We start from the raw sequence: 121,390 nt of genomic DNA, 5'->3' as shown, positions 1-121,390 counted from the left end.
TATATTGGTGATATCTGTATTTCACATAGTCATTAAAAAAGCTTGAATTTGTTTTTTTTAAAAAGTAGGGTATAGAACTTTGTGTACATTCAATATATTTTTAAAAAATTATTAGTTTATATTAATACATGTTAATTGACTAATATCTTAATAAGATCCTAAATAGCAATTTGTATATTTGCATGCATTACTCCATTAATATCATGAATACTTTAATTTGCAAGTATAATATAGTCTGAAAATAGCTACTGCGGATGAAAGGCTGTACTCCATATATGCTAAGAGAACTAAAGGTCAGCCTGTAGCATCCAGAAGATCCTGTTTACTAATTCACACAGTGTTTCACAGACATGCTTTAAGGACAATCGTAGCTTTTTAGCTTGTTGGTATTCTGCAATGGTGGAAAGCTTATTGGGTTTTTCTCACTCATCTGTCATGCTCCAAGGGTTTCTTGATCATTAATGATCAATAGATCAGTTTAGACGAGAATGATAATTCAGAAAATTGAAAAAATATATGAGTTTCCTTGATGGGTCTATATATTGGTAAAAAAGGAATCCAATTTGTAACCCACTCCTGGCTAATAGATGTAGTGCCTGAAGAGCACGTTTTAGAATTTCACAGATGCTAGCTTTGGCAATAATTGAGCACATATTTGGATTGTTCATGGTTTTAGTCAAATGTTTTACGAATATGCCTTCTTTAAATGTATTGACTTTACTAAGATCCTGAGCTCTATTTAGACCTTTTGACTTCATTGTTTATTTAGTTACCAAAGCAGCCCCAGCAGTTAGAAGGTTAAATACTGTCCCTCCTCACTGTTGTGTGAGCTTGTAAGTCCAAAACAGACAAGAAGATGAGGGCCTTTATCATCCATACATACATGAAGCTACAATCCCTGCTTTGTGTTCACTAACCCTTTTGCCCATCATCTACGCCTCTCTTATGCATGCAATGACATGGGAAAGAAAAAGAGAAAATACACAAGTAAGGAATTGCTTTCCTTCATATGTTTCACATATGTCTTACTCCTGCATGAGCCACAGATGTTTCATACATGTATGGACTCTGTCTCCATCCTTCTTTCTTTCCAGCTACTTCACAATTTCCTACATATGGAAGACTTCCAAAATGCCTTTGCCATCTGGTCTATGCACCACCTCATCTTTCCTTACCACCTGCCATTCGTCCATTGTCTGACCTGATTCTTGTCAGAAACATCATTATTTTTCTCCTTACTGACTCATGAAAATATGAATTTTCTCTTATTTTAGACTAATGAAAATCACCATGGGTGAGACTGTATGGCAGGTGCAAGTACCTGATACAGTAACCACAGTCACCTTGAACCATTCCGGATGACTCAAAGGGAAAAGCTCTAATTTTTCTTATTTCCCATATGTTTCTCCATTTCCAATGGTGATCTTTCCTCAAACAGCTTATCTACGTGCCAGTCTCAACCCTTATTGAGAGGTGGAATTCAGACTCATGGACTGCCATTACCAGCATCCTTTCTAGAGCCATTTTTGTGGATAGGACTTACTTTGCTTATTTTGGCAATATTTTTGCTATATTTAAATAACTAGATTATGAATGTGAGCATTCTTTTCAAGGTGATCCTCAAATTCTTTCTTAGCTTCCTTAATTTCCTGATTACATTTTTTTCCTGACATGAGTTATGGACTTCCCTTTTTCTCTCCCAAAGGACAGTTTTATAAATGCCAGTCCATGATAATCATGGTAACTATATATTGAGCCATAAGTTTCTTATTAGATCACTTTTTTTCCTCTTTCTTTCTGCCCCCAACTCAAATTTCAGCAGAATTTGACCTGACTTATAATATAATTTTTTTGAGAAGTATCTAGGCTGCCTCTAGGCTTCTTGCTTTTGGCTCCTCCTTTAATGCTTTTTCTTCCCTTTGACCTGTTGCCTCATTTGTATGCTGATCCATTCCTTACAACTGAATGCCTCTGTTCTGGATTTATTTTGTTTAGACTCTCCTACTGCAGTGTTAAACCTAATTTTATTTTTAATTGATATTACAGATCAGTTCTCCCAAACACTTCTTAAGCTGGCCCTAAGCACTAACCAGGACCAAAGCTGCAACAGCACCTTTTCTTCTGGAATGGAAAACTAGTTGTTCTGTGAAGCTGTTATTTACTACCTCCTGAAATTTACTCCTATGTCTGTCATAGATAAGGCAATCATTCTGTGGGCAGCTGAAACACTCACTGTTACTGCTTGTCCTCACTTTGCAGGTCTCTATGTTTACGTAACATCATGGATCCTATATCTATATCCTGATTGGAGTTAGGTTAATAATTCAGTTGTAACACTTCATTTTTATTATCAGTGTGATACTTCCACCTACAGGGTTTTCATGTTCTTCTCTCTTTTTCCAGTGATAACTTTATTCTGGTTCTTTTCACTTCAGACTCCATAAGCAATGCCACTTCATCTCCAGCGCATCTCACCCTGCAAATGTATGTAAAGTTGATAGCCTGAGAACGCCACATCCACTGACTGCCTTCTTTCTGCACTGTACCTCAGCTGCCAGTCTGTCAGACTTGTATGAAGCCGTCATCCCAGTTCTCCCATCTCATTTCTCAGGCTGCTACCACTGGCAGAGAAACACTGTAAGTTTTGCCTTTGGTCTGTTGCCAAGTAGATGGGACACACTGTCAAATGAAATCAAGTCTGACTTGCTTTTCTACTTAGTGCTGTTACACTGTTTTCTTCCCAGCCTTTTCAGTAGCTCCCTGACCATTAGCTGTGTCTGTTTCAAAGATCACTGCTGTCCAACCTTAGTGCTCCTTTACATGTCATCTGCCTCTGTCTTTAGCATTTTTCAAGTTTTTAGGGCCATCCTTACTAATCAAGGTTTCAGACCTTCCTTCCTATTCCTCTCCCGCTGAAATGTTTCCTAGTTCCTAACACATGTGCATCTCTTATCCTAATACATAAACTAAATAATTTCTGAACGTTACATTACTTTCCATTCATGAACAGCAACTGATCTCTATCTTCAAAGAACCTTAAAAACAGACCTGACTGATACCACAGCCCAGCATTTCTCAATGTTAATAACCTTTCAGAAAATTTGAACAGGCAGCTGCCAGATTATTAGCAGGCAACTGAAGTATCCTATCTATCTACAAGCAGTAACAGCATCAACACTGCAGTATAAGCTCTTCCCATATAATTCTATTTACACCATGCCTAGGAAAATATTCCAATAGGGAGCTTGTAATTAGTCTCATAAAGGCTCATTCATGCCAAGCTGGTGCAAATAATGATTTAGAGAAGAATGGATGTAGGGCAGAAATTCAGGGCAAAATTTAGATAATTCCCAAGGAGATAAGGTCATTGGGATTGATTGTGTGCAATTTGACAGTGTATTTGAAAAGCGACATTTTCCAGGCTAATAACTGCCAGCAGTGCTGAGAGTTTTAAGCAATCCAAAAAAATCCAAAATCCAAAAAAAAATCCAAAGCCTGCAGTTTTGGACTGATCAGTTCTAGCATGTTCGTTGTGCAGCAAAAAAAGATATGCTTACTGATCCATATAATTAAAATCATAATCTGTGCCCCTTAACCTCAAGCATGTGTTTAACAGAATGAAGTATTTTGGTGCCACCATTCACCTGTACAGCCAGCATGTGTTCTTTGACGTCAGCATCATACCCTATATTCCTAAAGGAATTATTTTATCGAATATATTCATATTGATTCAAGGAACAAAACCAATATCTTGAGGAGCTTCATGAGTTGAAAGCTTCAATGAAGTTTTCAGTCCTGCAATATCCACTCTAAAGAAAATAAACAACTGACTCTCAATAGTAAGTCTTTCCAACCAGGTTTAGCAGTTGCACATATTCAAAGCCTGCATGCTGTTAGTCCTGAAACTGTTCATAGCATCAGAAACATTGATAATTCAATATACTGGACATTTTCTCATATTTCTTTCTCACGACTTTCTTTGCTGAGAAGTTTCTTCTGCCACACTGACCATTCTTGAGGCCAGTGAAACTCTCCACTTTCTCAAAATTTTTCACACTTCCGGTTACTCTGCAGAGCTGAGTATTTAGCACATAATCCAATGCCAGTACAAAGAAAACAAAAGAAGGAAGTGGTGAAGGCTAAATTCTCTACTTTCAGCAACTGTGCAGAGTTACACTGAAGTGATGGGTCTTCACCACCTAAAATATTCAGACTATTTCTATCTATCTATTCCCAATAGAAAGACCTCAGTTTCTGAGTTCCTACCTCTGGAAATAACATCTCCAGCCAGATCAGAAAAGTGAAAGATTTTGTATAATGGCAGCATAGATGGCAAAGATTCGTTCCATACAGGTCTTCACACAGCACATACTAATTCTAAAGACAACTCTCTTTTTAGGTCTTTCTCCAGTACCACTGGTAATACAGTTCCAAAGGCACATCAGCACCCAAGCAGATTTTTTAAAATTAGCAGAATAGGGTTTCTTATGTTTGATCTTCAGTGGAAAGGAACAGGTATATACAATTCACTGCAAGATGTGAAGAGAGCCAGTATAGGACAGTCAGAAAAAGAGCAGCCAAGTGAAGAATAGAAAAGTGTTTAAAAATGCTCTCTAAAGAAACATTTTCATGTTTGAAATGAGACACTCTGAATTCAAGATAATTTAGAATATTACCACCGAGTATAAATTACTCATAGCTAGCTACTGAGAATTTGACTAACTTTTATCTATGCTCCCGATTTTCAAAAGCATGTGAATCTCACTGCTGTCCCTGAAAGTTGTTCCCTAAGTAAGGACTAGAAGACTGAACTGGATATGGAGATCAAGTGAGGTTTGTAACTATGTATAGGTGATATGAAACATCAGTTTATTGCACTCAGACTTAAGCTTTCTTTTTTGAGTGGTGTTTTTTTGTTGTTGTTTTTGTTTTTTTTCCTCTTCCATCTTGCATCATCCATCAGCGTATATCCAGAACACATTTTGAATCTCTAATTTTTTTCCCTGATTCTGCTTTCACACTATACAACAGATTCCATCCCAATGTTTTCAATGGCTGCCAAGGTAAGGAAATTGCAGTCACTGAGCTCACTGGCTCCAAGCAGTATTCTGTGTCTCATAACCTACAATACTAGCATAATCCAGTCTACCAGGAGATATTCCGGCCTGCTTTCTGCAACTGATGAAAACGACACTGAACTGAAGATGCATGTTTGGCTGGCAAAACAGTGGAGGCAATGGCAGAAGCAAATATTAGAGAAATGAATTGTGTCAAATGAAAGGAAAGGACCAATAACATATGGAAATAATTACGCCATTTGTACTCCTTTTTTCTCTTTACAGTGCTGCTGCAAATGTTATACAGCATTTCTCACTCCTTTTCTTAAAATCCTATGTTGGCACAAAAGTATCAATCCTGAACTTACAATAAATGATGAAACATAAGATTAACTTATTTATACTTGTGAAACCCCACTGACTGAGTACGTATTTCTTCTCTCCGTACAGGTTTTGCATTCTCATTCCAAAATGCTCAGCCAGGTCTCCCATCAATTCACCCATGCAAAAGAATAACTTCAGAAAAGCCTGTACAAATCCATCACTCTATCTAAGAGGCGATAAGAAATAGTAAGCAGTTGTTGACAAAACCAGAAGATTAAAAAAAATAAAAATAAAAAAATTACACCATTGAAGTCCTTGGTTTTGTCTAAGGAAAAAGTTACTAGCTCTAGAACGAATAACACAACATATATGATCATTTCTGCTCAACTATGCAAATTTACTGTTGTGAACAGAGAGAATCTGGTTGTTTGTTAGCTTAAGTTAATGTGAAGGGGCCTCTCCTTTTCTTCACTGACTACTGTTAGAAAGCAAGCTCCAACAGGATCTTTGCTTTCCCACTGTCACCCCTCTGCTTGACCTCAGACCCTGACACTGTTTTTGTGCAGCTCATAAGTAGATACAGAAGTTTAAGCAATATGGTCAACACTATCAACTTTATTCAGATTACCTCACTGCTGTTGGCTTTAAAAAAAAAGTTGACAGCTTAAAATCAACGGTTGTATAGCAGAGCAATTTCAGCATCACAGACAAAAAACTCAGGACCCTTGTAAGAAGTATCATCTTGATACTTTTGCTCCAGAGGAAAGCATACAATCCAGGAATATACACAAAAATCCTCAAGGTACAGTGGTAAGGCAACCTTCTGCTATGCTAACAGTATTCCAGGGAACTACTAAGAACACTTGCACTGCTTTCACCAGTTTGCAGAACTGTAATTCAAAAAGCCTAGCATGGACTTTGCAGTGTAAGAGCAATGCAAGTTTAATAGTAGATTAACAGATGAAAGCTCTTCAGAAATATTAAAGTTTCTCAGAGCAACAGAATCAGCTTTTGTGTTTTAAGAATTAAGTTACAGGGGAAGCTTCCTGCCTTTTACCGTATCCTCAAGGATCGAAACAAAAATGGTTGTGGGTAGCAGTGTGTTAGCAAAGCAAGTGCCAAACTGCCTCCCCTCACACAAGTGGTTGATTTATCAGTTTAATGAGCTGTACATTGAGAAAAATGTTCCCCAACCAGTAGCAGAGAACTACAAACAAATAACAGGAATAAGGTTTGATGCAGAATTAAAAATGTAAGTACCTGTGAAATACAGCATGTGTTACATTTTCCATCCTGTCAGCAGCCCACTGAGAACCTGACCACTATGATTTCCAGCTACATGATGCAGTTCTTCAATTCCAGTGACAGAGCCTTGAAACATTAACACATCGTGCCCTTGCTTTTGCCTGTAAGGAGCACCCACATAATTTTTGTTACATTTTGTTCAGTTTTCAACAGAAAGGAGCCAGTGCAAGGAAGATAAAAACAGAGCTACAGTTCATTAGAACAAGAAAGGATACTTCATCTAGATAGCTAAAACGCAATTCTTTGCACAGCCAGGAGACCCTGACGGATAATTACTTGGTGCTTCTATATGTACTGGAATTCAGAAAGCTACCAAAGTCTACAACTGTTTGAACAAGACATGAAGCACTGTTAATATATTTAATTCTGCTACCATTTCCTAGAAGATTCTTGAAGTACTTTTCCCCCTCCTTCTCCGTACAACACTGTCATACAACTCTCCTTCCCCTCCCACCCCAGCTTTACAAGGCCCTGTTTCTGGCACATCATGCCATTTCTGTCTAGACTTTCTCCTTCGATCCTCCTATCTTTGAAATTTTAACAAGACATTGCTAGTTGATTTATCTGCTCTGTAAATTAGAGAAAGCAAGCTACATTGGAGAGGCAGAGATGTTATCTAACAGCCTGCAGCAGACAATTTCAACTACATGCAGGCTTGAACCTGTATATGTCTGTAATATAAGTACAGATTTTCAAGGGATAAATTGTTATTTGTGTGAATAATTACATTTTTGTAAAATAGGTGTCTCAGAAAAATCTCACTACTTCATCCACTGCATAAATATCTGAGATTTTATTTTTAAGAGTTATTAGAAATAGATATCTCAAAGAAGGAAGATGGGACAAAAAGGGTTTCAGTCCAATACATTCTATTATCCCCTCCTTCCCCCATCCCCCGGCCTGGGGACAGGGCCCCTCTATTTGTCCCTCTCAGAGTTCTGAAGTCTTTTAATCCATTCATTAAAAGTAGTATTCTTTCCTCTCTGCCATACATTGCTGCTGATGTACTGGCATACCTTTCTGGTACAGTCTCTGTGAACATACGCCACATATTTGGTGTACACCTGACTCTCTCAGGATCATGTTCTTAGTTTGGATCATCAGTAACAAATGTATGTGTGATGAATGTCATGTAACATTTCCACCACAGTGCATACTCTCAAATAATGGGTGCCTTTTTCCATATCAGTCCATTTCTTTACCTCAGGCATCAGATTATCTTTGAAGGGGTATTTTTCTCTTATTGCTAACAGCATCCATTTCCAGAGGGTGAAAGCCCCACTCTGGCATGTACTAATACCTCTGTCAATGGCTGGTTCCCTAGCAATGCTACCCAGCTGGCAAGCTTCTTTACTATCTAGCAACACACTGTTGGCCCCATTGTCCCAACACGGAAGTAACCAGGTGACAATAGGCTCGTTTGGGTGGCATGAAAAGTTTTTTCTCAGACTTTGAATTTTAGTCATTTTCAGAGATTGATCAGTAATGGTAACAATGTCTTGCTTACCTCCTACTCTTTTAGGACTTCTTGTTGCCCTCCTGGGCACTGGTGACTGGGATCTTCTTGAGGGCCCCACCCCTGGACTCAGGGGCAGTTCTACTGGATCTGAGAACCACTCCCTCTGGACCTCTTTCCTCTATTTCTCTTACAGAGTCTGCTTCCTCTACTTTCTCCTCCCCTTTCTTCTGTTCTAGGTGAGTCAAGATTCCTTTCTCCTTCCATCCTCTGACAGGGACAACAGACATTGATTCTGGTGCCTCCTGTGGTTGAGCAGGTTGGTCAGTTATGATGTTCTCACTCTTCAGCTCGGCTTGGAGTCCATCTCATTGACGTTGAAGGGTGTCAAGCTTGGATTGAAGGGAATCCCGCTCAGACTAGAAAGCATCTTTTTGAAATTGGAGGTCCTTTCTCTCAGCTCGGAGATCTTCTTTGACTTGAAGACTTTCTTTCTGAACTTGGAGACACTCTTGCCAGGTTTTGAGATTCTCTTTCCTGACTAGGAGACTCTCTTTCTCAACCTGGAGATTCTCCATCTCGGCTCAAACTCTTTCCTGGAAACTCTCCTTTTCGACTTGGAGACTCTCTCACTCAATTTCTTTCAGTTTAGAGATTCTCCCTTTTGGTTTGGAGACACTCTTTTTCAGCTTGGAAACTCTCTCAATTTCAGAAACTCTCTCCTTCTTTGGGATAAAATTGTATAAGGCCTGATAATATTAGCCAGGCCCCAACCCAATCTGTCTGAGCTGCAACATCCCTGTCTCAAATACCTATTTAGGCTCTAAGGATCCTGCAGGTGTTCAGGAGTAAAGTTCCATGTCACCAAGGACATCCACCTCTCTAAAGTCTCTCACAAGCCTCTCCACATTCCCTGCCACTCAGTATTGTCTGGTTGTGGGGAAGGCTTCCTCAAAATACTATAAATCCAGATACTAAGTAAAATAAGTAAAATGATGAATAGTACATTCAGAGAGATTAGCAATGTGATCAGATGAGCATTCAAAAAAAAATATAAAAAAGCATACATGATTCAAAGGAGAGAAAGGGAGACTGTTTAAAAAACACAAGTTCTGTAAAATTAGCAGCTTCCTCTGAAAACAATTTCAAATGAGTAAGTGAAATCATTTTAATTTTTTTCTTCTCTTTATAGAAGCAAGATAGCAGTGCTCAAAGGTTACAGATAAGGAAGTCCAACTGGACTTTCAAGGTCAAGTTTTGCAGTACAGCAAGTTGAAGCTCTGAGAGCAAAGAGAAAGATTCATTCTAAAAATCTAAAAGGCAGCTTTCTAGCATTCACCACCAAGAGAAATTCCTTTTCATACGGTGAAGGCAAACATGATCAACTCCAATGAGAAGACTACATCCCATGATTTTAAACTTGCTTACATTCTTCAGCCTTTTAAACTACTGTTCCAAACTGAGACAGCAAACGTTCTACCAAGCAGAGCTAACAGACAAAAGGTACACGTGCCCTAGCTTTGCAGTGATACAGTCTGCATATGCCTGATGGCCTTGTCTACTGCTGACTCACAGGCCACATGCAACTTGGAAGTATTTCAGTGTAGCTGGCATCAGCTTCTCTAGTTTCTCATGCTTTTGTCTCAGGAGCAAGATTAAAAGTAATTAGTTAGTGAACCTGAAAGATAAACGTAGCCTAGAATAAATTTATTTTAAGTTTAGCAGTTTTTCAGAAAGAGTCATTTTCCTGAATCAACTTACACACCAGCTAGGATCTCATTTCAGCTTGAAAAGATTCAAACTCACTGAGCCAAGTCAATAAATAATTTTGTTCTGTATGGTCAATAAATAACCAACTTAGTTCCTTTTCAAATCCTTTGTAAGTCATCGTGCAGACATCAAGTAGTTTTATAACTGTTATCTAATGATGACATCGTACATTTATGACAGTTAATGATTCCTGTTATGCTAGTAAATGGACTAACATGGTTCATCATCATCATCACTTACAGACTCTGTAAGAACAAAAAGGGAGGCTCTCAGGGAGTGACTGGTGCAGAACACGAACACTGCTTCTCTAATGTACTGCTTCTCATTGCTGAAGAATAATATTCAAACACAGGTGTCACAAATCTGTCATATCACATTATGACAGACTCATTTTCTCTCACTTTGTCTGAAGAACATAATGACTGCAGCACTGTAAAAATGAAGAAAACTAGAAATCTGAAAGCAAACTAACAAATATTTTACCCATCTTGAAATCTGTCTGCCCTTTCTCTTTCCATAGCAATGTGCCAGGTTAGTTTTCATCTGTCTGTTAAAACCTTTAGATCCTCCACACACACTGATATACTTCAAGCCACTTGTTTTACAGTTTGAGTTGGCTAAGAAATTGTTTCCATTCCAAATGAGGTGTTCAGGACAGAAGTGGAACAGGAGAAAATAATTTCTGAAATCCCCTTTGTGTACCATAGACTCCAGCAGAGATTTCCTCCTAGATCTTGATACAGGCTTCATTAGCACTAGCTTAACACACTGTTTCTCAGAACCCCTTCACAGTGCTGGGAAACAGCCATGGCACAGCACACTTCAGCTACATCCCTGCCTCACCCTGTGCTTTTTTTGCTTACACTGCCCTATGTTCTTCACCTCAGGGCTGTAAATAGGGTTAATGTGAACAATTATATTAGTTATCTTGCCCTGTCTTTGAAAAACAACCACAGGCAAGGACATTTCTTAAGCTATTTCCACTTTGCCTTTAGGTACTGTTTACATCAGAGCTGATAATTTGCACCCAAAAGCTTATTTTTTTTAAGAGAATGTTCCTCAGCACTGATTATATACACATCCCATTTCCCCCCTACTGCTTGCTAAAACTTCTATAAAAGTGCTTAGAAACCCTCCCCACTTAAGCTTCTTTTCGTATATCAAAGTGGAAAACATCATGAAAAAAATCAAGTCACAGAAGCTTGTGGCAATTTAACTAATAGACAAAATGTAAAGAATCCGGATAGAAAGATCATTTTTGTCCAGCTGCTCCTGATAGTTTGATCTGTATGCACCTGAAGCAGATGACTTCATGTCATCAAATGCAGAATATCAGCAATATCCTGGATGTGTGCTGCTCGAGCCACAAGCGGCCACTGCTGCAAGCAAGCCAAGTAACTCACCATCCTGCTGCTGCCTTGTAGAACCACCCTGGGTGACTGTGAAAGGAATTATCATGTTTTACTGACAAGGCATACAGGAGATATGAGAAAGAGACAATATTGCATCAATGTCAATAGCAATAGAAATGATTTGTTTAATCTGCCAGTAGCCTGAGGTAAAGAATGTCACTGAAAGCTTATCTTCATAATATTGTATTTGCAGGCAAAGCCTTGTCAGATGACAGTCTCATTTGTGTTTTCACATCTCTATCCTATCACTGCAGAAAAGTTTTATTAAAAGTAACTGACAGTATCACTCCCTTCCTTGTCATCATCTTAGCCCGAGTCCCCATCTGTTAGAAACAGAATGAAATCATCCCGTTTGGGATAACTTTTTTTCCTGAGGAAAAAAGCTGTACCTGTTCAGGCCCTGCTTGACTAGGTTCCAGCCAGGAGCTGCAGCAGGAGGTCAAGCACAGACCTGCTCTGTGGCCACTGTGCCACTGCTCCAGGCTGCACTCTGCTACCCCACTCACTGCGTGACCCAGCAATTTACTATTCACAGGCAGAGGCACAGTCACGGTCCATCTACAAGTACCAGCTAGCAATGCACTCCCTGGGCACCTGGGCAATTGCTCAGATGGATTTTTGATATGGGCCAGGCCCATATCAATCGTATGTTTCCTCCTACATCCAATCATATATTTCTTCTCATCATGACAGGCATGAAATGCAAAAATGAGCAAAGGCTAAGAAATTCAAGCCATCTCTTGGTGTTCCTTCCTGTCTTGGGAAGGCAAAGAGCAGAAAAGCTTCCCTGCCCCTTCTGTTTTTTCCAGTTGAAACAGAAATGAAAGTTTGGCTTCATCGTCTCTGCAGTCAGTACCATTAGTATAGAGGAGCAAAGAAGCTTTCCTACAGCAAGACAGGATTTGCACTCGCTACTTAAACTAACTTGGTTTTTGAGCTAAACACTGCTAAACTGAACTAATTTTGGTGGAAGTTCTGCCTCAGTGAACAATGCTGTCTAATCTGAAACTGAACAAGCCCTCATTTTATACACTGGAATTATGAGAAACTACCGTCTCATAAATTAGCACTGTTTAAATATCAGAAAATTAATTTTAAAAAAGTCATATTAGGAAAGCACTAGTAGAGAAAACAGCTGAATAAGAATTACAAGCAGCACATGACAAAAAGGGCTCCCTCCACAACTACAGTTTCTGTCATGTGATATTAAGATGGTGAGTTATGAGTCTGGCAAGTATTTTAAGTAAAACAGACTCCCTTTTTGCTTGAAAAATAATGCTTCTTAAAGATGACTCCAGAGTCCCTCACCAGAAATGTGCTTATGGCCTGAATTAATTTCTGCTGAATTCAACAAATAGTCATCAGTCACCCAAAATGCTTTTCTCCCAGAGAATCAAGCAGCCCAGGAAATTTTACATAGCTCTAGAATTTATATGCTGAAAATATGTATTAGAAATTCAAACCAATCCCAGGATGTTTTAGACCATAAAGTCTGCTTTCAGCTACTGTAGATCACTGGCTCTGCTTTACCAGAAACATTGTTTTACAGGTTTATAACTCAGCTATAAAAAAAACGTGCTTTAGGCTAAGGCTCAGCAAAGAAAGATCTCAGCTAAAGGGTATTTTTCACTACAACTTTGATCTACTTTGTTCAGCTGTGCAAGATTTTAAGCATTTAAGCAACAACAAAGAAATCTTCTTCCACCGTATGATTTTACCAGTACCAGGGACTTATACTCTGTAATTGCAAGGAAGAGAAATTTAATTCTAATTTTGAGACAGCAAATGCTCTAACTACATGTTTTACATGGTCAAGTCTTTAGATTTTTAAGATTGTGTTGTAACATTTTTTTAAAGAGTTATCACTTACTGTGCACTTTACACCCTACAAAAAGATTCAACATAATGAATGTATTATCCATACATACTGGGAGATCCATGACAGAGTGCTCCATCAATTAATCTCAGCATGTTAACAACTAAGAGTTCTTCTAGACCTAGAAACAACCAGCTGAAGTTGTTCAGTCTGCTCATTTCTGACAATACAAAGTGAAGAGGTTATTTGGTCTTAATAATACAAATGCGTTCATAGACCAAGCCCATGTATCTAGTTTAAAAAGACATGTCAAGACGAAGATGTATGCACAGAGACAAAGTGAATGATACTTAGACTACAGATAAAATGCCAAATTTCTGGAAAGGCTAAGAAACTATCGAGACAACTTGTTTGTCTTTCAAGTCACAGTTTTGCTCTTCACAAATAGGTTCACCCAAAGCTTGCACAGAAGTTAAATACTTGACAGCAGAAATAATATTGAAGGATCTCCAGCCTGTATTACAAGTCAAACTAGACAACTTTAACAGCCCCTGGTGACCTTGAAGTCTATAAAACTATTAAGAACTGGGAAGCATAAACAGAGGAACAACTTTGAGAAAAGTGTTTTACATACAGAGTAACATACAGAGTACATACATTCATTTCAGAATGAAACTGTGCAACACTTTGAAAGTGTTAGAATCAGCTCTTGAAATTCAACCTAGTACTGGGTATAAAGCCCCACCTTTACAAACAATTACCATTTTTTCCATCTCATAGGCAACCACTTTTGAAAGTATTTTGCTGGACTGAAGTGGGAAGGAGGCAGCCAAGCTAATACACCCACAGTTCTCCTATGAGTCTTGTTCAGGGAAGGTGGGAACTAATTTAATGTTCTGACATTCAGTTCAGTGATCATCACTGAAGTCAGATTTATGACAGGCAAAGTTCAGCAACTTGAGCTCAGCTCTACATTTAATTACTTGACTCAAAAGCTAAACAGCAGTAAAAAGCCACACACAATACAGAAATAAGTTATATTAAACTAGTGTAAAGATACCACTTTGTTTGTTTGTTTCTGACAACTGTAGAAGGGATATAGACAGTAGAAGGGAAAAGCAGACATTCTTTTCCCCCAGTCCTGTCTTTTTGAGATCAAGTGAGAGCAATTACTGTCTGTTGCTACCTTTCTGGTCAGCGTGAAGCTATACCAATGTTTTCAACCAAACCTTGGGATACCATGCAGCATTTTGTGCTGCAAATGGATGACATCTTGCACTACCTGTACTGCTGCCTGCAGAAGAAATGCCTGGATCACTTCCTCATAGGAAATGAGGCAGTGCCTGCAGAGATTATCCTGCCACAGGATTTCTGAGAGTCCCGACCACCCAACCTGTTCCAGCACCTGGCACAGGATCCAGACAAACACAAGCAGGTGCTACATGAGTTGGAGGAGCTTCAAGATCGGCTCACAAGACTGCTCATCTATGCGAAATGAGAGATTCCACTTGTCCCATAGCCAAGCATGCTGGACAAGCAGAAGACACCACTCAGTAGGCAGTGGGAATTGCTCCTGACTGTCTTCTGCACAGCAAATCCACTCTTGGGCAGCCATGTAGATGAAGAGGGTGCTATTTCAGTGCTATCTGCTGACCATACTCTGTGATCCAACAGAAAGTTATTCACACATTTCCTGGAGAGAAACACCCATCATTAAAAAGAAAAACCTTACTTTTTTATTTGGCTCTGCACTATTGAAACTTTTCCTGCCTTCATAATATATCACTACTATGTTGTATTTATAACAGAATTTGTTCCAAAGATCAATGATTAATATTTGCTGTAGGCTAATGAATCGTATATTTTCAGATCCCTCCCAACTAGCATTTTCAAGGTGTTACGTACACAAAAATTCATTAAAAAGGAACTTGAACAAAGCATAGTTCAAACAGTACAGAAAGCTAGTTATACTGAAAGCAACACATTTCATATTTCTATGTATCTGAATTTGCCTCCAGTTACTGTCAAACTTCACTTTTCTTCCAGTTAAATATGTGCTGACAGCCAAACCTGACAGATCTCCCAGTACAGCATGTAGCCTCTGGACTGCCAAGCCAGCAGGTGGTCTTTCAGTGACTTGAATTTGCTTTAAACAATACCTTATAAAAGACTGCTGAAAGGTAACTTTTCTTTTCCCAGTGACTTTCAAAGGAATTTTTCTTTAAGAATCATTTCTTTATAACAGAGACATATGTCCAACTTCAGAAAGGCAGGAAATCTAAGGGAATTCAGTGGTAACATTGCATTCAGAATCCAGAACTTATTTAATCCCTTTTCCAAAAAGGCAGGCTCAGCAGTACCCTGCTCATATTTGTAGAAGTTACTTGGATGTCCTGCAAAGTTGTGATCTAAAAGTGTCAAACAAGTTTCCCCTCTCCTTCGTTTTCCTTTAAGGCTGCATCCTTGCTGATACCACTATGAACAGCAGTGGCAGTCATACAAAATAGTCTTTGTTTCAAAGATCTTCTGTTAGTGTCCTTCTGTATCATCATCGTCTAACTCTATAAAAACAGCTGATGCAGGTTCTGCAAAAATAGTTCATACTGGAAAAAGACCCTCAGCAAAAGATATTTCCATAGAAAAACTACAGGATAACATGGATCCAATACCTGCTTCTGGAGCTTAATCCTAAGAGCTAAGAATATGCTGGCTTCTAATCAGCAAGATGTATAAGCAGCACAGTCATAACTCAGCCACAGAAGCCTAATGTTTTGTTGAATCAGATCACAAGCTGACAGTCTGAGTCAAACTTTATTCAAGGAATTACAATAATTACAATATTTTGAACAATCTTTAGGTATGTCTAAGAAATAGGAAGAAAGCTTAATGTTTTTATAAAAACACATCTACTACATTGTGACCCTCTAGTTCAAGAGTGAAGACACTTCTACAACAATGCTTCCAGAATGGAACAAATATTATTTAATAATATCCACTGTCTAATAAATAATGGATATTACTTAAAACTAATTTAACTAAGTGACAGAAAAACATCATTGAGAACTCTGATTTGACCCACTTGTTAAAGACCAGAATCTGTTTTCTTTAGAGAGGACTGTGAACTGCTATCTTCTTTGATATGCATCTCTGAGTAAAGGTAGTCAGAAAGACTATCTGTACTGTCAGGCTGAATTGCTTCTTCAAACATTAGTGATTATGAAGTTTTACTCCACAGAGGTAGTAACTTTACTAGTTCACATTCAGATACCTTAACAGGAGAATAACATTTTCAAGATACTGTTTAGTCTAAGCTAGAATATAAGTGAATTATATTTTACCCTGAAATTGGGTCCATAACAATGAATTATGCTTCACCTTCCATAACATGATGCTAGGGAACAGAACTTACTCTCTCCTTGTCCCAGGATATCAATCGGCAAGTAGAGGCTGCTGAAGGTGCAGACCACATCATTATTTTGCTATTCTTCATACCAAATTTAAATAAACAAACAAACAAACAAATAAATAAAAAGCACAAGCAAACAGAAACCAACACCAGCTATAGCCCACAAAGATAATATTCATTTCTTTTTGATGAGAAAGTGGCATACAAGGCAGCTGCCAGCCTCTGTACCACAGGAGAAAAGAGGGATAACAAAAGGAAAACAAAAGATAGTTAAGAAACAAAAGTGAAGATGTAACTTATGGAAAGTAAGCTAAAACTCTATGTTCTGCTTTTATGGAAGTCAGTGCTCTGTTTTAAAAATAGAGTAGTTTTTGCCGAATGTTTAATTATCTATAGATTGTTAAAGAATAATTCCAGACCATCTGGTGCCTATTCTGTAACTTGATCTGGAAACCTCTAGCTCAAAAATAATCCCTGCGGGAAGGCATAAACACAGATACCACAATCTCATCAGCAAATTTCTGCTATACCATTCAGATAAAAATATGCCACCTTACCTCCTGGGAAATCAGGGACAAAAAGGAGGAAAAGCAAACCTTTCTTGTGAAATACCAAAATACTAGAAACAATGGGAGAACGAAGACAACATTTCTGAAAAGATCAATGTGAAAAGAGGAAGGTTTAGTTAGACAAAAGTCTTCAAGAGCAGCTTTAGCTTCTAAATGTTAACAGTTACAGTTCTTCAGTCATGTCAGATAAACACCAAATAATGAATCTATACCTGAATTTTAGGAAGAAGCTTAAAATAAGACTCAAAATACTGGCAGAGAAACGGAAGCTCCCCTTGCACTGGAAAAAGAGCGTCATAAACCACACAGAAGGTGTCATAACACGTAACTTGGAATGATGCCATGGTTAATAGCCATGAAGTACAAAAGACAAGGTTAAAAAACAGTTTTAACCTGAATGAAACAAAAAGCCAAGTCTTTGCAGATTTCAGCCATCAAGATTAGTACAAAGACAACTGAAATCATTTCACAGAGCAACCAGTCAAAAAGCTGTTGATAATGTATCAAATTCAAAGCTTCCCCACTGCTTCCATACCAGGAATGGAAGAATTAGCAAGATACATCTCAGAACCAAAACCACAGTTCAAGTATGAGATCAGAACAACAGCCCATTTGGTGCAGTATCTCCAAGGGTAACCAACAAGTAACATCCTTGAGACTGTATGAAAAGCACCCGTTAAGCAGTTGGCATATGATCTGTAAGAGGTCTTTGCAGCCAAGAATCCTTCGTGGAGTATATTTTCTAACTTTAATTAAAGCTGTACTCCAGGAATCTAAATAATGAGGACTGAAAGTAACAGCAAGAGCATTTTTGCATTAGAAATGCTTTTGGGGCGGGGAAGAAAAAAAAAAAAGAAAAAGAAGAAGAAGAAAAAGAAAAAGAAAAAGAAAAAGAAAAAGAAAAAGAAAAAGAAAAAGAAAAAGAAAAAGAAAAAGAAAAAGAAAAAGAAAAAGAAAAAGAAAAAGAAAAAGAAAAAGAAAAAGAAAAAGAAAAAGAAAAAGAAAAAGAAAAAGAAAAAGAAAAAGAAAAAGAAAAAGAAAAAGAAAAAGAAAAAGAAAAAGAAAAAGAAAAAGAAAAAGAAAAAGAAAAAGAAAAAGAAAAAGAAAAAGAAAAAGAAAAAGAAAAAGAAAAAGAAAAAGAAAAAGAAAAAGAAAAAGAAAAAGAAAAAGAAAAAGAAAAAGAAAAAGAAAAAGAAAAAGAAAAAGAAAAAGAAAAAGAAAAAGAAAAAGAAAAAGAAAAAGAAAAAGAAAAAGAAAAAGAAAAAGAAAAAGAAAAAGAAAAAGAAAAAGAAAAAGAAAAAGAAAAAGAAAAAGAAAAAGAAAAAGAAAAAGAAAAAGAAAAAGAAAAAGAAAAAGAAAAAGAAAAAGAAAAAGAAAAAGAAAAAGAAAAAGAAAAAAGGTAGAGACTATCTTGCATGACATCCTGGTCATCAAATTGAAGAAAAATGAATGTGATGGATGGACCACTCATTGGATAAGAAATTGGCTGGACAGATGCACTCAGATTTGCCATCAATGGCTCAGCGTCCAAGTAGAGATCAGTGACAAGCAGCCTTCCTCAGGATCAGTGCTGGGACATCTTTGTAGGAAACATGGACAGTGGGGTCAAGTGCACCTTCAGCAAGTTTGCAGATGCCACCAAGCTGAGTGGTGCAGTTGATACTCCAGAGGGAAGGGATGCCAACCAGGAGGATCTGGACAGGCTTGAGAGGTGGGCCCATTCCAACCTCACAAAATTCAACAAGGCCAAGTGCAAGATCCTGTACCCAGGTTGAGGCAATCCCAAGCACAGATGCAGGTTGGGCAGAGAATGGCTTGAAAGCTATTCTGAGAAGAAGAATTTGGGGGGGTGTTGGTTGACGAAAAACTAAACATGAGCCGGCAACATGTACTTGCAGCCCAGAAGGCCAACTGCACCCTGGGTTGCATCCAGAGAAACATGACCAGCAGGTCAAGGGAGGTGATTCTAGCCCTCTGCTCTTGTGAGAAGCCATCTGGAATACTGCATCCAGTTCTGGAGCCCCCAGCACAAGAAGGACATGGAGCTGACGCAGCACATCCAAAGGAGGGTCACAAATATGATCAGAGGGCTGGAGCACTTCCTCTGTGAGGACAGGCTGAGAGTCCAAGCTTTTCAGCTCAGAGAAGAGAAGGATCCAGGGGGACCTTATAGGGGCCTTCCAGTACCTGAAGGGAGCCTACAGGAAAGCTGAGGAGGGACTTTTTACAAGGACAGGTAGCAACAGGACAAGAGAAAATGGCTTTAAACTGAAAGAGGGTGGATTTAGACTAGATAGTAGGAAGAAATTCATTACTGTGAGGGTGGTGAGATACTGGCATAGGTTGCCCAGTGAGGCTGTGGATGCTCCCTCCCTGGAAGCATTCAATGCCAGGCTGGATGGGGCTATGAGAAACATGGCTTAGTGGGAGGTTCCCTGCCTATAGCAGAGTCACAGACATGCCGTTTTTAGATTATTATTTTTTTTCCTAGCTATATTTAACATGTTGCTATGCTTCATTATGATGCAACCAACCCTACAGGCAAGGTTTTCTGTTTTATTGATCTATAAGGATGATGAATGTCACAATTTATTCCCTCCCCACCACGCCCCACATGGTTTGATACTCATTTAGTTTCCTGCAAAATGTTTGCAGAGGAAACATTATGTGGGTTACCCACAGAAACCTTTTAAATGCTTCCAGACTGTTCTGTGCATCACGTCACAATGGATTTTCTGTTATACTCATTCTTTACTTTCCCCAGCAGTAGCACAGTCACTGAAGCTAATTTTTAAACTCACAGAACAAACATTCACAGTATTCAAGTCACTTGCTCACACTACACTTAACCCAGAGGAAGAGGAAAGGCAGATTACTGCTGCTCTAACAAAATTCAAGAGGGGCAGTCACAAGCTATCTCCAGGCTTATACCAGTCTAAGAGCCTATACCAGCCTCTTCACACAGCATCATATCAAGGAGCAAAGCCCCAGCCCTCAGCAGCCCAGTCTCCTTAAGAATTTATGGACTGAGTCTGCTTAAGAGCAGTTCTTCATGAATCTCACTGTGATGCTCAAAACAAACAACAGCAGGCTACTCAGCACTCACATCTGCATCACCAGCTCCCAGCAGCTCCGGGTGAAGAGCTGGGAACAACCTGCTAAATATCCCCCAGCAGGAACGCAGAGCTCATGGGTGAGGACACCAATACCTGTGACACTTCAGGTGCCTTGGGAACACTTGAAAGGAAAACATATCCACACAGTTCAGCAATGTTCAGTCTGCAGATCTGTGTGTTCAAAGGTGCATAAAGTGGCAGCCAGCCACTCAAAAGCTGAAGTAATGTATATAGCTTTACCAGAGAGCAAGTGGCATTCTTTCCTTTGTGTTTTTCTCATTTCAGTAATATCCTCAGTAGGAATTACAATCCTATCAGAAAGCTTTCATATCTGAGAGGGATTTAAAAAACATGGCTACCACCTTACAAACATACCTGTTGCAATTCACAGACCTGAGGACAAATGCCAGCACAGTCCACCAAAATGCTAGTTTACATTGGCAGTATAGCCCCACATACAGTGCAGAGCTACAAGCATGCCTTTCCTTCCTGAGAAAGGGCTGCCATGTACAAGAAGTCTAAGCAGAAATTTCAAATACTGGAACTAGGCACTCAGATTAAATTCTGAAGCCATTAAACACACATGATACAAGAGTCTATGTCACTGGTATTAAGAAATATCTGTGTGGAAAATGAGTATGACAAGATATTTTCTCCCACATTCACTGTTTATTCCTTTAGCATGTTACAGAAAACATCACTTCAGTAAAACAAACAAAATAACCCCCAATATCCTATATGTAATACTTAAAGTAGCTTTCTTCATGTTTCAGAAGGAACTGAAATCCAACTTTTACATGCCAACTATGAAAAGACAATGGCTGCACAAACAACGTAAGAAAAGAAAACAGCAAAAAGAAAATAGACCCTTAAGTCACTGCTTTATAGCTACATGCACTTTTGAATCTTGGAAGAAAGAAATTCTTTAGAATTTACGTATCTGGAGGAAAGAAATAGTTTAGAATGTTTGTATCTGTCTATACATCCATTTCAGAATGCCAGAGTCAAATCGATAAAGTTATGACTTTAAAGTAACACTAGAAAGAGTGCTAAAACAGTAAAATAAGAAAAACCCTGAACACCTCTCAGTGAGCCCAACCATTTTCTCCAGCTTTATTATTTTTTTCTCTAAATGGCTTTGTTGTTGCTTGGTTTTAATTGATTTTTAATGCTTAAATAGAAAAACTGTTTCTGCAAATACATTTGATCTCAAAAGATAAATACACAGATCAAAATTCATCACCTACATAACAAATGTAAAATGCAAACAAAAATGTCTGAGACAATCCTATTTTACCTTCTTACCCACATACCTCCAGTATTTTCATTATACAATCACAAACACATAAAGTCACAAGATTGAGCAGCTGAGAACAACCCCCAGCAAACACTCCTCACCTGAGCATTTAATCATTCAATGGAGGCCAGTCATGGGATATTTACTTTGTTCCTGTGACATAAAACTGATCTTCTAAGAAAAATTGTGGTTGTGCTAAGAGCGAAAAATCCCTCCTTTAAAGTGGAGGCTGAAATTTACTGTAGTCACTTGTGAATTTATTATCAAAAATTATCAGTTAAGGTGTGTTATGCTTGAGCATAAGAAAATATCTGCTGCCTTCACTAGGTTCAGTTAAAACTTCTGTTTACAGGTAGATCCGTTTCTTCTCCAGCTCTGACTGCATTTGAAAGCATAGCAATTTTCCCATCATCTCACACTCTGTCAGAAAATTAATAAATAATGGACAAGCAGCCACAAAATGCAAAGACATAATTCTGCCTACAGTTCTAGTGATATAAACCACAGAAACAAAGCCCTGGAAGCATCTTTATAGATAAAAGTATCTCAGTACTTCTGAGATAAAATCTGATGTATAGTTTGACCATCCTAAACCACAGGAGGCTCCAGTTTCTAAAGGACAGGTTAGATGTAAATCCTTACACACAAGAGAGCAAAAATAAATCAGATCGCTTGGAACTGAGTGGTGAACAAAGAATACAGAGCTATTTCAAGGATACAGGCTTTGGATAGAGGGAAAAGCTGCTTCCTTTGGCTGTACACTTTCTGAAAAATGAATTTTACTTAAAAAAAAAAGAAAAGAAACAACAGTTGTTCTGTGCAATTATGTCCACACACAATTCTCAGCAGATGGTCAAGGCATCTGTACCGTTTTAAACTCGCTTCACAATCTTAATAGGTTCACTTGATGGATCTGCATTCTTTCATCTCCATTGGCATACTAATTTTGTCACTCCCAGCAATGATTTTACTCAGCACTTCATATACATGCCACAACTTGACAGCTATACAATCCACTTTTACTAAAGGCAGAATTAAATGCATTTTTGCCCCATTGTACTAACCAAAATTTGCCTTGCCTGAGACTATAAGACCATTAAATTTCTTTTTACCCCCAAAAATAGCAAGCTCAAAATTGACTTTTTTTTTTTTTAATTTATTTTATTTTAAAAAGACCTTATTTATATTGCTTGAGTTAAGAAGCACTTTCCTTTTGTAAGGCAAGCTGATGCAGACCAGTGACAGTGGCTGCTTGTTACACTGTCTTGCAAGGCTTCATCTTACTGTTTGGTTTCTTGAGCATGTATGTTCCAGGGGAAGTGTTTATAACTAAATACCAAGAGCCAATAAGAATAGACCAAGTTCTTTTCAGAATATGATTATGAAGCCCAGCAGTGTCAGTGTTGCAGTACGTTTTCATCAGAAGAAAACAGAGTTTCTAGCCCAAGGATAGTTAAAGGACTGCATATTCAATGGGCTACAAAATTCCAGTGGTACCTGTGGGCTCATTCTGTATTAGAAAGGATGTTCTTGCAGAAGACATCTTCCTAAAGTAACTATTAATGCATATCCCCTGCAGCAAACAAGTACCTCACCTTATGGTATAACAGCAGGTAAAGCATGATCTCTCATTAGGCTCACAGTATTTTGAGATAAAGTTAACGTGCAAACTGAAAGAGGTGGACTCTTTAAGTCTTAGGATTTTTTTGTTTCAGTGATTGATATATGAAAAGTAGATGTATAACCAAGAAAACATCTACTGCTCTTAGAACTCCTCAAAAGCACTTTAAGATGTGATTCAGGCCCTATGTAATGTAACATATGCAATGTAATGTAACAGATTTGTAACAGAAAATAATGTAATGTAACAGATTTTCTTTGACCTCAGCAAATTTTGAATCAGACTTGTAAATTAAATTCTGGCCCCTTTCAGTAGCATGGGAGTGATTTGTGGCCTGTGGGAAAAACAAACAAACAGCAAAACCAAACCAACAAACAAAGAACAAAGCAACAAAACAAAGACCTGATGGTCACCTAAGCTCTACTTTGGAATTCCCTTTGCCATTGAGGAAATTCCTTTTCCACTTGTACTTCTCGTTTTGGTGTTCAATGCCAAGAGGAATTGTGTGAATATGGAAACATTGCATTTCCATTCCTTCCCAGTTGCAAAGGGCCACCACTGAACAGAGAACAGCCTTGCAGAGAACATCCAACCAGAGCAAGGAGTTTGAGAGTTACATTTTACACTGGGGAAGGGGAAGAGGTGGCATTAAGCCACTCACTGTAAGTCAAACGCCATTGTATGATGTAATATTCTTACTAAAATAATGACTACACAACCCAAAGCTCCACTGTCACAACTGTAAAGTTACACACTCCCATGTTAGCAGTGGTATGGCTTAACAGCTGTACTGATTTAGTAGCATTTTAAACACTGCTTGCAGGCTTAAGTGACTCTATAAATAGTGATGCAGTGAAAAGCCAAAGCCAACAAGCCTATATGAGGAGTCTGGTATACTTTGGCAGGAAGACAAATTTACTTATGACTTAAGGAACTCATATAATACACTCAATTTTGCAACTCTCTCATTCAAACTTTTTTTTTTTTTTTTTTTTAACTGTTAATATGATGTTATACTTCAAAAAAAAAAATATATATATATATATATAGGCCAACATTTTGCAAAAGCCACAGTTACAGAATAAAACAGCAAAGTACTTGTCTGAGAAATTTCTTGAGGGGGTGAGGTTTACTTGATTAACATCATATTAAACATTTCTACTTGGAAAATAAAACCCTTTATTAGACCCAGGTGGCACAATAATAATTCAGGTTTTATTTATATCTAGTTGCAAATGACTAACCTCCAGTCAAGGTGACTTTGCTATTCTTTGTTACTCTGCTTTACCATAACTGCAGAGATTTTTATTGTTCTGAGTTTTGAAGCCCACAGAAGGTTGCAGTGAGTTTCTGTACTACAAGCTCCAATTCAGCCCTGCTAGATTTTCGGCAACTTTTTTTTTTTTTTTTTTTTTTTTTTTTTTTTTTTTTTTTTTTTTTTTTAAATTAAAGATCTGATTTTAATTAAGAAACATAAAGAAATGAACCACATGCTCTACAGTAATATAGATCCCTGATCAAATTTTCTGTCAGAGGAAACTCAGTGGCAACAAAGTAATGGTTTGGACTCATCGGCAGAACACAGCCAGGATTACCCAGAGATGAAATGTACTCTTGGGTCACAGATGCTTATGATGCACTTTGATTCTTCCACATCTTCAAGTAAAAAATTTTTGTTTACCTAAACTCTAATGATATATTGGATGAATCTTCTTTCAAAAATGTCTTCTGCACACTCTTCTGTAAGGTTGTAGAAAGTCAAACACGACCTAAAAGTTGCCCAATGCTGATAGATATTTACTATGCAAATTATTAGCAGTTAATTATGAATATACTTGGCTAATATAAGCATACTGATAAACTGATGCATCATTAGAATTTAAGCAAAATGAACAGTTTGACCACTAGTTCGCCACCTGGGACCTACTCCATTTCCCAGCAACAGAACAAGGGCAGGAAAATGAAAAATTCTTCAATAAATGTGATCATGGAAAAAGAAGGATGACAAAATGAGCATAGAGACTTCATTATAACCAAAGCTCGCCATGCAGTCTTGACAGCTCTCTACTAGTGAGAATTTACTACTAAATAATGGATTAATTCCATGCATAACTTGTATATTAGTTTACATTTGTTTTAAAATCTTTCCTACTTTCCTCAGACCAGTCAGGGAGAACATTTAATTTAAAACAACCCCAGTTTGTCTATTACCTGCATCCCATGGGACTATATTTCATTACCATTCTGACTGCAATTCCATGTTGACATACATTACTCACACAGTTACATTTTAATGCAAACATCTATGCATTACTCAGAAGTTATTTGCAATATCTTGTTCATTTTACACTGAGAACACAAAATTTCACCTAGGGAAAGACAAGACAGCACCACTCTTTTAATAATAAATTTGGAAATCTGAATTCAGGACTTCCTTGCATACAACAATGTAGGAAATGCAGTAAAGGAGTATTCCTTCCAGAATGGAAGTGAGAGGATATATAATCACATAACACACTTGATTCCTCACCATATTCACATCCTATCAAACTGGACTTTGATGACAAACATTTGTTTTCCTACAGCTTTCAAGAAGCCCTAAAAAGCTCATGTCTTACGCAACTTGTTGTTGACCCAATGCCAACCTGAGCCATAAAAACAAGATAGCTAGAATTCTTCTTCTCCATGCTCCCATGGAGGCAGGTGGGACCAAAGTGAGCACAATGAGACAAAATACATCCTTCCACAGGTCTGCCTCTAATCCAGGACTTCTGTAAGTCCAGGTGACATAAAGATCTGCATGATAAATAGGATTACATATTTATTGTTCTTTCCTCTGTAAGGATCGGAGAGAAAAAAGAAAAAAAAAAAAAAAAAAAAAAAAAAAAAAAAAAAAAAAAAAAGAAAAGACAAGCACCTCTATCAAGCTCACTGATAGATTGCTCACTGCAATTCTGCTGCATTTACAAACAGGCTGGATAGTTGGCTTCAGGACTGACTTCCCAGATTTCTCTTAGGTACTAATAAGGTCTCAGCATTAACCCACAGAGCTCATTTGTTTTGAGGTTCTTGCATGGAGGGCTCCTGTTTTCCCTTTTTATTTGTACCTATATTTGTACCCTTCAGCTCATAACCTGGTTTCAATCTCAGCAACAGAAGCTAAAACCTTCTTCACAAGTGGGTCTGTCCCACCTACAACCTGGTAACCAACAGAAGCAGGTAGCTGTTTACAAAGTGCTTAGTAATCTGTTTGTAACATACCCCTCACCAAAAGTTCCTTAAGTAATATGAGCAAAGGGCTTAAGTTTTTAACCAAGCACTGATAATTTCTTTAGATTTTACTTGAGCGGATCACAGCACACAAACACAACCCAGACGATTCTTCTTGAATGAGTGCTGGCAAGCACTCAAAAATCCCACAGAACACCAGAGGCTCTCTTATTTCCAGTGTTTGGATTGATTCAGTAGATCCCTATACACACACAGGAAACCACTGCACACAAACCATTTTACCATGATTCACACATTTTGAGGAAAATCTACTGACAAAATTATTGCAATTTAGCTGTAAGTTCGCAAGAAATTAGTTATAAGCCAAGAAATTCAAGACAAATGGTTCACACATTAACAGCGTGCAAGTGCAGAAAATCAGAAGAATCCAGGCAGGAATGGTTCAAAACCTGCTACAGTAACAGTGCACAAAAGCCAGCTATCAAGCCCCACTCCTCTCCACTAGCTGATTTATTCTGCAGGAATAAAAATATCAATACTCCCCATCCTAGCCCCATTTTAATTCCAAATTAGATTTCAGCAGTATGCTTTGAAAATAACCTGTAGGTTGCGGAGAACAGAATCAATCCCTGCAGACTGTGGTAATATGTTGATAAGCATAGTATTTGTTTCACCTTCACCCTTGTTAACCTCTTCATAGGTCTAGATTTATGGGCAACAGCATCTGCTTCTCTCAAAGGGGTTTTTCAGATGCACAACATTAATCTGTCACTTGATTTTCCACTTGAGCTAGTATACACAATAGAGCACAAGAAGAAGTATGGTATGTTGGTAATGACTCCCAATGATATATCCATACGTATTTTATGATGGAATGTGACCCCTACGCATATTAGGCTCTTATTCCCACAAAAGCTGGTTCACATCCAGTTGGCTTCTTTCCTGAGGGTGAGCAGGAAGTGCAGCAGGGCAGACATACTTAAGACAGCTTCAACATTACAATAGCTGCAATATGGCTTTTGGATTTACAACCAAATCATCCTATTAGTATATAGCCCTATTGTAATACAATTGTAAATATAATTATGTGAGATAAAGGATATCCTTCAGCAAGGACAGCTGTACAGCACTAGCAGTTTATTCTTACCTGATACAACATATGTTACTGTATTCATATATTTTGAAAAATTAAGAGAAACATCTGTGTCACATCACAGCCCACATTAAACATCTGCTACACATTTTCTCTGAGTCTCCTTGCTCTGAGTCCACAATTATTTTTCAGATTTACCTTACATAGTTTTGAAGTAGTCATTTATTACAAGAAAAACACCTCTATAATACCACATCCTTAATTAATGAGAATTTTTTTATTCACATACATAATGTTCAACGTCCTTAGCATTCAAACACCCAACAGTAGCATATTCAGAATGTAATTCATATTCAATTAGCTGAAATCCTTCATCCTTACATATTAATCTTCACTTTCTAAATCACACAGAAAGGTATTTGAAATGCTAGGAGTGCTTTGATCTCACTGAAAAGTAAAAATGTTAGGATTATTAGACTCTGAAAGCCTTTTGGGAATGCATAGTTTCGAGATCACTGATCCTCAAATATTTTCTCCCAGGAATTCTAGTTCCTTTGCCAAGAAATCTGACTTTAAAAAGTATGGTACTATTATTGGTGCAGTCATATAAAACAGATTGAGAGTTTATAGCCTGAACTATCAAATAGCATATAAATTACTCTAAATTTCAAAGCTAAATTTTTAAAATATTCAGAATTAAAGCACAATACTGATTGTTGCTTTTAACACTGCAATAGATATTTCTCAACAGAAAATTAATCATTTGCACTAAAATGCGTATGGAGGGAAGAACTTCCTTGATCACTGAGGCTAGGTTTCCCTGAAGTCTTAGAAGTCTTAGTAGAGTAGTTATTACAGACCCCAAAATATTTAACAGCAATAGATTCTGTTCATACATCCGTAATAGTTGAAAAACATTCTGAGCTTATAATGTCTATCTTTAGTATAGAAGATGAAAAAAAGCCTTTGAATATTCGACAAAAATAACAAGGGGATCTTATTAATGCATATAAGTATCTAAAGAGTAGGAGTCAAGGAGGTCAGGTTCTTTTAAGCTGTGCCCAATGACAGAACAAAGGGCAAATGGACACAGACCGGAACATAGGAAGTTCCTCCTTTGCAGATATTTGAAATCCAACTGGATGCTTTCCTCTGTGGGAAACCTGCTTTGGCACTGGTGTTGGACTCACCAATCTCTAGAGGTCTCTTCCAAGCCCTTCAGTTCTCTGATTTAGTGACACAGTAGGTCATGCACTGCAAAGTAATTACAGTGAAACAGGTGAACTGAGCCCAGGAAATTAACTTCACTCAGCAAAACAGAAGAACTTAAAATAAATAAATAAAAATAAATCCTAACAGCCTCTGCCAGTCTAAACAAAGAAAAGAGATGGGAAAAAGCATTATTTTCTCCCTTCAAACCTGATAACTGCAAGGCAGATGGCATTGCCAAGCACAGAGGGGAAACAAACAGGATCCTGACATTTTTCTCTAGAAACTTCAGAAGAGCATGTTCAGTCTCCCATGCATGAGGGGACAGGGGAAAGAATACTCTTCTAACTTCCCATATAAGTAGAAATACTCTATTCACATGCAAGTGATCAGAAACAGAAGATACTTAGTTTTACAAGTTAGTAAAGATATTAGTTTAACAAATCTTTGCAGTCTCTTTAAAAAACTCAAGAATATCATACCCAGTGATATAAGTCTTTCCTTGAAATTTTCAAGACCTCTTTCAAATGCTAGGTTTCCTAGCCTTTTTCTCTACTTTAAAGTTCATTTCATAACTTCAGACCTCCACTGGCTACAAATTCATTATCATTGTTGAAATAGAAGTGAAAACTCTTTATAAAAACCACGTAATTGTGGCTTACTTCATCCTCCATAATGGATAGGTTTAACATCATCCATTAACAGAAACATTTGAAATCTATAAACATCATTATGATTATATTTCAAATTAAAAACAGAAGTTTCATTGCTACAAAAAATTTCACATACTGCTTCCAAAACTTAGGTTACATGACTATAAAGATCACCTGGAATAACACTTTATAAAGGGACCTCAAAAAGTAAGAGAGCTAAATAGAACTTCCCCCAAGGAACTCAGTGGTTGCCTTTTCCAGATAACAATCCCAAATTTTGAAAATATTCCTATTATCTCTTCTAAGCCAAATAATCTCCTCCATCGACCCAGTGTCTTCTCCTTAGGAGAGATAGGTTTTATCTCACTTTCTCATCTTTGTTCTTTTACACTACCTTTACCCTGAATCTTAACATTGCTTCTGATTTCCTGTTTCCTACACAAACAAAAATAAGCTCTCTGTGAATCCTCAAGTCCTATCTGCTTACTTTCCTGCCAAAAATAACTTATTTCAGCAAGTCCACCAGAATCATCACAGCTCAGAACTAGCAAGACTCTGGTTTTAGCCTGTTTCAACAATACTTGATGATGTTGCATGTGCAGCTGGTCTGAATCAAAACAAAACCACTCACCCTACTCAACTATAGTTAGAAGATGAGATTTGCCATGAAGAATTTAGTCTCCAAGATCTTTATTCTTCAGGACAAGTTGGTTTAAAAAAAAAAAAAAAAAAAAAAAAAATTTAAAAAAAAAAAAAAAAAGGATTTTATTTTTGTTTCCAGCACTGAATTTCTAGTTGGTCAATTAAAAAGAATATTTGCCACAAATGGAAATACTCTACAGTGCATATTAAAACATACACGCTTCAATACCATTAAGCAGCATGTTTCAGAGCTGAACAGGCTAACATTGAAAACATAGAAACTGTCTTCAGAAACATTGTTTAAAAGTTACTTCATGCTCAATATGCATACCAGGTGTCTTTTGTTAGGGCCCTCATAATTAACCTGAACATCACATAACAGTATTAAAAACAAATTTCAGTGTACTATATGCATACTTGCATTACATGTTATTCACTCAAGAGATCATAAAAGGTACTACAGTCTTCTTATGCCACTTCGTTTCTGGACAAGGGGTGAGCTTGTTAAATAGAATGCTACAAACCTAAATTGAATTATGCATCTAGCATTTTTGAGCAATGTCTCAAACATAAACAAAAGGCATAGCATTTACCAACTCTGAACTACTATATGGAAAGTTATTTTAGATATAGGATGGTCTGAGGAGTTTTTATCTCTTCGAAAATACACATTTAAAGGCCTTAGTCTCACAGCAGGTGTAAGTGCTTGTTTATATTACAGTATTGCCAAGGTTTCTCTTTCTCAGTAGATTGTTCTTCTAATCTTACTTCAAATATTCTCCATTTGCTGCTGGCAATGCAAGCATCAAGGTCATGCATCAATATACATGAGCTGTACACAGCTCCATTCCTTCCTCCTCTGAGACTGGAAGTTCAGAAACTCTTCCCATACCTGGCACAGAGCTCTTGTAGAGAAGAATTCAGAACCTATGTATGCTTTAGTTTTAATAACATTAGCTAAAATATGGGAGTTGAAAAACTGAAACAAGTCATGTTCATCTTGTGTCACAGCTGGTGCTCCCTGTGCCAAGTCCACCATTCTGCATTAAATGCAACCCCTTCCGCCCACCTCCACCCATGTGACTGGGTACCTGGGGCACTGACCTTGGGGTCAGTCCCAAAACAGCTGAGGAGAGTATCTGAGACAGCAGATCAGAGGAACTACTCATAACTAAGTCAAGATTTGTTCTGGGGAAAAACAGGGGACATCACACTCCTACCCTGCAGGAATGGATTCCCTGGAAAACAAAACAGTGAAAGAAGATGCCAGAAGCAACAGTAGTATCTCCAAATATATACAGGAAATTTTACAGTCTAAAAGTGATTGACAGTACAAGGTAGTAGGTGCTTCTCTTAATCCACGGGCACTTGAGATTTTTCTGGCCTTTTTTAGCTAGGCTTTCCCTTGAGCAGGCAGCAAAGATTTTCTTGAGACATTACGGACCATGCTCTATGGCCATCCTTCTGTGGATCAAACAGTATAACACCATTTACACTTACATAAGAGATTTTCCTATTCTCTCTTTCACGTCTGAACTGCCTATTTTTCATTCACATTTACCGTTCCACGGCTGATCTGTTTCTTCCTCTTATTTTCCTGTCTGCCAATTTTCTGATCCCCTTTTCCACCCTCTTGCCTCTTACCTATTTCCTACTTTAGCATTCTTTAACAGTTCACATATCACTTAGCTGCCCTTTCTTGTATTCCAGACTGTTCTACTCATTTTCATCCAGCCTCTATATCTAGCATACTCTTTGCCTCTGAATAGTTGTTCTTTTGCCCCCCATTCTTGACAGAGCAGTCCACTTACGTTCATAACAGTGACACTTATGACAGTGGAGGCTAACAATTAGAGCCTTCCATGTTTAGCACTGGAAACAAACACCCTTTTCTCTTCCAGCTGCTCCTTCTGTGTGCATCTTCTGCTCACTACTTCTGGTGCAAATACTCCAAGTTATTTACAGCTTTACAGCTTTTATTCTTTCACAGGGAGCAAGTTTGGGGGAGAAACATAAATAGCTGCCCTCAGAATATTTTAAGATGTTCTTTTCTTCAGACACTTTCAATTGAAATGTTAGCATACTGTCAGATGCTTTATCTTAATGTTGTTGCTGACAAGAAAATACCTTGCGTACATCTTTCAGTGACAGGAATTTAGAATCCCTGCAGCAGCCCAACCATATACAATTAAACCATGGCATTCAAATGCGTAACTTCTACTTCTGCTCCAAATTTGCAGAGAAAGCTCTCATGATTTCTAAATGAGTTGTTCTCACATAAGCCTGCATACAAACAGAGAAAAACAATCCACTGCTTGCTTAGCACTGTGTGGGGTCAGACCTAGATGGCCTTCATGAATTCTGGGCTTTTAAGACCTTTCTCAGTTAAATTTACATTCTATACACTGAAAGCTTCCACAGTTCTCCTATTTCAGTGTTCAGCCCAATTTTCTGATTGCCTAATATTCTTGAAGAACCTTTTTTTTCCAAATCAGATATCCCTAAATATTCTCTTTAGTTTCCCCACTACTCATGAGTCATCCAGATATCAAAAGGCCTTTGGCCCATCTTTCTGCTAGTTTCACTTTCACCTGCAAATGCCTTTTATTTTTCACTTTGGTTCCTTTATATCTTATGGCCCTTCAAGCTTTTTCTCTAGTGTCTCTCAACTTACTGTTATTCACAGACAATATTTTTCCCTTTTATACACCTTCAACAACACAATTAAACATAACTACAATCTTTCACTTGTCTAGTGTAATTAACTGCAAATACATATTTAATATTTAATCTAGGATATGTAGCTTGAATATATTTATAACCTTAAAATTATCTTTTTTTTTTTTTTTTTTTTTTTTTTTTTTTTTAATGGTAGATACAGAAACATATCAAGTGAACTAGGAAAGCTTAATGTTGCTTTGTCAAATACCAGATCACATTTCCTGGAATACTCTTCACAGCCTACAAATTTCCATTTTACTTGATTTGTTATGACATCGAGTCCAACCACAACCTAACTGCACTGCCCTAACTCCAACAACCATCTGCTAAATCATGACCCTGAGCATCACATCCAGCTGGTTTTTAAACACATCCAGGGATGGTGACTCAACCACCCCGCCCTGGGGAGCCTATCCCAGTGCTTGACAACCCTTTTTGTAAAGAAGTTTTTTCCTGATATCCAACCTAAACTTACCCTGACACAACCCTCATCCTGTCACTTGTCACCAGTGAGAAGAGACCAGCCCCACTCTTGCTGTGAGCACATTTCAGATATTGGAAGAGAGCAGTAAGGTCTCCCCTCAGCCTCCTTTTCTCCAGTCTAAGCCCCAGATCACAGAAGAAATGCCAAGGCCTTTGCTTGAGTAAATCACAAAACCTTGTTCTTCAGGACAGCCTTATCCACATAGACATTGTGCCATATAGATACTGTTATATACGTAGATATAGTTCCATTGTATTGTTTTACCTTAATAATACTGCTTTTAGATTTAATTTAACTTGCCCACTTCCCAATAGACGTAAGATGGACAATTTTTTCCTAGCAATATGCAGAAAGCATAAAAATGACTTATGGCGCTACTTTCCAAGTACTCTACTATAAAAGTTAATGCTTAGGACTAGGTAACATTCATTGTAGTTACTACATGTAAACCATTTACAAATTTATGCACATCAAATGGAACAGATGCTAACCTCAAGCATAGCAGCATAAAATCTTTCCAAGCAATACCACATGTTTATCTACTGCAGAAAGAGAAAATGGGATCTCAACCAAAAACCTCCAATAAATCCTTCCCTTTATTAGTAGAAATATTGCTATGCTCAGTACAACATACATTCCCCCAAAATATGTTTTACACCAAAAGTATTAATGACATTTTAGCTACATGCTTACTCACCCATTTCTGAATAAGCTCTCTTTTGAAACATTCATAACAGTAAAGAAATTTTTAAGTTTGGGGTTTCTTTACATCTTATTTGGCCAAAGATAGAAGCCAAATGCACATTCATCCAATGATTTTCAGCAGTACTCAAGTGAAAATCATTTTTATGAATATTATTACATAATGCATGATTTTAAATAATCTGTTTTCTAATAGCAAACCTTTGACAGGACATGAACCAATCTAAATGTTCATCATTGCTTATTTCCGTAATTTCAGCATAAATCCTTAAATCATCAATAAATAAATAAATAATTAAATAAAAGCTGACTCATTGCTTGCTTCAGACAGTTAATCAGAATTTCAGGTTGTGATCAACCGTTTCCCTTACACTATTAAATAAGAGTAATTTCTGACTTCTACTTGCATGGACTAGATTTGAATTTGTGATCAATACCACACTTTATCTCTTAAAAACCTCAGTAATTTAGTTTCCTTAAACAAAATTTTGCAATCTTCTGCTGCAGACTTTGAATGATTTAACTCTTCAGAGCACAGTGCCTTCCAGTTTCCTTTGAAGGAAGTCAAAGCCAGATTTGTTCCACTGCCAGGGTAAGAGAGGGAGCAAGAAGCAGAAAGCTTATGGAGGAGAATATCACAGGCTTTATGTGACCAAGAGGTCAGACTGACGCTTTCTTAAAAGAACTAGGGATGGAATGATGGAGGTGTGCTGACCCCGCAGGAACCAAAATAACTTCTAGCATTTGAACTACTTTTCAGAAGCTCTCACACACGTTCACGTGCTCCAGTTCAGTTTTACTGGCATATCTTTTGGGAAGTTGTAAAAGTGGAGAGAACAGCCTTTTTGTATAAATGAAGATACCATCATGTACATTTCTTATACTCATTTAGACTTTATGCTGGGGTATGAAAGAAAAAGCAGAATTCAGCATTCTTTATCACACAAGGGTCTGACTTCAATCTCATAACATCACTTACATCTGCGTCTTTTCTCTGTCAGCAGTATTAGAAAATGTGCTCAAAGTCATGCTAACGGTAAGTTAGCATTTGGAAGGCTGTACTGTGAATCACTAGAGACTGGCTGAACAGCACCAATAAAATTCTCTCTGAATAATAAAGAAGAAACTACATAAGCACTTTATACATTGCAGTTTAGGAAAGCATAGAAGTATGAATTTTAATAACTCTAAGCATAAAGTTGAAAGACTTGGGCTTGATAGAGAATTACACTTGCAGATTAAATTTACCTTAGCCATAGAAGTGCAAGCTATTTGGCCACCTCTAAGTAATAACTGTATATTGGCATGTTAGATTTTGAGAACTAGAAAGAAAGGCAAGCTTACCTTTTGCCCTCAGCACAGCCCTCAAGAAAAAGACTCACGTAATTTTTATTAAAGTGTTCTAACACATCACCCAGTACATCCTTAAAATAATAAATGTTGCTACTCAGGATAGAAAGGTTTCTACTTAAAGTACTAAAGAGACATTTCTCCAGGCAGTCACAGAAAATACTTTCCTGATTTAAAAATGAAAATGGTCTTGTTAGCATTTTCCCCAAGTAGTATATCTGAACAGAGGTATAAAACCACCTTATGAATTAGAAAATATCATTCTTCAGATGGAAACTCAAGTTGTGAAATCAGAATTACAGAAAAAGAGGGTTTTACAGAAAATCTATACTCAGGCAGCTCAGCTTTTTGCTCTATACAGGAAAGGTCAATTTTGTAGATTGGATTTAACAGCAAGAAATAAATCTAATTCCTTTAGAAGTCTACATCCCTATTGTGTTATTTTGGATGCAGCTGAGCTGCCCAAGTCCATCAGTGCTGCCCCAAAATCAAGTGAAGGGATTACCCTGAACTAGCTGAAGGTGAATGCTTCTAACAGTGGTGTGATGGCAGCTCTTCCATCATTCCTGATTATTCATGCTTTGAACAAAATGTAAGAACCAAAAATTACTTCTTTTCCCCTTGTTTGCTGCCTGTATCTCCTTTATAGAACCTACTCTACACAATCACTGACATCAGAGAGCAGGATCAAATCCTAAAAGAATAAAAGCACTCAGTGGACCGGAAGGGAAATATACATGAATCTGAAAATGAATTTCCTGTAAAGTATATCTGCTCAGTGCAATTGAAGCATTTGTATTCCAGGTTTACAATAGAGCTAAACTCTCAGAAAAGCAGCTACAGAATTAACAAGAGCCACTATAATGACAAATAAAACCAAAACAGCAATACAAACACAAATCACAAAACTCATTACAGTCCTCCATCTGTTTCATGCCAAAGCCTGAAAATACAATGAAATTCTTCTCATCACTACTGATGTAAATTCAGCTAACACAGTATAAAATGGAAATTATAAGGACTTCAAGACATCCTAAACACCAAATGCAATTTTATTTCCTGAAGCAATGCTGCCATCTTGTGAGAGAAATATTTTTTTAAAAATCGACACATTTCTATACAAAGCGATTCAGAATTCGAGACACAGAGGTAAGGAATCAACACTCATGTGAATTGGAAAGTAACCTAAGCCCAGAAGTCCAGCTCTTCCACCACACAAAGTAGAGATGAGCAATGCTGTCCAAGAACTAAGAATTCTTAAAAGTAAGCCCTGCCCTATATTAATCCAGAAGCAAGAACATTCGACATTACAGTGGTTAATTCAGAACTAAGTAGAATTGCATTTCAGGTATGAATGAGAGCAAAAGAACTATGTGCTGCCTATATTAGAAGTAAATTCCACTTTCTTTCGTTATGCAATGGATTTCATATGATCGGATGTTTATCAAGTTCTCAAATGTAGCTATATCCATTCTTGACATTGCAGATGATGGGACTGAGTGGAGGTTAAGGGAACAAATAATAATTATGAGTATTTACTGTTAGTCCCTTTTAGTGCTACTTCAAGTCTCTATGAACCAAACTAAATGGGGACTACTCCTTATATAGCACATATGCTTTCACTTGTGATTTCTCACCAGGAAGCCAGGCTATGTATTAACAACACTCGTTTGTATCTGCCTCTAATTCATAAGCACTCAGATTTTGAGAACAGACCAATGACCACCTACAATTGGTTGAACTTAATAGCATGGACTAAAGCAAAGCTAACTGTTACCAGAACCAGAGAACTTTCTATTCATGGTTTTTCCAGCTGGAAATGTCACTTTAACAAACATTACACATTTTCAGTAGGAATCTGCTTTCAAAGTAGCTTAAGTAAGAACAAAAAATTCTGACTTCATTTTTGTGAATGGAACACTACTGTTTTCTCAATATACATTTAACGTTTGTAACATACAAAATGAAAATTAATAGCATTATAATGAACATGTGCCACAGAGCCTGCAGTGTATTCAGCTTTCACCTGCAAATACTGAAAATCTCTTAAGCTTAATTTTGTTAGCATGCCTAACTCAAAGATGTGAGTCCTAGGGAAAAAAAAAAAAAAAAATGGCTTGCTCTTCCTGGTTGTGAAATCCATGCCTTTCTGCAAACAGCTTTACACCAGAAACAGCTTCATGCTATTTAGGTTTACACTTTAGCAACAGGCAGCAACCTCTCCCCCACTATGGAAATTTACTATATTACAAGGAATTAAAATAACTTGCAGATGTAACTAAAATGAAACTCTTCCCTTCCAGTTAAAATTACTGGCTAGTAGACAGAGGAATGCTGGTTTCCACATCATTGCGACACCATATTTGTTCCTGCTCTCTACATTACAGCTCTGGATCTTTATTTTTTTCCCTTGAAATACAGTATAAAATAAGGTTGCTGTGCATATTTAAGTAGCACAGCTTTTTATACAAATTTGAAATGTTTTGATATCCTAGAAGGAAAGGCAGCACAGCCTCAATTAGCAGACACTTTGGCACTTAACAGCTGAAGACAACGTGTAACACATTTACTAGCTTGCATCACTACCCCAGCACAATGTGAGCCAAGAACATCCCTCCTTCTTCCCTAATCCCCAAAAAACAGGCAGAGGGAAAATCCTATCCTCAAAGATGAGCTTTTTGCTAGGAAACCGTAAACCAGAAAATCTAACTGTAGGAAATTAGACAATACTTTTGTTGTCTGAAACAGATTCTGCTTTTGTTCACAGCAGGATCTGCTCTTAATCATTACACAGAAGCGTACTCAGTCAGGAGGCATTCTACCTGCTTCTCTTTAAAATACAGTGCATGCTGCTCACTAAAACAACACCCCTGATTTTGTGAATTCAATATACCAACCGTCTGCAGTCTCAAAATCCCATTTTCATTTACTCTGTCTGAACCACTGCCTTAAATCATGTTTAATGAGAGATTAGAACGTATAATATCTCTCCTCCCTCCATTACCCTGGATCCATGGATAATAGTTTCCAAATCTTTCGATGCTCTGCATCACCATTGTAATTCTTATTAATACAAATGTGTCTGGCTTGGAATAGAGCAGGTATGGGTAGAGAATAGATGAGCTGACATGCATGCAGTAGGATACCTCTGTTTGTAAAAACAAAACAAAACAAACAAACAAAACAACAACAAAAACTTATTATGTTTCCTGATATTGGTTATCTGAGAACTTCAGATTTTTATCTCTTCTGGAGTTTTTTAAAAAAGATGACTCAGCAGAAGCATCTCACAAAACAGCATCAACACTGACAACCTCCCCCCGAAGGTAAAGGTTTTTGTCTTTGATCTGATTTTTCTGAGTGCCTCACCCGTGAGAAAGTTTGCCGTAATTTATTTCACCTCCTCTATAGACCTGAGCTTACCTTCGCTTTCCTGCACCAACTAAAACATAATCAGAACCAAGGGGTGCAGATGCCATATCTGCATGAAATAGTAGATCTTCTATTAAGTATAAGATTTCTGTGATGTTACACAAACTCACATATTTGAGTAGACCACCATTTTATTCCTGCTCCCCACCATTCCCTTTGCAGCCTCCATCTCTTCATCAGCCCTGAAAAACAGCTTCCTAGAAGACCCACCCAACTGTTACAGCTTGGACTGCCTAACTCTGCTCCAAGCAGTACCATAGGCCGGGGGCAGCTGAACAAGAATTGTGAGAGGTCTGGGTCACAGAACTCTCCAGAGCTGATGTGAGCTTCTGACACTAATTCTGTAGTCAGAATTCTTTTCTTTGCATGCAGCAAAACTAGGTAACTATTTGAAGCAGAAGAGAGGAGAGAGGGGTGAATAAAGAGACAGAGCTATACTAGCATTGTTACAAATCCCTATCTCTTTTTTGCTCAAAGCCTTTTTTCTCCCTCTCTTGAAGCAGTTGCAGTTGGTTGGTTGTTGTGAAGACATACAGAAGAGCCTACAAGCTGTGTTCAGCAAAATATCCAGCATGCCTGCAAACAGCATCTACCAGCAGCCTCAAAATCCACAAGGAAAATTCAGCCTACCTAGTTGGCTTTTAATATTAGCAAAATGAAAAATCACATTCTGAAAGTAAAATTATTTTTTGGAAATGGAAGAAATCTTAATACAAAACTTTAGCAAGAGAATTTTGAGCATTTGTCAGTAATGTAAGTCAGCAATTAATAATGACTGTATAATTTAAGATACAGCTTTTCACCCACCTGTATGGGAAACTGGTAATCACAGCCTGAACCTCTGATTAATCAGCTGAGGCAAGTGTCAGGTCAGCTGTGGGAGCACAGGTGAGAGTAATTTAGCTGTGCTCCTGGAAGGGGTGGAGCTTGACTCCACCTCTAGACCTCATTTAAGGGTTGACCACCACTAAGGCAGCATCTCTTGAAGATGATTCCCTGGTGGAGATTGCCTCTTCATTTCCCAATGAAGGCATCCTTATTGGTGAGTTTTTCCCTATAAATAATTGTTTGAATATCTGTTACCATCTTTGTACCATTCCACCTTACACCCACCCAAAGTAATGACTTAGGAAGTACAATGAAAAGCTAAAAAAAAACAAAATGCAATTTACATTTCTGATGGCTAAGCTGCTTGAGAACTTGGAGTCCTAGAAAGCTATCTTTCATTTGATGTGTACTTCCTACTTCAGTCTGGTGCCACATACTATATCACCTTCACTTTGTTCTTCTGTTCCCATTCCTAGCTGCAGCAAATAATACTGCTTAGCAAGTAAATATTTTTAATACATACAGTGAAATACTTGGGAGTCAAAACTGTTGAAAGGCCTTAGTATATAAGCAAGAGCAAACTCAGTACTTTTAGTTTTGGGGAAAATGTAGGATATTACTTGCAGAGGTTCTCTGCAACAGTAGAGAATCTGCAGATCATATTATCTATGTGAGAGGGGGTCTGTAGAACAAACTGGTTGGTACTGGGATTTGGCACTCACAGACTGCGTGCATTTAAAAGACTACTTCTCAAAGTAATCCAGAGAGTAAGAAGTAATAACTAGGAGTTCTACTCCAAAAGCACATTCTTAATCTGAACTGAAAAATACAAGCACTCTGCATTTTGTAGCAATTTAGAACATGAGGTATGGGAGAAGATGGACAAAGAAAGCATCTTTGTAATACTCTTATTCAGTCCCTACATCTGGTTCAATTGCACTGGAATTAGATAGGAAAACAAAAGTGACTTTACATGGAAGAGACTATGCAGATGCTCCTCTGTTGTTAAATGAGCTCTCATCCTTCCAACTGTTCACGTTAACGTGAACCAAATTATTGAAATTATCCCTATGAGGAAGAAGGGATAAATAAGCAGTCCTTTCCATTAGGTTAGAGAGTATATTAAAAATATTGAGAATGTCAGCTGGCACAGTGAAATTAAGTAGAAGCATAAAAAAATTAAGGATGCCAGCACCCCCTTTTTATTTATTTATTTCACTACTAACTTTCTTAAATTCATAACTATATCCTCTCAGCTACTCTATTTCCCATATTATCTTAACCTTGCCAGTTTAATTAAGAATGCTTCTGTTTGTACTTTGGCCATAGTAACTACAATAGCCCAGGTATTCTACACATAGGCACATAAATCAGTGATAACTTCAGGAACAGGTTACTTGTCTCAATACTATGAGTGGACAAGTCACACACAGACTAATCAAGATCACAAAACTACAGCTACCAAACTTCCTCATTGCTCCTTCATCTGAAACCCCATGTTGCCCCCACATCTGTTATTAATAGCAAGTGCACAATTTTCTTTTCACCGGCAACACTGAATCTCACAGATCTATGTAGATAGGAATCTGAAATTACTGTATTTTACAAATCAAACAAATTGTATTTTAATACTTTAGCCTTTCTTGAATATTTGGCACTTTCAGATCTAGTAGTAAGTCAGAAATCCAAGTGTCTTATCTGAAAAATGAGGTCCTCAGACTAAGAAAAGTCAAGCACCCTGAGTATTTCACTAGGACCTAGAAAAGAGAGAAGGCAAAGTTAATGGAAGAGCAGCTTATCACTGCTCTGTTGGAGCTAGGCCCTAAGTGTTTTGTGTTGTAGCAGAACATTAAAAAATATGGGTGGTGCTGATTGCCAGATGAAGAATGATAGCATCCCGTGGTTAAAAAAAAATGAGTTTCAAGTTTGTAGATGGCTTCACAGAAAACATACCCTAACAGAAAGCATACAGTAATATTATAATAATCATTTTATTTCAATAGCTGCAATGTTAAAATTCAAAGTTAATATGAATTATTTTCATGAAAGATACTAATATGTCACAAAAAGAGAAGTAGCACAAAACTTTCATAACAGCTTCATCATTCTTGGATTAAATTGTTGTTGTTTTTTAAAATAGTAATAACCTTTTCATATCCAAAAGATTAAACTAAATCCAACAAAGTTTAATTCAGATTGACTTTATTTGTCTTATCTCCTTTCTCAAAGAAGTCAAAACACTCTAGCTACACAGAAATGCAGACTTACCAGGTGGACCTTGAAAACAAAAGATTGGGTCTAAGCATAGAATTCCATGACTTCAAAGATATCCAAGATGTACACATGACACAAAACCAAGGACAATTCCTACAGTATCATAAAGGAACAGCATAGCAGTTTTTAGTGTTGACTAGATCCTTCCCTATTTATTTGACCTTTCTTTCTAGTTGCAGAAGTTTAGTGTAAACTAAAACATAGTCATTGGAATTGTTCTTCAGCTAAGAACTTAAACTATACTCATCTCGGAAGAAGAGGTATATTCTTCTAACACATCTTAAGCTGACTGCAGAAAGGAGCAGAGATATGAGTGCATCATTGTACATAGGTATGTGGAAAATGTAGACCTCAAAGAGGTAAATCAAGCATCCTTCATCTCTGCTGAAGCTGTAATAATTTCAGCACGAGTGTATTTCTTTCCAATTTGCTCACTACATTCTACTGCACTGAAATAAGGCAGTCTTACCAACCTCCAGTGAAGTGAACACATGTAAATACATTCCTTTTAGTTTACTCAGCGAAAAACAAGGATGTTTTAGTGTTATAAATTTCCTGGTGTGGTTTCCCCCCTCCCCACCATCTGAATCACCATAAAGAAACAAAATGAATTAAGCAGCATCTGATTCTAATTCAACCCATTAGTTATCTGACTTGGTGAAAACATGATTTTCCTTTTCCCCTGGGAATACAAGAGACTCACAGAAAGATATCATTTAGTGGATCTAAATGTTCACAAACGCCTTGAGGAAATGTAGAACCATCACGAGTATCCACAATTCCTGTATTATTTTCACTTGTTCTAATTCTGCAAGACAAACTGAGGTCTAGCCACACTTGGAGGAAGTTTGGAAGCCATTCCCTACCTAATGAAGGCCAGAGAACAGAAAAGGTGCTGTATGCACTGCACGCACTCACACTGAGGAATTTCCCTTCCCCATGTTAATGTCATATTGCACTTAGACACTTGGCTCCTTTCACCACTCAGCTGGCAGTCAGGTGTTGAGAGTTGTTTCTTCTGCTACAAATTTCTTATTTCTAAATATCAAATCATTAAAACAACTTCAAAACATGTTTTTATGAACACTTCTATTCATTCAAACACAGAAAATGTTAGTAAACTATTTACTAACAGCTGTCATTTCAACTTGCAGAAAAAGAACTATCAAATTGCCATAACTGCTGAGTGGTGTACAGAAGGAACTCTAAAGTTTGTTTAATCTTATTTCAGCTCTTTGACTTGTTTGTGATTGCAAACAATTACAGCAGTCTTAAGGCTGACAAGAACATGAATGTCTACATGAGGTAGTTCAAGCTTCGTTAACCTCTTCATTCCTGAAACAAACTATAATAGTGAAATCCTGAGTAAACTTGGACATAAGCACGAATGACATGGGAATTCAGGGAGATTTAAAAAAAAAAAAAAGCTCACTACAGTTTCAGCCTGTCTTTGGAAAAATCAAGCACGATACATCCCAGATCTTGGATGCAGAACAAAATCTGCATGTTACAGCATGCACAAGTTGTTTTTTTTTTTGTAGTAAAACTAGAACATCAACACATCCATGTATGTTTTTGACACACTTTTCTGCTGGTAGACAGTACTATTGCCAGCACATTTGGAATTTGATTTCCAGTATTTCTGCCATTGGCAGTATCAGCAGTGCAATTCTACTCATCTTTTCATATTTTAAAAATAATCTGGTCATCTTTTGTAAGCCTTCCACCACTGAAAGGAATACAAAAACTGTCTATCTACTAAGGAACAGGGCATGAAAGACACACATTTTCTGTGTCTGGAAGGGCATAGATTCATTCAGTAAGAAAAACCTGTGGCAACTCCTGCATCAGTTAGTATGGCATCTATCACTCCAATTCACACATCCCTGCATCCTGCAGATGTGCATCACATTACTCACCAGCCAAACAAAATGCCAGTGAGCCCTCTTCCTTTACGTACCTTTTTTTTGTTTTCCCACATTAACCATCAGCCCAACAGACATATTATGCATTTAAAAGAAAAGGTCAATAAAAACATCAAAGATCTATGTGAAGATGTATTCCTATGTGACCTAACCCAGATGTTCCTGCTACAGCAGGAAGGTTGGACTAGAAGAGGTCCCTTCCAATCCCTGACATCCTGTGATCCTGTGACATTGTTTTCAAGAAACTACATTCTTAAGACTCACTGCCTACCACTTAGCTTTAACTTTTCACTTAGAAAAACTACCAGATTCACAGCATTACTTTATGAATGTAGACCCCACACTGACACACTACTTACATTCAAATCTGAATGCAGAACAGCCTATGATTCTGATTCAGTCAAGAGCCAGGAGTTTTTCCTGAGCAACACAGGAGATAACATGGAGGGAAATTTCAAAAGGTGTATTACCAGTCTCAGGATGCTCTGTACACAAGTTCCTGCCCAGTCTGACTCATGCTGTGTCCACACTAACACTGACCCTATCAGAGCTGCAGTCCTGGCAGACACCCATGACAGACAGCTGACATTTTAAATGCTATGCAAGACCTCTGGCAGCTCCCTCTGCTGTTGCCAAAGGTAAAGCTACATTAATTCACGCAAAAAAGTTCAGCAACCCCCACAACAGAGCAGGCCTTAAAGCCCCAGAAAACTGAATGCATTCAGGGGTCAGTCTACAGTAAAAAAAGGACAAGCCTGAGCTGAAAGGAACAGAGCAAGCCACAGGCTTTAGACCAAGTTTCCCAACAGCTGTGTATGTACAATATAACAGCTGCAGTAGGGACACACTGCAAGATGCTCCAGCTGCAGAGATTTGATGACTGCTCTACAGAAAACAAGGAGCTGCAGACACATCCTCCTGTGATGGGACAGGAAGGAGCCCTGCAAGAAGCAATGGCTGTAGCTGAAGACTGACTTTCGCTCCCTGCAATGCCGTGTCAGTTATTAAACAACTCAGCCTACTCCAGTACTCTGCAAAACACAAAGTTTCCTCCCACCCCCAGAGGCCCACACAGCTGTGAGCTACTGCTGCACACTGATAGCCATAGCACCTCACAGTCAGAGGATGATAAAAGCATTTCACCCAGGCAGAAGCCACCTAGATCTTAAGTCCTGGATGAGAAAAATGTGCTCACTGAGAATGGGAGAACACCTCCCTGCTTGCCCAAAGAGCTGTAAGTAGTATAATTAGCACTCGTGATTAATATTAAACATCACCAGAATTAGATTGAGGGGTCACTGGGAACCCTTAAAACAAGCCTGAACTACTGAACTCTCCTGGGCCCAAGGGCAGCTATAAATACTTTGAGCGTCTGCAGAGGGCAGCTCCACGTGAAACTAAGCTGCTTATTTTTGCATATTATGTTGTACTATTTAATGCAGCCTCTGCACTCTCATGGTGACTCATGTGCAATAAGTGTTAATTCAATGTTCTAAAATACACTGCCTATGTCACTCTGAGCCTTTTTTTAAGCCTCTGACATAACTGAACCATTTCAGCGACTGACATTACCATCATGGTATGCATTCAATGCAACTCTCCTTTTCCTACATAAGCCTTTGTTATGTTGCTGTGCAGAGAGATGCCTTCCCCCTACCATCCCTGGCTAAAGAGGCAGGCTTGATACCACACCAGTCCAGATTCCAGAAATGATGTATTGAGTACCTTCTGTCTCGTAGTACATTTAAACTGACCACAAATTTACTATCTACTGCACACACTGTAGATAGAAGAGATGGCCACAAGCCTCAGTCAGTGTGAGATTTGTTGGATCCCTCAAATGCTATATGATTCCAGCCTACACCTGTTCCCAAAGTCTGAAGGGGAGATCAGCCTACTATTGCATATGTTTTACTGCCAGTAACACCAGGATGGTTTTCACAAGTGCATCAAGAGGTCAGACACTCTAGAACTGTGTTTGCTTCTGACCACTAGTGTTCAGAAGTATTCTGTAGCTTTAAGCACATCATGTTGAAAGGTCAAGTTGATAACAAAAAAAAAAAAAAAAATCCCACATTAATAAAGAAATCCGTGGTTCTGCAAAATTCTCAGTGGATTTCTGTTTCTCTGTGCAACTTCTGTTTCAGTTTCAAACTCATTTGGGAATTCATAAACAAGCTTAATGCTATCATGGAAAAGAAAATGAACATCCTAACCTAATATTTGAAAACTCAATGTCTTGAAACGAGAAAAAGAAGATAATCTTTAACAAAATGTCAGTGTACATTGTATTCTGATTAATAATTAATTAAAATCATCCCCTACTGGTTTCATTAAGAAAGTCTTGGCATGAGTTAATATCAAGAGGACAGAAAAGTAGATGTGTACTTATAAAGATTAAAGAAGAAAACACTACTTAAGAACAGCACAATGTAACGTTTAGTAGGGAACTTTAAACTGCGTGTCTACTCTTAATGTTGTGAAGTTTAACTTCAGAAAGCTGCTTACTTACCTCCTAGACACACAAAGCCATCTCCTGCAATGGCCTTTCTGAAGGGAAAGAACATTTTTTCTATAGCAAGTCTCCCTTTTAAAGCTTATATTTTTCACAGCATTCTCAACTCTTAAAAATAGATGTTATTTCCTAAAATTCTTTATATGGTTTCTTAGATATGTAAGACTAAAGACCACGTAAAATTATTCGAAGATACTTTAAATATACTTTAATTCCCCCTCAAGTCTCACAACATCGAAAAACCAATAGCAACAATAATAAATGCTGAAGTATAAAGGCTTAATTCTAACGACAGTTAGAAGAGATTTTAAGTGCAGTCAGCATTCCCTTTACAAAGAACTTTGCTCTTTAGCCTCGTCCTGGCCTGCTTCATATATAGAAAGCTAGGATCAAAGAAAGTAAAACACCTCAAAAAGATACAATTTTTTTAAAGCTATTTCTTCTTCACCTTTTATTACTTCTACCTGTTCTCCTTAATTCCCTCCTGTTCTTCCATCAACCATACAAACAACAGCCAATTTTACTTCTTTTTTTTTTATCCCCCAATTGAAAGCCCTAAATAGGGTGGCCTGAAGGCAAAACAATAGTCCAAGACTTTCACAGAAATACCTCAAAAGTTTCTAGTTCTGGAAATCTACTCAAGGCTCAAACCACAAAGTAATCAGCAGAGCAATGAACAGATTGTGAACAGCCAGATTGTGATATCCTAAACTTTCACACATCTTTCTATCGCTAGACTTGCCAAAGACTGCAACGGGGAGAGGCTTTTAGCTGGTTTCCCATGAAGTGCTGACACTGCAGATGAGGTGTAAATGAACACTGCATCAGCACTGGATGCATTGCTAGTGCCAGCAAATACCTCCAAATCATTTTGGTATATATTAGCAACTTGCTAATATTTACAAATATCAGTTCTTTTGTTTTGTTTTTGTTTGTTTTATTGTTTGCTTTTAACAGAGTACTGAAGAAAGCCATAAATAAGGCCCATCAAGCCCCAAAATAGGAAGTGATCTTTTGCAAACAGCCTACTTGAAAAACTGAAACTGAAGCATTTCAGAGCAAACATCCCAAATCAATGATGTTAACTCACACAACCCCCTTTATGTAGGCTTTCTACCTGAAAAAGGCACAGTAACACCACTTTGGTAAAAACTGCATCAGTTCCTATTTGCTTTCTTAAGGTTTTGCACTCCCAGAGTGCTAACACCGGGTACCCTTAAAAGCAAGGGATTCACATGTTCTTGTACTGCTACCTGATTTCATCTCATTAGCGCTCAGGTGCCTGGGTGGGATGAGAGTTTGTAAGGTGCTAAACGTTTTAAAGCCAGAAGGCAGGAGTGGCTCTCCCAGAGGCCCTACTGACCTCTACTATATAAATAAACTTGGCCCAGTTAAGTTATGCAACCAAGGACAATCCAAGAGCATGCTGAAAAACTGTTTTATGGTACTTTCAAAGGGATTTTTGTGCTGAGTTCCAGGAATGTTATTTATAAAAACTATGAGGTGCGGCATCTACCACAGCAAATTGGCACGATGAAAATAAAAATATTAATGTTGCTGTTCAAATAAATGATGACTTTGAAGCACTGTTCAAAAGGTTTATTGGACGCAAAACCCCAAAGTACCCTCAGTTCTGTACTTTTCCACAAGAGGACACTAAAATAATGAGTAAAGTATTTCCACAAAGGAAGCCCATCCACCCATCAGGCACCAATCTTCATGGGCCAAGTGTTTTTCACTATTTCACAGTCAAGTAGACAGAACAGCATAATTACATTCCTTGTAACATACATTTTAGTAATTCTACAGGCTAGCATTTGATTTTTCGAGTGCTCAAGGAGGAAAAACGGATACCTTTTGACTGAGCGCAACATTTAAGTGATGTCACAGAAATACTCAATTTCTTTTGAAAACGGAATGTTATCCCTCGATTTACACGCTCAACACTGAACACCCTTTACCTCCACAGCGTGACTTCACCACTAAAAGCATACTGCGTTTCTGGGGATAAGCTTAGCTGGTTCCTTTTCCAATTCCCACATTCAAGAACGGGCAAATTACCTCAAAAGTATGCGTGAGAAGGGAAAACGAAGCGAAAACCTTGACTTAAAAGGCAGGCACAGCCAGCACAGCCTCTTGCCGACCCGCCCGGTACCACAGCGAGTGAGGGGGCGCGCGCGGCGCGAGTAGCTCCTGCCCAACAGCCGGGGCCGCTCGCTCACGAGGGGCACAGAGGAGGGGAGCCCCTCGCAGCCGTTATTGAGCTCCTGGCACACCTGCCACGGGGTGTGAAGCCGGGCAAGGTGCAGCTGCCCGTCCTCCCAGCACAGTTTAATCCTTTGCTACTTTCTCGCGTGTGCTGGAAGGCCCGGAAGAGCAATAAACACCGGCCCCAAGCGGAGCAGAGCTGAGAAACGAATGGAAGAGGCTTCCTCGCACGCGGTATTTCCCACTGCCATCCTGACAGACGGAGAGGACCGTGAGATATCCGAGCGCAGGGGGAGCTCGGGGTAGGCTCTGCCCGTGGGCTTCCTATGGAGGTGGTGCGCTGCCAGCGGGGCGAGCCACTGCCTCGGCGAGAGGCGGTGTAAAGCCTGCCACGCAGAACTGTCCTCCGGCGAGAGTGGCTGCACCACGCCGCCACGCACAGACGGCTTCCGCGACCCGCCCGGGCCGCAGTGGGCTGAGGCCCAGCTTTCCAATTCTCGCGAGAGCGCGGCCGTCGTCCATTTTCTCATTGATTGGCGCCGGCGGAGGGGGTGGGAGCCTTCGTCGGCTGGGGCGGTGGCGAAGGAGGATGAACCGGCGGCGTCTCTCCGCCTCCCACTGCTGACGACGGCGGCGACGCTCGGCTCTGCTCGCTGCGGGCCCAGCGCCGCGCCACCGGCCATGGTGCCCAGCGAGGAGAACCAGCTCGTCCCCAAGGAGGTGAGGCGACGGGGACGCGGGCCGGGCGACGCAAGAAGGGCTGGCGGCGGCCTAGCGGCTGCGGGAGTCGCCGTGGCTGGCGGCGGGCGGGCTCGGCCTGGTCGTCTCCGTGCGGGGCGGGGGGGGGGGGGGTGGTACGTCTTTGTGAGGAGGCGGGAGGCCCTTCGCCCGCGGGGCTCCGAGCGCTGAGGCTGACGGGCTGGGGGAGGAGGGCGTGGGGAGGGACGGTGGAGAGGGCCGACGTACCGAAGCTGGGGCTGTGCCAGGCCGCGGGGACGGCCGGGGAATTGCACCTGTCTGTGTCATGGCACGCGGGGGAGGCCGGGCTGTGTGGCGGCCGCCTCTGGGGCCGGGCGGGACGGCGGCGACGGCGCTCGACTGGGGTCGCTCGCGGGGCGGGAGGCTGGTGCGGGGCTGTCCTCGCTGGGGCCGGCGGGTAGCGCGGTGAGGGCCGGCAGCCTGTGGAGGGGGTGGGAAAAGCCGGGCTCCGGCGTGCGGGGCGGCCCCCGGGTGTCTGCGAAATGGCAGCCGGGGAGTGCCTCCGCCCGGCTGGCGCCGTGTGGTCCGCTCAGGTACGGAGCTGTGCGGGCAGCCGCGCTTTGCCGGCGGCGGGCAGTGCAGAAAATGTGGCGCAACTCAGCAGTGGATCTGTAAATACAGCGACAGTAGGTTGCTCGTCTCTTCCTTGACGCAGGGAGGAAGGGAGAAGGCTTGTTTTCAGCCATAGGCTGAAGATAAGAGGCTGCGTGAGGAGGAAGGCGAAGCCTCTGTCCTGCAGCGATAGGCAAATGACACGTGTCAAGCGTGAGAGATACTGCTCAGGGAAAGGAGCCTGCAGTGCTGTGAGCCGTGTTGGGGAGCACTTAAGAGCAGTGGTGGCAGAAACTTCATTTCCTGAGCAGGTACCCTTGCGCATTCAGCTTTTTCAGTTTTACTTTTGTGTAGTTATGCAAAGTCTTCCTGTTGTTTTTCATCAAATGTCACTGGCCTGGGAAGGCTTGTGAGGCAGGGACTTCAGGTTTGTAGGCTTCAGGAAAATGAAGTGGTATCTGTGAGCACAACTGTTTAAATTAAATACTGAATTCTAGAAGCAAATTGTGGGCGTAGAATTGTAGAGATAAGGAGGGATGAAGGTAACTCCTTTTGGTGTAGAAATGAAGGAGAAACCTTGTTGTGCTTATATTCACTAGAAGAGTTGAGTCGATTAATGTAAGATTTTAGCTGAGGCTGTTTCTTTATATGTATTAATAGTATCACTGTTGGCTTTAAAGTTGTGTTCAGAATGTGCGTGTGATTCAGCTGTGTATTTTTAATCAACTCATTGGACTGGGGTTTTGCATGCATTTCTATCTGTATAGAGCAAAAATATGGATAAAGGAAGATAATACTTAAAAGATGTGTGGTTATGGATACAGTTATCTTAAGCATGTGATATAAACTCTGCTAACTTTTTATATGTGTAACATTACTGTGAGCTGTGTTTTTTTTCAGGGAGTTTTCTCGAGTTTATTGTAGCCCTGTGCCTTTTGCAAATAAATGAAATGGAGCAGTGTCTGCTCTTCAAGAGGTTGGAATTTGTAGAAGCTGGTGAAACTTTCTGTGGGGACACAAAAGTCAAACTGAAGAGAAAGACTGAGTGTTAACCCCATCTGCATATATGTCATAGAAATTTATCTTCAACTTGTCCAGTGTTTTTCAGGATATTTTGTATTCATTTCAGCGATAGAAATTTAGCAAGTATTGTTCTACAGCATTCCTGTTAAGTCCTGAGGTTCATTAATAGTTTCACTGCAGAGAACACTGAGTTACAGGTAAACAGAACTCTCCTGGTCAGAGTTCTCATCTACCTTTTAAATATTCTTATTAAGTCACTAGCAGTGGGTGGAGACAAAGCAGGTCTTCTGGAGCTTCAGTTCTGCCCTTTGGGGATGGATAAAGGGTTACAGTTCATTGTGTTTGTTTTTGTTTTTTTTTTCCCCCTTCCCAAAGACTCGAGTAATTATCACTTACATAGCAGTCTGTCTTGACTGTTTTCAAAGATTGAACTGGGATGTGAACCAGCATCTGCTGAAGATGAGTATGCAGCCATAATTTGCCTTTGCATTCCATTTTTAAGGAGTAAAAAAAATAATGTAACATTTGCTTTAGGCCAGTCTGGGGAATGACTAATCAAATGACGGGAAAGAGGGTTTGGTTCTTGTCTACAAGCTTATTTGAGGTCACTGTAGATACAAGACTAGGACACATTAGTGTTAAGTCTTCACTGTCAAAACAGTAAGATATGTATTAGGTTGTTTATATGTCTTCAGTTTGTCTGTATACGCTGTGCTTACAGAAGTGCAGACTGCTGGTTGTTGCAGTGCATGTATTGCATATTTTTTTTTTTTTTATTTGGAGGATGTGTACTAAAGCAATTAATAGTCCAGTGTTTAGACTGAGAATTTTGCCCAGGTTATACAAGTATTTAGTAAGCCAATTCTTGCTTTCTTACCTCTCACTGATACTTTCCTGACTGTTTCATTACTTGTGTGAGCAATGATTCCTTAATAATGGGGGAATGAGTATCCCATTCTGTGTGAATTGGTCTACATTCCCTTTCTTCTGAGAAGAGAGAATTGAGTCTTCTGAGAAGATTCAATTTAGTGTTCTTTTATATCAAGTAAGACAGAAGTCATTGGATCGCTTATAGGACGTTGCTCATCCTAGTAAATGCTAGACAGTCTTAAAGAATTTTTTGCCCTGGTCAATTAAATGTTATCCACGGAGGGAGGGGATTGTCAGTAGGATCAACTTGGAAATAAGTGGTGCTCTTAGGAGGGAAAAACACTTCTGTGTCTTCCAGTGCTTGAGAAGAAAGTAGGAGAAAGAAGTAGACCCGAAACTTTTATTTGTCAAATAAACCCCAAATAGCAAATAGTATGATATAATTACCAACACAGCTAATGGAAAAAGGCAAACGTTTCTTTAATAATAAGAACATTTTACAGAAACTCTTACTGAAAATCAAGTTGCATCCAGTTACAGAGCATTGGTCAGGTTGTAAAAAGTAGGTTCTGCTGTGAGCTTCCTGAAATGTCTGTGCCACTAATTAACTAGATGTTGTGCAGATAGCTTCTCAGCAAGTTCCAACATGAGCTATTCGAGGTACACCTGTCAGAATAAGTACATATGCTTTCTATTTGCTGCCATTTAATCAAAGAAGGTAGTGTGTGTTCTCTCAGCTAACTGATGAGTCTTTTCATCCCTTCACTAATTAATCCATTTTAATCTCCTGCGCTGAACAAGTCAAAGATGCTTTTTGATAGACATCACACAGACTTCTTCATTAGAAGAACAGGAGATCAGAGTAAGATATTGATGTTTGTTTGGTGAAGGGATGTTGTTCTGTCCAATGTTGATGTTGCCTTTGTTCTTTGATTTTAGTATATTGAGAAACATAACAAATAGTTATAGGTGGTGTAACTTAAGTTTTTCTCTGCTTTCTTTCTCATGTGCTTTATTTTTATTTAAAGCACAAGGTAGTTCATCCTTTACAGTCACACATTCATTGACTGAACAAGTTGGAAAGTCAAATTTAGCAAATAAAATCTGAACAAAAGTCTGCCAAGTCATTTGGTGCTTGTAAACAGGTGCTTTCTGAATCATGGAATCACAGAGTGACCTAGGTTGGAAGGGACCTCAAAGATCATGAAGTTCCAAACCCCTGCCTGGCAGGGCCACCAGACTTCCAGATTTACTGGATCAGGTTGCCCAGGGCCCCATCCAACCTGGCCTTGAACACCTCCAAGGACGGGGCATCCACAACCTCCCTGGGCAGCCAGTACCTCACCACTCTCCTAGTAAAGAACTTCCCCCTAACATCCAACCTAAATCTACCCTCTTTCAACTTAAATCCATTTCCCCTTGTCCTGCTATTATCAGCCCTTTCAAAGAGTTTACTCCCCTCCTGGATATAGGTTCTCTTCAGGTACTGAAAGGCTGCAATGAGGTCATCCCGCAGCCTTCTTTTCTCCAGGCTGAACAAGCCCAGCTCCCTCAGCCTGTCTTCATAGGGGAGGTGCTCCAGTCCCCTGATCATCTTTGTTGCTCTCCTCTGGACCCTTTCCAACAGCTCCTTGTCTTTCTTGTACTGAGGGCTCTGTACCTGGACACAGTACTCCAGATGGGGCCTCACAAGAGCAGAGTAAAGAGGGAGAGTCACTTCCCTGTCCCTGCTGGCCACCCCTCTCCTGATGGAGCCCAGGATACCAAGCTGCAAGAGCACACTGCTGGCTCATGTTAAGTTTATTGTCCATCAGTACCCCCAGGTCCTTCTCTGCCGAGCTGCTCTCAAGGATCACTCCTCCCAGTCTGTACAGATGCCTGGGGTTCTTCCGGCCCAAACCTTGCACTTTGCTGTGTTGAACCTCATTAGGTTCACCTGGGTCCACCTTTCAAGTCTGTCGAGGTCCCTCTGAATGGCGTCCCTTCCTCCCTCTGTATCAACCGCTCAATCAGTGTATCAACGCTGAATGATGCTCAGAGTCCTGCAGCTAGGTGAGCAGGGCATGAGAGTAATGTGCAAGATCTTTCCCTGCTTTGTTCAGCCACTGTGCTTCCTAGAGATACAGGTTAGTTCCCTTTGCTATTGTGTAACGTGTAGTTCAAGGAAGATTATCAAGATAATTATCTATTGAGATAATCTGTTAAGTTTTGCCTAAGAGGCTGGTACTTGCTGTTGGAACATCAGTTTGTAGATACCATTAGCTAAAGTTATTAAGTGGAGTAATCTGACAAATAACATAGCACGATTTTTTTTGTTGCTGTAGTGCATTTTTAAACATGACAAATAGTGTTCTCTAATATTTTTGTGGATCACTGATTTACGTTACTAAATTAATTGAGTACAGCACTGCAAGTATGGGCCTTAATTTTTTGAGCAGTTCCATGCTGTTTCTCAAAAGAGTAGTGGACTTTTTCTATGCTGTGAAGTAATCACGTGGATGCAGGGCATACTCTAAATATGTCTGTATTAAATTCTAGGCTGTCATGAGTTCAGAACTTCAGAACTTTTATTGTTTAAAATGCTTGTAGTTATCATTCTTAACTAACTTCATTTTGTTTTTCCTCCTTTAAAAACCTAAGTGCTTGTGGATTTAGGTCAGTGCAATGGCATCATGGCTTTAAAAGATGAATATAATTCCTATGTTCCTTTTGCTGACAGAATATATTGATATTAACATAAAACGAAAATCTGCAGATAAGTACCAATTACACTTTGACTTGGTTTCCTTTGACTTACAGGACTTAGTCCTGTTGGAATTAAATAATGGAATAAAAAAAGTCTTAATTTTTTTCCTGCTATGTCAAAACAAATGCAGTAATAGAATGAAATAAAATATACGTAGGTATTCAGATATCCAGTCACAACTCCACTCTTGTTGTGATACATTTGGAGTTTGTCTGATGCTTGTGTGAAGCTAAGTCTGGAAAGTGATGTCACTGAGTTGCATAGCCAGTTTTTTTCTTTCAATTTGTGAATGATTTCTTTTTGTAAACACTTGAAGCTGATACACCTTATTCCTTTGAAAATGAATGTAGTATGTCTTCTTGTGAGCTGTTTCTTTAGCATTTTACTTTATTCTTCTTGTATAGATCAAAACAATAATCTCAAACATTGCTGTTACATTATAACTAATTAAATGATAACTGAAAACTCTCAAGTCTTCAGGTTTTTTTGTTCTTGTAAGCCCAAATAAAACTGTATCCAATTTATTCCCAGTTTCATGCACTGTGCAAGTGTGTTGGCAATTCTTTGTTCATGTTTTGCAATATTTGGCATGTAATCTGCTTGTGTCAAACAAAAGGTCTTAGTGCTGGTTCTTGAAATAACTTCAAAAAGAACATGTTGTCCATGTTCTAAAAAAAAAACTAAGGGGTAGAATTGGTAAAAATTATTTGATTGAACTTAGTCTCTGAGGACTGTGACTGCATTCCTTATCTGACCGTATGGCTCCTTTTATGGCAGCGGATGCATTTTTAGATGATTGGTTCTGTAAAATAGTTTGGCATTCAGCACTGTTAAGTTAAGCAGAATGCTTCAGCTGAAAGAAGCTGTTCTGTAGGTCCACAGTCTGTACCCTTTAAAAAGGAAATCTTGTATGACTGAAGAAGTCATTGCATGGCAAAAAGAATATTTTCTTGGAGCAGAACCGGAATGTGAAATCTCACATCTTGATAAGATATGATGAGAACATCTTTGAGGAAATCTAAATATTCAAGCATAAACTCTGTTTTAGTGGATGCTGTAGTTTTGTAACGTGTGTATGTGAAATGTACTCGATATACTGTGTGTTCTCTTTAGATAATACCTGAGAAGAGATTGATTTTTGAGCTTTGCACTTCTGAAGAAGTCTGGTGCAATACTGCAGGAGCTAAAGGAATTGAAGACATGTTTATTCATTTGCATAGTTATTATTGATCAGTAATCATTGACATTAAAGTAATGGAGGTGTAACAGCTAGTAATACCTAGTCTCTTGTTTGTGAACAAAATATTTTCATCAATTAGAAAATGGAAAAATAGGTGAGGAAAAACAAGGTCCGTCGTTGTACACACATTGTCATTGCATACCTTCTGTGGAGGCTTCTGCTTCAGTGTCCCATGTTCCCTCTGGAATCCTTTGCAGTAATGGCAGCAGATATAAGCACCAAGGGAGCCTGGGTATAAATTCTGTTCTTGACTTATCCTTCATTCTGTGCAATAGAGCAAGAGAACTACATGAGGGATCTCTGCTAATTCATTATTCCAACTTCTGTCTCCAGCAGCAGGTAGACAGTTAGAAATTAACTCTAGAGTCATGCCTTCTAATGTCAAATATATAGAAACTTATATTTTAAGTATATCATCATAGTATTGTGCAAGTTGGAAGGGACCTTAGAGATCATCGAGTCCAACTCCCGGGATTCGAGCCCTCTGTGTAGCAGAGCGGCACTTCTACCCCCTGCTCCACAGGAGGGGATTCGAACCCGGGCCCCCTGGTGTTGCAAACGGGAATTCTACCGCTGCGCCACCGGAGGCACACACCATATCTGCCAGTGTTTTTTGCAATAAAGTATACACTTAAATTGTTTTAAAAGTCTGTCTTTCTTCCTTCAGACAGTTGTTTGTTTGTTTTGTTTTGTTTTTTTTTTTAATGTATTTACAACTCTTAAACCCAGGAACACAGAGGAATGTGCTTCAGTAGAGTTCACAGTAGGTCTGTACTGATTGGAATGGTGAGCAAGCAGGAGAGCATATCTTCTGCTTCTGTGACTTTTCATGAGATCTGAACACAGAACCACAGGTGGGGCCCAGTGAGGAGTAGAGTGGGACTGTTGGCTCCCTTGTCCTGCTGGTCATATTTATTTTGATGCAGCCCTGGGTATGCTTGTTTTTCTGGGCTGCAATAGCATGTTGCTGGCTTCTGTTGAACAACTTCTTAATCAGCACTTCCTGCCCTCCTTAGGCCTGCTCTTGATACATTCTCTGCCCAGCCTCGTGTGCAGCCATTCTCTGCCCCCTTCGTGTGGGTCCACCTGTCAAGTCTGTCCAGATCCCTCTGGATAGCATCCCCTTCCTCCAGCATGTGAACTATCAGTGCTCTTGCTGAGGGTGCACTCAATCACCCTGTCCTTATTGCTGATGAAAAAGTTAAACAGAGCTGGTTGCAGTATTGACCCACTCGTCACTGCTCTCTGTTTGGACACTGAAACATAGACTGTAAGTCTCTGAGTTGAGATATCTAGCCAATTCCTTATCCATTGAGTCGTCCATCCAGGATGCAATTTAGGACTGTGTCAAATGCTTGCAGAAGGTGAACTTGATTATTTCAGGTGTTCTTCCCTTATCCACCAATGTTATAACCCCACAGTAAAGGCCACAAAATTGTCAGGTAAGATTTGCTCCTAGTGAATACATCTTGTCTGTCCCTGGTTTTCTCTATATGCTTTAGCATAATTTCATGGAGGATCTACTCCATGATCTTGCAGAGCATAGAGGTGAGTCTGACTGGACTGTAGCTCACCATTTCTTCCCTTTTTCCAAGTGGGGTTTATGTTTCCCCTTTTCCAGTCACTGTGAACTTCACCAGATTGCTGTGACTTTTGGAATATGATGGATAGCGTCTCAGCAACTATATTTACCAGTTCCCTCCAGACCTGCTGATGCATCTCACGAGATCTCATGGACTTGGGCATCTTCAGATCACTTAGAATGGTCTCAGGGCTGCAAACTTCGTTTACCTTTAATTTTAGTTAAGTCTGGTTACAATAGTCCCTAGAAATTAAATGACTTTGAAGTCATAGAAAGAAAGAATGATTGGTTGAGATGGAAACTTTTATAATAGCAGTGAAATACTTAAAATGTTCAGTGCTTAAGTGGATTAAATGCTAAAATTTCATCTGTTATTTCTGAGGATGCATTCTGTATTGTATTATCCATGGATTTTCTGTTCTTTTCATTTTTTCATTTGTTAGAATTCATGTCTCCTGTCGGAAAAACATTTGTACGTTTTTGTTTTTGACAGTTGCTATGTTTAGTTTTTAAGAAAAAGTAATCTCTACATCACCTTTAATTTACCATACTTAAAGGACTAAAGGACCAGAGGAAGAGTAAGACAACTGGTTCTTCAGGATGTTCATAAGATGCATACACAGCCTTCTAAAATAAAGAGCTATGAGTCAAGTCTCTGGAAAAAATAGAGGTCTTTATCTCTTTATTCAGCTGTCTTCAGACATGCCCCCATATACTTCGCAGTCCTTCAGACACTCAGGATAAATATACTTCTTTGGCCTCATACCAGCTTTTTCTGGCTGTTGTTTCTTCTATTCTAAATGCTGTTTACAATGCTATTGACCCAGTAATCTCTGGAAGTAGAAGCAGTCTCTCAAAGGTGAATGCTAGCCTTGCAGCACAGTCTTTCTATCTGAAGCACAGTGTTTTTTCAGACATGTTTAGTAAGTTGGAAGCAGTAGACTTTGAAGTATGTAGAGGAAATAATCACTTGACTATATTTATTTTGGATGACATTTATTTTGAGTGATTTTTAACAGCCAGCATGCTACTCTGTTTCATTGAGGTAGCAAATGCAAACTTCTTTGAAGATTTCTGTATTTCAAAACCAAGTAATTGACCTGAGGCTTACATGCGGCAGTAAAGAGTGAAACATGCACCTCTTCTCTAGTGCAGCTGAGAATCCAATGGCTCTACTGCAGTTTCCTGTTCTCCCTCTTCTTGTCTTCATCAGGTCATCCACTAGAGGAAGGCATTCTGGGGGATCATTTGGCCAGGGTCATTAGTCTCAAATGTGGCTCCAGCCATCTTCCATGATATCCAGCTGTTATCCTCTTACAGCAAGCTGGAAACTGTGAAGAAATAAGCTATGTGATCACTGAAGTAGCGATGTTTTTTGATCTTCCAGGTCATCCAAAGTAGAAGGGGGTGTTGCTCCTCTCATCCTGTAAGGTAACACTGATGTGTACAGAGGAAAAACAAACACAGAACAAGAAGCAGTTAATTTTAAGAAGGATTAGCAACATGAGGCAGCTCAACATGGAGCAGCATGACAAGCTCTACAAGCTTAAGAAAGGGGGCCTGGGGGTTGGAAATAAGCAAGTGGGAACACAGCTGTTTCTTCTAGCAGCCACTGCAACTATTCAGGCTGTAACTGCTTGTGCAAGTTACGCAAGTGAAGTGTTACTGCTTCGAAGTTTTCAGGTTATCTTGCACGTGTGGAGTGCTTTCAGTGCACTGTGAATTCAACAGTCTTAGTGAGTTTTCAGAATAGACAGATGTGTTTGTATTGTAGTGTAAGAGTATCACAATTATTTTTAAATGGCATTGATTTTAGGTATCTCAATTAGGGATAAATTTATTTCAATCAGTGTATATCACATACTCTGAGATGAAAACAAAGCTAAATTCCATATGCTACAAATGTTGGAGTTGAAACAGGGAAGCAATTTGTGTGTGATGTGAAATAGTTAACACTGTGAACATAGGTTCACAGGGTTGAAACTGAATGTAGGACTTCATCATGGGGAACATGATGGGTGTGCATTAGAGTGGACTGTTTTGACTTTTGACAGTTTTCTAAAATACTTTGTAAATGCTTAGTGAACCTCCTTGCGTGATACCTTCAAAATCTCTTTAACTGCAGGGAGTGGATAAATTGTTTGAAATCTTTTTTGATCCAGCACAGTGAGTGTTAGAAGTTGATAAACAGTGAGGTTAAACAAGAATAAAGGCATATGTATACTATTTAAGTTAAAATATTTTTCCCCTTACTTTCCAGTCTATTTGCTGTTCCTAGTTAAGTGTGAATGAATCAGGTTGTTTGTTTGTTTGTTTTTGCTGCAGAGAAACTATAACACAAGATACATCCAGTTAACACCTCAGAGTGACTCATTGAGAACTTCTGATATCAGTGTTTAGAAAAATAATGTCAGATTTACCAGAAATGAACTTTAAAATAATCTTGATATTAGTAATGGATTCTAGGTACTTTGTTTCCCTGATTAACTACTCTTAGGCTGCAGAGATATCTTTTGTAACAGTTCATGATACTGTGTCATAATTGAACCAGTGCAGTTTGATTTCTGAAGAGTTTGTGCCTTTCCCCTAAAATACAGCAAACACAAGTTGATTATTTTCTTTAGTAGGTTAGTAATCGCATCCAAAGGGCTGGAGGACTTTTGTTCAATGCTTTGCTCATTTTGAAGGTTCTAGAGCCCCATTTTTCACTTTCTGGGGTGTATGTCTGCACTCCTGGCTGTAGCAGTGAAGCTGGTCTCTGAGGAAGATCTTTGTTTGGCTTTCAAAAGCATGGAGCACAACTACTGCAGCTGAGGGGAGAAGTGAGCTGTGGGTTGTTAGAATGCTGAGATCCATAATGCAAAATGCACAAGGTTAAGAGAGTTGTTAGGGTGAATGTGGCAGTTCAGCTCTGTGATTGTTCTCTCCTTTCCTGCTGTGTGTTTCAAAGGTCTTTGAATCTGATCTAGTGGGAACTTGTGGCTGAAAAAGAGTTAGTTGAATTGTAGTGTCTGAATGATAATGATACTTTAGAAGTAAAATCTATGGATGCAGACTACATTTTGTGTGTGTGTGTTAAGCTACAAACTTGAACTTTGTAATTGCTGGAAACTTGCACCCAGGCAGTTACGCAGGCTTGGAATACATACCCTGAAGTTCTGCGTGTCGTGATGTCATAGGCAGTACTCACCCATGTGCATTTTGTAGGGCCTTAAGCTGCTGGTGGGACATGAAGTTTGAGAATTGCTGTTTTAGACTTAATCATTCAAGTCATTTTGTGAATATGAGCATGATGTCTTCCATTGCCTCTTGCTACTTGTCTCTTTGTCTTCCCTCTGTACTGCAGTGATTTGTGATGATTATTTATAGAGTGTAGATGTTTAGGCATTTCTTTACTAGTGATCATATTAAGTCTCAGCAGGCCGTTGACTTCATTTGGCAGCTAAATTTTGCACATCTGTTATTTAAGTTCTTGAAACTTGTGATTTTTGCTTACTGCTTCATGCTGTTGTGATCTGTTTGAAATAATGAAGCTTGGAGACATTGTAGATAGAGTCTTGCGTGAAGTTTGAGGTTGGCTCCAGCTTGTACTTCCAAGCAATGAGAATTGTTTTATGTAACTCCAAAAAATGAGTCAAAATGTCTTCTGTCACTTGAAAATATATATTTTTCTCCTGTTGGTTTGTCCTCACAAGGTTAGTAAAATATATGCTATAGAAATCTAATTAGTATAGTGGTTCAGAGATGAGGAATGGCAAGCTGCATGTAAACACAATGTGAACACCAGTATGACTTTGCATTTCAATATTGTTTTGGCAATTACGGATCCATATGGTCAAAGCCATTGTTTGTCTTGTGAATGCCACTGATAACAGTACTTCCTTTGTTAGTAATTCAAGCTGTAATCCTGTATACGCCTCAGCAGAACAGTGTGCTTTGTCCTGAATCTTGCAGTCTTATCTGTTCTCATTGGCAGGTGTTCATATAGATCACTAATCTGACATGTATTTTTGAAAGCTACAAGAGGAAAATGCTTAAGTTGAATAACTCTCTGGAATACCCACCAATATTTGACCTGATGTTTGCAATTACTAAAATTCTTTACCAAATCTGGTTTAAACATGGTCAGAAATTTTCTAAGAGCAGATTTGAGAACTTAATCTCCTTTATACAAATGGAAGTTTGTTAAAGATGGAGCGACTTGGAGTGAAAATGTCAAGTGTATTTTAGGAGGTTAATGTGAAACTGCAGGTTTTTTAAAATGTAATATAGAACATAATTTGAGTATCTCAAGCGTGTGACTAAAAGATTTACTTTGTGGTAAAATAATCCTAGAATGTTTTTCCTAATGGCATTGTGAAGTAGCTGCCTATGTCCGCATATTTAGATGGTTATGCAGTGGAGCATCTGCAACTTATTTCCCTAAGCTATGGTTGACTGCACACTGAATTGCAGTATAGCTCGTCATCAACATCTAGCTTGGTCAAGGACTTTGTACTATTGGTTTTTTGTTGTTCTTTTCCTTTCACAGAGTTGGTGGTAGAATATTTCTGTATCTACCTTGACTACATACGTTAGCTCAGAGTGCATGAACTGTATAGTTGACATGCTAGTCTGCTTTATGAGGCATAATAGATACGTTTGGTGAATTCCAAAGTCATTCTAATTGGGGCAAAGCTTAAGCTTTTATATGTAGCATGATATTTATTCTTTTAAGTTCAGTTTAAAGCATACATTTCCTCATTGAAAAGAGTTTCTTTGTAAAATACAGGATTGAACTAATTGTTTTTGTTAAGTATGTTCATAGGGGTACAGTGAATGATTTAATTGAGAAGTTAGAGAATACTGCCTTTGGAAGGTTGGCACATTTGTGTAATTTGCTGGAGGCTATGGGTTACTTCTGAGCAAAAATCCTGAGCATCGTGTAAACAATACAGTTTGTAAACTCAGTTTGCATTTGCTGTGTTAAGTGAAACATTGCAAGTGACTTTTTTTTACCGTTCAGAGTATATTTAGAGTGAAATAACACTTGAAAATCTCCCAGCAGTCTTTTACTGAGGAATCAAGAGCTGAGAAGCTATCATAAGAGCATTCCTCTAAAATAAATGATGAAGAAGAATCTGTGTGTTGTGCTTATCTAGACATACACCGGAGGATGACCCATGGCCTCTGTCAGCACTGCCAAAACCCATCACTCACTGCCTCCCTGTGTTCACACTGTTTGGTTTCTGTAAATGTTCAGCAAGCACAGCTGAATGCTAATGGATGCAAACTTTAACACAAGGAGTAGTTCAGTGACACACCTTTGCTTCATCCACACTTCCATGGCATCTTATGACACCTCTACACTCACCTACAAATTTTCAAATGGAATTTTGCATGTTCACTGAAAATGGAGTCTCAAATATAAATTGGGTTTTTCAGCGGTCTTAAAACCTCTTCTTAAATTCCTTTATCGGAATGGAAAGCACAGCCGCATATTTTCCTCCGTTCACAGGACATTGTTTAGCCTCTGTATCAAAACTCATGCAGTTGTTTGCCATAAGTTGAGCTGGCGCTGCGCTGTACCCCCCTGCATTACTCTGATTAGCTGGCTGACAACACACCAATGGTTGATTGGGCTGCTGAGCCAATGCTGTGATATCACAGCGTAGGGATGGCCATGGTGTGAGCTGTGCTAGGTGCTGTGCAGGCCGTGAGTTGGACAGGCCTCATTCAGCTTTTCCTTCAGGAAATAACTTGAAGCATAAAGGAGCAGTTTCATAGGGAACAGGCAGCTTTGAAATGAACTAAACCAAATTATGGGGTTATATGCTATTTTTGCACTGGAGCTATTTGAGGTAAAAGTTTTTTTTAATGTAATGAAGGAATTTGTTAGTATGAAGTTACTTCCCGAATTATTGTTGATGTATTTTTATATACTTTTCTTTCCTCTGAAGTGTAGTCTGTAGTGTCGTGGCTTACTAATGTGTCCTGTAACATCTTGGATAAGAATTGGAATGCTCACGTAATGTGGACTGAATGCTGTTGTTACGATGTTTGGTGGCTCTTCCTTTTGAAGTTTTTCTTTGAGTGGTGGTTTGGAATTAAGTAGTAATCTGCTCTATATTGCAAAAGTGATTTCTTGCAAAGGAAGTTCAATTACAATTTTAAAGAGTTATGACTTGTTAACTTTGTTTTTATATGCTATAGGATATGTTTTGGAGTTGCAGACAAAGTACCTTGGCTGAATTGAAGAAGAAATTTTCACAGGTAGACAGATGAAATCAACTTTGTAAAATAATTGAGATCCACAGTAACAGCATGATGCTGTAGCTTTAATTTCTTAACTTGAGCATGAGCTGCTGAATTTCTGTGTATGTTCTTGAATACCAAGACTGTGCATATTAGTCTTTTTCAGTTCGAAGCTTCTGCTGTTATGTTTATATGCTTTTACATCAGCGTGCTTCTGTAGCCCTCTAGTTTTTCATCAGAAACAGTAACTGTGTAGCTGTCTTGTATACCAGATTACGTAGCAATTGAAAGTAGGTTTTGTGTTTACACTTGGTTTGGTAAGTCTGTCTAGAGGCTGATCTCTGGCTGATGTTGCCTTTTATGGTATTTTTGTAGTGAAGTAGCCACAAACAAGATGTGGTAGTTGTTTGGTAGTTCAGATATATGTGCGAACACAAGGTGTGAACAGAATTGGATCAAGATGGTTTTTGCTTCATCTGTTTACCGTGAACATGAAACAGTGACAACTCAAACAATGGCTTTATATCTTTTGCTATACTATCCCTGAGTTAAACCAGTTCAGTCTGTCAGAATTCGATCTGTGAATGAGCAAGAGAGGATTTGTCTGGTGTGGAACATCTAGCACAAGGAAGTCCTCTTTAATCTTCACTAAATTGTTCTCTTAATGTTATTTCCTGTACATAGCTCAGTTCTATCAGATACTGCATGTCAGTACTAACTCTAATATTAGTCATGACTAATTTATAACCAAAAGCAGTGGAGAAAGTTTCTCATTTTGAATAGGATGAGTTGAATTTTAGTTCTGTCTTCCACAAAGGAAAGGAGAGTTATGGTGTTGGATATGTAAAAGCAGTGTGACAGAAAGGAACTGGGTCTCAAATGGAGAACTTCTTCTATTCCTAGCACAATCATACTTAATGTAATTAGTAGTTGTAGAATCAGCACAAAAGTTAGATTAAGTTGAATTTTTCTTGGGTGCGTATGGGTAGTACCATGTGCCTCTAAACTATCCTGTGCTGTGGAGGAGGTGGCCTGAGTACCAGAGTAGGCCTTTGCTCTGCAGGGGAACCCAGGCCCTAAGAGTAGGATGATCCTGTGATCAGCTGGTTCTTAGCTGCTGCTTGTCTTCTGCAGAATAATCAAGGAAGTAGATCACTGAACCAGACCATAAACTTCTCTTTCATAACCAGAAAATGAAGGAGTCAAATTGTATGCTGATTATTTGATTTAGAAAAAAAATAAATTATAGTAAGTCAGCACTGGAAAATATAGTGGAAAAAGCTCATCCTGAGCTCATCACTGGTGAAATTTGTTTTTAGTCTGCACATGTTCAAGTTGGTTTTGACTCATGGAGTATTTTCTTTTTAATGTGTAGTTAATATTTCATATGTCTTCTCAGAAGGTAGTTCATAAACCGTTCTCCAGCAGGGATGAAATGTGTGAAGATGAGATGTTGTGGACTAGCTGGAAGTGGTGACTTGCATATTTTTGAGCAAGTAGTTGGAACATTAACTTGTGTTGAAGTCTTCAGTGAAGTTGATAAACCTAGGGCATTTGGGCTTCAAATTGTTAGGAAAAATCAATCTATAGGAAACAACGCATTGCAGATCATGAGTAGCTGTATTTGCCCTTCTCTGTCAACTTCATTTCTACTATCTACTTAGTGGAAGCAGATGCTGCAGTTATCTAATGTTTTGGTTTTGCATTGCATGGAGACTGCCAACTGGTCTTGTTTAGGAAAATAAAGCAATGAACTAAACTGCTTATTCCTTCTTAAGGTGTTTTGTGTTTAGGACTTCTCATGAGAAACTTAACAGCGCTTTGGCCTTCTGTTTGATGAGGTTGCTCATGTAGAGATATAAGCAATGTTCAAGTTGTTTAGTTCTTTATGGTTCTTTGTTCTGTGCGTATTTGTGATGTGGCTGACAGCTTTAGCATGAGCACAGTTCTTGCTGTTTGCTGATGTTTTATCCACTGAAAATGGTGATAGAACTGCATGCAGCTTTTTGCCTCTTTTGATGATGTGCTCTTTGCTCTGGAGTGACATTTGGGTGACCTGATGTGCATCACTGATGCTTTGTGTTACAAGTTGAAAAGGTTGACTGACTGGGGACTAATTATTCCTTTTACTGACCTCAGCTTTCCTTTATTTATGTATTAGTTATTCTCTGATTTAACCCTTGAATAACTAAGAGAGTTGATTTTATTTCCTCAAGTCTTTGCTTTCCCTGTTTTTCACTGTTGGAAAGCATTGGGGAAATGCCATTTTCTTGGGGTTTCTGGCTCTATAAAATTTTACTTTTATTTCGTTGCCATCCTTACTTTGCTGATTTCAGATATATTCAAGTTGCTGTTTTAAATACTTCTGTCCTGATATGTGAACTTTTTAATAGTCATCTGGCCCATGTTCATCTTTTTTAATCAGAAGAATTTCTCCGATGACTCACTCAGTCATGGATGTGGTAGAAGGAAGTTGGTTGTGGTTTGATGAAGAGAATTTTGTTTTATTGGATAGCTTCCAAGTTGATTGGGAAGCTTGGAGATCTTCTGGTTTACATTCCTAGAAATCACAGGAGTACTTCCACCTCAGCAGTGTTTTATGACCATGTCAAAACCAAATGTGAGATTGAAGTGATGATTTGAAAGTTTGTTTCTGCTTTAGTGCAGCCTTCTATATATTTGAAGACAAATGTTCTGTGCACATCTTCAGAGGCTTTTCTGTACCCATCCAAATTTCTTATTGTTCTTCAGAAGTGAAGGGTTTTGACATAGCTTTTCCAAAACTGTAGGATTCTTTATTTATGAAAGCAGACAGAAGTAAAGGATCCTTAGATCATAAAAGAAATTTACGACATCTGGTGAAATCTTGGTTATATTTTTATTGAACTCCAAGATGTTCTTAGCTTTACTCACTGACATGTTGCCTGCTGCCATTTTAGGTGGAAAGTGCTGCTGAGGAGCCCAGAGTGCTGTGTATAGTACAGGATACCACAAATTCGAAGACAGTGAATGAACGTGTTACCTTGAATGTGCCAGCTTCCACGCCACTTAAAAAGTTGTTTGAAGATGTAGCTTCAAAAGTGGGCTATGTGAATGGAACCTTTGACTTAGTGTGGGGAAATGGAGACAATGGAACTGATATGGTATGGCAAAAGTACTTTTAATTAACTGTTGATAGCAAATATTCAAAACTCAGCATTGTAGAGACATGCTATTCATATTGCATAGTGAATATGGAATAGTAATATTTTTTTTTAGTTAATCCCTGTAAAAATGAGTAGTAGGTGCTCTAGACTTGCTGATACCAGTATTTTGATTTGGCAGGACGTTAATGTATTAGCACATATTAAAAGATTAAAATGTAGATATCTCAATAGATGTAGGAATTTAATCATTAAGATATAATACTGTGTAGTAACTTTCTGTGCTTCTTCTGATAGTTGTTTGAATGTATGATAATATAAAAATAAGCCTGTTAACATTATTTCTATTACTTGTTGTAAATCAGTGTGGGTTTTAGTTCATACTACTCTAAGAGAGGCAATTAAAAGACTTTATGAAATTCTTTAAGAAATAGTCATACGTTTATTTCAGTTCATGTTTATGCTTGATGAATTTCATTTTCTTCTTTTAGAAAACAAAACTGTGTGCAGGCTATGTAGGGGACCTGCTGGTTTGATATTCTGCATGCAATTTGTAGACTAGTGTCTGTGTCTCCTGAAGAGATTGCCCGAGTTTTAAGTATTAAACTGTATTATAATGCTTAGTATTGTTAGTGGGACAGTTCACCAAGTTCTGTCAGTGTTAATGATGAATAAGTTTTGTTTATACTGGATAATTGTTATTTATTTTCATTTCATCTTAGTGTGCCAGAAGCTACTTCAAGCAATGTACTTGGACAGAATCTATTAATTGCCTATAAATCTGTTTAAAAAAATAAAGTGCTTTATTTTTTTAACAGACTCCAATAGATCAGAACAGTGACAAAACTATTCTTGATGCTGGTTTTGAGCCAGGGAAGAAGAACTTTCTGCATTTGACAGACAAAGATGGTGAGCAACCTCATATAATGCAGGTTAGTAAATTCTTAGTCTTAAGGTTTAGTGTTGGATGAGTAGGATATATTGTGTGTATTGTTCTTGTAATGTTAGAAAGGGAAATTGAGATATGTGAGATATATGAACTGTACCTCAGGAGACTTCTCAGCAGACATTTAGACTATGTAACTCCTCAGTTGATCTTGAATTAAGACCAATTCCATTAGTGGTGATGAGCAGTCACTTTTTATTCATGCTTGTCAAGTATTAATGCTTTGGTGTGTTTAACTTCTTAAGATTGTACAGTTGATCTGTGACACGTTTCGAGAGAAGTCTTAACAATCCCTTGTTGTTAATCCCAGTCTTAACAATTCCATCATATACTTCATTCTTTTCCTATGGTTGTTTGAAAGCAGCGTTAGGCCACTGACGATACTCAGAAATTGTAGTTTGGCATCAACAGCAGAGTTGGCTGTTTTCAATTTGGTTATTTATTAAAAAAAAAAAAAGGATTGGTCAGTGTTGCTACAAACAGTTGCCTGCCATTACAAAATGATTGAAATTTGCTGTTGCTCAAAGATGTGATGCATCGCAAGATAAACATAGTCACAGTTTATTTTAAGTTGTGGATCAGAAAGGCTGTGATGTATTAAGATTTGTTACTCAGCTCTTATGTCAACATAAAGCCTTTATGGACTTGATTATGAAAAGGAAAGAAAAGATTAAGTATATACGAGACAGAATTGGTGTGTAATTGCGAAAGAATATTAAATTGTACTTTTCACATTTTAAAATTGAATGAAAATCTTGTTTTGGATGTCAGTGCAGCAAACTTGAGAAACAGGAGATGATAAATTGCAGAGTTGCTTTGTGGTATGCATTAGAGCTCTGTATTTGATCATGTATGGTATTGCAAAGGCTATTTACATCCGCTAATGTAACGAATGCTTTCTCAATGCACTGGGAATTTGGAGGGCAGAACTGAAGTTACATTAGTGATTGTGAACCTTCTCTATTGTGTTGAAAAATAAAAAATGACATATTAAGACAGTTGTTAGCTGTTAGAGAAATAATTTGTTGTCTAATTTCTGCATAAAATGTATTTGTTTTAGGAGGAGTCAGGTACAACAGAAGACAGTGCCCAGGACAGATTTATAGGGCCTCTTCCAAGAGAGGGCTCTGTTGGCTGTACCAATGACTATGTCAGTCAAAGCTACTCTTACTCTTCAGTCCTGAGCAAATCAGAGACAGGTATAGTGTTCTCTCATGTAAATGTTTTGCTGATTTCTAATTGTTTTAGCATACTTTGAAATAGCAGCATCTTCAGGATTTTTGAAAAAATCTACTTTACTAAAAAAAGAAAATCACAGAACAAGCCCCCCCCCAAAACTACTCTGCACTAGTACATTTTCTGTTACGTTTTCTAGGCTATTCTCACATTTTATGAAGAGCTGTATTCCACCTTCTACTTGTGACAGTGTGATTCTAATTGTCAGTGACCCCTCCCATTTTGGTGTTAATCTGCTACTTGGCAGAGTAGTGATTACGTTACTGACAAGTATTCACCCCAAGAAAGTTATCAAGAACTCAAGCTGCAAATTAAAACACATATTATTTTTCAGAGGACCTGCTCCTCAAATCTTTGCACTCCTGGTGTTAGCTAAAATATTCCTCTTGTAGCCCTCCAGTTCTGGTTTCTCTGCTTCTGCCTTGGTTCCCCAAGAGAAGCATTGCTCCCCTGCGTGGCATGCCAGCAGTGAGCAGACTCCCTCTCGGAAAGGGGAGTGCAACCTTGTGCCAGGGCAGATGCTGTGAGGCTAGGCAAGCCCCTCTGCAGCATGGAGAGGGCAGGCCAATGCAGCCTATGCCCAGCTGGCAGCTGCTGCCAACTCCCACAACCTGTGCGTCACAGCCTTTTGCTCTGTTTGCCTCCTTGCTCTGTTGGCTCATTAAAAAATGTTCAAGCAATTGCCAGAAGAGAGAAAAACAAAAACTGGCTGGAATTTCCCACAGTGTTTTTCTGGTCATAGCTCTGTCATGCTAACAAACTGTGCGCTGTGCCTGAAGATTGACAGATGCTTAATTCTTACAGGCATGAAATACTTGATTGGAATGTCCTTGCTGTGTTTCATACTAGCCATTTTTATTTCATATTCTTATCAATCTTGTCTAGAACCACTCAACTGTAATTGGGTTTTTCATAAAAGCTGCAGAATAGCTGAGGTGGTAGGGACCTCTGCAGGTCATCTGCTTCAACCCCCTGCTTAAGGCAGGTGTTTTTAATCCTTAGGTGTTGAGCTGTTAATCTGAGTTCTGCAACATACATTGGTGTTTTTGCTTTTTGTTTTCGTATATGTTACAATGTATCCATGAAGTTATAGCTCACTAGTGAGACCAACTCCTAATGGTACTATATGCCGGCAGACACAAAGACAGCATTATATTACACCCATTCATGTCTGTTCAAGATTTTTTTCAAATGAGAATCTTTATCTGCCTCATTTTTATTTTTATTTTTCCATTTAATAAAACTAAAATGATAAGTTGTATAGGGGAATAAATTAAATATATGTTGCCCAAGTTAGTATCTTCTCGGAATGTGTTGGTATGGTGTATCTGCCTTTTTGTTGCTAACATGGAACTGAGGTGTATTTATTACTGTTACTAAGAGCTTCAGGGTATAAGTAAGAATATTTCATTTCTTTATTGCATTACGCTTCAGTATGTGCTGTTTACTTATCAGCTATTAATGTTAGATGCTTCAGAGAAAATGTTAAAATGACAATAATATAAATTTCTTTTCAACTAATAACTGCTGGTTTTTGGTAGCTGTTTTAATTACTGTGAAAGATGTATTTACATGGGCACTCTGTAGGTCTTTGATTTATAGTTCAGAGAATTTAATTCAATCCACTGCAGATACGAATTCTATTTATGACTAGAATGTGTTTTAGTTGACATATAGGCAATAAGCAAGTTGCCATACAAGATGTTGATTAACGAATTCTAGATTCTTCTATAACATATTTCACTATTAACATATTTCTAGATTTACCTGTGTCTATTGGTAGAGCGGTTGATTTATTTTAAAAGATATTTTAATTCTTAGTGATTTGCCATCTTTTTACGTTATTTCCATCTCCTTTGCACTTCTAGGTTATGTGGGTCTGGTAAATCAAGCAATGACTTGCTACCTGAATAGCCTCTTACAAACACTTTTCATGACTCCTGAATTTAGAAATGCGTTATATAAGTGAGTATATATGATTCAGACAGATTCTTACAATTATTATAGTAAGTCTGTCACATTTGTCCTGGTATCTTGTGGTAGGAAACCCTTTTGAATGTGTCCTGTCAAAATTTTGTCTTTTGGATGTTGAAAAGTATCTGAACTTTAATAGCAAACCCTGATTCTGTAGTGGGTAGGGTGATGTAGATAGACAAAGTGCAGAACACAGAAAGGGAATGGAGACATTCCCTGGGGTAGGGGGAAAGATTCATACTTCAAATCAAACCTGCTTAGCTCCTTCTGATGTTACTGCCATATTCGGGTGTTATTGGTGTGGCATGCACAAGCTTTTAAGAAAATATGCCGCATCTAGAAAACAGAAAACTTCATATTAAGTGCTGTTCATGTCTGTATTTCTATAGAAAATGGGTTCAAAATTATTTTGTTAGTGTGTTTGTGATTTAAACGCTTAAAGAAAGCATCATCTTATGTTACAGAAATGGAAAGTGGTTTTGTTGAAGGAGAATTATTTTTGGCTTTCCCTAAGAAACAAGGCTTCAGTTGACCTCTAAGCTGCCAGACATCTTAAAATATTGCTTTGTCTTTTTGAGTAATATTTTAACAGCATTATTAATTGTCAAATACTTTGTTGTGAATAGATGGGAATTTGAGGAATCTGAAGAGGATCCTGTGACGAGCATCCCCTACCAGCTTCAAAGGCTGTTTGTTTTACTGCAGACCAGCAAGAAAAGAGCAATTGAAACAACAGATGTTACACGAAGTTTCGGATGGGACAGTAGTGAGGGTAATTACAGCTATTAAGTTTGTGTGATTCACTTCACCTGTTTCCTTTTGATGGCCTACACTGATGTTGATGGAGGAAAAATACCTAAATAATTAAAACTAATGATTAAAATTGATAGCTTTGCGAAGCATTCTCATGTTGAGTAGATAACGTTGTCATTATTTTCAATTTTGAACAGCGTGGCAGCAACATGATGTACAGGAGCTTTGTAGAGTTATGTTTGATGCTTTGGAGCAAAAATGGAAGCAAACAGAACAGGTAATTGTAACAATACACTTCCAGTAATTCAGGGTGTGGTGGTTCTTGTTTGTTTTTACAGATCCTTGTAAAAAAAAAAAAAAAGAAAAAAGAAAAAGAAAAAACTGATTTTCAAATACAAGATTATTGGCAGGCTTCAGAAGTTGCCATTTTTCTTATGCTGTTCTTATTTCTTACTGGAGTTACACTGCATTTCAGAGTGTTGCTTTTTTTCCTCCAGTTAGAAGTGAAATATTCTGGACTTTGGATATTCTTTATTTGAAGCACAGGAAGTGGTTATGTAACTACTTCAGTCATAACTTTCTCACCAGTGGTATTTTTTAGGTTACTTAGTGGGCCCCTTGCAGCTCGAGCTGCAAAGCTTATGTAACGTGGTTTGAGAAGCTGTTTTGATGCACATTCTCTGCAGAGGTAGATCAGGGAATGTGGGGGGAGAAACAGGAATTGAGAGTTGGATGTCCTGCTAGGAAATGACAATTGTGGCTGTAGCTATGCAGTTAATTTAAAAAGATTTTTTCTTGTAAAACTGAAGAGAGGAAATGTTTTTTTACTTATGTTTAAAGCAGTGTTAAATATCTGTCTGTTTCAGGCCGATCTTATAAATCAGCTGTATCAAGGCAAACTGAAAGACTATGTACGATGTCTAGAATGTGGCTATGAAGGCTGGAGAATCGACACGTACCTGGATATTCCTTTGGTCATCCGTCCATATGGCTCCAACCAGGCGTTTGCTAGCGTGGTGTGTACTATTATGCTGACTAATAGTGCATCCATACACATAGAATACATAATGCGACAGTGGTATAATTTGTTACGTGGTAAGTATCATCCTAGATACTCCATCTTGGGGTGTTCGTCTTTGTGCAGTGAACCAGCTAGCAAGTTCTAGAAGATTTTTTTTTGGCTTATTGGTTTATTTTTTTGTTTTGTTTTTTCTTTTACCCTTCAATGAGTCCTACTGGTGCATGTATAAGGGGAGGGGAAATGCAACTTTATTGCCTTCAGGCTGAAGTAATCAGTTATTTTCTTCCTGATACAATTCTCAGCATTTGCCCGAAATATTTTTTGAGATTCCTAAGTTTTCTTTGGGCTGTTCTCTTTATTGGCACATCTGCTAAATTTTCATAGCTTTATTGAAAGTCTTAGACAAGAACAGAAGATGAACTGAATTTTTAGCTTAATTGCAGTGTTGTTGCTGTGCTTTCTGAAGTTCACTTCTGAAATAAGTGATGATGTTGGCAATTAAATATATTAGTACATTTGTGGAAGCTTTGTTTTTTTTCACTATTCCATGAAAATAAGCTATTGCAAATGGAAATCCACTGCTATGGCTTAAAATGTCTGTAATATGGATGAAGTTGTGAGAGAGAGAGGAAGAACAAATTGAAGTCTTTGGGTAAAGGTTGATTTAAACCATCACATGTTGCATAATTGGCTTACCAGTGTTACTTAGTATATTTCAAGTATTTTTACCTTTTGTCTATAGCATGTTGGCATTTATTTAAGCACTAGTATTCTGTAGTTCTTAACAGCGTTCTGTTAAGAATTGTCAGAATTAGGTTAAGCTGCTTGTAAGCCCAAGGTGCTCTGTATTTCAAATAGCAGTCTTAAGAAGCAGTAAAGGTACGAAAGGCCTTGATCTGATAAAAAGAATTCAATTTAGTAATATCTTTTGAATTCTTTTTTATAGCACTTTAATCTTTTCAGAAACATCCAGCTTTTTAAAGCTGTCTTTTGAGCTGCAGTTCCAGTGATAGTGATGTTTTATATAGATTGCATCATTTTTCACCTTTTAACACATTTCTGGAAATATTCCATAAAGCAGAATTTATTTTAATTTCTATTATTTGATGATGAGATTTTTCAGGTCTATTAAGGAAAGCAATGAAAGCTTTACTTAATCACTGCATTCTGCATTTAACAATTTGTTATATATGTGTCTTCAATTGAGATTACTCTCCTCAGTAGAAAAAGTCTACAGCAGGATGCTGTTTAAAAAGAAAGGCACATATTTGTGCACTTTAAAAAAATACAAGAAGCTTGAACAAAAAAGGACTTAAATATCAGATTACTTTCAGTAGTATTCGATACTTTTCCTGTAAATCAGCCATTATTGGGTTTTCTATATTCCAAGAAAAATTGTTTTAAAGTTTTGTTACAGAGTTACATGGTTGCAATTTGTATTGATGCTTCAGTTTTTGAGCTTTGTTTTTTTAATTCCTACTCTGATTATATTCAGTTGCTTCTCCTCCCTGCACTTGTCATACTTATAGCAGATGTGATTTTTAGTTTTGTAGTCTTCAGCAGTGGGGAGATATGGAGGATACTTGCTTTTGGAGAAGGGAAAAATCGCCTGTTTCTAAATGGAATTCTCTGAAGGTAGTATCCTCCATTGATCCATAGATGATGGTGTTTTAGTAGGCGTAGGCAAAAGGATATAAGTGAGAGATCAAAAACTTCCCACATGCGCTAATAGGGCTTATAGAAGGGAATGTAAAACTTCTTAGACCTTGCTAGTCAGCTCCTGAGGGAACTTGCAGCAGGCGACACAACCCAAGATAGGGGATCTAAGGAGGATACTACCTTCAAAGAACTCTAGTTAGAGGTAAGTGATTTTCCATTACTTTCTAATAAGAGAGAATGGATGTACAAGCATAAAATAAGGTTAATCTATAGAAATGCCACATGAAGTGTATTATCCCACTGTTCGACATTGTGTACTACCAAAAAATGAAGCCGCTTTAAATGTTGTGTTCATTTGTAAATATGTTACTTCTTAAATGAGAACACTGAAGAACTCATTGGAAGGATGTTAGGATTTTTTTATTACCTAAATGAAATAATTTTTAAAACATTTATCTTTGAGTTCTACATTTTGAGTTTTTTTCTGATTCCTTATTCCCCAAGTTCATGTCATATACTACAGTAGCACAGCTGTAAACCTACTTGGGCACTGAGGTCTTGTCAGTACCTATCTTGGGATTGTTCTTTTTCATTAACTATCTGTATAGTTTTAAGAGCATGGTTTAGAAAACCAGAACTGGTCTCTTTGACACCAATAGAGATACAGACAAAGTATATAGCTTCTTATTTTAAATGGGTAAACAAAGGCAACACTTAACACATTGATTTTGTAGAAAGTTGTCTGCCTGAATTTGATAGTGTCAGTAGACTGAACCTAAAAATTTATGTATATGTATGTATTTCTTTTTTTTACTTTAAGCCATAAAAATTTTGCAGATGAAAAAGTAGCTGAGAGAGGAGTGGATTCAGTGAGGAACCAGCTGATGTGCTGTAATTGTTACTAGAAAGCAGTGGAGTCACAGAATGGCTTGGGTTGGAAGAGTGTTAAAGATACCCAATGCCAAACTCCCTGCTATGGGCAGGGTTCCTACCCTAGACCAGGCTGCCCAGGGCCCCATACAACCTGGCCTTGAACACCTCCAAGGTTGGGGCATCCATAACTTATTTGGGCAAAAATGGTTGGTAACTAGCAGTGATAACAGTATTCTGAAGAAATGGCAAATACAGTAGTGTTTTTAGGGGTCATTATCTGTTACTTTTTTACTGAAGGTTTAAGTATGGGTGCTAGTAGATTATTTATTTATTTATTTATTTATTGAGCAGAGATGAGTTAGAAATACTTTTCTGTGAACTTGCTTTGTATGTGGTGATATGGCCAAACTAGGGAAGAATAGTAAGAATATGGATGTGTGATGTTTACTTTTATTTAATGTCTTAGAAATCTAAGCTAGGCTACTAAGGTCTTCTTATTTTTTGCTGGGTTTATTGGCCATGGAAAAACTATATGAGCTTGAAAAATCTGAGGTGGAAATTTAAGCTTTGCTTAATTGTTAATCATTATGCATCTTCTCATAAAGATTCTAATGTTTCTGTTCACAGATATTAAATAAATGCAAGCAGTAAGATCTGTTAGTATCAAACTACAAACTATGTTATGATGCATTTCTCTTTAGAAATCTAAATTTTAAATACCTGTCTTTAGCCACACAAAAATTAGTTTGAACTGTTTGTTATTGCATTTTACTATGCTGAAAGTTAAAGCATCAATAACTAGAGATAGCCCAGAAGTTCCTTCCAGCCTGTGTTCTCTTGTTTCAGTGAAGTACGAGAAAGATGAAATAGCCTTTTTTATACAAATCTATTACTTCATCTCCTATGGTGCCTTTCGGAGTGTATACACACTGGGAATGTTAGAAATGTTTAGTAGTTCTGAGAATTCCTAAGGGTTACCTCTTCAAAGGTAACAGTTACAAAATTGGCAGGAGGGAGGCATTGTGGATTGCACAATATAGAATTTTTGACTAGTTTTTTGTATAAACGATCACTAATAAGAATATTTAGAATCATATTAATAAATGTTCTAACGTTTTAATCAATACTGATTTTGGTTTAAAGATTACATTGTAGAAAATTGGAAGAGATATAAATGAATAATCTTGAGGTACAGCGATGTTAATCATATAACAGTTGAAAAACAGATGGATAGTTGTATAGCTCAAAAATAATCAAGTTCTGAGGAGCTTTAATATTAAAAGCACAGCTCACAATATGTGTGGTAAACAGTGAAACCACTAAGTCACGTAATGACATTTCATTCAGTTTTCAAAAATCTGAAGGAAGTATCCAAATTTGTTCTGTGAATTTTCTGATTTCAGTGATTCAGGTGATTTGTGTGTGTTTTTAACTTTATCATAAAGTTATTTATACCTGTATTGTAAAAGATCTTCCAAATTCAGGTAACCTCTTTTTATTATTAGGAAGAAGCACTGCATGCTTTCATTCAGCCTGAGATTCTTGATGGCCCCAATCAGTATTTTTGTGAGCGATGTAAGAAGAAATGTGATGCAAGAAAGGTAAGCACTGTCCAGGTCATTTGTGAAAATTACATTTGCTAAGTAATAGTCTTAACAATGGTAGCATAATCTTCTCTTTGCTTTGTTTAGGGCCTGCGGTTCTTGCATTTTCCATATCTGTTGACATTACAACTGAAGAGATTCGATTTTGATTATACCACTATGCACAGAATTAAGCTGAATGATCGTATGACTTTTCCTGAGGAGTTAGACATGAGTATCTTCATAGATGTTGAAGATGAGGTAAGGGTTTTTGTTTTAGAGAAAAGTAGTCTTCAGTTTTCTTGAAGTTTCTTGTTAAGGAAATTCAAGGGTTGACTTACTAAGCCCATTTTAGCTTTCATTTACATAAAATTTTCTTTAGCTGTCGCCATGTATTAATTGGAAGTTTTCCGATCTGTCTGAAGATTTTTGTTATTTTGTAATGGAAGCGTGTTCTCTAATTCATGTTAGGGTCTCCATGCTTCCATTAAGATAGTTCCGATTTACCTTATTAGGCCCAGCACTGCCAGCCAGTTGAGTGGGGAAATTATCCTGCTCTCCTCCACGCTGTTGCAGCCTCACCTCAAGTACTGTGTGCATTTTTGAGTTCCACAGTATAATGAAAGACACAAACTAGTAGAGAGCATCCAAAGGAAGTTAACAGAGATGGTGGAGGATCTAGAGGACAAGGTGTAAAAGGAGCTACTGAGGTCCCTTGGTCCCTTTCAAATCTGATATTCTATAATGTCTTAATGAGCAATTTAAAAATATGTCTCAAATCTTTGTACAAATCTAGAGTGAAATGTGTATAAGCGTGAATCTGTTTTGTTTACAACAGGTAAGGTAAAAGTTTTGAAACCAAATACTGGAAGATAGTCCAGAAAGCGTGAATTAATTTCTTCCCTCTGGGAGGAAAAGAAATTCACTCCTGTTTTTCTCTAGTTTTGGTCAAAATTTGTTTTGTGCCATTACATTCTGCAAGAAGTATTTAATGTGCCTGACAGTGAGAACATTGTTACTTTACAGTCACAAAAAAGATGTTATCATTTACCCGTGAGGGAACTCCTGTTTGTGTAGTGGTGTAAGAAAAATACTACATTAGTATGCAAATGAAAGTATTTTGTCTCTGTTTAAAAAGAAACAAAAAAACCCACCACGAGCAAAAAAAAACCTCTGCAGTTTACATAGTATAATTTGTAAACAAGTCCACACCAACGTTAATGGAGAGTCAGATGAGAATGATTGATATGGGAGGACTGGAGACTGTTATCAACTGTTAGAAAATTAAAAGAATTTTCCAGAGTAAAGACAATCAGGAGATAGCATTTCTTATATTTAATCAACTTGTATTTAATGCACTGCCTTTGTATTGTGGGTGACATCTTGCTTGTAAGTTATTAGAAGAGTAATGTGTCTTCTACTGAACTCTGTCCATTCAGTTGGTACGGAAAGCGTTCAGTTGTGAATGAAAATAGTCCTGGTTGAATCACTTGTAATTAATGTGTGTCTGCTATAACAGCATTTTTTCATCTGCTGTTAGTCTTAAGAGTAGTTGAATAAACTTTGTAAATGGAATAGGGTAGTAACCGATGTAAGCTTGCCAAGTAATTTCCGTTTGGTTTCATGCAGGATGTGAAAGTACTGATCTAAGAGGAAGACTAAATATACTCTGACAGAAATAAATTGGTTCTTTGCATTGATTTGCAGGTGCCTTTAGTATTTTGATTTTTCATTATTTTACAGATTTTAATTTGTAGTTCTCAAACGTTGTGATTTCTTGTTCCACATGATTTTAAATGTTATATAATGTTTATTTTTAAGAAGTCTCCTCAGACTGAGAGTTGCACTGATAGCGGAGCAGAAAATGAAGGCAGTTGTCACAGTGACCAGATGAGCAATGATTTTTCTAATGATGATGGAGTTGATGAAGGAATCTGCCTGGAAAGCAACAGTGCAGCAGAAAGAATTGCTAAAGTTGGCAGTGAAAAGGTATGTTTAGAAATGTACTGAAACCGGTTGGTATGGATTTAACTTGTTTTGCAGGAGCCTATATAATGCTCGGTTTTGGATTTATGACTAGAACAGTGCTGATAACACACAAGTGTTTTAGCTGATCATGAACAGTTGTTATACAGTGCTGAGTTGACCTGAATGACTAGAGTTTCCATGCCATCTAATATCTGATGTTACCTTCGACTGTTAAAGCTGAGTTTGTTCTTTACTTGGAAGCTGACTGGGCATTGATCTGCTGATGGGAGGTAGCGAGTGCTACTTCTGTCTTCTTTCCTTCAGTTACTAAACCGTCATCTCCACCTACAAGTTTTCTTACTTTCACTCTTTGGATTCTTTCCAGCATCTCTCTCAGGGAGAGCAGAGAGTGACTGAATGATTTGTTGAGTTGCTGATGGGGGTCAGTCCAACACAAATGTAAATAATAATACGTATAAAGAATTGTTTCTTTAAAAAAAGGCTGCATTTTTATTCAAATTAAAGAAAAACAAAAAATGGACACTACAGTAAAGGAAAGCATGCAGCTGATTTGGAGAGCACAGAAGAGTAGAGGTCTTTGCAACTTGTCAGACCAAGGATTTCTAGTTAACTTGTTTTGGGAACAGAAGCTCAAGTTGAAGATGTTCTTCATGTAAACAGTGTTTTATTTTGGAGACTGTATTCAAAAGCATGCTGCTTTAGCAGCGTTTGCTGCAAAAGTATCTTAATTTAGCAAGAAAAATCGGGAATTTTTCTCTGGTTTCTTCGGAATCAAAAGCCCTCATAGTTTATATTTTCAGAGTCTGTATTTTTCAGCCTGAGTATTATTTTCAGTAGTGCTGATGCTGATTTCATCTCTTGTTGTGTTATTCTGCTGTTTCCTTCTAGGGATGGTGGTAGTTACTGTAGGTTTCTGTTATTGTCTGTTTTTACATTCAGAGTTTGTTCTGAAAAGTGATACGTTGACTGACTTAATGCATTAATGCTGTCTCAAAAACCACGTTTCTGTGTCTTAAGTTTTTTTCTTTTTTTTCCCTTCCTCCAACTCTCTTCTGCAGCCAAAGGAATTTCTCTGTATTTCTTTTATTAAATACTCCTGTATAGTATTTAGCATATTGGAGTTGAAACTATGTCTGTTGCAGTAATGCATTTCTCTTTCACAGGTATCCTTTGTAACATACGACTGTTTATATGCTTGAGTTAATGTGATTGTTTTAAAATACTTCTAAAATAATTTGCTTACCTTTTCTTATGGTATTTTACCACACCTTTTTTCTCTCTGCAGAGTTCTTTACTGTATGAACTCTTCTCTGTTATGGTCCATTCTGGAAGTGCTGCTGGTGGCCATTACTACGCCTGTATAAAGTCTTTTAGTGATGATCAGTGGTACAGCTTTAATGATCAACATGTTAGCAAGGTAAAACTAATACTTTCATTGTCTTAGGTCCATGTAAATGAATCAATGCAATTTTATTTTTCATGTGACTTTTCACCTGCATTTAACAGAGCTGTTGCACTCTGTAGTTTGTTGGTGTATCATTTTTATTTTGAATCAAGGGGTGAAGAGTAGCAGGATTTTTACTCATTTTTCCTTATCTCCAATTGCCTCTCTCCCCTTCCAGTTTTGTTTGCCACACACTGTTGGTGCTGGTTACAGATCTTAGCCCCTACCTCTTTGAAGCAAGAGCCTTTTTATTTCTATTCTCCCCACGCTCCTCCTGAATTTTTGCACTGCACTCAAAGTCACAGCATGCAGGCAGCAGCATATGTGGGTTAGAGTGCAAACATTGTTTCACAGCTGTCAGTTACACTGTGAAACCAGTTCTCTATAGTCTTGATAGTTGCAAGTCAGTTTGCATTTTAGTCCATTGTCTGAGGCATGATCTGTTTTTTTGCTCAAACTGTGCAGTAAAACCGGCCTGCAGCGCTGGTTGTCTGGAGAGTATCACAGCTGAGTCTACCTGGTTCAGCTGACTCTGAGATGTGAGGTCATCTGTGTTCTGATTCAGTCCATGTGATAGGAACAATTGGTCTGTAGCTTTTCCTTGATGCATTTATCTTTCTTTCAGTTTCCTTGTGTTACCCTCTGTTTTCTGTTTAAGTAAAATATAGCACATTCTTTCCATAGCAATTTAAGTGTAGTAGCTCTCTCTATTAAGAGAAAGGTTGTAAAAAACAGGCTCCATTATCCCAGACTTTATGGTCCGTTCTCATGCCATGCCAATAAGATCTTGATGCTGAGCAAGAGATGATTTAAACAGAAGCCTTTATTCACATACATGCTGGATTTAGAGTTTGGCCTTCCTATATAGCTGAAAATACTTCCTTGCTTAGAGAAGTGCATTTGTAGATCTGTTAGATACATTGTATAATGAAGAGGCTGATCACATTGAAACAGATTTTTTTTGTTCCACCCCATAAAAAAGCAGATCCTGAAATATTTTTTATATAATAGTAATTAATATTGTGTTAATATGTAAGGCCATCTTTCATAATGAGAATAAATGCGTACTGATTATCACAAGTTTCTCAAATAATAATTTAATTGATTTTTCTGTTAGATAACTCAGGAAGATATTAAGAAAACATATGGTGGGTCTTCAGGAAGCAGAGGCTATTATTCCAGTGCTTTTGCTAGGTAAGTCTTACAGCACTGCATTGGTTTCTGGTGGCTGATGTAAGCAAAGGAATGGCTGAAGACTCACGTGATTAACAGATTAGCTTGAAAATAAAAGTTGATACTCCAAGTGATGTTAAAAGCTATCGTGACTGCTGTTTAAGATCATTTAAAATAACAACATGTTTACTTTTGAAATCCTCCCTTTGGTTTGAACGCTGCTAAGATTAGTGCAATATAACTTTTACTGGTAGTAATGAGGAAATAAATGAGGTTTTGAAATGAGCAGTGTCCTCCTATCTGATAATTTCAGGTAAATATTCTTTTTCTCCACCAGCTCCACAAATGCGTATATGCTAATATATAGACTGAAGGATCCAGCAAGGAATGCAAGTAAGTATGTTTTGCAGATTCTATTTTGGAGTAGGGAAACGTTTATATGTGAATGAGAGTTCTTATTTTTGCTGGGGAAGGAGGCTGGTGGTGTTATGTTGTCGTTTTTTTAAATGTTAGCTGAAATAGCTTTCAAATAGGGGACCCTTCTTTTACAGCTTTCCATTACTCTCTTAACTGTAAGCCTTTATGATCATTGTATGGCCATCATGATTTTATTTACTTTTATATTATGGATTTGAATGCCTTTTATGCTGGATGACAATGAACTGAGGTGCTGTACTAGTGCCATACTTGGTAGCGGAACAAAATATTTTTTCTTCACTTAAAAATGAGTCACGTGAACTTCCTGCCAACTAAATTATACATGTTATGATCAGCCTTTGCTTTTAGCGTCCTAGCAGGCAAGGTAATATGAATTATAGGGCAAGACAGATTTGAGATCTCGTGTTCTTTTTTGTTCCTTACATCTGATTTAATGCACCAAGGTTTAGAAGATGCCCAGCACTGTATATAGTAGCTGACAGGTTGATTTTCTTTGAAATGTGTCCCAGTGAAGAATGAAGATTCTCTTTGGATTCAAAACTAGAATCCGTCTTTGGAGACTTGATTCAGTAATTGACTAATTTCATAGGGAATTAGATTGTTCTTGTTACTAACAACCGTCCACCTTCAGAATTTGTTTCTTTCGTGGAAGTTATAAAAATGTGTTTTATTTTCTTAGAAACAGTTGTATTTCTCAGTTAAAATCTGGTTGACTTTTGGAGCAACACTTGTTGTTTGCCAAGGGAAATAGTTCATTTTGGCTCCATTTAAATCTTGAAAAAGGGAACAGGATGTGATTTAGTGTGAAATTTAGTTGGAGATTTTGTTTGTTTTTTTAACTTGTTCTGGCTTTTTTTTTCTGGCAGAGTTTCTTGAGTCACATGAGTATCCTGACCATATTAAGCAATTGGTACGGAAAGAGAGAGAATTGGAAGAGCAAGAAAAGAGGCAACGGGAAATTGAGCGCAACACTTGCAAGGTTAGCATTTCTACTGAATAATACGGCAGTCATTTCCCATGTATTGCTTCAGCAATTAGTTGTAATTTGTTGTTACATGGCAAAGATTCTTGTAATAAATGTATATCTAAATTGTACATCTACTGGAATCTTGTACACGGTGGAGGGACCCATTAGAGGTAATAACTGGAGGTTCTTGTTGACTTCATACCTTCCTTGTGAATATGAACTAGTGTTTAAAAGAAAACCCTCTAGCTCACTATCACCTGATTTCAGCACAATGAAATGCCATGTGTTGACAGTTTCATTCTATGGAATCTTTTCGTGTTGTGACCCTTTGAGTTCTGGATTGCTGTTTTATGTGGATTGAAACAAATAATTTAGCAGAAAGGGAGAAAATTTTTCTTCTGACAACAAATTAGATAACTACAAAATATGGCATTTATGATTTACAAGCATGTCTGTTACCCAGTCAGATTCAACTGGTTTTATTGGAAGGTTTCCTACATCTGTAAAATGTGCATAACATCATAAAGGATTTTCACATTTGTTCTTCCTATGCACATTTTGGTTCGATTTCAGAGGGAAAGTTTTAACTTTCAGTTTGTATTCTGTCTGAAGTTTAAAGGTAGTCTGGTCATTGATGTTATTCAAACATCAGCTTGCAAGAAATTACATATATTCCTTCATCAGTATATTCCTTCATCAGTATATGTATTCAAAGATGTGTGTACACAAATATATGTATGTAAATAGCAGGATATCTACATGTATACACACAGTGCTATCTGCTGTGCAATTTGTGTTTTCTGTCTGCAGCTATACAACCAGCTGAAGGGAAGCTTTCCTACAGCTGAAATGGAGCTGAGGATATGTTTTAGATAGTTTGTAAATTAATCTATTTTAATATGCACGGTAATTTAAACTACTGTTGTGTTAATGTTTTCTTTATTTTGTTTCATAGATTAAATTGTTCTGTATGCATCCAACAAAACAAATAATGATGGAGAACAAATTAGAAGTTCATAAGGATAGAACACTAAAGGAGGCTGTGGGAATAGCTTACAAGGTATGCTATGCATGTTAGAATATTAAAATTATTAGATGTAATTTTTCGGCTGCCATGTTTAAATTTCTGGTGCTGTAGGAGTGTTTGCTGTCTTGTTTGTTGGTTTGTCTTTCCATTTTGAAGAGGAGTTCTAGTTGGAAGTATTGACTGACTCATCTGTTGTTAGCTGTCAGATGATGTCTGTTGGGGGTGATACAGCCAGCCCTTTAAAAGTGACGCTTATTCTAAAATCACAGTGGGAACTTCTGCTAGGCTCTCCATAGCCTCAGTAAGTTGAAAGAATTCTGATCATTTATATTAGTATTTTATTAAGAATTTTGCAATGGATTTATAGTGAGAGAATAATTTCAAGAAACTCCCTGCATAGCTAATATAGTAATATCTGTAGGCACTGCTTTGGTGTTGATCTTTGCATTTTACAAAGAGCTGAAGGAGTGTATTTTTGCTCACCTACTCTTCAGTTCTTGACATATGCCTCTTTGGTGGAATACAGGCAGGGCCATATGGATTTGGAATAATTTAACATGATGTTTCTCTAGGATGCATGGGAGATTAGTGCACTTAACCTCATCAAACCACTAAGATGCTGTTTGGTATCTGATATACTGCATGTTTTCATATAGTTATATACTTCCCAAATTCCCCCTTTTTCTGGATTGTGGTGCAGGCTTCTGTAGCTGTATTTATGATCTGTGTATAACATCTATTGTGAATGTACGTGCTTTTTTTAAACACAGTAGATTAAATGATGAATGTGTGTACACTGAGATTTCTAGCTTACAAGGGAAGATCTAAACCCACAAAAAAGTATTTATGAAATCATATTTCTTTCTTTTTGATTGCTTAGCTGATGGATTTAGAAGAGGCCGTCCCTTTAGATTGCTGCCGTCTTGTCAAATATGATGAATTCCATGACTACTTGGAACGATCTTACGAAGGCGAAGAGGATACACCAATGGGTTTATTACTCGGAGGTGTCAAATCAACGTACATGTTTGACTTACTGTTGGAAACAAGAAGACCTGACCAAATTTTCCAGTGCTATAAGCCTGGTGGTAAGTCACACAATTACGTACAGACAAAGGTAGAGGAAACAGATGTATTACATGGTGACAGGAAAACAAGCCTTGGATAATATAGAACAGTTTTGCCTCTGGCATTAAAATGAATTTCTGAAATTGTACACCTTTTCAAATTCAGTGCTGTTTGCATGTGTTTAATGAGAGTCCCTAACCAGTATATCAGACAACAGTATGCTTATTTTTTTTTGCCTTTGGAATTTTCTTGATATAGCTGTGGTTTTTTTCTCCTCATCCCTACAGAGGTCATGGTAAAGGTTCACGTAGTTGACCTGAAGACTGAATCTGTTGCTCCTCCAATAAGCGTACGTGCTTATTTGAATCAGACAGTTTCAGAATTCAAACAGCTAATTTCTAAGGTAATTTATCATTGTTGAGGAATATGTATTACAGAGTTTTCATTTATTCTTGCTCTGAGAATGTATAGTAACTTTAACTATAACGAGACCTTGCTCCCTTTCCAGCTCATTCGTACTGTGTGTCATGTAAGATTTGTTTAGTTGTTGCAGTTGAGCTTGTCTGTTTACTCATTACTGCTAAAAAGAGCAGTCTCCTTGATCTGTCTGTAGCTGTACCCTGGCTTTTGCACGGTTAGCTACTGTCTGGCCCTGTTGTTTACAAATTTACTGGATAATCTACTTCTTGGAGAAGCTGAAGAGTCAAGCAGATATTCTTTAGAACTAGTAAATTCAATCACCCCAGTAAGTTATTGTCTCAATAGCAGAATTGATGAATCCTTTAACCATATCACCGATACAATGTGCAACTTCTTCCACAGACTCCAGTAATGGAAGATGTCCACAGGTGACCATAAGCTCCCCACAAACCCTCCTTTTCATCCCAGCAGTTACTTAATAAGCTGTAGAACTGAATATAGGTGGTCTTCAGCCGTGGAATATTGGTTCTTTGGAAGAATGTTGGAAGAAAGCAGCCATTTCACTTAGTTCCGTATGACTTAGTTCAGTGTAATGTCATAATATTCATTGTAAAATGTTGTTTGAATTAATGTTATGTGCACAAAACCCGATGCTTGAAAACATTTTTTATTTTGATTTTTCAGCTACTTTTGTACCCTTAGAATGGGATTAATATTTATTTTATTACTGGTTGCTAACGCTTTCTTAGTTCTCTGCAAAATCAAGCCATTTTAGTCTTCTGATCTTGTGAAAGAACTAATGTTCTTTCATTCAAGGGATGGAAGAAAGCAACTGAAACCGAACAGGTTGGAGCTAATTTTCCTCCTGCTGTCTTTACAGTTCTTAGATCAATACAAACCTTCTCATTTCACTGCAGTTTGTCTTAAAATGATTATTCATGTTCCAGTATTTGAAATTGTGTAATGTGCTTTAACTTACTGTGGTTTTCTTATTTCAGGCGACACATCTGCCTGCTGAAACAATGCGGGTAGTATTAGAGCGTTGCTACAATGATTTGCGTCTTCTGACTGTATCCAGCAAAACGCTGAAAGCTGAAGGCTTTTTTAGAAGCAATAAGGTAGATGTTCTGATTTTGAAACTGTTCATGTATCTGCATGGCATCATCTGCAAGACCGTGTTGCAAATGGGAGGGAAGTCTGTAAAATTTATTAAGTGTAACAGTCATTTCACTATTCTCTGAAGTATTAAATATTGTCTTTTTTTGGTAACTAGAAAATACTACAGTGCCAATGAATTCTCTGGGCTGTATATTAAACCTGGTGTACATAACAAGGGAGAGCAGATTCATAATCAGAAATCTGGTTCATATCAGAATCAGAGGTACATACGGTGCTGAGTCTAAAACCTTTATGAGTGATTTGTAGGAGTTATCTCCTAGGACAGAATGGTTGGCATTACTCTGAAACCTATCTACTTAGTTTTACCTTATGAACAGCTTCTGAATGTGGTTGAAGTTCTTATGAAGCAAACTTCAAAGCAAAGAGCAAGTTTTTTGGTACATCTTAACCTTAAATTCAGGAATTCCCCTAGCCAATCTTGTATTTTTTCTGAAAAGACTTATACTATTCCCAGTTATAGCTCAAATAGAACAGAATGGTTGGTAGAGGCTCAAGTGTATTACTGAGGGCATGCATTCACAAAAAGAATAAGTACTTGAGTAACACTTGTAATCAAATAACATTGGTAGTGTTGTTCTCTATACCATAGTAGCACACCTTCCAGCTGTATTACGTGTCATTTGGCTTTGAAATATAGGCTCAAGCTGACAGTATACTGGATGAGCAAAGATGAGTGAAGGCTTTGATTTACAGCTGAGCAAAGTGATGTCACTGACTTGTTATTCAGTTACTTTAAAGCCTTTCACATTCACATGGTGATCTTTGAGAAAGGAAAAAAGAAATTTGGTCACTTGTTCTCAATTGCTCTGTTGTTTACCTGTGTATGCCTTTCAAGATTTCTTATTTGTCATGCTGTGCTAGAAAGTAAAGACTGTACTTGTTGATCTTGCTATTGCTGCAGCTAGTGTTGCACAGACTAGAGCTTCATGTTGTAAATAGTGCTTAGTGCAGCTGGTTGGCCTGGTTGCAGGTCACTCTAATCTGAGCATGATTATGAAAAGGGAAATTGTCACTAAGCTGGACTCCTTAGTTTCTGTCTTAAAAATATATTTAAGAATGTTTGCTAGATGACAGCATTGCTTATTGATGTAATGTGTGCTCAGTCCTGTCTGTTTGCTGTTGTTGCTTTTATTGTTTAATGTAATGCTACATGGTAAAACCACTCTTGTTTTATGTTTAGGTATTTATTGAAAGCTCAGAGTCTTTAGATCGTCATGTGGCATATACAGATTCTCACTTATGGAAACTTCTGGATCGTCATGCAAATACAATCAGACTGTATGTCTCATTACCAGAGCAGTCGCCTGGATCTCAGTTCAGACGATCCATTTATCAGAAGCCTAGCGGAGATTTGGGCAACTTGGATGAATCCTGTGAAAGAGTAAAAGGACCTGCAGGCAACATGAAATCTGTTGAGGCGATTCTGGAAGAAAGCACTGAGAAGCTTAAGAGTTTGTCCCTGCAGCAGCAGCAACAGGAGGGTGATAATGGAGACAGCAGCAAAAGCACAGAAGCCAGCGATTTTGAAAATATCGAATCCCCTTCAAATGAAATAGACTCTTCAGCATCAGTAGAAAACAGAGAACTTGAAAACCAAATTCAGATTTCTGATCCAGAAAACCTCCAGTCTGAGGAACGGTCAGATTCGGATGTAAATAATGACAGGAGCACGAGTTCGGTGGACAGTGATATCCTTAGTTCTAGTCATAGCAGTGATACTCTATGCAATGTGGACAATGCCCCGATTCCCTTGGCTAATGGACTGGATTCTCACAGTATCACAAGTAGTAGGCGATCAAAAGCAAATCAGGGGAAGAAAGAAACCTGGGACACAGCGGAAGAAGATTCTGGCACAGACAGCGAATATGATGAAAGCAGCAAGAGCAGAGGAGAAACACAGTACATGTACTTTAAGTCAGAGCCCTACACTGCAGATGAAGGTTCAGGAGAAGGGCAGAAATGTATGTATCTTTTTATTATTGCATGCCTTAAATGCTAGTAAAGTGTAGTTGATATTATTTTTTAATTCGTATGCAATGTGAAGTCTAATCACAGTTCTTAAAAACTTGTTTTATGTCAAATTAAAGCTAATTAAAGTGCAAGGATGAGACGTGGTGTCAGGTTCAGTTACTAGCAGTTAGGTTTCCAGTGAGTATGTACTTAAACATTAAACGCTCTTTTCTTCCTAAGAATGTGTTACATCTGTCTATGATGCATCTGTTTTCCTCCTGGTGTAGGGATTTTCTGGAGAATGAGTTGAGTTGTTGTCTAGTGAAAAGGAAGTCACTTTACGTGCTGAGGATGATTTGCCTGTTTCAGAATGTGGTTAATTACTGTGATTTGCAGAGCAATAATTCTGTTAACATTTCAGTTAACAAACTTGAAAAATCCAAATCATTTTTCACTTGATGAAAATTCGAGTACACTTTACATTTATCAGTTAATTCGGTAGACTGTTGCTTTTATATTATTTGAAACACAATAGGTACAATGGAGCTCATGGCAAATAGAATGAATATGTAAGAAAGAATACTGTCATACAGTATATTCTTGCCCCCTCAGCTCCCTTGCTGGCAAGATAGTATGAAAAACTGAAAACTGCAATATATTTGGCCTTCTGCAGCTGCCGCTCAGCAACAATTAAACCATCAGTGTTATCAACATTGTTTTTCTCCCCAAGCCAAAACAAAGCATGCCAGGCACTAAAGGAAAAATCAACTCTGACCCTGTTGAAACCTAAACGGTGTCGTTGGTGGTTTAAGTCCAAACTACGTATGCTAAGAAATGTGATTTCTAAAGGCAAATTCCGTACGTTCCAGAACTTTATACAGCCAGAATATTTTTAAAATACAAAACTATTCCATGTGAAAAGTCCTTAATCTAAACTTGAGCTTGCCTTGTAATACTGTGTGACATTCTGGAACAGAGTTATAACCAATCTTTTTCATTCTGAAAATGTTGCTGTTTGAGAAATAGGGTGGTTTGGAACTGCTTTGTCTTCAGGACTATCAGCTCATAAACATTTCAAATTCAACAAAGCTCATACAAGTTATGGTAACGCCCATTATGTTAACTAGGGTTGTATATATGAAAATGATATGGTAGACTGCATCCTTTAATATCTGAGTGTTTCATGCTAATTTCATCTTCACTTTTGTTTAGGGTTGATGGTGCATGTTGATAAAAGAATTACACTGTCTGCCTTCAAGCAACAGTTGGAGCCTTTTGTTGGAGTTCCATCCTCTCACTTTAAAGTCTTTAGAGTCTACGCCAGCAATCAAGAGTTTGAGAGTGTTCGGCTCAATGAGACACTTTCATCGTTTTCTGATGACAACAAGGTTATTCAGAAGTTGTTTTGTAAAAAAGAAATGCATTTGTACAACACAGCCAAGTTTTAAGATAATAATTTGCAACTTCATGTTACTTGTTGGTTTAAATCACTGGTTTAATCTTGGTATTGGTACAAAACATCATTTGGTTGTAATGCCAGCTCTAACAGACACCTTTCCTTTACAGATAACTATTAGACTTGGAAGAGCCCTTAAGAAGGGTGAATACAGAGTCAAAGTCTATCAGCTTTTGGTAAATGAACCAGAGGTAAGGTGTTGTTACAATGGTGATTGATTAATAGTGATTCAGGAAAATATTAGTAAGTGCCTTGGCACTTTTTCCTCTGAAATTTTTCTTAAAAAAAACCTTTTCTCTCTGAGCTTTTCTGCAGTTTCCTTTAAATTAAGAAAGGGAATTTCAGGCTGTTTTTGTTCAGAATATGCAGTTGGAATGTGATCTGCAATCTTTCAGATGTCTTTATTTCTGCGGTGTAGATAGAGGACAAAGAAAGATCACTCTTTGTTTTCCTTAAATGTGTGAAGTTTTATAGTATTCTTTCCACATAGAAACTATCCTGGGTCATTGTTGCTGTTTTCAGTAATAGGAAACAAATAGAACTTGCTGCAATCATGCAGGGCAGGTGGTACCTAAAGGTGGGTGCCTTTCCCTTCTGCATCGGGCAGTCCTGAAGGAGTCTAGAAACAAAAAGACTACCTTTCTTGTAGTAATACGACTCGCTTGTAGCAGCTTTTGAGATGTGAAAGGGATAAAAAGTTAATCTCGTTGTATAGATGGGAGTCTTTAAAAGTTGATGTAATGTGCATCTTAATTTCTGATTTTATGGTTTGGACCAAACTGCAGAATATATATATATTAATAAGGGAAAAGTGTATGGTACTGAAACTGAACTAGTTAAGCAGACAATAAGATTAGTCCAAGAATAATTTCCAGTCATGGTGTTCTGGCCTATCTGACCAGTGTTAGCCAGGACAGTGTCAGGTTTATTGTCATGTGGCTTATTTATCTTAAAAGCTCTTTCAACAGCACAGTCCAAATTGTTTGATATGTTAATATAATGACAGCAATTAGTAATTTGTGGACCAGATGCTTCTTCTGCAGTGGTGTGTAGTTGGTAGGTTTTGAGGAAGTTGTCAAAGGGTGACTGCAGTGCAACCAAATCCTGATTTTAATCAGTCTTGTTTACAGAAAATGATTACTTTGCTAGGTGGGTGGGACAGGTCTCAAAGATGGGACACAAGATCAGAAAGCAAATTACTTTATTCAACTAATTTCTTTAATGATTTTCTATTTATTATGTTTGTAGCCATGCAAGTTTCTTCTAGATGCAGTTTTTGCTAAGGGAATGACTGTCAGACAGTCCAAAGAGGAGCTTCTCCCACAGCTTCGAGAGCAGTGTGGCCTGGACTTAACAATTGACAGGTAAAGAAATTGCAGTCAGGGCTGAAGCTAAATGACTAAATATTACTTTAAAGTGTGTACCTTTTCTCCTGTGGAAGGAAGAATATTAGGAAAGGAGCAGGAATACATTACTGTTTAAATCCAATTGTGAATAAAAGCATTAGCTTCATCATTTTTGGCTTTCTTTTCATGTAAAATGATAGAGGGAATTGTACTTACCTTGAAATGTCTTTGTGCAAAATGACTACAGGTTTAGATGAAAGAAGTTTTAACCTCTGCAAGAATGATTTTGTTCTGAAAGAAGAGCGTTAAGTAAATCTGTTCACATGCAGACAAAAAAGCATGAAATAGTAACAACCTTTCCTGTTGAGAAAAGGAGTAAAAATGTAGATCTGGGCCAGGTACTTTCTACTGATCTCACTGTGACTTGGCCAAAGGATTTTTGTCTGCCACACGTGTATTGTGTTGTCTAATGCTATATGTTGTCCACTGGCACATACCAATATTTGATTTCTGTGTACAGAAACCATTATAATTAGTGTTATGCTTGTACTTATTTCTGTTACTTGTCCATACCAATATTTACTTGCATCTGAATACAGCTCATGCTTTTATAATGTGTCTGTATTGATGCAGTAGAACCAAGGATGTAAACCAGATATGAGTCTTCCATACTTATCTCTCCAAACAAAAACAACAAAAAAAGGCAGGGGTAACTTTTGGAAGCTTCTGGTAATACCCTGCCTATGCTGCATAGGAAATTGTTTTCTTCCTCCAAGTCCCGATGGATTTCTTGCACTGATCAAGTACTTGCAGGCTTATTGTCTTTGAGCAATGATCAAGTACATGCAGGCTTATTGTCTTTGATTGGTATTGCGCTACCAGACAGTGGTAACAACATGCTGTCAGGATTATCTTAGAATGTTAAAATTATTGCTGCTAAACTTTACCAACCCTCATATAAATGAGTTGTGTTTCAGTTCCACCAAAAGAAAAAACTGCAATGGCCCACTTTTAATTCCACAGCACAGTTAATTGGTTGAAAACTTTCCTCTGTCATTTATTTACAGGTTTCGTCTACGGAAGAAAACCTGGAAGAACCCAGGGACTGTGTTTCTGGATTATCATATCTATGAAGAAGATATCAATATCTCAAGCAATTGGGAGGTTTTCCTAGAAATACTCGATGGTAATAATAATACGGACAGAAAGTGAAAATCATGATATAGCTTTTATTTAGAGAATGGTAGAAAATGCAATTCCCTTCCTTCCTTTTTTATGTAATACTAATACCGAAGTGTATTTTCAAGAGTAATTTGAGGGAAAAAGATAGACTGTGCTGTTTTTTCTCTGGCGTTTCTCATCAAGTATAGATAAGGAATGCGGATTGCATTTGCTCACAACAAGCATACTTGCTTTAAGAAGTCCAACATAACTTTTACTCCAGTAGCATGAGCTCTTCTGGACAACTGATGGATGGTGGTGTTTTCAATTTTAGCAATTATGTCAAAACAAATGCAAGATAGTGAGATGAACACTTGGAGGTTCTGCAGTCCTGCAGATGGACTGGAAATATGTATCAGCTCACACTTGAATTGTTGTTGGAGGAGCATAAGGCCAACTGCTTTAGAGTTCTATCAGCACTTCTTTCATCTCGTTCTTCAGCTAAGCACATTAGTTAAGTAAATAATGCAACTTAGAGCAATTTACAGCTAATTCTTTTGGAATAGTGGGTTTACATCCTGTCACTGTTACATGCATATTTAAATCAGTTCTGTGGTTCAGAAGGAAGCTTAGGTTATTGCTTCAGATGTGGCAAGAAGGATTTAATTGATTGTACCTTCATTTTGGACAACAGCTTAGGTGCTGAAAGGTAGCACAAATGCAGTCATAGACAGAAGATGTTTAGAAGCTTCAACAGTGGTGGTTTCATGTACCACAAGCATGTAACGGTAGACGTGAATGTTGAAGTTGTGTGTTCTGTAGGCCAAATTACAAAGTTGTAAACCAGTTTACAAGTGGTGACATCAACCTTTTCATATTTATGCGTATTTGATTGTGATATTCATGGTGTTACCCTGTCTACCAGAGAAAGCCTAATATGTGAAATCTGGAGGCAATACATATTTTAAAGGTGATAGTTGTAAAACTGACTTCAGTAAAAGGAGTGTAGCTAGTGTGTGAAAGCTAGAAGTGGTGTGAAAAGCTCTATGTCAGGAATTGAAGTGAAGCCTTGTGAATAGTTACCAGATTGCAGAGGAAAGTTGTGCAAATGCGGGATCAGAAGGTCAGACTCTGATGACAGATTGTTTGAAATTAAGTCTTAGTCCGGCTTTTCCTGTTCTTTCTCCTCTTCTTTGGTAGACTGCCTGCAGCATACTGAGTTATGTAATATTTAATGGGCGGGTTGTGTGTGTGCAATGCAGCCTTCAATACCCGAGTGTGCATTTGCTATGGATAACCCCTAATTTTAAATGAGCTAGTTTGTGATGTTAATGTAATGAATTTCTTTCTCTTTCTAAGGAATTGAAAAGATGAAATCTATGTCACAACTTGCAGTTTTATCAAGACGATGGAGGCCATCAGAGATGAAGCTAGATTCTTTCCAGGAAGTAGTGCTAGAAAGCAGCAGTGTTGAGGAATTAAAAGAGAAGGTAAAATGTACAAACAATGCAAGTGTCTCATGGTTTCTGAATGCCTTATTGATGTCTTCCATTGTGAAGCATAGGGGTATCATGACTTCAGTACTTTTTTTTTCCTCCTAAGGCCAGAACTTTCCAACAGGCAAGCATATGTGCCATACTAGTAGAAGTGTAGAATAGGGAGTGTGTTTTATTATGGGACTATTTTATTAATTTGGTTTATCAAAGGGTTCTTACAAATGGTTGTTTATACATAAAAATATGAAGATGGAAGAAGGACCCCTTGGATGTTGATGCCAGCAGAAATCCTGTTAACAAGTCTGCCAGTCTTAATTCAAATATTAATAATAGGATTTCTTGTATAGGCAAGAAAGAGGAGCATCATTCAGCTTTCATCTTCATTTTTATCTGACGAGGAAGTCAACTCTTGTTTTCCTTTCTTAAGGAACAAGTTGCAGGGAGCAACTTGAAAGCCTCTCTAAAGGAATGCTGCTAATCTTTTGGTCACAACAGTAAGAGAAACATGAATTAGACATCTGTAGTAACAGATGTGTTCATCCAGATCTTTTCTTCCAGCTAAGTCTTATCAGTAGATAGTAGGGCTGATATATTTCAGAGATTTGCTGTCCTTTCTTAGTATTTGTTGATTTAACCTACTTTACTAAGGAAACAGGAGTTGGAAAATTAGGCTGGCTACTGGTCTGCTCTTATCAGTTCATTTTAACATACCGGAAGAGCTGATGGAGGCAGGAATCTTAAAAATGAAATGTCCAAATTTTGGGGAAGTAAGCAGCCAGGGATAAAAACAAAAGTGTAAGTTCATATCTGCATTGCCCTGGAGACAAGACTGCAGCCTGCCTTTGAGTTAAGGGCAAGGCAGTGCTGAGTCTGTGAGATTGCTCAGCAGATACCTAGCAGGTGGGAGTCAAGTGGGTGGGGCCGGCCTCTTTTCAGTGATAGAACAAGGTGAAATGGGCACAAGCTGATAGACAGGAGGGTCCATCTGAACATATGGAAAATCATCTTTACTGTGAGGGTCACAGAACACTGGAACAGGCTGCCCAGAGAGGCTGTGGAGTCTCCTTCTCCAAAGATACTCAGAACCTGCCTGAACTCCTCAGTGTGTGCTCTGCTGTACGGAACCCGCTTCAGCAGGTGGTTGGTCTCCATAACCTCTAGAGGCCCCTTCCAACCCCTATTATTCTGTGGTTATGGTAGGAAGTGTGGTGTATGTAGATGAGATTAAGGCATACATATTTTACAGCTTCATGTGCTCACCTGCTTGACTGCCATAGTTTTCATTTGGTATAGGGAGGAAACTGCTGGACCTAAAGGTTTATCATGAGGCAGTTGGTGACTTTGTGTCATAGATTCTATTAACCGTTTCTATCTTATTGTTGCCTTGCTGTGAATTCAGGGACGTGATGAAACTGCCACACCAGGTGTCACTTGTGTGACACGACGGTAATTCCAAGAATTCAGAAAGTGTCACTTTGTCATTTTGTACTAATCCTTTAGATCACTTGATGAGTGTGTTAGTCAACTTCTAGATTTGGCAGATCTGTGGGCTTATGTAGATGCAGCATAATGTTGTTGAGTAGTATTAAATCCACTCTTTTTTTCACTCCACAGCTGAGTGAATTAAGTGGAATACCCTTAGAAAATATTGAGTTTGCAAAGGTAAGATCTTTCCTTTTTCCCTCATATTTTATTGGTGTGAGTATGTGATTATGTAACTTTTTTTTTATCCACAATTGCTTCTTTTTAGGGTAGAGGAACATTTCCATGTGACATTTCTGTCCTAGAGATCCACCAAGACTTGGACTGGAATCCTAAAGTATCTACATTAAATGTCTGGCCTCTGTACATTTGTGATGACGGCGCAGTAATATTTTATAGGTACATACATTACAGAATAGTAATGCCAGAAATCTCTGCTTAAGATTTGAGGGGTGATGTAATCAACAGAAGCTTAAACATTCTACTTGTTTTCTAAAAGGAGAAATGCTTGTGTGAGAAGGTTGAAAACACAGAACTGTAGTATTTGGGTTTCTCGGCTTCATACGAACCTGACGATTAACTGTTTGGGTTTGCTTGTTTTAAGAAAATAAGTACTGTTCCCTTTTACTCACTTTTCTCTCTCAAGTCATGGCTAAATACAGAAGTAATTGCTGTTCTTGAGAGTGTATCTGAATTTCATCTAGCCGTTGGTGTTGTGATGGAACAAAGAACAGTCACAATTATTCACAAAGAGTGGGTGTGATGAGGTAGATGGAATATAGTCTCTGTTCTTGCTGTTTTCTGTTGGGTCTGCTGTAAGAATACTGAATAAAAGGAGACTCAGGTTAATATTAGTCACTGGAGAAGAAAAGCATTTGTGTGGAGTATTATGTTAGCTCAGTTTTGTGGTTTTTTTTTTTACTAAGCTGCACCAGGGAGGGGGAGCTAAAGAAATCTAATCGCTGTTGTAGTTAATGTAGATTTTTAACGTGTGTTTTCCTCTTAGGGATAAAACCGAAGAATTAATGGAATTAACAGACGAACAGAGAAACGAACTGATGAAAAAAGAAAGCAGCAGACTCCAGAAAACTGGACACCGGGTAACCTACTCTCCTCGTAAAGAGAAAGCACTAAAAATTTATCTGGATGGAGCACCAAATAAAGATTTGACTCAAGACTGATATTTGCTATAGCATTTTCCCTGGGGAATTTTTTTTGTTTCAAATAAGAAGGTTCTCTACTACTGTGTAGTGCCATTACGGCAGGACACTCATTAGGTGTAAAGCGCTGACACCAGCACTGGTTGGGCTGTGCTACCAATCAGCAGCGCAGTGCCCCGTTGGGTCGCTGTTTGACTTGGAATCATGTTGTGCACTATAGTCAAATGTACTGTAAAGCTAAAAGGGATGTGCAAATAAAAGATTAGAACCTAAAAATGGGTGGGGTGGGAAACGAGTGGAAATTTTTGAGGACAGCGTGCACATAGTAGCTAGTGAAACTAGCCTCAAACAGGATACTCATAGCTTAATAATAAAAGCTGTGCAAAGGCCATGAAAGAATCCTTTTTGTTTGTTTCGCTGGTACACACATTACCTCATCCGAGAGTCTCAAGCAAATGTTAACACCTTGGTTCTCAAAAGAAGCAAAAAGGGGTTGAAGATATGATGGAAGGACTCCAATTGCGAGGGCTGAGAATATTCTTCCACCAAACAGGTGCTCTTAGAGGTCTGGCTGAAGCGGCCGGCGGGTGTTGGTTCTTTTTGCAGAAGTGCTGTTGTAAGGTGAACTGACTTTTAGCAGGTTACGGAAGCTGAGCAGCTTTATGATATTTCATCCAATGTGTAAATAAAATTTGCCCTGTCCATTTAACAGAATTGCAGTTCAGCTACTTTCCATGGTATTTCTTTTCACATATCAACATCCACTGTGTACGTTTGAAAGTGTAGTTGCCTATTTAAATTTGTATTCGTTTTGTTTGACAGTGCTGGGTACTTTAGGGTTGTATTTCTCCGTGTTAATTAAGCTTTTGTTCTGTTTAGCTACTTTTTTGTACATTTTGGTTTTGAGACTATTACAAGTTTGCATCTCTCCACCCGTTGGAAGTCATTTTATTTTTGCCTGGAATTGATTCCATAGCTCTATGTAGTTAAGTACTGGGGCAGCCTTTAACACCTCAGCATATAAACTTGGTAGTTCAGGTGGTGGTGCAGAGAGTGACGCAGTCAGCATGCAAAAGCCTAGGAACAGCCATTTTTCTTGCTTTGGTCCATAAAGATCAATAGAGAACAATTCTCCTTAGTTTTCAGAAAGCCACCTAATTTATAACAATCAAACGATTTTGGTAAACTTTTTCATGCCAGATGCTGTTTACAACAATGAACATGCCAATAAAACATTTGTTCATTCTGTTGTGTTTTAATCATTAAATGTTGTGGGTTTTACTTGAAGAACGTCAGGATTACTTCATGGAAATGTGCTTTCCCAAGGCCATGGCAGAGCGGTAAGCCTGTTTGTACATGTGTGTATATTCATACACACTTTATAAGTTAAGTTTCCTTACCAGAATTCATTCCTTCCCAGTGAAATGATTAGGCTCTGAATACAGCTGGCTGCTAAGTTTTGCCACAGAGATGAAGGAGGAGTTGAATGAGACGCAGCAACAGGAAAAGCCTGAGGAATCCAGCAGCTCGAGAGCCAGGCACTGTAAGGAGGGATTCCCCCAGTCTTCCTTTTGTTTGAGCTGTACCACCTCATCTCTGACGTAAACAAGTCGGAACCGTAGAGGAAGCATAGAGTGCACACCATCCAGTAGGTAGAGTAGCTTCATTACACTTCCATCTATGCATGTAAATAGACTGCTGAAGTATCCTGAGTTGTTGGAAGAGGGAGAAGTTTGGCTAAGAAAAGAATTCCAAAAACTGCTTTCTTAGTCCTTAGCCTCATTTGGGAAACTTCAGTTGAACACGTTTATTGGAAGCTCACTGTAACCCTGTATGTCTTGATAAAGGTCTGGATATAGGCCCGAGGGGCATCCTCACAATGATTTCCTGTTCAGTGGTGAACTTCCCTCTGTGTCAGCATATTGGAATACATTCTGCATTGTTTGGGAAGACTTTGCAGCGTTTGCTTTATGTTCTGATTGAGTTTGGCTGCATTTTAAAGAAAGAAAAGACCCTTAAGTTTCAGATTAAATTAGTTTTGCAGAGATTGATTAATAGCAACAGGTGTTATTAGGGACCGAGGCACTGGGAAACTTGAAGGGAGAATTGTCTTCCTTCCTACGAAGGGTAATGTTTACGGGTAGCCCTTGCTCTCTTGAAGTGCTATTTTAGACAAGGGAAATGACAGCGAAGTTTAATTTATTTCCACTGTATGGATGAATTGACTCTAAAGTACAGGAATTTCAAATCTTAGTTGGGACAGAGAGGAAAGTTAAATGTGAACCACGTCGGAGAGCACATGTGTGTATATGAGTTGGTGATGGAAAAGAGTCCTTGAACTGAAAGGCTGTTCTCGTGAAATACCCTTCTTGCTCCTGGTGAAAATGTTTCATATTGATTCCAATGCCCAGGGAATTTGTTGAAGGTCTTGTATAGACTAGAAGTGGTGAGGGGCTTGAAGGCTAGCAGTGCAATCAGTAACTGCTCATTTAGTTATTGGTACTTGCTGTACAGATTAGCTGTAAGCAGTAGGGGATGCATTTGGGAAGAAGCTCTGAGAATACATGGCTGGAGCCTTGTGGCATCTTTCAGCATGTCCAATAATGAATGGTGATGTCAGTACTCCTAACAATCATTAACAGTGGAAGAACCATTGTAGTAAACCATTGAGATGGCTGAGTCAGTGAAATAGATGGATCAGATTTTCCTCTAGCTTGATACTGATTTCTTAAATCAACAATGTTGAAATGGTAATGCTAATATTCACATTTTGTAATGCGGATTAAAACCTATGAAGTATATTAGAAGCAGTAACTGCTTCCTAAAGAATCTTCTCTGGATCTAGACAGTCAAGAGGGAGAAGCACGGCTCTAAACATGAACAAGAAGCTATTTAGGTTGTCTTAACGCTTAGCTGAAGTAATGAATGTGTTTGCTGCTTCTTTATCTCCCAAGGCTAAGTGATGGGGTATAGTGTATAGAACCCTTAATTGGAATTACCCGGGAGGTGGGGGATGTTCATAAGGGGCAGAATGCTGCCATATGTGGCACTGTATTTAGTTACAAGGCACGGTTTGCTTGTAATTGCAGCTGTGCTCCTGTGTATGTATGTGTGGAACGTGTATTCAATGTAGGGGAAAAAAAAGTCGATATGCTTTGTATTTAAGCCTGTTGAGCTGTTCTGCAGTTATTCATACTTCATTTTGACACTGAGAGACAAAGCCCTAAACTGTCAAGTTGAAAACTCCTATAAAGAAGCCAGTTGTTCTTATGTGTGTGTTTGTACGTAAAAAGCATTTGTTATTTACATGCAAAATGCTGCAGGCTGCTTTCCTAATAGAATGACCCTTATGCAGTGGAAGAATCCAAGGACCACTCTATGTGGAAGGGCCGAACTGAAGGGATACTAACTATGGAACAGCAGTTCTTACGGTGAAGTTTGATGCTGAACAGGTGACCTCCGTTATACACAAAAGAAAAAGAAGAAAAGAAGCTCTGGGCATATTCATCAGAAAGGGTAAGCATCCCTTCTTTCCATCTGTCCTCCCAGAATGTGTGATAGGAGGGATATGACAGCACAGATCTGTACCGTGCAGCTTCACCTGTCATATTTAAAAAAAAACAAACAACAAAAAATAGCTGAAATTGGAGACTGAGGTGGTATAAAGGGGGTTCTTAGAACAGACAAATAACCTGAAGTGCATGTACAGGAAATACTGAGCAGTTTTTTCTGTAGGCACTAACAACTTGAGATTATGTATGCTTAACGTGGTTTTTAATGAGTACAAGTACTGATACGTTTATTTCTGCTGTACATGGGAAAGTATTAATCCAGAGGGAACACCGATACCTTTCTCATTTGTCTTTGATGGAAGGTTTGGTCCAAAGATGGAGTGAATTCTTCAAGCATTGATTTGAACATGCAGTTTTGGTGCATGAAAACAGATGCTCAATGAAGTTGTTTATTGCACTTCTATCCAGCAGTATCTGTTAAGGGTTTTATGTAAGCGAGACACTAGACAGAAGTTTCTAGAACTAACTAAACTGTCTGGTGCTTGAACTTCATATTTCATCTCCTAGCAATGGGTCACCAGCTGGGTCTTGCTCAGACTTCACACCTGCTTGGTCCTCCAGACTCCCTAATTCTTTCTGCACTTCCTGAATGATGCTGCTTTCTTCGTAATCAGAAAGACTATCCCTGGTTATTAAACTGATAAAAGGCATCTCATCCATGGTTAGGTGTTCTTCTTTTTCATCATTTCTGGTTTCGTTGGAGGACAGTTCACACACAGACGTAGTACTGTGGCTGCTGGAAAAAGAAAGACACCTGGTCATACAGTGCATCTTCTCATGCTCTTTTTGATAGTTCTTAATAAAATTCATAATACCCTGCCCTGTAAAAGCATACTAGTTATATAAAATTGTCAGGTCCGACACAGGTGACCTTGTAAACGTCTCATTGCTGCATTCTTCGCAGCTGGAAAGTTGAGAGTTTCTACAGAGGGAGAAATGAGTTGCTAATAGCAAAGCATGTTTGGTACTAGGACACAAGGTGGCAGTGGACGTCAGCACAGCCTGGCCCCTCTGCCAGAATCAGTCGTGGTTAGTCCTTTTCCTTAGTGCAATACTAAGGTCAGAAGATTGTCCAATTTAAAACAAATGCAGAAGACAGTGTCGTGAAACCACAAAGCTGAGAGAACTGAGTGCTATCTATTTGGATCTGAATAGACATCTAGGTGTATTTGCTGCTGCTTTGAAAAGTGGCTCTGCTTGCCTGCAAACTGATGTCCCACTTGTGGGAAAAAAACTGTTTTTTGTGCATAAAAAGTAGAAGGAGTCGTGCACCAAAAAAGATTATATTAACTATGTATAACCTACGTTTCTATCACAGCTTTGCTGTCTTGTTAAAAGCTAATGGAAAGAAATCAGCAGTGTGGCAACAACTTGAAGAGCTTATTTTACAGGTAACATGTAAGTCTTCCAAAAATGCTTTTATGCATAACTTCAGAGGTTTATTTTTCTCCTCATTAAATTGCTGGTGATGCGAATAACTCACCTTTTAAAGATGGATCAAAGCCATGATACACTAAAAAGTTTACCTTCTAGCAGAAGAATATGGAGTCAGTCTATTTCATATTCCCTGAAACTCATGAAGGTACTGAAGAGGTCTGCACACTGTGAAGTTTTTCAGGTCTGAACTGCAAGTCTAACTACAATGTTAGCAAAGCCAGATTTTTTTGCTGTGCTAGAAATGACCTGTGAAGCTGATCCATAGTACAAAAACATGCCTGTTTAATCCCACTAATGTACTAAAATGTCTTGTATGCATGTAATGTGAGCAAGCAAAACATCCAGTAGAAGCCTAGACTAACAGAAGATTGCTGGATGAGGGCTGCACGTGGAGAATGAAATTGGAATGGTATTTGATTAACTAAACATCTGTTAGTACTTTGCAAATTAAAATGCAGTAGAAGCCTGATGCACAGACTTCATTCACGTGGGGAATAAGCCTTTGCCAAACTCAGGCACTTCTGTACAAGACAAAGCATAAAGCCTGAAACAGTTTCAAAACTAGTGATGTGAAAAGCCATCACAACACTCTGTAGCGTGAAAGGGTCAACAAGTTCTGTCTGTGTTAGAGGAACCCAACAAGCACTTCCCTTGCTCATGTTCTGATCTTTACCTCTGAGTTTGGCAGATCAAGCCACTTGCACATGGGCATCGCTCTAGTACTCCGTCGGGTTCCAGTTCCCAGGTGATCAGGTTGAGAAGTCTGTTTGAAGGATCATGGCAAGGTTCACCTTCTTCTGGTAATGGAGTGCACACAGGAAACAGCAGTTCTGCATACCAGAATGAGTGAGTATTATGAGAAGTTGTTAACTGTATGCTAAATTGAGATGAGCTAATCTTTAATATATGTACAAGATATTAAAAAAGAAGCCTTGATATCATTTTAAGTCCCATTGCAGATTAGGGAGCCATAAATAAACATTCATTCCACTGGGAGGGGGGGTGGGGAGGGTGGAACAAGCAACAATATACTAAAGTATCTACCTGAAGTAAAAAGAGATTTGGAATTATGTCCTGTTACTGATAGGTTCAAGTGACCTAGGTTAAAAGCTCTGAAGAACCAGTAGGCAGAAAACAGTAACAGAAGCTGAGCCCTGACTAGGCAGGATTCAGGACTGATGTCAGCTCTGGTATCTTGTTCTCTTTCCTTTCTCTTACAAGTCAAGTTTCATGTTCCTGTGTAGATTGACAACATAAACTGGAACATCGTTTCTCCTGTCTATCCAGTCAGCACTGTATAGTTCTGTGCCCTGGGAGGCTCATATCAAGCTTACAAGTATGAAGTGAAGCTGTAGTCTGACTCGATGGCCTGCTTCCTCCAATACAAAGGAAAAAAAAAACTACTTAATCTCATTAATTTCTTTCACAGATTTAAAATTCTGTTTTTTGCTGTACTGAATGAAAACATGATGCAGAACTCTATGACTGCTAAGGGACTGCATCTTTCTTTTGAGGCAGTAGATTTCTGTGCTTCTCCTGCTCTTCCCCCCCTAATGTGCACTAGGCTTTTCTTTTGCTATTGTACACCTCCGTCAGGCTCATTCTTGCTCCAAATTTGATTAAAGCTTTTATAGTGAAGTTAAAACAGTGCACGTCCCAGGCCAAAAATGTGGAACCACTTCACCTAAGCAAAGGAGCTCAGTTATAAAATGAATGGGATGAAAAAGCAAAACTCGTGTACCTTTCTGAAAAGCACAGCACGTTCCTGGGTTGCAGTCGTGTTGGTTCTCACAAATGGTACCATTTTCTCCTCTTGAAGTGGCTTTCCTGCACTCACCCCAAACACAAAGCTGGTCTCCGCAGCATTCAACATCCCGTGAGCAATGCTTGCGAATGGAAAAAGCAGATGACAAAACTGTCACTGTAGCACTAATTGCCTGCCTCAGCAGACAGCTAAGCACAGATTTAGCCTCTGAAGATGGCTGCTTAGATTTCCTTTAAACACGTAGCTGCAGTATTCCTACTGTTGGAACAGAATTCTCAACTCAAGCATATATAAAAGTATTTGCTAGGTGGGCACGTCCTCATCAGAGCAATGGCATCCCTTCTATACTTCTATGCTTTCAGTCCTATGGAATCTGAATTGGTTTTTAGCATAGTCACGGTAATTGGTCGGCAGCCAGACATCCTGCAGTGTCCTGTACTTAAAGACAACCTTTTGTCATCATGAAACAAATGAAACATCACCAGTGGAACACGGTGCTGATTTTTTTTTTCCCCCACTATTCAAGTCAGTCCATCAGTTACAGTTTGTTCAGGGTTGCTGGTAAAGAGCAATGGGAAAAATAAATAAATCTTAGCCAAATCCAATTCTTAGTTGCAATAAGAACCAGGCTCCATTTGTACTAGGAATCTTACATAAGTATCTCTGTGGAGAAAAAGCTCTGTAAAAATGAAAAGTGCAAATCTCAAGCTGAATACGGCTTTGACTGACAGTTCTCCCAGCGTTTCAACTATGCGCACATCATAAATCAAGCCAGTAAAGCACAGAGATGTTTTGTTTCTTCTTTTAGGTTTTTGATTATAATCTAAGATTCCTGATAGGTCAGCGTTTTCACAGCTTTTTTTCTGTCCGTGTAAAGCCCGTCTGGGCAGCCGTACAGAGTCCGAATGACTTTGCCAGCAAGTCCCACAGGAGGTACTCGACCCAGGGCAAGAAGTAGGACCGCACTGCTAATTATGAAGAAATGTTATGTAATTGTGGGGGATCCAGGTCAGGGAGTTGATACAGATACCTTCAGTCTGAGCTCACTTTGCAACAGGAGTGTAGCTAGGACCAAATTTATGCTTTATGCTACAAATGCTTTACTAAGCAGTGCAGAGAAAAGTGGAGCTTTTAGTTTCAGTAACATCCCAGCTGGTTTTTAATTACTCCATGCTAGTGTGGAAAAATGATCGTTGCAAGACAAGTGCAAGACAAGAAGAATAAGCTTTTTCAATGACAAGAGCTTGTAATTCAGGCCTTCAACTTGAGTAAGCACTGAATCTGCTGAAGCCAATACAGCTCCTTGAAACAATCAGTTTGGTATTTTCAGAATTTCAGGAGGGATTTTCATAATCCAGTTGATTACGTAACCTTACTGCAAGGTTTGCTTAGCTGTAATTTAATGGCCAGCAAATGCTTCGAATAACAATTTGTTTCCTGAAGGGCCATCAGCAGAACAGAGGTGAAAAGGGGCAGTCAGGTAAAGCCCTTCTTCAACAGACTGCTTTTAAATTGACTTTTCACCACAGAAGCAGCCTGAATTTCTCAGGCACTGTTACCTGCAGGAGGTAATTCAGCAGCCGTAGCTATTGCCAAGAACGTTTCTCAACTGAAAAGATGGGGATTTATTGCTTCCTTTGGTTCAAGGATTGAAATAAGGCAAATGATGTAAGAGGATCATTTATGGTGACAGTTGCACTACAACACTGCACAAGTTGTCAGTGCAGGGAGTTCAGACTGCTGCTCAGAAGCTAGAAATGACCAACTGTCAGCCAGGTCTTAAGAACTGGCATGCCCTTTGCCCATTCTGGCCATCTCCAGTGCATTAGTTTATGCTGTCTTTCAGCAACCCAGACTCATCAGGAGGAGCAGAGTAGAGCTTCAAAGGCCTATTAGGACAAAAACCTCATAACTTAGTTGCTGTGCATCTTGTTAAGTGACAGCTTTGATTTGTTGACATCGATAATTCACATAGTAAGTTTTTAAAGACTCCATAAAACCAGAGATCATTTCAGGACTTACCGTATGCTGGCTTTTACAGGGCTGACACTTGTACTCAAAGGTGGAGAACTGGCAATATTTTCCTGTTTCACAGTCTTCATCAATGATGCACTCCTGAAAAAAGGATAACAATGTAGTTTACCACTATGACAGGAAACCAAACCTCTTGTTGAAACAGCAGGCTGTGGCTGATTGTGCTTCTTATTTGGGAATCATGGGAAAAAAAATAAAAGGCTGCCTGATTCTTCATACAACAACAGAACAATGTGGCTGCAGAGCATTAAGCAGCCTCCCTTGTATAAATTAAGACCAGTAACCTCAAGAAAATTAACTCCTGTCATTGTTCTGTTATTTAGTGGAGAAAGAAAAAGTAACAAGAACACCCAAACTGAAGACATGGAGGTATCTGCAATAAAGCTAATCTACTTATATCAGAGTGTTATCATGATTCGTTGTTTGCTGTCTTTTGAGATGAGACGAGCAAAGGGAAGAGGCTACACTCCAGCAGCAGTAGACAAGAGTATCTCAGAACCTCAGCAGCACAGCTCACTTCCCTAAGCAAGTAATGACAGCCCCAGGGTAAAAGGGAGATGCATCTTTTTCTCCTTATAACTACTTTGCTGCGATTTGCAATGGGCAGGTAATTTCTTCTCAAGACACAAAAACAAAAGGAGCTTTGCAGAATGTGAGCTTTTAGGCAAGCAACAACTTCTGTGCTGAAGAATGTAGCGCTTCTATCCATGGCACTGGAGACATTAAACATTCCTGGGGATGTCTCCTGGTGGTCCCCTCTTAAAAACCAAGCAATTCTGGAATGTATTTGCATGGCACGTATTTTCACATGGAATGTAATTTCTCCAGGCTCGAAACAATGTAGCCAGGAGAAGAATAAAGCCATAGTGTTTTTTCTGCCTGAGTCCATTCTACTGCATGCCCCCTTCTTTGTGCCATCATAAAGCTGATGCTTTTTATTACTGGTCAGTACAAAATAATACGTAAATACTCCCCAAATTCTCTGCAGAAAGCACTCGACTGCCTGTTAGTGTTAATCTCAAGTCAGTAAAGTTACATCTGAGTTACATGCTTCTAGTTACAAAGCAGTCACTTAAACTGTCTTAAAAGGTTAGTGTGACTGGATTTAGGTTGCTATAAATCAGCATTACGCTTTTGCAGCTTCATTATTCCAGCACAGGTATAGCATGTTCTGCTTCTTTGCTTTTGTGCTGCTCCATATTCAGGTGGGTCAAACTCCTGATGTTATACAGTGTCTTTAAATGTTAGTGCTTCCAAGTTAGCAGTTGGCCACTTCTTCTCTTCAGCTTCCATATTCTCTCTGGCCAATTTTCTATCTGTGTAGCTTTGTCAGCTTCTTTCCCGAATCCCCTTGTATAAGCCATGCTCAGAATAAACCATACGATTTCATTCCCGTTACGTCTGCTTTCAGGCAGACATCCAGGTCTGCGTAGTCAGTTTTTCCAAACGTCCCTTTCCACAGAGGAGAAATTTTGTCATAATTATTTTTAAGCTTATGGAATAACCCTCTCTCTACCTCTACAAGCAGCTAACAGTTAAGTTGCCATTCTCCAGCTGCTGCTTTCTCTTGCATTAGTGAATCCCTTTTCAAAGGCCTTTTCCCCCTCTAATCGAATCATATCCCACCAGTTTAGACCCCAGATTTCATGAGCTTTTCAGCTGGAGAAAAAATAAAACCTTCATAGTTTCCTTTCCTGGCACATAAAAAGCTTGTTTCCGTAGACCCTCTTAGAGCTGTGAAAAGTTGTGCCACGCTCCAAACCGGCTTCTTTCACTCAGATTTTATAATCCACAGTCAGTGTAAAACACTCAGATCTTCTCTTTTTGTTCATTCTTTCTAACCAGGCTGCAGGCGTTTTCTAATCAGGCTACATCGAGACTCAACAGCTGCTAAATAAGAAGCATCACCATCAGCTGCAACAGACTCTGAGCACATCCATGTCCTTCTGGAATCCAGTAAAGTGAGGTATCTTTCAAAACACTGTTTTTGCAGAGGCAATGGTGTGTAAACTGAGGAGAGGGAGTGTGGCTTCTGACATGCAACAAAGCACACAAGATGAGCAGACATCGTAAAGACAGAATTAGCTACACTTTTAATGATGTATATCTGTCTGAAATCATTTAAGATGTTATCCCAGTTCATTTAACCTAGCAGCAAAGGAATATGCTCATTGAGAAGTGCTCAATAATAATGCAAAGTGAAAGCAGGATTGCCTGTTCATGAATGAGTAACTAGTATACACACACAACAGAAGCCAGGATGAAGAAGGATGTGATACTGTATCCTACAGTGAATGTCAGGCAACACCTGAAAGCAAGTTGGGGGTTAGAATCTGTTCCAAAACCCACAGGGAAAAGGAAGGAAAAAAAACCACAACAAAATGCTGAAGTGTTGGAAATGGTTCCTTGTATTTGAAGTAGACCACAGCTGTTGAAAGAAAGCTACTAAATTGTCTGGTCTGAAACAGATGCTTGAGTGTGACAAGTGGTGTAACTGGCTTTGACAAGGGTATTTTGCTTCCTGCTGAATGCCTACGTGTGCATGGAAAGGTAGAGAAGAAAAGTTTCCTGATACAACAATTGACACCTCACCACTAATGTGCCTTTGACCTAAGGGCAATGTAGCCTATTTAGGCAGGCTGTCTTTGACTGGTGGAGTGCAGCCAGCTGTGGTTTGAATCATGTTATCCTCTGCCCATATCACACACGAAGGACAAACAGGGAGAAGCAAAGGATGTCCCATTTGAATTTATGAAAGCAGAACTACTCACCTACTTTCTTGCAGAAACTCTCTTTTATTTGCAGTGTTTATCTGGTTTCTGCTGCTCACTATGGAAACCTCAGCCATCCCATCTGCTGGTGATATATTACGTACTGAAATCATGTTCATTTCACTTTGCTCTTTTTTTCTCCCTTCATTCCTAATTAACAACATATTTTTTAACACCTGAAGCGTAGACTATAAAATTCTAATTTTACATGACAATTCTGACACTGACTTTAAAAATCACCACAGATTTTAAATTAAAAACTGACATTTAGGTCTGTTCCCTCTGGCCATTCATCTTCCCTCCCACATTCTACCAAAAAGTCCCTCTTCAAAGATAATTTTCTAAGAAATTTTCTCTTCACTCTTCATATCTTCAGCTACAATTTGTCTGGGACAGGTAAATGACTCCCTGGAATAAGCTATGATTTCCTTCCAGGCTCTCAACACTTGACTTTAGTACGCAAAGCAGAGGAAGAAGCTGTTAATGACGATATTCATACTTTCAGTGGTGACTAATACAGTTTACAGACCTAAACAGACCACTAAGGTTCAGGGGGAGCATATGGAACAGAAAATGTTCCTGTGGGTGAGATGCAACAGTAGCAGAGGAACTCAGTAGCTGTTCTACATCATGGTGCACTGACTGCTCGCTCTGACATGGCAACAGCAGTGGGATTCAAATAAGAGAAGTATACTTTTTCCTCCCTTTGTGAGCCATGTGGCCTCCTTTGCTGGCTTTTTTTTTGATCCAGCTGTGTTTTGTGATAACAAAGCTTTTGAGACTAAGAAAAAGGAGAGGCAGGCTTTTTTTGTTGTTGTTGTTGTTGCTTTTTGGGTGGTTTTTTTTTGTTTGTTTGTTTTTGTTGTTTTAGCTTACTGCTACCATCCAAGAATGGTAGCTAAAGATCCCTCCCAGCAAGTCCCAAGGCTCACTGGATTGTATCTGTGAGATGACATAATTTTAACCGTAGCTGAAGTGCTCCAACAAAAGCACTTGCTCATGTTGAAACTGGCATTTCTTAGCAGTTAGCACTTCTAAGAGTTACTTTTGTGTTTGCATATCCCCTTCTAGTTTTTGTTTTAACTTCTGCAAGCCACTTTACGTTGGGCTGGTCTCCATTACTCCAACAGATGGCAAAAGCTGCTGAGTAGTAAGGAAAAAAACATAAAAAACTATTTTATATCCTAAATGTATTACATACATTAAAAAAAAAAAAAAGTCAGAAATGCACATAATGGAATATTGTCTTATGGAAACTGCACCAGAATTTGAACTGCAGTGGTGTTCCAGTTCCTAATCTCTTAGTTGTCTAGACAGAGCACATAATGCATTCATATTTATTGAGATACGAGTTAATTTGCCTTGAAATATCTCAAAACCTCTGTAATAGTTTCCAGCAGAGCAAACATCTTGCTGCTGTCCTGCCAAGTACACAGTGCTCATAAAAACAAGGACTACTGTTAAAAAGAAGGCATACTGAAAAGATTAGACATGAGTTGCAAATTATGGTATTAATCACAATCCAGAGCTGTGTGGGAAAGATGTCCGTTTATCTGGCTCTTCAAGAAGAATGTGACTTCTGAGATCAAAAGTAATACATCAAATAGAATCCATTCCCTCAGTTTTGCCTTAAACTTCTCAAGACAACTAATCTCACCCTTTTCCTTTTCTGCTTTCAAGAAATCAACATTTTAATAGGATAGAATCTCTGGCTCTCCACATGGTACTATATAAATGAACGTGAAGTATGTGTACATGACAGAAGTGGACACTACACAAAGGCATCTAAGCTTTGAAGGTTCCAAAAGCAACCAACAGCTACATTAGCCATTTCTGTCAGAAAGCCTAGGGCATTAATTTAGGGAGGTTGTAGTCAATAACCTACCTGCCACCAAAACGCATGTAGGAAGTCCACAGCTTTCTGTTTCATCTACTTACTCGCAGCACAAATACAGCAATCCTGTCACAGATCAGACCCTTCTGCTCTTAATATTTCAGGTCAGAAATAAAATAAAATAAAATAAAATAAAATAAAATAAAATAAAATAAAATAAAATAAAATTGAATCCACAGCTTCAATGAGCGGAGACTGTGGGGAAAAAGAAACTACACACAAGAGCAAAAGAATAAAAAATTCCTGACAAATGCTTTGGGATACTGAGAGAAGCAATGCCAAGATGCTCTGTCAGATCATGTTTTGTTCATTCACAGTGAAAACCATGCAATAATTTAATGGCAGGTCCCTGTGCAGAACTATTCACTTTATTTTCCTCTCTCTCTATGTTCTTCTCGGTAAGTAATATAATAATCTGATCCTGGCAAGACTAAATACAGTCTCTGCAAATGCTCCTGAGTAGAAAACAATGTAATGTACTTCTTTCAATCTATTTTGCAGTCTTATCAGAGGAGGCGTATCAGGAGAATGATTCCAATTTCCCAGGAAAAAAACAAACAAACAAACAATAATCTGGCAGTGAATTAACTTAGTCTGAAAATTCAGATGTAGCCACCTAAGAAAGGAGCAGAAGTCTGTGTGTGCATGTGGATGTAGCCTTTGATATATGTTGGGCTACATAATGCAGTAGCTATCTGCAATAACAGACCTCTCCTCTCAGCCCTAGAGCAGGCAGGATGACTTATAGCATGACATTTCTGTTCTCTCCTCCTGTTTGTCAGGTGTACTGTCAGCAAGGCAAGATGGTAGAAGTTCCAACACAATCTTCCCTTAGGCCTTCCTGCAACTCAGTGCCATGTGACCCACGCCGTTTTTTCTTCGTTTGTAAGTATTACAGGGGCTCTGTCATTAGACAAGAGAAGGAATGTTCTGCAGGTAGAAAATTTGAGACCCAAAACTAATAGCAGTACTCTACGTTTAATTGTTTCCTGCTAGGAGACCTTTTTTCACATAGAATATCAAATGAGGTTAAATACTGATCTGTGTCTATAAAGGAAATTCTCTGAATGATTTTGCAATAAACAGGCCTAACTGAAAAATGACCCCACCTCTGGTTCTGTTAATGGAAGAACAACAACCGTGTGACTTTCGATAACCAGATCTGTCTAAAGCCTTGTGGTCTGCAAGATTTTGGTTTTTATGCTAAACATCTTGAGATACAGTAACAGTCACAGAAGCACAGTAAAGCTGCACTACGAAGTTCTATAGTGACATTATGCCTAAGTAGTTAGTTAACCATATAAAGATGCAGCCCTCATTAAATGGTGCATTCTGAAACTGCATTTCTATGTAGGCGTCTCTTCTCTCTACAACTGGCAGCTACAGAGTTTCCATGATTCACTACCAAGCTATGTAGGTTTTGAAAATTTATAAAAACAATCCTTAGTAGCTGTACACAGCAGGGATGTGAAACATCTGTGCACAATGAGAAACGCTGCACAACAGGATATCTGTGCTCAGCAGCACCTTGCTGATCTTAATTGCTCAGTTAAGTGTAGAACAGAGTAGAATGGAGGTGTAGAAGGAATGTCAGTCTGTGCCCAATCCAGAACTTATTTCAAACCCTGAATCTTACGTGCCTTGCTCTCATGTGATACACATTCTCAGTAGTTTATGATTTCAGAAAACTTACTTGCTATGTTTAAGGCATCAACCAAAGCTAATATGAGCACAAAAATGCATGGATAAGAATTCACCTACAATGAATTTTGCCTATCACAGAACTGACTATGTGGATAACTGCTGTTACCACAGAGAAAAGGGAATAATGTATTTTCCATGAGCAGTAGATAGAAAAATGTTTTAAATTACAGCAATAGAGACTTTATAGTGAGCGTAGAAAAGCACTGGAGTGAATCTGCCTCCAGTGCTGAAGGATTTTGTGAAGAGACGAGATGAACGTCTGCCTAAGGATGGAGTTCCTTTGCTGAGGCCTCGGATATGTCTTGAACTCAGGAAGCCCACGAAGATTCTCCATTGCCTGACATTGAGATGTGAGTCTATCGACATGCTTTAAGATGTTTCTTCCTTCCCCTAGGATGAGCGGGCTTTCTAAGGGAACAGTTTTCAGGGATTCCTCATGTGATGTAAATTTACAGAACAGAGCATAAGCAAATCTGAAACTCCTGTTCCAAAAACCTTTCCACCAATAGTGATACATCATGACGTCACTTGTTGGAAGGTGTGGTCTTGTTATAAAGTTGAGAATTTGGACAGGTAGGAAAGATGGAGGGGGATTCTCCCTATAAGCTAGTGGTAAACTACCATGATGTGATAACTCCTGAGGTCACTGCTGAGGTCTTCCCCAGCACTATCAAAGTGCATGTAGTCCCTCGTGAGGCCAGGCAGATGCTCACGATGTATAGAAGGCCAAGCAATCATGGATCACATTCATTTTTTCTCCTCCTACTCACATTTAGGTATGCCAAGGTAATTCTAATGATTTTGATGAATGTGTTGTCCAGGGGAAGGTTAGAAAACGCTTAAGCTCATTGTATATGTGTTACTGAGCCAACATCCTTGCCAGCAAACATGTGACAATGCAGCCTGTATTTTTTAAAACCTTTGCCACATTCTAACAACTAAAACTTACTACTTAATTAGATAACATGGTTTCAGCTAAAACTGCTAGAGCCAGTGAGCTAAACTATGTAGAACAAAAACAATAATAGAATTAGAAAGTGAAATCATTCCTGATGATTTGTTTTTATATCTCCCTATAAATTATACATTGTCTGCGGGACATTTTCACAGCCCTGGTTCCCTAAACTCAACATGTTAGGTATGAAAAGACTGCTCAAACCAAGGAAAAGGTAAACAACTGTTCTTTTGATTTACGCTGTCCCCACACCATCGCTTGTGTGCAGAACATTTCTGCCAACCCATATTCAAACAAAGAAGTAGATAACTAAACCTGATGAGTAAGTTTCAGACAAGGCAGATTTCCACAACTAAGAAGAATGCTGAAAGTTTTAGGAATGGTGTATGACTGTCAGGTGGACACTGATGAAGCAGTGGATGGGCACTGACTTTTCCAGAGGAAGTCTGTTTTGTAGCTTTCTAGGAGTAAACTCATTGATTTACTGTTGTGTTTTTACTGACACCGTGACTCAGAACAGTGAATCAATGCTAGGTTCTGTGGCTGTGTTACAGTAATAGGGTGGGAGGTGGTGGAAAAATCTTTCTCCCTTCACTATTTAACTGCTCAAAGGGTAGGAGTTCAGACAGAAGAAAAAATGGTGAAGCAGTTCCTCTTCAGCTTGAAACATAAGAAAATGTGAAAGAAATCCCAGTCACTCTTTTTGTTCTTCTGCTAGGAAAGTAAATTCACTGAAGTTATCTCAATTACTCCAGACTTCCACTGACACAAATGGACGCAGCATTTGGTGCCTTTAATTCGGAGTAACCCATTTGCTGTTACATCAGTTCTTTGCCTATAAATCTGAGCCACTCTCTAAAGCCAAAAAAGACCCCCCAAAACAAAAAAAAAGTGATAATGATCTTTGTCCTCCTCTGACTTTTGGTTGCTGTGTTTTCACCTGAAACACCTGGTTTGCCCTATCTCTCAGCAAAAGGTACCTTGCTTCTCTTCACTCTGATAAGGTTTAGCAGCTGTTTACACTTGCTTGTTTGTTCAAGTTCATCAGCTATGATATCTGAACCCATGAAAACTGCAGTCTCCCTTTTCTTCACATCATGGCCACCGTAGCCTTACAGTATTACAAAGCCATCTTAGGTCTGTACATAGTTCTCCTTTTAAATGACTGCTATTGTATGCTATCCATGCATTTTTTTGCAAAGCAGAGCAGGGTGGCTGATTAACAGAAAAGCAAACTAAAAGTGCAAATGAATGGAATGATTTAAGTATACAAAACCTACCAGATTTAGATATTATGGAAATTTTGGCTAAAAAGAGACCAGGATTTTAACACAAGAATGCACTTAGTTTGTCTGTTGACAGGTTAAGGTTGTCAACTTCAAGTCACTAGTGACTAGAAGTCCTGCAAAAAATCAGAACAACAGAAAAACAATAATGAATCCACCCAAACACAGGGCTAGGAAGTTCAAACAAGCATCTTCCTTGAGATACTGTCATGCTAAAGGAGGCAGATATCAACAGCAAGATTCTGCACATTCATATTTCTGCCCCCAGCCTCTCCCCTGCAGAGTTGCTGCTGATGAACAAATGGCAATTTCCATTCCATAAATGTTTCCTTCTCAATTTCCAAAGCTCCTTTTCATTTCAGCACTGATAGGAACTCCTCTCTTTGGAGCAGTATAAATTTCAGAGTGCAAGTCTTGTATATGTGGCCAGGAACATGTTTAGCGAAATCATATATAAGTTGCTCAAAAATAAATCAAGCAGTTCTGTATAGTCACAGAGAACTGAAAGCTTGGTTATGACATGCTACAGCTTGGCCATTTAAAGCAGATGTTGCTCTAGAAAGCTCTACCTTGCAAGCTGATGGGGGAACTAGAACCCCAGAAATTAAATACTTATTATGTTATTATTTTCTATTTCTTACTATCAGAGTAAAGATAAACCTCTTACTTAAAGGCTTACAAATACTTTAAATGGTCATTAGAATGGGGATGCTATCTATCCTACCCCATCTCTACAACTAAATATTTAGGACTTTGGAGCTTTTCTTCTTCAGTTACTTCCTTAAATTCCTGTATCAGGGTCAAGCCATATTTAGTCAATAAAAACAAACACAATTACTTCCAGAATGCATCGAATCAGCTTGTAAAAGCATAGTGGTACTGTTCTCACTGTCAGAGCCGCAGCATTTCAGACAGCAGAAATAATAGCTTAGTATCACAGGGCTTCTCTCCTAAGGATGTGAGTGTTTGAAATGACTGATCAGCTGCTGTGTTTGCAGAAGGCAGGGCCAAATACACCTGCGTATGCAGGCAGATACCCATCTGTCCACAGAGAGAGCAAACATCTTACACAGAACCACACTGGAAGCACCTCCCTTCACATTCCCACAAAAAAAACATCACACAGATGACCTTTACTTTCTACCCAATGAGAATGTGCAGCTGTGAGCTGAAGAGATTCTGTTCCCAAGGCCCAAAGGAATGTTTTTTACTTTGCCAAAGCCCATTGATAAGTGCATGACAGTCCTGCAGTTTCCTGGTACACTGTCCCTTAATATTAGCATATTTAAAAACCTGTTTTGAGAAAGAGGAATTAGGTACAATAGACTGGACTTAGAAGAGAGTTTAAAGTACTACTCAGAATGCAACTGAAAAGGAAGGCAACCAGTCTTTGTGCAGCAGGTCTTACCAGTTCAAATTTCATTTCCTTTTATTTTTCACTTTTCACGCCTCATTTTCATTGATTAGGCTAATATATCACAACTGAAATAGGAGTTGTCAACAAACCAGAAAATTTTTCACCTCACAATAAGGAGCACTGTTACTTTACATTCTGTACTCAGTACTTACTGAGTTTTCTCCTGGAGTTTCTACTTTCATTTGGATGATAGGCTATGTTCCCTACGATTCTATGAAGTAAATTACAGAATATTTGAACCTTAAAACTTAAAATAAGTGAATGTAAAACCCTGCACAGACATAAAAATATGCTACCTATTGCCTGCTGGATTGAAGCCTGACATCTGTGCTGGTAACTGTCAGGCCTCACTGACATCTGAGAAAGTGAATGTTGGTCTGGGAATGTAAGTGGCGCCTCCAAATAACGCAGCACCTCTCAAGAGCTGGGTCTTAGTGCCAGAAATGGCAAGCAGCCTTGCTCTTCTGGAGGCTCAAAATACTGATAGTCTTCTAACCACCAAAATACTATCAACCAGACATTCAGTAACAAAGGGTACAGTCTAAAGAGAATACCTTTACAATGCAAAGTCAAAAAGAAATCCTGTCTGAGGAAGGAAAGGGAGTAGGAGAGGGGGAAAGATTATGCCTAATGCTATTCTAATAGTGTATCCCCACTATATGTATGCATATATACATATATATATATTTGTATTATAGAAATGTATGCTTGAATCTGTTTTCAGAGAGATAAAGGGTAGTACAGGCATTTGAAAAGTTGTCCCAGTTTATTTTCTGTGAAGCTGCTTTTCCAGTGCTGGATTCGACTCATCAGTATGTGGACCTATGAAGCAGGTCTGGCTTTTTGCATTCAGTTTCCCTACAAGCATAAAAGTTGAGTTTGTGTGCTAGCATGTGCCTATTTCTTTTATTTGGCAGAATGAGAATAAAAACAAAAATGCTGTTCTAAAAAGTCACCAATCTGAAGGATACCTGAATGGCTTCAGAACAGTTGGCTGGTTCCCAGTGGCTGCCTCTTCTCAGCCTCTGCTATCGAAATTTCCATCCTCAGAACAAAATGTGAGTATCCACCCTTTGTCAAATGACTGTTAATACTTAGAGCTACCATTAATTACACAAACCACATGTTGTTTTATATTCTTTTCATCCAAAAGTGTCGAAATATTGAGTTTATTTTCATACAAAAATGTGGGATCATCACTTCTTCACTTCGGGAAGGTCTTGAGTCTGTATTTAGGACAGGAGCTTCTTATTAGATTTCTGTTGTTAAGCAAACATTCCTGGGATTGCAAGACTTGGGTAAAGAATATTCTTTACCTTTTAATTTTCTTTGTGAACCTTTAGACAATCATGTTTCCTGGAGTAAAGGGAGTTGTCCTCTACTCTCCTCCCCAGAATTACATTTCACCAAGAGCTCTCACCACAAGGCTAAGCTGAAAAGCAACTGAGAGTATTTTTTCTGCTGACTCCTCAAGACAGAAAATGTTTCTTTTCTAAGTGTTACAGTCTATTGAGAAATTTCTCCATGAAGACCAAAAGCACGGACAGGGCATTTGTGTAGCACTGCTGTACCACGGGCTTATGCACAGTCACTGGAAAGGGCTGCGTAACTATCTTCACGATTTGAGTACAATTGCTTACATTTGATGAACGAATTCAGTATTCAGATTAAGCACCTCAGCCACAAAGTAGAATCTCTCCTTATATTTTATAATGCAACATTCTTATATTAAACCAATGAAAAACAAAAACAAATGACAATAAAATCCATTCTGACTGCTTGCACCTGGTGGTTTTCTGTGTTTTAAACCATCTGGAAATACAGATATATCAAGTCACAAGCTATCGCGTTCTGCAGAATTATGAACTGAAAGTAGTTGTTTAACTTTCAAGAGGAAAATATGTATTCACTTACATGATTTCTTTTGTTTTCTCCATCCTTTATAGATGTAATAATTGTCTCAGAAAAAATTGTTGATCCAGTTCTGTTATCTGTAACCTGATAAGACACACACACAAAAAAGCAAGAAATTAAGCTGCATTTATTAGTTATAGTCCTTTGTTACCCTGAGTCCTGTATTCCCCTATAATTAAACCTTGCCCCCTTTTTCCCCATTTTTCAGGCACTCAGATAAAAAACTTAGTTGAGGGAAAAGGAGAACTACTTAAAATGTCAGCATAATGAAGATGAATGAGAGATGATCTTTCTTTTATGATATATGTAATTTCCCTACCTGTGTTCTCTTCAAAATAATTATTTCACTCTAAACTTTATGACACATAGCCCTAAAGTAACCAGTCAAGCAAATAATAGACAGTAAGACCCCAAAGTAGTCATCATCGGTGAAGTTTGTGCTTCAAATTTCTCCCCAAAACATGCAAAATTATTTTCACTTTTGAAGAAAAGGACATGAGGATGAACACTTTGCTATTTATATATTCTCACATACCTTATCAATTTCTTGATGAGTCTGAACAGTTTTATTGCCAATTCTGGTTTCTGTGTTGGACTCATTATGGTAGGTGGGAGGTAAGTTTTCCAAGTTTACTTCTGACAGCTTTTTTGCCCCTTCTTCTTCAGCTTCCATCTGCCAAATGGAAAGAACTAAATATTAGCAGCAATCACGCAAAAGAGAACAAGTTACATTTCTTTTCCCTCAGCTCTCAGTAATGCCCTGTTTAATTGTGTGATGCTGTTACTATAGATCCCGCTGTATGAGAGTGCTTACTCAGCTGTTTCAGTCAGCAAACACAGCAGCTCTTTTCATGGACTACAGAAACACTGGGGAGCTAAACCTCTGAGCTCTCAACATTTATAGTAGAGCTGAAGTCAAATCTCTGTGAGGAGAAAGTGTATTGAGGTTAGTGATGACTTGGTATCTGCACAGGCTTCCTGTTTTTCCCAGAAAAACTGAATACTTCAGTCCTTCCCACCTGACAAAGAGGAGAAAATATTCTGGCAGGACAGAGCCACAGACAAAGCCCCTTGAAGTCAACAGGAGTCCAATAGGTCAGGGTGCACACAGCCAGAATTTCATTCTCTCAGTTCCCATTTTCTTTGACAGATGAAGACTTACCCCAGAAGAGATGGGGAGAATACTCTCTGAATCAGAAAACAGAGTAAGCACAGCAAAAGGGCAGAGTCTTGTAAACACTATAGACCTGGAGCAAGTTTATTCACTTCTGTTATTTGTGGTTTCTGTAAGAAATCAGGAAACACCTCTTCTCCTAAACACTGCAACAGGCTGCCCAGGGATGTGGTGGAGCCACTGTCCCTGGAGGTGCTCAAGAACTGTGTGGATGTGTCAGTGAGGGACATCATTCACTGGGCAGTGTTGTTAGGTGGGTGGTCGGACTGGATGATCTTAGAGCTCTTTTCCAACCTTAATGATTCTATGATAAATTCAGCCAGAGTGAACGACAGAATTTTTCCCAAGACAAAATGTCTCTTTTTGGCGCAACTTCTAAAGACAGTTGCAAACCTCCTTAAAAGCAAAGCATTGGCTCAATAACTGAGGCAACCTTCCCGTAAGGAAGACACAGATGATATCTGCTCTCACAAAACTCAGAGGATCCATCTTTGTGCTGCGTGCAGACCAGTCCTCAACCCAGAATAAACATTACCTATACGCATGGTAAAATCAGCAGAAAATGTTGCTATGTCCTTATTTATAACTAAGCATGATTTCTGCATTCCAAACCATGTTTGTTTGTTTTTTTAAATGGCCTGTCTCAATGTGTTTACAGGCTCCACGAGATGGATGACTGGAGCAGACTTAGCCAGCAACCACCCAGATAACTGTAACGGGTCAGAAATGATCTAATTACAGTAAACAAAAGCCCGCGTCCCTGGTGGACTGCGAGTAAAAAGATTTTTGGACTCTGCAACTTTTCTAAGTGAAAGAGAGCGCCTGGAAGGGAGGATCTTAATGCGATGGGAAAAAAAGCCCAGCAGCGAGAGGAATGCGGGACTGAATGTCGTGACGGCGATGCGAGGCAGTGGCTGCGGTCTGGCGTTTGCTCCCGGCTGTGAAGCAGGTCCTGTGCGATTCCGGGCACGTTACTTGCGATCGAGACTTAGAATTATGTTAAAAATAAGGCGCTCCCCCACATCACTTCTTCAGGAATGCCTTACATCTTTCAGTCCTTGCTGGGGATCGCCTCTCCCGCCTCAGCTCCCGTACAACACCAACATTTCTCTGCACCCGTCCCCTCGCCACGTCCTGTTCCCCTCCCTGCCGGGCCCGCTCGGACACCTGCCTGCAGCTTCGCCTCACGCTGCGGCACGGGGGTTCTCCCAGCGCCACCCGCAGCGCGCACCACCAGCACAGCGCCAGCGGGAACGAGCACGGAGCGCGGACAAGAGCCGAGCTGCAGGGTAAGGCAGCTTATAAGCGACGGAAAGCGGTGCCTGATGCGCAGGGGAGCGCTCGGGCTGCAACCGGGAGTCCCGTCGGGGCACGCGCTGTGCCGCGCGAGGGGGAGGCGGGGGGCGCTGAGAGGAACTGCCGCCCGCCCCGCCGCGCCTCGCTTACCTCCTGCACGGCGTTGCGCAGCTTGTGCTGCGTGTCCTCCATCAGCGCCTCCACCTCCCGCAGCATCTCGCCCAGGCTGGCCGCCCGCCGCCGCCCGGCGCTCCCGGCCGCGGCGCAGCACAGAGCCGCCAGCACGGCCAGCAGCAGCAGCAGCCATCGCCGCCGTAGCCCCGCTCCCGCTCCCAGCCGCATCCCCGGCGCTCCTCAGCCGCCGCTGCCGCTCGTCGCTGCGGGCTGCCGGCGCGGAGGCGGAGCGGCGGCGGGCGGCTCCTCTGCGCCGGGTCGGCCCCGTAGCCCCCCGCCCGCCTCTGCCTGGCCCGGCCCCCCAGCCCCAGATGGGCGGGAAGAGCGCGAGCGTCGCGAGGCGCGGGGGGTGCTGAGGGGAGCGAGCTCCGTGTGTTTTCCCTCAGGGGAGCAGACCTTTCCGCTGGTTTTTCGAACAGGTTTAATGCAAAGAGGATGGAGGGAGCTGCTTCACATCTCCGTTATGCGTTTTGCTTCCCCGTCTCCAGCAAGGCGGCTCAGCAGCTCTTATCAGCGCTGCCATCGGCCGCTTCTCGGAGAGCTGATTGTGTCCGGCATCTGCCTGCCCAGCACCTCGGCCTACACGATGGCTTCTTATCAGACTTGTTTCCTCAAAAAATCCAGACAGCGTCGTCATTTCGTCGTGTGCATCTTCCCCTGCCTCCGTGCTACTTCTCCTCTGCTTGTTGCACCCCAGGGATTCCACAGACGGTTGAGCAGTGTGGGGCCAAGAGAAAACTGTCCCATACACCTCATTTAATTTTGGAGCCTGGAGGAGAGGTAATAGTGAGCAAAGTGTTTTTGCAGAAAATAGATGTTCTGAAAATGTGGCACAAATGGATTATTTCAGTCATCACCTGTATAAATTCCACTGTTGGCAGACTGAGGAGGCTTGCTGCAGAGTGCTAACAGAGGGCAGCAGACATGCTTAGAGCCCATGTCTCCAGAGGAAAGCCCTTCCTCCAGCCTTCCAGCCACAGCGCATCACAGGAACATAGAACTGGTTAGGTTGGAAAAGGCCCTTGACATCAGTTTTGTTTGGTGCCACAGAAGGTTTCCTCCTGGATATGCCATAAATCTCAGGGTACCAGTGCAATAGTGGGTTTTTTGTTTTGTTTTTTTCTTTAAGAAAATCTTCTCAGACTATGACATTTCAGTAATAAAATGTGTTAGGAATTAACAAATTAACTTTATTCCTTACCAGTGTAGGAAATACAACACGTGAAACGATTCTGCAATGGCAGAAATATGCTTAGATATCATATTCTCCTGTCCTTATGGTTAGATTTCCAGTTCTTGCACTTAGAACAGCTTAAATAATGCGATTGACAATTGTCACAAGTGACACAGTAAGAATTCAAATTTCCTTTGCATTGAGGAGTAACTCAATGTTCTGAGAACATCTTAACGTACATGTTACACACAAAAAAAACTGCATCCTACAAAACCACACGATCGTTTGACAGGGTATAATTTATTATTAATTTATGAATTCAGGAAGATACAATAAACTGGTAAAATTTGAACTGGAAACATATTTGGAAAAGAATATCCCAGATGTAGTACATAGAGTCTGTAAGCCTTAGGTCAGCCTCAATACAAGAACCTCACATTTGATTGGAGGTAAAAAC

General features: G+C 38.8%; 2 protein-coding genes across 6 annotated transcripts; one reads left to right on the top strand and one right to left on the bottom strand.

Annotated features, from left to right (window-relative positions):
* The first annotated feature begins 48,723 nt into the window (after positions 1–48,723).
* USP47 (ubiquitin specific peptidase 47) lies at positions 48,724–97,630 on the top strand. 4 transcript variants are annotated; one of them, XM_072336937.1, is made up of 29 exons: positions 48,724–49,136; positions 63,381–63,440; positions 66,362–66,565; positions 67,384–67,497; positions 68,572–68,710; positions 70,616–70,712; positions 71,348–71,493; positions 71,672–71,751; positions 72,341–72,490; positions 76,533–76,628; positions 76,719–76,871; positions 78,432–78,599; positions 79,885–80,016; positions 81,161–81,237; positions 81,554–81,609; positions 82,521–82,633; positions 83,577–83,681; positions 84,529–84,736; positions 85,004–85,119; positions 86,135–86,254; positions 87,496–88,276; positions 89,478–89,653; positions 89,832–89,912; positions 90,970–91,085; positions 92,135–92,253; positions 93,588–93,718; positions 95,339–95,386; positions 95,475–95,605; positions 96,213–97,630. In XM_072336937.1, exons 1-29 carry the CDS (start codon positions 49,098–49,100, stop codon positions 96,385–96,387), a joined length of 4,131 nt encoding a protein of 1,376 aa, XP_072193038.1. In that variant the 5' UTR covers positions 48,724–49,097; the 3' UTR covers positions 96,388–97,630. The 4 variants fall into 4 exon arrangements, with proteins under 4 accessions (XP_072193038.1, XP_072193036.1, XP_072193035.1 ...); XM_072336934.1 differs by having other exon boundaries at positions 48,977–49,136; positions 78,435–78,599; XM_072336935.1 differs by lacking the exon at positions 63,381–63,440 and having other exon boundaries at positions 48,976–49,136.
* Positions 97,631–100,134: 2,504 nt separating this feature from the next.
* DKK3 (dickkopf WNT signaling pathway inhibitor 3) lies at positions 100,135–120,005 on the bottom strand. 2 transcript variants are annotated; one of them, XM_072336939.1, is made up of 7 exons: positions 119,736–120,005; positions 117,651–117,788; positions 117,116–117,199; positions 105,163–105,255; positions 103,117–103,261; positions 102,049–102,205; positions 100,135–100,671 (listed from the first exon to the last, which is right to left on the bottom strand). In XM_072336939.1, the coding sequence occupies exons 1-7, from the start codon at positions 119,925–119,927 to the stop codon at positions 100,428–100,430; spliced, it is 1,053 nt and encodes a 350-aa protein (XP_072193040.1). In that variant the 5' UTR covers positions 119,928–120,005; the 3' UTR covers positions 100,135–100,427. The 2 variants fall into 2 exon arrangements, with proteins under 2 accessions (XP_072193040.1, XP_072193039.1); XM_072336938.1 differs by having other exon boundaries at positions 100,135–100,674; positions 119,736–120,004.
* Positions 120,006–121,390: the final 1,385 nt, after the last annotated feature.

This window comes from Excalfactoria chinensis, chromosome 5, assembly GCF_039878825.1.
Source record: "Excalfactoria chinensis isolate bCotChi1 chromosome 5, bCotChi1.hap2, whole genome shotgun sequence".
Taxonomy (NCBI): Eukaryota; Metazoa; Chordata; class Aves; order Galliformes; family Phasianidae; genus Excalfactoria; species Excalfactoria chinensis.
This window is presented reverse-complemented; position numbering and strand designations above follow the sequence as displayed.

Excerpts from the sequence above, each read along its gene's own strand:
- DKK3 (XM_072336938.1), bottom strand. The coding sequence starts at position 119,927 with ATGCGGCTGGGAGCGGGAGCGGGGCTACGGCGGCGATGGCTGCTGCTG. Across the intron at positions 117,200-117,650 it reads CTCATCAAGAAATTGATAAG|GTTACAGATAACAGAACTGG; the intron begins GTATGTGAGAAT and ends GTGTCTTATCAG. Across the intron at positions 105,256-117,115 it reads GAGAAAACAAAAGAAATCAT|GAGTGCATCATTGATGAAGA; the intron begins GTAAGTGAATAC and ends TCCTTTTTTCAG.
- USP47 (XM_072336937.1), top strand. The coding sequence starts at position 49,098 with ATGGTGCCCAGCGAGGAGAACCAGCTCGTCCCCAAGGAG. Across the intron at positions 72,491-76,532 it reads ACCAGGCGTTTGCTAGCGTG|GAAGAAGCACTGCATGCTTT; the intron begins GTGTGTACTATT and ends TTTTATTATTAG. Across the intron at positions 88,277-89,477 it reads TTCAGGAGAAGGGCAGAAAT|GGTTGATGGTGCATGTTGAT; the intron begins GTATGTATCTTT and ends ACTTTTGTTTAG.